General features: G+C 38.7%; 1 protein-coding gene across 1 annotated transcript; it reads right to left on the reverse strand.

Annotated features, from left to right (window-relative positions):
* Positions 1–8,655: 8,655 nt before the first annotated feature.
* FGF10 (fibroblast growth factor 10) lies at positions 8,656–69,699 on the reverse strand. The gene is given in 4 exon segments (XM_005151966.3): positions 8,656–8,939; positions 8,942–9,008; positions 15,559–15,662; positions 69,363–69,699. Coding segments are annotated over 4 exon segments (636 nt in total). The 3' UTR covers positions 8,656–8,811.
* Positions 69,700–144,179: the final 74,480 nt, after the last annotated feature.

Here is a 144,179-nt window from a genome sequence, read left to right on the forward strand (position 1 = left end):
AATGGATTGTTTCAGTGCAGTTTGGAAAGAATGCTGAATTGTATGCACAGGGTCCTGATAAGGCTGTTCCTATTCTGAGTGCTGTCTGAACTTGTTAAAAAAACAAACAAACAAAACAAAAACAATCCAAGCCTAAAGTTCTCATACTCTTTTGCTATGTACATTTTTGAAACACAGGGAAGTGAGACTTCAGGAGCATTTCTAATGTAAGAAGGTATGTAAATTAGCTGGTCATCATGAAAATAATGGATTGGAGAGATTCCTTTTTTATCCCACTCAGACATACTTCACTGAATAAGGCAAGTTCCTCCATGTACAATGTTGAATGTAATCTGGCTTTTTTCAGCTATTTATAGCTAGGAAGAAAAGTGCAGATTCAGGTGTGGACCAGCCTTTGGCCCTTTTCCATACTTCTGTGAAGATGTTAGCAAATGAAAGGTTTGAAAGTTCTTTAAGCAATTAGTAATACAGTTTCATAATCAGAAAATCAGATAACATAATTTAAACCAGCCCACAGAATAGCTTGGATGGTGAGATAGTATATCTGGAGCTGCAATGAATGGCTACACCAAAGGTATGCACACTTTACATTTCAGTAACATTAAAGACCCTGTAAAGCTTTGATTCTTCTTTCTCTACATTATTGCAAGATAAATATAGAGTCTGAGCTTTGATGTGAATATAGACACTGTATTTTTTCACTGTGGTACATTACCTATATACCATCAGTGCCCTAAATGTTTTTTTGAGAACTATACAGTGGAGTACTTTCTGCCATTGTTTTTTTTCAACATACTGTGATTCTCATAGCTTCGTATTTGGACAATGGTCTGATAGGACATGCATTTTTGATGTCACCATCAGCATATCCATTTATTCAATTTCATGAATTAGTATTTTGAAATAGTGTACAGTGACATCAATAAACTTCCTCATCAAAAAAATGGCATTAATTAATTCCTGGCTCAGTGACTGGAGTCACTTCAGGGTGGTTTTTTTTTACCATGGATCAGTCTACACAGTAGCAGGACTGCTGGTGGCAAATGGGGTACGTCTGTCCCAAAAGCGAAATGGATTCTAGCCCAGAAGCTAGCAGGACTTATGGAGGGAGCTTTAAACTACCTTCAAAGGGGGAAGTGGATAACGCCTGGCTCGATAGACATGAGCCATGGGGTAGTGTGCTGCTGCTGGAGTCCAGATCCACAGGACAACTTAAATGCATTTATATCAATACCTGCAGCATGAACAACAAACAGGAGGAGCTGGAAGTCAATTGTGCAGCAGGGAAATTGTGACATAATTGCCATCACAGAAATGGGGTGGAATGATTCACGTGATTGGAGTGTTGCAGTGGATGACTACAGCCTCTTCAGAAGGGATAGGCAAGGAAAAAATTGTGGGATTGCACTGTATGTTAGAGAGCACATCTACTGCCTTGAATTCAACGCTTTGAGTGAGAAGGCTGATCTGTGGCTGAAGATCAGTGGGAAGGCCAACCAAGCTGATATCCTGGTAGGAGTCTGTTATAGACCACCCAGGCATGATGAAGTAACAGATGATCTTCAAACAACTGGGACAAGTTGCACGATTGCTTGCCCTTGTTCTTGTGGGGGACTTACCAGATGTCTGGTAGTACAACACAGAAAAAAAGAAACAACCCAGGAGGTTCTTTGAGGGTGTGGAAGGTAACATCTTGACCCAGCTGGTGAGTGAGCCAGCTAGGAGAGATGCATGCCTTGATTTGCTGTTCCAAACAGAGAGGATTGGCGGGTGATGTGATGGTTGGAGGCCGTCTTGGGCAAAGCAATCATGAAATGATTGAATTTTCAGTCCTTGAAGAAGTCAGCAAGAAAATTGTCAAAACGTCTACCTTAGACTTCCAAAGGGCTGACTTTAGCCTGTTGAGGATGCTGGTTGGCAGAATTACTTGGGAAACATTACTGAAGGACAAAGGGGTCCAGGAAGGCAGGACACTCTTAAAGAATCAAATCGTTAAGGTACAGGAGCAGGCGGTCCCTGTGTGCTGAAAATCAAACTGACAGGTTAGAAATCAGCCTTGTTGAACAGGGAGATAGTGCTGGAACTCAGGTAAAAAAGAGAACCTATCACCTCTGGAAGAAGGGACTGTCACCCCATGAAAAGTACAGGGATGTTGTTAGGTTATATAGAGGGAAAGTCAGAAAGGAGAAGGCACAGATGGAACTAAATCTAGCCACTGCCATAGAAGATAATAGAAAGTACTTTCACAAATAAATTAGCAGTATAAGGAGGGCCAAAGAGAACCACCATCCTTTACAGAATACTGGGGAAAGCTAGGAACCACAGATGAGGAAAAGGCTGAGACACGCTTACCTTTGTCTCAGTCTTCAGCAGTCACACCATCCATCCCCAGGGTATTCAGTTCCATGAGCTGGATGGCAGAGACTGGAGCTGATTGAAGTCCCCATAATTCAGGAAGAAGGGGTTACCAACCTCCTGCTCCAGTTAGACGTACCCAAGTCTATGGGGCCAGATGGGTTAAACCCAAGAGTGCTGAAGGAGCTGGCAGAGGAGCTTGCCAAGCCATTCTCCATCATCTATCAGCAGCCCTGGTCTAATGGGCAGGTCTGGAGGATCTGCTGCTGGCCAGTGTGACACCTCTTCACAAAAAGGGCAGGAAAGAAGTCCCCAGAAACTACAGGCCTGTCAGCCTGAGCTCAGTGCTGGGGAAGGTCATGGAGCAGATGATTCTAAGTGAGATCACAAACCATGTATGGGAATCAGGCCCAGTCAGCACAGGTTCATGAAGGGCAGGTCCTGCTTGACCAACCTGATCTCCTACAATAAAGTGACCCATCTGGTTGATGAAAGAAAGGCTGTGAATATTGTGGGTTTGGATTTAAGTAAATAAAGCATTTGACACTGTCTCTCACAGAGCTCTCCTGGAGAAAATGGCTGCTCATGGCCTGGATAGGAGGATTCTTCACCAGTTGGAAACTGCTTGGATGGCTGAGTCCAAACTGTTGGTAAATGGTATCACATCTTGTTGGTGACCTGCCACTAGTGATGCCCCTCAGGGCTCAGTGTTAGGGCCAGTGCTCTTTATATCTTTATTGATGATCTGGATGAGGGGATCGAATGCACCCTCAGTAAATTTGTGGATGACACTGTCGTGGTTTAAACTAAATCTGCACAGTTCCCCCTTTGTTTCCCCTCCCCCCCCCCCCCCCCCCCCCCTCCCGCCTTCCCGCTCCCGGAGGGATAGGAAGGAGAGCCAGAGGAATACAACTCCCACTGATTGAGGTAAAATCAGTCCAGCAATCAAGGTATAACAGAAATAACTACCGGTACCAATAACAAATCAGTGTTAGAGGAGACAAACAGGGAGAGAGAATACGATACCACCCGCCGACACGAGGCCAGCCCGGAAGAGAGATCTCACCCCCCCCCCCCTCCTGGCCAGCTTCCCGTTCCCTCTCCGAGCCCAGCCCGGAGGAGCTAACCCCTCCCCTCCTGGCCAGCTTCCTGTCCCCTCCCCGAGCAGGACGTGCTGTGGTATGGAATACCTCCCCGACTAGCCCAGACCAGGCGCCCTATCTCTCCCTCCTCCCTGGCAGAGCATGAGCTACTGCTACCCATGACAGACACCAAGTTGGGTGGCAGTGTTGATCTGCTGAAGGATAGGAAGGCTCTGCAGAGGGATCTGGACAGGCTGGGTCGATGGGCTGTGGCCAATGGAATGAGGTTCAACAAGGATCAGTGCTGGGTCCTGCACTTGGGTCACAACAACCCCATGCAGTGCTGTGGACTTGGGGCAGAGTGGCTGGAAAGCTGCTCTGCACAAAAGGACATGGGGGTGCTGATTGACAGAGCTGAACATGATCCAGTTTGTGCCCAGGCAGCCAAGAAAACCAACAGCATCCTGGCCTGTATCAGCAATGGTGTGGCCAGCAGGGCCAGGGCAGTGATCATCCCCCTGCGCTGGGCACTGCTGAGGCTGCACCTCAAATCCTGTGTTCAGTTCTGAGCTCCTCACTACAAGAGAGACATTGAGGTACCGGAGTGGGTGCAGAGAAGGACAATGGAGCTGGTGAAGGGTCTGGAGCACAATTGTGATGGGGAACGGCTGAGGAACCTGGGGGCATTTAGTCTGGGGAAGAGAAGGCTCAAGGGGGACTTTATTGCTCTCTACAGCTACCTGAAAGGAGGTTGTAGTGAGGTGGGAGTCAGTCTTTTCTCCCCAGTAATAAACAATAGAACAAGAGGTAACAGCTTCAAGCTGCACCAGGGGAGTTTTATATTGGATATTAGGAAAAATTTCTTTACTGAGAAGGTGATCAGGCATTGGAACAGGCTGCCCAGGGTAGTGGTGGAATTACCATCCCTCAAAGTGTTCAAAAACCATGTGGATGAGGCCCTGAGTGACATGATTTAGTGGTGGACTTGGCAGTCCTGGGGTAATAGTTGGACCTGATGATCTTAAAGATCTTTTCCAACCTAGATATTCTATGATTCTATGATTTCTGCTGAGGAATTTCAGGAGTGCAAATTATCCTTATTTATACTGCAGTAGCTTAGAGATCAATGATCTCATATCCATTACTTGAGGCTTAGTCATGGTTCCTTTATTTTGCCTTTAGCCAGGGTGTATTTTCTTTACATTGTTGGTTTGGGCAAAGGACGTACATCTTTTTTCTGGGTCTAGTGAGTGAAAAGACATTAATCAGATATCTGAGATTCACCATGCTTTATTAGAAAATCCCCAAAGTTACTCCAAGAAAGTTTCCATATAGTTAAACATGAAATTCAAATATCTGAGGAGGTTAAGCATAACCATAAATCATAATCTGATAGGTCCAAATCTAATTAATTTTCCGTATTTGATTTCTTGCTTAAAATATGATGGGAAACAACCTTTTTTTTTTTTTTTTTTTTTTTTTGGCATGTGTTTGTTCCTTGCAGTTGCACCAGCATTGTTTCAATCAATGAGCTTTTTCTGGAAAATACCATCAGTAATCAGACATTTACTATCTGCAGCAGAATATGTGTTGTGTTACACTTCCCTTTCTCTAATTTAATTGAAAATTAGGAGGATGAATTCTGTCCCACAATCTAACTTAGTAGAGTAAATAATGATACTTGATACTACAAAAGAGGGACTGTCTTTGTGCATTGGTTACAAGATCACTCCTTGAAGCAGTTATGACTGAGTGTGAATAGAGACAGTCAGTTTCAGCAGGGACAGAAATTACAAAGTTGTGCTGATACACTGATATTCTTTTATTACTAAAACTTACTAGCCCTTAGTGAACTTTATAACATGACATGTCTTGAATAAAGTCTTATATAAAATGTAACTATTTTTCCATGTCTAAAGTTTACTTTAAAAATGTGAGTACATGTTCTTCTTCCTAAAGCCCTTCATTCTTTCATCAAATGTACTTGCTTTAAATTCATTGCTTTTTCCACTTTATAAACTAAGTGGATCTGAATACTTACAGGAAGAATCTAAAGCATTTGGTTGTTATTAGTGTGGAGATAGCTGACTCACACATGCAAAAAATTAAAGAAACTCAGAAATGTTCAAGTGATATTTGTTTTGGGGCCATACAGCACCAAACCACATCCTGTAGTACAATGGGCATTTTCCCTTTTTATTTTTATTGTGCAGTATCTTTTCAGGTTAATAAAATAAACAAGGACATTATTTTTATTCTCTATCCCCACACTGATTTTTTTTAATATAACATGCTATGCATTGTTGTTCAGTGATTTTTTTTTCTCTTTTTAAAATCTCTACCCTTGTTTTTCTTTTGCTCAGGAGTCTGTTATACTAAGGGTGACATAAAACAGAGCTTATGGTTGAGGATCTGTGATACTCTAGAGAGAGTGTCTGCAGTTTCCTCCCACTACAGTATATCAAACACACAGGAACCAATGATTCCTTCAAGGTTTTCTTATTTTGGTTAATTTTCAGAAACCACTATTCATGCCACAAATGGTTCTTGATTCACTTTGGAAAAGTGGTATTTCCTGATTTTGGCCTCTGAGCAGCATGGTGTTTCGAGTACTGTGATAATATTTATGCATAATCATTTCCCTGACCAAGTCATTTAGGTAATTCTGTCAAAAGAGAAATTCATTTGTACCCTAAATGTTCTTTAAGTGGTCATCCAATACTGCATTCATCCAAGCTCACATTGAATGTTCTCTGTGGGTGGTCCTTTAGGTCTTGTCAGTTTTAATCAATGATTACAAATTTAAACAACAGAAACTTGTCTTTATCATGTTAGTTAAGTTTTGCTATGACCTGCAATTACATTTAAGGCCTGAAATTCTTATTTCCCTTTCTACAAAAATCTCATTTGTGAAGAAGAAAGCTGGAGGTAAAGTACCATGAAATACAATGCCAGCTATCAGCTAAAATGTCTCTCAAAGAATTCTTGGTTTGAAACAGTTGACTTTATATAAGGACAGGAAATACAATCTGACTATTGTATTTGTATTTTATGGAAAAGCTGTTTTTTTTTCTTTCTGCCTTTTTTTTGAAAAAAAAAAAAAAAGAACAGCTAATATTTAAATAACAGATTAAGATTGAAGTGCTGGTTAAACATTGACTTAAATAAGTTACAGAAGATTCCAACTACACCAGCCTTTATAGAGGTTAAACATTCTCAAAAAGACACATTAAGCAAGTCTCTTCCTTGTACCAAAATACAGTTTCCAAACAATAAAAATAGAACCAACTTTTTCACAAGAAATATTGAAGATAAAACTGCAGCATCCATATAATCTCATACTTATCAGTTAAAGTATTTAGAACAAAATAATATTATACTACTTTTGTTTCTTACTAGACACTGAAAAAGGCTTATTATTTAGTGGAATACAATGTGAAGACAGTGGTAAAAATTGTTTGATGTAGTGTTTTCTGTTTACCTGCTCTAACAAAATGAATCTCAATATGGTTACATTGGTGAGCTATCCAGAGCTCTCTAAAATTACAGAGTAAAGCAAATCTTAAAACATACCTTATGTACCTTTAATTGAACAGACTTCATATTATGCTTAACTTTATTATACTGCAGTTGCTCAAGTTAAGCCATGGGACTAGTAACACTTCATAAAAATGTGCTGGATACTATGTATTTTAAGCCTTCAGTTACTATGATGGATATGAAAGGCAGGCTAAAGCTGGATAACCAGCACAGCTTTTTGGTTGTGTCTCGTATATAATATACATGTGAATAATAATCTCTGATAAATGCATGAGTATGACTTTGGATCTCCTGTCCCTCAGTCCTTACTTAGGTATCTTTCCCACTATATGCATGTGATTCTACAAGCTGGTAACAAGAACAGATGTGCTGAATGGGTGTATTAGTTGAATAAGGAGTGCAGGACTGTGTGTCCTTTCTACTTATGTTTCAGATGCCAAATTTTACACTTGGGAGTTACACATTCTTTAACATTTGTAATCTCAGTGACTTTAACACGTCTGTCAACATCTATACTCCAGCCTAATGCTTGCTGCAGAATATTTCACTGATTGCAATGCATCGGATCTTCACACTCTTTAATTGTAACATTTGTAATCTCAGTGACTTTAACATGGCTGTCAACATCTATGTTCCAGCCCAATGCTTGCTGCAGAATATTTCACTGATTGCAATGCATCGGATCTTCACACTCTTTAATTGTAACATTTGTAATCTCAGTGACTTTAACATGGCTGTCAACGTCTATGTTCCAGCCCAATGCTTGCTGCAGAATATTTCACTAATTGCAACGCGTCGGATCTTAATTTTAAATTGAAATCAGTCAGATGAATACACACACAGATGCACTGACACCCAAGTACATATGTGGCCCCTTCTCTTTTAAAATAACAGAAAGACCCTTTGAACAAAGTATTTTTGAAGTTTGCTCTTGAGTGTTGATAACTAAAAAAAGTTCTCCTCTCCAACATAAAGACACCCAATACCACAAATGCAAGCACTGCTTGTTTGGTCTTTTTGCTTAAGTGCAAGACAGTTTAGCAAAAAAAATGGATTATACATATTAAAACTCTACCTTTAAAGCCTTGACTATGACCTATTCTCAGAGTTACTTCTGAGGGTCTGACATTTTAATCTGTCAACCTCTGTGTGAAGTACTGAGAAAAAGGGAAAATAACAGAGAAGTAAATGAGGAAAATATTTCAAATCAGAAAGATATTTAACATCCTATTAAATAAATAACTTAAGAGAGAAATAAAAAGAAATGAATTTAGAACATACAAGCAAACCATACTATTCATTTTGTTAGAACAGTTTTATACTACTTTGCTTATATTCCTTAATTCTACCCATTCTTCCACAAGGCTCCTCCAGAAATGTCATAATTTGTGCATATGACCCAAGTGCTTCCAGTAAATGTTTGTGTGTCTAACTGTTCATTGGATCATTAGGCTTGAACGAGCAACTAAGGTCTTTGATATGAGTTAGTATTCCATAAATAACTTTCCCCATGAAGATCATTCAACAGATTGTCTCATGTTCATTAAGTTCTGTTGCAGAGATAAAATTAAAAAAAAAAATGTTCACACTGGCAGTAACTTACATCCCCATTGATCCAGCTTATATCTTGATTATAAGATATGACACTGAACAGATTAAAAGTATTTCATATGCCAGTAATGAGTACAAAACCTTCAAATGCTTCCCCTGCTCTTTTTTTCAAACAAGCAGATGTCTGCACTATTTCTTTGCATTTACTCTTCAATAAGATTACTGAATATTCTTGACATAAGAGCCTTTGGTTTCAACTGTATCAATAGAATAGTTCCTTCATCTATGACATCACTACCATTGGAAGAAAGTGAGCTGAAGTGTTTTTCCTTCTTGTTTTCTGTCCTCTCTTTGTGGCTCCCCTTCCATTCAGGGCCACAAACATTTGCCTTCCGTTGTGCTTCCAATTAATGACGCATATGTGTTATATCCATTTTCTTCTATTCTTTCCTTCAATTTGCAATCACTGTTAAATTCCTTCTGTTAAAACAAGAAAACAAATACACAAATTCAGAATAAACACAATCTGTCAGAGTTGCAGTATAATGAAGGTAAATAGTTTCTAAAAGCGTTTTGGAACATTTTAGGATTCTACAGCGTATTTAAAGAAAAGTTTATTTGTGTACATAGCATTTAAAGCAACATTAGTTAGACTGTAAAAGGTGAAATCAACATAAGACATCAATTTTTGGTGCATAATTACAGCAGTGAAATTATATAATTAACTCATGCTGAAATTAATATAGCAACAATATTAAATCATATTCTCAATCATAAACTCAAAGTATGAGGTAGCAATCTTGGAACCATTAATCATAACAAATACAACTCTTAAATATCTTCAATGAGATTATTGATACCATATGTTAAACAAACATTCATGGCATAGGCCTCCTTCTTTTTTAAGTAAGATCCTTTACACTACACTGGTATTTTTGAACGTGTGTAAGTAAGTCACTGTTACACTGCTGTTATGACGCATGTGAGGCTTGTTTACTTTGCAGACCTGGAAAAGGGCTTAGCCTAAAGAAGAATCATGTATAGTCCTGTATCTTATTGACTAAATAAACCTGAAAGCAAATTTTTTATACGGTGCTAGGATTAGGTTTTTTGTTTTTAAAGGAGAACCAGTTGACAGATTGCTAAAAAAAAAATAAACAAATACAAGCACGTGGAAACATGTAGGAGAAAGACCATTTTTGTCTATAATGTTAAATGCACTTTTACAAATATTGTCTGTACAATGAAGCTAAGAATGCTTTGTTTCAACAAACAAGTATTTTCTACTTGCTTGTAGGGGGTATAAAACCCCCTAGTTTTATCAAGTTACTTATATTCCACTTAGAAGGCTTTTGAAAGTGGAACAATTACAACATACTTTAATTATCACCAAAAATTAGCATTCAGAAAATAAGATGTCATTTCACAGCTCAGGCAGAAGCGTGTCACAATCTTAGAGTGTGATATATTAACTACATGCGTAATTTTTACGCTATGAATAAGACAATACATCTCAATAATAAAACAATTTTCATGATACAGATAAAACTTTTAGGGACATTTTATCTTTTATTACGATAAAAATCCTCAGATATTCAGCTAGTAATGATATAGAAAGTGTCAACATTAATAAAAAAGGATCTATTTAAAAAATATACTTTTCATTCCTATTAATTTAAATCAGAATTTTTAAACTGCCAATGATCAGTACTTTGATACAGTAAGAACTTTTGGGTCAGTGATTAATATTTCACTTATTGGCTGCTAAGGCCACAGAATGCTTATATTTTCTAGCAGAATTTTGTATATTCAGACTTAATTTGGTTCTTTGACTTTGGAATTAGGAGTTAGTTGAACAATGTCTGGCACAATCAAGAGAAGACTCTATATGACCCTTGATACTGCCTGTATTCATAAAAATACATATAGCTAATTTAATATTTATTTACAGCAACCTCTGGTGTCAAGATATTAAGGAGGCAGGTGACCAGAAATCAGTTCTAAACTGCAGTAACTTCTGTCATCTGCTTATTTTGTTAAAGAAACCAAATAGTGAGTCTCCTTTTCCTCTCCATCCTAACCAAAGTAAGTCAAATGGAAAAGTATTTGATAAACATAGAAAGTCTTACTTAACTTGTTTTCCCAGATGCAGAACTGTACTTAAATCCAAACTTTTATCTCTATTCTTAGATAATAAAGAGAGAACAGATGATGTTGTGATGTGGTTAAGAAGTCTTATTGGCAGGGGTCTGAGTGTCAGCCCAGTACTGCTTTGCTCATTTCAAACAAATTTCAGCATAACCCTACACCATTGTCTATTGTGCACATGCTCAAGAGTGTTTTTAGAATTGTTATTGGTTCTGGTTTTCATATTCATCTGAAAGCTGCCACACTGTAGTAATATGAGTCTAACTGCAAGTCTTGGGAGGATGGGAAAAATAATAACAGAAGGATTCTTGAAATCTCTGAAGTATTATGGAATAGGTTTTGATAAGCCATTATGTTGTGATTTTATGATGTGAATATTGAAAAATTATCTCAGCTGGAATTAAAAAAAAGTCTTTCCACTTTAGTATTCTCCTGTCAACACTATTTCTAATACACTATGAATTACTGAATCTTATGGCAGCAGTTTCCACCTAGGTACCTGAAAGCTGATTTGAGTTCTTTTGTGTGCATATAGGTTTGGGATGGATTCTCACCATATACCAGCTGTGGCTAAAACATGTGTAGGAAATCTTTTCTCAAACTTTGGGAAGGACAATCACAAATGACTAAATCAAACACTATAAATTGAGATGTGTCAATTGAAGATGGTGATTTATGCTATCATCTTCACATAAGTACAGATGCATATCCATGATGCCTGTAGCATGGGGAATAAACAAGAGGAATTAGAGATGTGGGCACATCTACGGGGCTATGATATAACAGGCATCACTGAAACATGGTGGGATGGCTCCTTTGACTGGAGTGTTGGAATGGAAGGTTATAGGCGTTTTAGAAAAGACAGGCCAGGTAGGAGAGGAGGGGGAGTTACCCTTTATGTTAGGGATAGGCTGGAGAGTATGGAACTCTGTCTGGGGACAGGTGATCAGTTAACAGAAAGTTTGTGGGTCAGGGTTAAGGGGAAATTGGTGATGGGACACATTACTCTGGGGATATGTTACAGACCGCCTGATCAAGAGGAACCTGTGGATGAAGAACTCTACAGACAAACAGGAAAAGCCTCACGCTCACAGGCCCTTGTTCTCATGGGGGACTTCAACAAACCTGACATCTTTTGGGGCAACGGTACGGCCCGACACAAGCAATCCAGGAGGTTTCTTGATTGTGTGGAAGACAACTTCCTTCAGCAAGCAATAAAGGAGCCGACGAGGAGAGGTGCCCTGCTTGACCTCGTGCTCACCAACAGGGAAGGGCTGGTTGGAAATGTGACTCTCCAGGGAAGTCTTGGATGCAGTGATCATGAGATGGTCGAATTTGAGGTCCTCAGGACAGTGAGAAGAATGTGCAGTAAGCTCACTGCCCTGGACTTCGAGAGAGCAGACTTTGGCCTCTTCAGGAACCTGCTTAGCAAGGTTCCATGTGATATAGCCCTAGAGGGCAAGGGGGCCTAAGACTCTTGGTTAACATTCAAGGAACACCTGCTACAAGCTCAGGAGTGTTGCATCCCGACTAGAAGGAAGTGCAGCAGGAGGGCCAGGAGACCTCCTTGGATGGATAAGGAGCAGCTGAAAAAAAATTCACAGGAAAAAAAGAGGCTTATAAAACGTGGAAGCAAGGACAGTTGGCCCTGGGATGAATACAGGGATGTTGTTCAGGAAGTTACGGACCAAGTTAGGAAAGCTAAGGCCCAATTGGAGCTAAACTTGGCAAGGGATGTTAAAGATAATAGGAAGGGATTTTATAGGTACGTAGCAGCTAAAAAACAGACTAAGGACAATGTAGGCCCCCTCTGGAAACTTTCGCGAGAACTGGCTACACAGGACTTGGAGAAGGCTGAGGTTCTGAATGGCTTCTTTGCCTCGGTCTTCACTGGCAAAGGCTCTGACAGCAGCACCCAAGTCTTGGAAGGCAGACACGGGGGCTGTGAAAACTTAGACCTTGGGCCCACTGTACATGAGGATCTGGTTCGAGACCATCTTAAGAACCTGAACGTACACAAGTCCATGGGACCTGATGAAATCCATCCGCGGGTCCTGAAGGAGCTGGCAAATGAAGTTGCAAAGCCACTGGCCATCATATTTGAAAAATCATGGCAGACAGGTGAAGTTCCTGATGACTGGAAAAAGGGAAATATAGCCCCCATTTTCAAGAAGGGGAAAATGGATGACCTGGGGAATTACAGACCAGTCAGTCTCACCTCTGTGCCTGGCAAAATCTGGGAGCAGATTCTCTTGGAAGGCATGCTAGGGCACATGAAAAAGAGAAATGTGCTTGGTGACAGCCAGCATGGCTTCACTAGGGGAAAATCCTTCCTGACCAATTTGTTGGCCTTCTATGACGGGGATACAAAAGTGATGGACAGGGGTGGAGCAGTTGACGTCATCTACCTGGACTTGTGCAAAGCGTTTGACACCGTCCCACATTACCTCCTTGTCTCTTAATTGAAGTGTCATCAATTTGATAGGTGGGCCACGTGGTGGATAAAGAACTGGCTCGATGGTCATATGCAAAGAGCTGTGGTCAACGGTTCAATGTCCAGCTGGAGACAAGTAACGAGTGGTGTCCCTCAGGGATTGGTGTTGGGACCAGTCTTGTTTAATATTTTTGTCACTGACATGGACAATGGGATTGAGTGTGCCCTCAGCAAGTTTGCTGATGACATCAAGCTGTGTGGTTCTGTTGATACACTAGAGGGAAGGACTGCCATCCAGAGGGATCTTGACACACTTGTGAGGTGGGCTGATGCCAACCTCATGAAGTGTAACCATGCCAAGTGCAAGGTCCTACACCTCGGCTGGAGCAATCCCAGGCACAGCTACAGGTTGGGCAAAAAGGAAATTCATGGTAGTCCTGCAGAGAAGGACTTGGGGTTGTTAGTCAATGAGAAAATGAACATCAGCCAGCTTCAGTGTGTGCTTGTAGACCAGAAAGCCAACCGTATCCTGGGCTGCATCAAAAGGAGTGTGACCAGCAGGTCAAAGGAGGTGATCCTGCCCCTCTACTCTGCTCTCGTGAGACCTCACTTGGAGTATTGTGTGCAGTTCTGGTGCCCTCAACATAGAAAGGACATGGAACTGTTAGAACAAGTCCAGAGGAGGGCCACGAGGATGATCAGGGGACTGGAGCACCTCCCGTATGAAGACAGGCTGAGAAAGTTGGGGCTGTTCAGCCTGGAGAAGAGAAGGCTGCGTGGAGATCTGATAGCAGCCTTCCAGTATCTGAAGGGGGCCTACAGGGATACTGTAGAGGGACTATTCATTAGGGACTGTAGTGATAGGACAAGGGGTAGCGGGTTGAAACTTAAAGAGCAGAGGTTTAGACTGCATATAAGGAATTAATTTTTTCCTGTTAGTGTTGTGAGGTACTGGAATGGGTACTTAAACAGCAGAGGTTTAGACTTGATATCAGGAAGAAATTCTTTACTGTTAGTGTGGTGAGGTACTGGAATGGGTTGCCCAGGGTGGTAGTGAATGCTCCATCCCTGGCAGTGTTCAAGACCAAGTTGGATGAAGCCTTGGGTGATACGGTTTAGTGTGAGGTGTCCCTGCCCATGGCCGGGGGGGTTGGAACTAGATGATCTTGAGGTCCTTTCCAATCCTAACTATTCTATGATTCCATGATCAATTAGTGTAACTTAAGTTACAATAGGTCACTTTGTCAGGAAATCAGTATATTTTATACCTCCCAGTGGTGCGGAACTGAGAACTTATCATCCTGTATTTCTGATTAGTGTAATACTAGAAATTAAAATACACATTTATAGGAGTTTAAGAAAAATTTTTTTGTTCTGGTCTCTCCTGAATGTGATTTTTCGACACTGTCCAGGAGTTTAGAAAGGAGTGACTAGGTACAGTGCAGATTAAGGACAGTTTACATAGTTGGTATGAATGACACCCAACCCATAGAAATGTTTCCTTAAAACAGAAGACCAAATGACTTTAAGCCCCTGGAGTCACAGTAGAGACTGTCATTACTTCATTCTTTTCAGCAGAGGTAAGAGGCTTAGGTAAACTGCCTGAGGATAAAGCCAGCTCCAGTACCTATCTGTGACCTGCTCTTTTTAAAGCATATGGGTATTTGAATAGTGAGCAATCTAAAGACTGGCTCATAACCTTTGCATATGACTTGAATAAGTTTACATTTATGTGGGCTCATACTCACTGGAACTGGCAAAACTGGCCTAAATACAGGCAAAATTACAAACCAAACCAAATGTAATACCCAAACAATCTGGTATTTGTGTAATCACATGGATGTGTGAGGGTACACTTGAGTTTAGTAGTGAGATTTATACATTATTGTATTGGAAAATTTTCAGATTATACCCAAATTCTGCTCAGTCAAACCTTATCTACTCATATATAAGTTCATGCCTGTCTGTACTGCCCATCATCCTGTGTGTTAATTAATACATTCAATTTGAAACTGACTACTCTAAAAATCTTCAAAGTTGTAATTTCATATTGGATGTGTCTGCTTCAACAGCTGAAGTTTCCAAGATTTCAGGTACACTTTATCCACACATCACAAATTACTGGTAAATGTGACTGCACTGCAGAAAACCAGAGAAAACCAGCTTTAAATATTACGTTTTGTAGGATCCTCTCCCTTGACCACTACTTAATAAGAAAACTGACTGAAGCAATAAGCACAATAATTCCCAGCTGCTGCTTTGGTGTGATACAAGCTTAGCAAACAAAAGGGAGATTGTGGAGAGTGAGGCTGCTGGTTTACCAGAGGATGAAACAGCTTATTTCAGCTCTCATTCATCATAATACACAGAGAAGTAAGGTTTTCAATAAGTAAAAAAGAGAACTATGTGGATAACTGAAGTCCATTTGGAAGGTTAAAAAATACTTACAGAGCCGTAGACTTTTCCTTTCTTGTTCATGGCTAAATAATAGTTGCTCTTAATAGACTTAACTGCCACAACTCCAATTTCTACAGATGTTATCTCCAATATGCCTAAAAGATAAAAATTGAGCTATTTAATCACTTTATTAGAGGATTTTCTTACTGTAGAAAAGTCAATAAACCTGAAGAATATTAAAATTCTAACATTCGGAACCAACTGACCAACAAACTTTTGCAGAATTCTTCTCTAAGCCATTGCAAGAATATACAGAAACATTGCTTCAATTAATGTTTCCTTTGCTAACCCTGCATTTTTAAACCCCATGAATACTGAAACAGCTTAATTCTTCTTAGCATAGATCTTAATAAAATTTATCTAAGAGACATCTGAACCACAGCATTAAATTAAATTTACAGCATATGTCAATAGAAATGTTAGATTTCCCCCAGTCTTCAAAACCAGTGGTAAACTATTTATTTCTTGTAGGACATTTAGATAAACTAAATCTTTTGGCTGAACTGAGCTGATAAATTCACTTTTGGCAAGTGTGTTGACATTCTGGGATATAGTAAGACTAACCCTAACGGCCACACTATCTTTGTCTTTCAGATATCAGAAACATTTTGCTCTGTTTGTAATAAATATGATTAATTTTTTTTTTCTTTAAAACAAACTCTTTCTGGTATACTGGATGGCTCAAGGGGCCAGTAATGGGAGACAGGACATTTTATCTCTATGCTTTTCTGCCCAAGAGCATACTGATTTGGAAGTAGTAGAAGTTACTACAACTTGCACATTGACTTTAAGAGATCTCTTTTCAAATATTGCTAGAGTAACTGGATGGCTATGCTGTTTTAGCATTGAATCTTAATACAGAATAAGTATGTCTCCAACCACATAACTTCTAAGTGGTTTATCCAGGTAGCATGCCTGGCTCCAACAATTCTCCTGATATTAAAATAGTAATAGTCAGAACAATAATCCATCTAAATCAGTAGTCACTAAGGGCCCACCAATGGGGAAATTACAGGAAGGGCAAAAGTGTTTAGAAACTGTAAAGAACATCCTAGACCAAGTAGAAGCAGCCAACAAATAATGTGACAAATAGATCAGGTGGAAAAACATTGATGAATTGCTGCCTGCTTAAAAAAAGAAAAAAAAAATCTGCAATAATTTCTTCCTCAGTATAGTCTATGGTTTTTGTCTGAGCAGGGTAGCACTGGAAAATCCGTATGTTTTTTCATTTACTTAAAAATTCCTTTTGGTAACCACAGATCCAGTGAACCCAACAGTGTAACTTGGAATTCAGGGCTTTTTCTGGAAATGCTGTTTTTTCTGTCCCTGAAAACTGAATGCAGTCTGTTCAGAACATGGAACCATGTGGGCTTAAGTGTGGAGAAGACTTGAGGAAGAAGTACTTTCAACATAATATTTTTTTAAATGGCTGCTTTATATACAATGCAAAAGCCATTCTGTATGGGCATTTAACTCAGGAGTGAGGGCTTTACTTCTCTGACTGCAAGTAGCAGCTGTCATGTTAGCTGGACAGCAGCTGTGAGTCAAGCATGAGAAGGCAATAGCTTATTTTAATTGGGAAGTAAACTGATGACACAGTTTATGTGTATGAAGAAGAGAGAGAACATCAAACTAGTGAATTTAACATGAAAGACCTCCTTTTATTGTCAAGAAGGAGTGGCGGCTTTTCCTGGATATATAAATTCTAACACAATTACCAGAAGCTTTGTTTTTACTTGAGAAACATTAGGCTGGCAACATCTACAAAGTCTCTAGTCCTTACACATAAGAAAGACTTCAGGGGGAACTGCTAGATAAACAGTAGGTCCAGGACCTATAAAAGCCCTTCAGAAAATGCAACATATTAAACAAGAAATAATGGGGAGAAAAATTATCTTGCTCAACTCTGTAATGAGATGGAAGTGGAGGATTCTTTTGTTTAAGTATTGATATAAAAATGCAAATATAAATGTTGACAGACACATCAATCATGTGCAATTAAAAAACCCCAATTGATAGTCTGCTGCTGCAAGATTTTTATGATTCTTATTTGCAGCATAAAAAAAGAAAAATCAGCATTGCTAAGGATAGAGTTGCATATATAAACTAAGAAAACTTTACCTTTACTTTGAAATATCTGAATATCCACTGAGCTTCTTACAGCTGTGTGAGAGCAATTCTGCACTAATGGCCTCTCAGTCTTGAAACTCAGATTTGAACAAGCAAAGTGAATGCACAGTTACATACAGAGTTGCAAGTCTGCTACTTATGAGGGAGTAAAAACAGTTCCCAAAATCAGCTTATTCCATCCTCAGTGGTATCCAACTCAATGGCAGCAAAGGCCTCTTTGGTAGCTTGAGGTGCTTAATTACTGCCAAGCAGAAAAGATATGGCTGGTTGTCTAAATGAAAACTCTAAGTATGACTTCCATTAGTTATATGTAATGTTAGCTTGAGAATTAGCACAAGATGCTTAGGTGGAAATAAGAGGAGCTACAATTTAGGGGAACTCCATAATATAAGAAGACTCAGAAAATGTGAAGGAAGAGTCAGTTAAGATCCATGACCTACTTTGAAGGCTAAATGGTCTACTTTTGCAAAGGAGCCATATATAATTTTCCATACAAAAGCCGAAAAGAATAATGCTCTCTCATCTCAAGAGAAGATGTGAAGGCTCCTAAAACAGGTCTTGATAGTCAGCTCATATATACCAGTGTCATGCCATTGATATAAGCAGATCAGAGAGTTCATACTAGCCATGGTCTATCATGTTCATATTAGTCTTAAATTCACATTCTCATGTTTTCTCATTTTCACAGTAAAGAAAACTCAAACTTGCTTCCTGATTTTCTGTGAGAATATTAATACAGAACAGTGAACTTTGATATTTCTCCCACGCGAGATATGACCTAAAGTATTTGTGCTCAAAATGAAAAAAAGTTAAGTGGGGTGCCTAAAGTTATGTGGATAACAAGCTATCAGATAGTAAGAATGTGGTGCAAACACTACCATGTGTTTTGCTGGGGTTGTTTTTTTTTTTTGTAATATATATTTTTTCATCCAAAAAGTGATGGGAAGAACTTAGTTAATTTATTGCTGTATCCTGAACTGTGGCACCAGTAATACTAGGCTGGGTCCATCCATTTCTAACAAGGGCAGTAACCAAAAAAACCCCTACAAAACCTAAAAGATACTGACATAAAATGGGCCATTATTAATCTTTATGTTGAAATGGATGTTATATTTCGAAATGAAGTTATATTTTGTCATATTATCCATGAAAATAACACCACATTAGACCATTTCAGTTCACTGTTACACCTGAAGCTGAAGAAGTTTTTAAATAAGAAACTTGCAGTGAATAAACCCATTTAAGTGTCTTTCACTTGAATGATGGAAACAATATGTCCTCTTCAGTACAATACCTAAGCTAACACAACAGAAGTATTCATATAATAAAATATAGTAATTTTTTTGTGGTGAAGTTTGCTTGCAATCTTACATTCTGTTATATCCTTAGTGGAGCAGCTGAAAGGAGGTAATCAGGAGTAATGTTACTACATTTACATTTTGTCTTCAGTAACTAGCTTAATTATACCTAGTTACCCTATTTAACTGGAGCCAAATGTAGCTGAATTCTTCAGAACTATTATCAGTTTGATTTCATCACCAGTGTTCCTGGATTTATTCTAAGTGTGTTTTGTGTATCTGGAAGTTGAAAAGTGTATAATTTTCAGTGACAATTTTGCATATTCTAACCTCTGCAGTATTTGGCAGGGAGAAAGGAAAATTTTATTGGGTATTTTTCTTTTAACTTAGTTTAATACTCTTGATCTATTACCCTTTAGCAACAGGGATCTGATAATGCTAAAATGGTACTTATCTACCCTGCTACTCTCTGTATGTCCCGGATACCCCACCGGAATTACGTGATTTGTTATAAGAACAAAAGTAGCTTTTGTCTAGATTGAAAATTATTCAGTATTATTTACAGATTTTCTCAGGAGACTCTCTTATGAGTTTGATACAAATCTATTGAAGACAAAAGGAATAACTTCCTAGGTGCCAGTGATGTAGACAAAAATTTCAAAGGTCAGCATGAGAACACAAACTCATCTGACACGGATCTACAAGAAGTCATAAAACTTTTCAGAACCTTGAAACAGACTGGATTGAAATCAAATGCCTTTGATGTAAGGGGTGAAAATATGTATTTGATTATTCTTAAGTCATTATTAAGTTCAGCAGGAATGTATAAAAAAAGAAATTGAGACAGCAGTATGAAGTTTAAAACTAGTGTTTTCACCATCTAATGAAACTGGCTTCTTTGAAGGCACAACAAATTTTGCATTTTGGTCAAGGTTTATGCAGTAGAGTCATTGGCTGTGATTAGACTTCTATACTACTGCAATAAAGAATATGATTTCCATGGGCTGTCAAGATTAACTCTCTTAAAATTTCATATTCTTCAAGTGCTACAGGCTTTGCGGTAAGAGCCTATGTGTTGTCATAGACGTATGTCTGAAAGGATCACAGACCACTGTGGGTACTTCCCTGGCCTTAGTTGGGAGAACAATGCTCAACAGATGATTGTTCTCAGACACCTTCAAGAAGTTCAATTCTATGACCTGCCAGGTAAGCTCTTCAATGTCTACATTAGAAAGTGTTTCAGAATCCGATCTGCAGGTCAAAGGAGGTAATCCTACTCTACCCTGTTCTTATGAGACCCCACTTGGAGTACTTTATACAGTTCTGGTGTCTTCAACGTAACAATGACATGGAGCTGTTGCAGCAAGTCCAGAGGAGGGCCACGAGGATGATCAGGGGACTGGAGCACCCCCCATATGAAGACAGGCTGAGAAAGTTAGTTCTGTTCAGCCTGGAGAACAGAAACTGTGTGGAGACCTCATAGCGGCCTTTCAGTACCTGAAGGGGGCCTAAAAGGATGCCAAAGAGGGACATTTCATCAGGGACTGTAATGACAGGACAAGGGGCAATATGTTTAGACTGAAACAGGGGAAGTTCAGGCTACATATAAGGAAGAAGTTCTTTACTGTGAGGCACTGGAATGGGCTGCCCAGAGAAGCGGTTAATGCTCCATCCCTGGCAGTGTTCAAAGCCAGGCTGGACAGAGCCTTGGGCAACATGATCTAGTGTGATGTGTCCCTGCCCATGGCAGTGGGATTGGAACTAATCATTTTAAGGTCCTTTCCAACCCTAACCATTCTATATTTCTGTGATTCAAAATAGCCTTCTTGTAATTTGAGCCTATTAATTTTTTTTTTAAACTAACTTGAAAAAGGTATTTTTTTTTTGTTTGCAGAAACCTTTTACATATCCAGCATTTATTATCACACCTATCTAACTAGCTACCAACTTCTGCTCTCTAGAAAAGCACAGTTTTTCAATGCTTTCCTTACAGCCTTCAGTTTTTCTAGACCTTTGGATACTCTTGTGCTTGTGTCCACAACATGGTCATACTCCTCTTACTGAAATCTTACCGGTGTTAATACATGAAGGAACATCTCATATTTCCTGCAAAGAATGTATGCATACTCATATGTTTATGCATGCTTACTTTTTCTTTTACATTAATATAATAATACTGATTCATGTATAATTTGTGATCCACCACCTTAGATACATGGAATAAATGTAATCAATTATTCTTCACTCTGTAGTTGTAAGTTTGATTACTTCTGATTAAATGTTTGTGCTTTGAACATGTCCCAGTTAAATGCCCATTTTTTATTTTATAGTTTGTCTGATTTGTCAAGATTGTTTTGAGTTCTTATTCAGTACACCAACATACTTGCAACTATTATAGTTTTCATATTGCCTGCAACTTCAATAACCATATATTCAAGATACTTTGAAGAGAGTCTTGGAAGCTAGTGCCTCTGTTCAGGTTTGCAGTGAAAACCTGCTAATTCCCTAGTATGGCTGTAAGATTTTGCTTGCTGATATTAGTTATGAGGATATCATTAGAGAGATTAGAGTCAAAAATCTCTCTAAAATTTATGGTGTCTACTACTTCTTTCCTATAAATGAAGATTTTTATCTAATCACAGTTGAAAATTAGGTTGCTATGGGTATTACTTCTCTTTGATTAATTCTTTTTGGTCAGTAATTTCTTTTATGTTTATAACCATGTATTTAAAAATTATTTTCCCTGTATTTTTCTCAGGATATGCTGACTCGTCTCTAGGTCTTTGTTTTTTCCCTTTTTAAAGAAAGGTATTATATTTACTGCTTCCTCAGTTATCTGAGGAGTGATTTTTTTTTTCTTAAGTTTTCATAATGAATCTCTAGACTTTTGGCCAGCCTACTCAGTAGAGTGAGTAAATTTTATCAAGTTAAAAACAGATAATTCATCTAACTAATTTTCATCTTGTTCTTTTTCTATTTTAACCAATATAAACTTTTCTTTGGAGCTCCTGTTTCTTTACTGTGAAAACTGAAACAAAAGTGACACTTCAATATACTAGTGATGTTTGTTTCTTGTATCTTCTTTTATAACATTGCTTGGACTCAGGCATTTCCATGACTTAAAACTTCTAACTCCAAGAAAAATGTGTAAAGTAAAAAATTTCCATGATATAATGTGACTTGTAATTGGATGTGAAAATAAAAGCTATCAAAAGTCAATATTCTTGGAGGGAAAGTCTTGTTATTAGTTGCTTATTTCTGGTTCCATACTTTTTAGGAACTTGGAAAGAAAATAAAACAATTAAAAAAGAAATGCTGTGGCCCCCATTATGGTTTTAAAACAGATAGCACACTATTATTCTACAGCCATAATTCTGTAAACTTCAACAATTACAACTAATCCCCTTTGACCACATCCACTCTAAAAGCATAGCTTTCAATACCCAAACCATTTCCAACTCATTATAATTAGAAACATTTCAATCACCAACTTGATATGTGCCCTGCAGCTATGCATGTGCTGTCTTTACAGGTCCCAAAGGCTAGAAACATATTCCCAATAGAAACCAAATATATTTAACTTAAATAAACTGTATTTTTATAGTTTATAAAAAAATGATCATTATATAAATAACAAGGCAACAGAAAGCTGACTGGCTGTCTTGCTCTGCACAGTGGGATTGTAAAATATACTAGTGAAAAATTGCTGTTACATAATTCTGTATTCTAATTCCAAATGCCCCGTGTTTTTATAAAAATTATGGTAATTTAAAACAAAAAAAATCCTAGAAATATGCTAGAATATGAGCAAAAAAAAAAATAAAAATCCTTGAGCTTGAGTGAAACTATTTCAAGTAATTTGACAGAAAAGACATTTGACAGAGAACCAGATACATTATGAAGGCAGTACTGCAATGGATCCAAGCATACCCTGCAATGAGAACCGCTTGATCCTGTGACCAAATACAATTCGTGTGCAATATGAGGCAGTGACCACTTCTCTGTAGCTGCATCATTTGTGTAATAAGTTCTTAAAAAAGCACTTTAAATGTCTGTAACTGTAGTTGAAGTCTTAATATAGAGAAACAGGTCCACTTTGCATCTTTCTTTCCTTTTCAGAGCTTAGCCCATATATGAGGGAATTCACAGGCAGTTCCTCCCTCCCTTGCCTGCAGAAATACCGCAAATGAAGAGTGAATTCAGCTGGATGGAATGTGATGATGACTTGAGAGCTTCCAAAACTTTCCAGTTTCCCAAATGGTGACAAGAAGCTGCTGCTCTTGGTGGGCAACTGGAGAGAATGGAACTCAGTAACATTCCTTTGAACTGATTTTTCAGAACTTTGGTTTGTGCACCTTTGAAGAGGTAGCTTTGACTGGCATTGGTTTGCATCAAACAAAGTTGCTGAAAAGAAAAAATGTTAAAGGTTTAGTATTTCAAAAAGTTCTCTTAGTAGGTAGCTTGAAAAAGAGTGGTTTGAAAACAATAAGAAAACAGGTCAGATGTGGTTCATGAAAGAGTGAAGTGCTAAGAAATGAGAGGCCACTGACACTGTTCCACTCTGTTTCATCATTTACACCTGTGCAAAGCAAGCTGAAAACATCCCCAGGTGACAAGTTATACTGTTCTTCCTTTTATTTGTTTTGTGTAAGAATTACTGAGAACAGAAAATCAAAGACGGTGGAGTAGAAGATAGGAAATGGAAGATGGGCTAAGAAAGACGTGCCTTTGGAAGTTTTTTCAGCAAGAAAAAGCAGTTCCATTAAAATGTAATCTTACAGATTTTATGGTAGTCTTTGGAAGGCAGCTTAAGATAGAAACTTATGTTGCCACGTAAATGATGCCACACTTATGGGCATAAATATCAATTAATACCTAATGTGAACCTTAACTTGATCCTTTACTTAAAGCTAAACTTCATTTGCAGATAAAATCAATTCAGTACTTTTCATTATTATTTAATATTTTCTAAGACCTCCACCCTTCCTGCTCTAAATCAGAAGTGAAAGTACTGAAAGATTTCAAAGCAAGTTGCTAATGTGTAATCTTTAGATCAACTATAGCCAAAATTCTAGTGTCCCATGAGGTTTCCAGTCCAATTCCCACATCTGATGCATTTGGATAAGACTGAGATATGCATCCAAACTTCTGGAAGGCTGTGGGAACAGGACCTCTGAGCCTTCCTGCATTAGCACAGTATCAGCGTAAGATGTGAAATCTCCATGGTGCATACATACTGTGTAAAAGACTAAGTATCAGAGCCTTTTCTCAGTCTCACAAGGGGATTATAGGAGACTAAAGTGCTTCTCATTTCCTTATCTACTGCTTTTATAGCTTTAATATCATAGCATAACAAGGACCACTTAGCAGTGTTCTGTAGACCAAGTAAATGGAAGGGTGTCAGAAGCAAGAGTACATGGGAAGAGAGAATTTCATTACCAATGCAATAGTGAGAGCTGTTGCTTAGCAAAGGATGAATTTATGTTTAGCTACAAGAATGACAGGAATCATTTTAGCTAGTATACATCCTGACATGCAACAGAAACAATCCAGGAACAGTTATCCTTCATGTTTCCCTTTTGTCAGTGAAGAGAGGCATCTCCAAACAACAGTTCTAAACACCACCAATCTTTGTAAAATATGCAAAATTACATGAGATAAACTTAAGTAAAGGAAGTTCTGGAAGTGACTCTGGGGACATATCTATGCTGTCAGTTGAGTTCAGATCTGCACTCTACAATACCTTGTCCATCACCTTCATCACTAACATGTAAGCATGTCATCAGATTTAGCCAAAGTTCTAGAACTATCTTGCAGGAGGGAAGATAAACAGTTTGCTTCCTTCACATGGATTTAATTCATGCAGTGGAGATGGGCTGGCTACAGGTAGAGCCAACTCTACTGAGCTCATTAATCAGAGCTCAGATTTCTTGAGCTCTATGCTTTGATGGAGATTAGACATAGACAGTGTCAGAATTCATTAGCTGATCTGTTTTTGGGATGGAGGTTTTATAACTTATGACTCATACTGATCGAATAATGGTAGCAGTTCATACACCAAGAGAAAAAAAAGAACACCAACCCCAGTATATATGGTTGGATGCAGGGTTGTAGTTATCTGATTTGTTAGATTTCTTGACAAAGACGGCTTAAGGAGTTCCAGCCCTCCCTTCCCCCAGATACGTTTTCCTGCCTCTGTGCTGAAGTTCACCAGCCCTTCAAATATAACTGTTTGTGGAGCAGCACTATAAACAAAATCATTGGAATGATCTGTCTTGGAAATAACTCTCAATAGAAAACAAATCAACCTAAACCCCTGATGACTAAACAATCCAAGCTTTTTGTAGTCTTTCCTAGTAGTATATGTTTTCTAGACCTCCTATTGCTCTCCTTCTGGTATCTTTCCAATTGGCCGATATTTTAGAAATGAGGTGCCCAAGACTGGCCTGATGTTCTAACTAGGGCCTGATGGGTACTGAACTGAACAGAAAGATTACTTCATGTGTTTATAAGGAAACTTGGATCCCAATCCAAATCCTAATCGAAACTTGGCAGTCCATATATGTTTCCATTTAGTAGACAGGACCAGGCACTCAGGATTTCTGCCAAATCTTAAAATTTTAGGTCTCCATAGAACTACATGGGAGAATGAAAAGCGTGTAAGAGACTAGTAAGAGACTAGAGCTCAGTAAATTTTCTCAGCTGCCTATTTCAGCCTGGGTAGAATCCTGAATTACCTTTCACATTCATGATCATTACATTTACCTCTTGCATTCTACCATTTATTTACGTTTCAATGTGAATATTTGACAACCGGAATAAACTGGATGAAGTTAAGGCTGTTCATTGCTCATCCTAACACACAAGGAAGGGATAATATATAAGTAGTGGCTCTGCAGAAGAAACAGTCAAAATGCATGGTGACTGCCAGGAGAAGTAGCTGTCCATCACCTGCAATCTCAGGGAAGGAAGGTCTTCTCTGTTCAGGCAGTCAGCTGCTGCTCAGTCAGAAGCTTCTAGCAGATACAGTAAATATATTCACAGTTGGGGTACAAATTACAATTAAATGGAGCCAGTCGCTATTTACCACTTGCAGGTATTAGCAGGCGGAAGGGAGACAGGGTGTTAAACTGGTCAGAGTATGTGTAAACATGAAAAAAGTACCCCTGTGAGACATATGGAGGTTGTGAAGCTTTAAGAAACTAAGTGTGCTGCTGATGGCCTCTGTTCCTTGTCTGTCAACAATCCTTATTCCCCTTACAGGTTTGTTGCCTCCTACTGAGACTGTCTGACACATATGGTAACTGTTGTAGCTAAGGCTGCTCAGCTGCACATCAAAATGAGACAAGTTTCTTTCAACAGTTATGTTTAATTTTTGGGCCTTATTTGTTTCTTATGATGAATCTCAAGTTGATTCTCCACTGTGCAGAAGAACAGGACTTGAAAAATATAATCTGTCATTTGCTAGTCTCAAATACTTATCTTCTTGTGAAAGGTAGGAGAGAGAAGGAAGCTCACTGCATAACTATATAACAAAGCACTGTCTGTGGTGAGTAGGATCCTATCCTAAATCTATATGGGCTTAATTACCTAATAATAGGGTAAAACAGAAAAATTGCAAAATTCAACAGGCTTCTCTTTAAGAGACTATGACTAGGTACAGTTCCTAACAGTATCCTGCTGCTGCTGTGTTTCTCTGGAGGGAGGGAAAAAAAGGATGGTTTAGTGTTTTTCCTGCAAATCAGAAAGTTTCCAAACACACTAATCCACCACATCAATTAGTTGCTGGTTCTAATGGTTTGTGTCTGTCTTTGCCTCATACACGAAAAAGGAATTCATGGTATTTTTAAATATGGGATCCACGTGTTTATAATGCAAGACTACCCCTGGACAGCTATAATGATCACTCTTTTTCACATAATTATCTTTGGTGGCAGTTACTCATCAACACTTTCAGCAGTTTTCTTCTACAATGCCACAAATATTCCTAATATTGCTTGGTCACAGTAATCACTTTTTTTAAAAAAAACTTTATAATGACTATGAGAACAGAATTAACATCTGAGAAATGTAGATTACAGTTGTTGCATGCTCTGGCAGATGAGTATTAAGAAAATGACTGCAAGCAATAGTTCAGTATATCTTAAAGTTCTTAACTGTTGCTTGTCCATTGTAACTTTTTTTTTTCTCCACAAATTCTTTTCTTAATGGACATGGAGGTGATCAAATTAAAGGCAGGTCTCTGACCCTAATACTCATATTTACATAGTTTGGGTAAATGTTCTATATGATTTTAAGATGCCCAGTCACAGACTGTAAGTATCGCATAACCTGTGGATACTTTGCAAACAAGCTACTGTCAAAACTTTTTCAGATAAAATATTTCTTGAAAGACACAATTATTATAACAATTGTTATTGGACAATCTTGGAGTAAATAAACAGAGATTAATTGCAAGTTGTTACTATATGAGAAGATGTTAAGGCCCACAGTTTAGCAGCTGAAAAGAATTCAGTGACTTCTGATTACCAGTTCATTGCTTTGTCCATTCATTTTTTTGTTTTCTCTGACACAAATATAGCACTTAATTAATCCTAAATTACAATCAGAAGACACCATTTAATAACTGCATTATTCTTGTTATAAAGCTGTGTGATCAGCTTCTCATATTTTAATGCTAGGTTTGTACTTTGTCTTACATACTTTGTACTGTTCTTTCACCATCAAAGGTATGCTGAAACACCAAAGCAAGTACCAAGGTCTGTTCTCTTGCACACAGATGTAAACTATTGCCTGCTATAGTGTGAGCACCTGATGTATGTCTTTCACAGTGTTTTCATCTTCAGTACTTGACTGTCTCCTAACCTGGCTGGACCTGGTATCTTCAGTCCTCTAGTACAAACAGTTTTTTTTAAAACTTTGATGAGCAATGATAAGTGCTGCCTTCTTAAACATTCCTTCAACACCTCATCAAAAAGCAGGACGACAAAATCGTCAATCTTGCACAGAAACTTAAAAGGCTGATTTGAAAGAGCACAATCACTTCACACCCTTCTGCTTTCATTATTGTCAAGTCTCCTTCTATATTGTTTCCTATCTTCCCTCCTGACATCCTCAGCAGCTAACAAGCATATTTTGCACACAAGATTGTATGATCTAATTGCACATGGTTGTGCCATATGTCTTGTTCTTTTACTCAAAATCTGATCCTCTAGCCTGGATTGCTGAAATCTTTTTGGTTTTCCCTTTCCTTGAACTATGAAAATCTCTTGCACAAATACAACACTATGCTTGGGACAGTTAATGGACAATACAATTCAGAAGGTTTGATACATTCTTTCCAGCGTTTTTATTCAACCTTCTCTATTTAAATTGGAGTTTCTGCTCACAGGAGTTAACAGCACAAAATACCACTCAGCCAACCAACCCCAATCAACCGTTCAATTGACAGTGAGTGCAGTTTCTGCTGTGATCCCAGTGGAGTCCTTGTCAGGGGATGTGTAGAGGGCAGGCAAAGACCCTCCTATCTTTTCCATATACTTTTATGTCAGGCTCAGAGATACTTCTGCTTACACTAGTGTCTAACATTGCAAAGAGCACCTGGTCCCTAAACCATTTGGTGAAAACTGGCTGACAATCATATTTGTACCTTCCAGGGTGGTCTGGTGCATCTCTGAGAGTGCTTGGTTAAATTTCCCTCAGACTATTACCTCTAGAGATTTACCTACAACCCTCAGACATGTCTGTGCTTTTTCCGTTCTGAGTCTCTGACATACTGTGAAGACTGTGTGGTAGCCCACCAGTTTGCTGTTTGTATAGTCTGGTGCCAAGGTCAAAGCCAAGGTCATATTGACAGCCTCTTGCAGGGCCTGGCACAAGAGTGTATAAAATGAAAGAAACCAAGCCTGGCTTGGTCTTGTTCAAATTTCTGCTTAGTTTACTTCCCTGCAGTTAACTATCCTGAGAATTCCCTGCAGAGAGCTATCCTGAAATTCTGAAGTTCATTCCAGAAGGAGATAGTTCAATGCCAAAAGAAAAGCAAAGCGTGAGCCAGCACAGACAATGTGAAAGGTCAGAAGCGCTGAATCCAAAAACCACCTGGGGAGCCAAATTTAACACTGTAGACCTAGTCTTAGACTGCTATGGAGATGAGCAGGTGAAGAACAGAGTTGCTGTGTTTCTGTCCAGGATTTTGCATGTGGTGACAGATACTTCTGGGCAATGTAAGGGCAATAGTGTGTGTGCTGCTTCTATAGCTTGGCTACAGACAATAAATATACAACTATGTACAATGTCTTATTGCTTGTGTATGAACCAGCTGCACAATTACATTCCACGAACCATCAACTTTTCCACACACTTGTTGTATAACTGATGCATATTAACAATAAATAAATAATAGGTTAAAAATAGGGAACAAAATTAATCATTTTTCTCAGGAAGGTAATCAGCGAACTACTCTGTTTTCTGTGCTCAACATATTCATTAAGGAACAACAGTACTGCCATGGCAAGCCCTGCTGATTATACTGAACTATTCAGGGTAGTAAATCTGAAGGAACTGGGTGTTAACTGCAGAAGTGTCTCAGGATCCAAGCTGACAAGGCAATAAAATACCAGATAAAATTCAGTGTAGGTGAATGCTGTAAAAAGTGTTGCACAGAGGGAAAGTAATGTTAGGTTTATAGACATGGAATGTGTTACAGAATGGCTTATGGCCCTGATATCACTTTTTGGTCTAGGTAGTAGAACAAGTATTATGAAGGTAGAGGACCGGGCTAGTGAATGCTTAGGAAATGGGAAGTATAACAACAAAGTTTAAATCCATCTGTGTTTTTATTTTGAACACTCACTCTATCCTAGTCATCTCATAAATGATGGAACAGAACTGGAAAAGCTACATGAAAGGACAAGATACATGATCAGAAATAAGGATTAACTGCTGTTTGAAGAATAACTAAAACCTAGGACACAAGGTAGAACAGAAATGGTTTGAGGAGGGGGAATCTATAAAATTGTAGACCAACCTCAAGAAAATGAAGAAGCAACTATGCACTGAATCTTAAATAAAATAATTGATCAGACATTTAAAACAACAGAAAGTATTTTTTCACACTTGTTAGATTACAGCAGTCATTGGTGTCATGTCAGTTTATACAAACTGAAAAAAATCAGAACAATTACTTCAAAAAATTTGTTCCTAGGACAAGTAAATAGATAATGTCATTAGTCTCTAAATTGCATACTGATGAACAACACCAAGAAAGTATAATAGGCAGTTAACCACTGTATGCTTGTTCTTCCTCCTCTTCAGTCTTCTACTGATACTGTCAGACTGACCTTCAGTCTGAAGCAGTAGACTTGACCTTTAATTCTCATGTATGCATTCCCTCATAAAAAGAAATGGAAGAAATTGTGAGAAAAAGCTAACAAAGGTTTGCCAAAAGCAAATTCTGTTAAAACTTATTTCATTTTATGACAATGTAATAGGTCATACAATGAAAAGAAGTATGTAGTTAGGCTTTTGACACTATCACATTACATTATCATAAATACACTTGTTTCATATAAAACTGTATCTTAAGTGGGATGAAAATCAGGCTAGAAAACATTATTTACAAAACCATTCTCAATGATTTACTGCCAAAACAGAACTAATTACTTATTAATGTAATTTGAAGATGAAGAATGAGATAATAATTTTACAGAAGAGTGTCTGGGTGGCTACTGCTCCACAATATGAGCTTGAGTGAACAACATGTGAAGCAAACATATTCCTAGCATGTCTAAATGTGAATATAAGTGCATGAAATGCAAAAGAAAATCTTTCCACATACTCCAGCATTTGGAAAGCTTCTTCTGGGCCCTGGGCTCATTTCAAGATATGTCTAAGGAGCGTAACCAGCATGGTCATAATCCTAGAAAATATTATTTACAATTGAAAATTAAATAAATTAATCCTGTTTATCTTAAGAAGATGAGAGTTGGGAAGAGAAAGCATATCAGTAACTTTCAAACACTTAAAAGAATTACTGGAAAGATGAATGGAATACTCCATGCAAGAGGCAACAGAAATAATGAGCTCAACAGCACAGAAGTATAAGAGGGGTTATTAAGAATAACAAGATTTTAATAAGGCTGATAAAAAAAACCTCTGTATTCACTAAACTCTTTTGGACTGTGCGCAGACTTTCACAGCAGGTGATAAAGGGGGTTGGAACTAGATGATCTTAAGGTCCTTTCCAACCCTAACTATTCTATGACTCTATGATTTTATGATTCTGTTATTCTATGATTTTATGATTCTATGATTCTAAAGGTGTCCAGCAGAGTTGATGATAGTTATTATCTATATGTATAATGCGAGACATACATGGATTATAAGGATGCACCAAAAAATCTTTTGAGATTTCTTCCAAACCTAGGAAGCTGTGTTTCCATACACAACAACTCAATCAAGTGTTTCTGAAAATGTTGGACTTACTACACTACAGAGCAGTAATCTGTACAGTGTTGTCATAGGAAATCAAACATTTCTGGAAATGGATGGACTTGCAGTGCACATTGTGTGCAGCAGATATCCTGAAACATTCAGGATTTCTGGTTACACAGAAACCAGTAAGAACTACTCCATGATATTTCTGATCAATGCGCTGGAATTCAAGGAGAAATGCAAAGAATCATTAAAAGACCCAGGCAGCAGCAGAGGTCAGTACAGATATGTGTTAGATCTAGGTGACAGTAGAAGTGTGATCATTTAGATTTCTCTCACAAAAAGTTCAATACATGGTCTTTATAGATTCTGTATAAACCTTGGAGATCTTGTCCCTGAACTGTGAACTTTATGGCCCTCATGTTCTTTATTTCCAGGTTTGTACTTACGGATCCTAATTGATATCTGATCAAATGCAACACTAATTGTAATTCTGTTTTGTTTTGTTAGAAATCATTCAAACACTGTAGTCAGTGGTGATTAGAAATCAGATACCTATTTATTTTTGTCATGGAAAGCATAATTATGACAACAATACTAGGCCTTTTACACTGAAATCTGAAGGGAATTCTACCTACAAAATAACGAGCTTTCATAGTGATGTGTCCTAAAGAACCTGGGATTCAGAATCTGCAAGCTGGACTCCTAACTGCAGTTCCTACAAGAATTTTGTGGGAAACTTTTCACAAATCAGGCTCACAGACAGTAAATATTCTACAAAGCAAAGCATGAAGATAACACAACCACTTCTGAAGATGTGATTTTTAATGTCTATTTTACTCTGCCCACTTCCAATTAATTATTTTTTTAATATTCCTAATTTTCCTGTTGCCTCTTTTTCCCCTCAATCCCACACTGTAATCCCTTCCTCTCACCTTGTGATAGACACTAACAAAAGAACTTGATAGAAAAAGAGTAAGCTGAAACATATAAATAAGAATCACAGTGGCTTCCTTTAAACTGTCAGTGTATTTATTTTCTTTATTTACTTTACTGGTTTGAAATCTGTGTGTGCCAAGACCACACTTTGGGAGCTCCTTGCTGTGTATAAACCAACACAATAATCAACAGTTGCAAGTCACTGCTAAATCTATTGTAATGCATCTGCACAATCATAATTCACTTCCATGCAGCTACAAAGCAATTGGACTGTCTGACCCCACTCAGTCCCACCAGCTGCATTGTCAGCTGCCTGTGAAAAAATGAAAGCAGAAGATAATAAACCAGTCTCTGGTAGGAAACATAGAAGAATTTTTTAAATCAGGATAAAATTATATTGAAAATATTTCCTTTGTTATGGCTATAGAGTAAAATCAATATATCACTGACACTATTTACAGGTGATTTTTGATTTCCATGTCTCATATATTTCATGTACATACTGAACAACAGCTAGACCTCTCTAAAATCTTTAAAAGGACAGTTGGTAAACTACCTTCTCAGCTGTCTAGTATCAAAGTGTAACAGTTCCAGTAAAGGATTTCTAGCATGCTGCCTGAAGGTACTCAAAGCTGTCAGTGCCACTGCTGCAAAAAACGGGTCTTGTCAGCTGTCAAGACCCATTGCCCACTGACCTCAGAAATCCCTTCTATTTGCTCTTCACTTTTTGAATACAATCTCCTATTTCCAATGTAACAATTCCAGTGCTGTGGGACACATAAAAAGGAGAGCTATGGCCACATTCCCAAATTGAGGCAGACTACACACAGTAAGGAAGACTGGAAGTTCCCAAAGGCTGACTTAAGTTTATGCCAGATCTACCCTTCCTCCTTAAATCCCATTTCAACAAGAGATGTCAGACAAGTCATTAAGTCACCAGTCTGGCACAGTTCTCAGGTGGTTCACCATTATTTGCTCAAAACCAAGATTTAAGTCCAGTGCTCAGAAATACATTTTAACAAGCAATATACTCCAATTTGTGAAGCCTTATGTCATTTTAGTTAATGTATAACACATAAAGTCAGTGATCAGTACTCTTAGGAAATACACTGTAATCATCTGCTAATACTTCAGCAACTCCTTATGTCTCAGCTGCTTCTGACAAATCACATATAGCTCTGAAAACTAACAAAAAATGTTCTTGCGGATCTGTGGCCTGAGGTTGAGTAAATCCATCATTTTTCTTAGAGTAAAACTAATAATTTGTCACTTCCCTGATTGCTTGCTTAGCATCTCATAACAGCTGTATCTTTGTTTACACGAAAACTCTTGAGCTATGAGCTACTCATTAATAAACCTAAATGAGAATTTCCAGCAAATGCAGAAGTTATTACAAGACAACTATCATAAGTACTTAAATATTACTTCTTCAAGAAACCTGGCTTACCTTTTAGTAACAAGTGGGCTAAAGCAAATCACTGATGGATTTGTTATAGGACCAATCTATAATGTCTTCCCACTCAGCCCTCATAAAATATTTTTTATCATGTACATTAAAACCAGGCTATTACTTGTTTACTGTTAACAGACATACTCCTGAATGCCATTTCCCCTTTATATTTGTATACATGTTGCAATACCCAGAGTGAGTATGACTCTCATTCCAGGACTGTTAGAGCCAGTAAGATCAGTTTGAGAAGTGAGTAAACACTGTTGATTCAGGAGACTGATAGCTTTGCAGTAGTGACCTAGCAGATAATAGCTAAGCCTGAATGAGGACTCAGCTATCTAAATCATATGTCAGTGTTTTACCTACTGAGGTTACAGTATTTAATGAAAGCAAGCTTTCCTAATTATCTTAAGAGATTTGAATATCAAACACTGATTTCCAGCTTAACATTTCCAGTGTTGTGGTACATAGAAAAGATTTGTAGATGCCTTTTCAATTCAGAAATAATTTATGTTGGAAAAGGCTTTTGGAGGTCATCTGGTCCAAACCTCAGGGACAAATTTGAAGTTTTGTTAAGTTGTTCTATTTCTCCTTCTTGGTATCTTTGTTAACTCTGATGTGTCTGTCCTGGTAAAGAGTTGACTGACTTCATGTTTGAGAATCATTAGAATTCACCTCCATCAACAATCTCTTCCAAAACTTAATCTTTCATGTGCAAACTGAAACCTAAGTGGAAGTCACTCTAGTGGAACTGGCATCAGGTTCAGAATCTGGTCTTGATTCCACTGTAAATGAATTAGAAGCATTAAGCTAGGAGAAGATCACTGACTTTTGACAAGAAGGTGGCTAATAAGGCACTAGGAAACATGCAAGAAGACAGTGACAGCTGATTCTGATTTCTCTTCCAACATGTGGATTATGTTACATCCACCCAAGCCCTGAGCTTTCATCTCAAGCAGTTGTGAAGGTGAAGGCTTCTGGGGTTTCATTCTCTAATTAAGCCTGACTTAGAAATCACTTAACTTAGACTAACATGGATAGGAAGTCAAGCTCTGTTAGCTGTTCCACCTTTCACCTTACCACACATCTGGGAAATATTCAGATCAAGATCATAACCTAGCATTTTGGCATTAGCTACCTAAAAAAACATTAAGATATCACCAACAATTTGCCTTTGACTGGGAAAATTAGAAGCATATTTGAGATGTAAACACTACTGTGGCACTAATTTTACTGGTAATGATTAAAAGCTGCTACTTTAACTGTAATAGAATAAAACAGAACTGACAGTTGTAGTCCATGCCCATTTTCAGTTTAAACAAGATAAGAAAATCCCAGTGGTATGTCATATTCTGAATGAAAGGGAAAGCTGGGAATATTTAGAGATGAGTATTTTTGATGAGGTCTACAAATGGAAATCAGTATGTGTAAAATACTGTAACAAATTTGTGGTTACAAAGGATAAGTGGGGATAGGACCCAGCTCTTTCTGCTCTAACAGGCCTCTCTAACACTTGATCTTAGGAGTTGTCTTTAAATGTAAACAGAGTAGATCTATGCATACCCTAGAGCTGATGCAGTAAAGGACAGCATTCATTAGACAACTTCTTTTATATTAATTAGCCAATTTATTAGACATCATTACTATCATTGTTGTTTTACTTCGAGAAAAAATACCAGAAATTAGAAGCTGGTAATACAGGAGTTCAAGGGAAAAAGCAGCTGGGGCTATCCAAATGCAGGAATTAAGAGATCCAAATTCCCCTTCCCCTACTGTTTCTAAATCAAAAGTCAGAACTGAAGTCTAAAGTTGGGCCTAGGTTATGATTTGCTTTTACTATCATATTGGTAAGCCTTGCTCACTTCTAGGATCATTTCTGTGTGGAGGTTACTGCTCACAGGTGCAGAAGAGATCAAATTGTAAAAGCTGAAGCCAGGAAAATTCAGTAAGGATGAAAGCACCTTAATGAAAAAATTTGATCAGGCTAAAGTACCAGCTATCAAAGAAAAAATGAAGATTGTCTACACCAAGACTAATGCCTGTCTGGGATATAGGATTAACCAAATATTAGTTATGCTCAAATTGGGAGTTACTGTTCTCTCTGCAGCATTCATTGTGGGAAATGAGTAGGCTGCAGTATATAAGAGATGCTAGTGGTCTTTCCATACAGTTAAAATTTCTAAGATTTGCTGTATATTAGCAATTTACTACCTATTTAGTTTTCTTTTTTTTCTATTTATTTTTATTTTCTTTCTTGGTTTTAGGTTAGAATTGTTGTAAAAAAAAGATTTCCCCTCAGAAACAAGTGTTTCCTACTGTATCATATTTTCACATCAATAAGCAGCAAAATAATTCTGTCGAATCATGAAGCTGTATATGCTGCTAAAGATGGTGAAATGAGATACAGCTCAGGTTAAGAAAAGCATCTGTCTCACATGTTTGGTTTCTTAAGCCTTTGATGTTTTTCAAATATCAGTAGAACCCTTTCCTCATCTTCCCCACTGCAGTCTAAGTTCAAAGAAAATACATCATAAAAAACCTGAACTGTAACAAAAGTTTCCTAGGAGCTTTGAATTGCCACATCCAGTTGTAGCATTTACAAGAAATGCTGTAATATCTCACCTGAGATCACTGAACTTTTTTTGTTAGTTTTTGACCACTTATCTACCACAAGAAAAATACATGAGGGTGGTGAAATAAACTATATGTGCTTGGGGACATTAGAAGTGCACATACAGGCCATTTACTGGCTATAGGACTTGCTGTGAAAAATTCAGTTCCATATGCTTTAATATCAAAATTTAGTGTTTGCTCCTTTGAGATATGCCTGATTCTGCCATCTTAACACTTTCAGATTTTCCTCCATTCTCCTTCTGTTGCTTTGCCTGAAACCACAGGATGAATCAGCATTGTAAACAAAGCAGCACATCTACAATTACTTCTCTGTACACAAGGCTAAAACAGTGAATACTGACTTACACATAAATTAAACTAACTTTGGTATTTATTTCCTTCAAACAAGCATTGGTTTCAAATACAGTTTTTTGATCATCTGTGACAATAAAATTCTGACATACATACGTATGATGTGCGGAAACAACATGTATAATCACATGTGTAGGTGCTGAAGGTAGTTTTCCTGCTAGAGAGAAATGAAAATACCACAGTATAAACTAAAAACAGCTCTCCTGAAATCCTTGGAATTCATTAGAGTTTGTGACTAGAGAAACTTGTATAACATCACTTACCAGAACAATTAAAACAAAACTACAGAGTGTTTTGCAACTGTTGAGGCAGTACAGATTTTTTTTTCAAAAAAGAAACATGATTTGTCTGTTTGTTAAGACAAGTCAGCATCTGAAAGAGCGGCCCTGCCTCTGTCACAGGCTCCCTCAGAGGCTAGGAGCCTGCGTTGATTTGTTTTAATCACTTGATTTGAGTAGAATGCCTTTACAGGCATTACACTGTGTGTGATAAAAAATAAAACACAAGCAAATAATACGTTTAATGACATCACTTTTTTCAGAGGAACTGTCACTTATTTTATACTTGCACTGTGTTCAGCATGACGGTATTGCCACCATTGGAGTTTAGGTGCTCTGCAAGCAATGTGTTGGCTCCACGGTGATTCAGATTAGTAGCTTGATTGCTGCTAGCTAGTTTAAAGCTAGCTTTAACAGCTCTGCAATACCATAGTGAAGAAATAATGTGTCTCTTCTCCAGGATAAACCTTACCCTTTGTATTTGACTCATTCTGTTTCTTGGTGCTTAGCTACTGTCTGACATTTGATTTTATCTTTTTATGGACCATTTGTCCAGTTGACCAGTATTGTTTCCACTTCTTTTTCAGTCTTCTTCTGTCTTCAGATAGTACTTATAAACTGGCATCTGGTTGTAAAGACTGAGTTGCTGTGAACAATTTAACATGCTCCTTTACTTAAAAGACATCAGAAAAAACAAATTACCTTTAAGTTCAGCTACAAAACTGAATTGATAGAGGTCACATCTTTATCTACACACCTGCCAGTATCCACATTCATCTTGTTCCTACTGCATGCAGGAAAAGGTTTACTTCACACGTATTTTTTTGCACAAGTACTAAACATATGTATCACTGTATACACATATCACTGTATACACATGTATACCTCACTCTGTCTCTGATGCAAAAATACAGATCCGACCGCATAAATGTTAGTTACTGAAATACTATTTATGAAGACTTCTTATATACAGAGAATATTTCATATATAATTTAGAAATGTACTTCCAAACTCGGAACTACCTGTAACTGGATGTGAAATCCCTGGTATATTTCCTATTCAGAAGCCAAACTGCTTCACAGATATCAAATTGTTCATACTCTCAAATTATACTGAACATGTATAAAGCACACTAGTTATTCCGATGCAGAAAATGCTGTAGGAAAAGAGAAGTTACAGGATTCTACTTGTAGGCAAAATTATGGTGATCTCTTGTAAATGCTTCATGTAATCCAAGGGCACAGGGTGAATTTGCTTCTCTTAAAATCTGATGTATTTCAGCACAGGTATGAGACACCATTCTTCTTCCCTTCTCATATTTCTACCCACAAGACAGATGTCAATGTTGTCTAATGGATAGATCTTGTCTAAGCTATTTCCCATCTGGAGGCAGGCCAAACAAAAGAAATAACAGCTAAAACCAGAGAAGGATTCTTTCAGAAAGTATTTCGAGCTTTTCACTAATTATGGGTATCTTTTCAGCTCAGCTGTGTTTAGCCAACTTTTAGCAAACATCTGTCAAAAATATGATTTGGTTTTGGTGACACCAGATGATACATATATTTACATTGATATATTCCTAAAGATAACAAAAATACATACTAGTAATAATCTAGTTGATTAACATTAAGCTCATCAATGCAGGTGTTTGCAACTCACTCCACACCACAGAAATTTCTGCCAGTTGTCAAAATGAATGATTTTTTTAGTATATTTAAGTAAACAGAAACATCATCAAGTTCTTGTAAAAGAAAATAAAAAGTGAAAACTGAAATTGATGGACTATATTGCAATGTGCAGTTCTGCACAAGGCTGAAGTGTATTCACACAGTATGCTCACAGACTAACTACAAATACATCACAAGTGCATCATCAAAAAATTTGTCTGTACAGGGACACTTCATTAATAAAGAAGAGATCGCAATGAAACATTTGGCTGGCTTTGCTGAATTGTGAAATGCAACTATGAAATGCAGTGTCTGAAAATAGGTACACAAAATGGCTGAAGTTTATAGTTTTTCTCCTTGTGAGCCATGACCAGAGCTGGCAAATGCAGTGGTGACAGCAGTTTTAGTAGAGATGTGTCAGCTATAGCTAAATCTCAAGTTTGCTCTTCTGACTTCTCCACATGAAATACTTTCACTTTACATCCTGGAAGTCTTGCCAACACTGGGAACAACCTACTGCTTGAAAAAAAGCTCAGGTCCCTGAAAACATCATGAATAATAAAAATCAGAACTTAGTGAATACTGCAGAATCAGTAGATATTGTAGTACACAAGAACATTTACAGTTCATCATACAACAAGCAAGGCAACATTATTTTCCTTGTTTATTGCAGTAATATTTTATTTATGCCAGTAGAGTAGGAAATAAGATAAATGCACAGTGACATTTAAGATTGGCCTAAATCTAAACAGTTCATTCCTGTGCTAAATCTGCTTCCACTAAAATCAATGTTGAATTTCTTTCAACCCTACACGCCACTATCCCTTTATAATGTTATGCCTCCTCAGTATCTACTGATGGAGCTTTTGGCTCTTAGATATATAAACAGATATTACTTTGATTGTAGTAGGATGTAGAAAAGTCTAAATAAAACACAGAGTTTTAAACTGGTTTTGACTGGAATAGAGTTAAATTTCTTCATAGTAGCTAGTGTGGAGCTATGCTTTGGATTTGTGCTGGAAACAGTGTTGATAATACAGGGATATTTTAACTATTGCTGAGCACTGCTTTCATAAAGCCAAGGCCTTTTCTGCTCCTCATACCACACGATCAGTGAGCAGGCTAGGTGTGCACAAGTAGCTGGGAGGGGACAGCTGACCCCAGATGACCCAAGAGTTATCCCACACCATGGAGTGTCATGCCCAACAACAAAACTGGGCTGGAGAGTGTGTTTGGCTAGGTCTACCGTTGCCTGATGACCAGCTGGGCACTGGTTGATTGGTTAGTGGTGAGCAATTGGGTTTTTTTTGGTTTGTGGTGTTTTGTTTTTTTTTTGTGGTTCGTGTTTTTTGGTTTTTTTTTTTTTCCCCCTTGGGCAATTTTTTTGTTTTGTTTTGTTTATTTTTAATCTAGCACTTGTTTTTCTTGGGTTTATTTCTTTTCCTCTTTATTGTTTTCTTTCTTTCTTCCTTTTTATTAACTTTTTAAAATTTTAAATTATTAAACTCTTTTTCTCTCAACTGACGGGTTTTGTCACTTTTACCCTTCCAGTTCTCTCCCTGTCCTATTGGGTGAGGGAGTGAGCACTGTAGGAGCTTAGCTGCCTAATGTTAAGCCATGACAGTTTTGAATCATGGAAGTTGATTGAGTAATTATTCCAGGCAGTACTACAGCACTCCCCATTATTAAACTGTCCATCCTGTCTCTCTTTAGTATATAAATGGCAAAAATAATACAAATCTGTAACATTAGATATGTTTTAATTAAAAACTAATCAATTATCAAGACTGACACTATAATCATGATGTTAAATCATGGACTCATATAAAGGTTATGGTTGGAAAGTACCTTAAGATCATCAGGTTCCAATCCCCCTGCCATGAGTAGGGACACCTCACACTAGACCATGTTGTCCAAGGCTCTGTCCAACCTGGCCTTGAACATTGTCAGGGATGGAGCATTCACAACTTCCTTGGGCAACCCATTCCAGTGCATCATCACCCTCACAGGAAAGAATTTTTCCCTTATGTCAAATCTAAATCTCTCCTGTTTATGTTTTAACCCATTACCCCTTGTCCTGTCACTACAGTTACTGACAAAATGTCCTTCTCTGGCATCTTTGTAGTACCTCTTCTGATATTGGAAGGCTGCTATGAGGTCTCCACGCAGCCTTCTCTTCTCCAGGCTGAACAGCCCCAACTTTCTCAGCCTGTCTTCCTATGGGAGGTACTCCAGTCCCCTAATCATCCTCGTGGCCTCCTCTGGACTTGCTGCAACAGCTCCATGCTCTTCTTACGTTGAGGACAACAGAACTGTACACAGTACTCCGAGAAGAATCTCATAAGATTCTCGTAAGTGTAGAGAGGCAGGAAACACCTCTTTTGACCTGATAGACACACTTCTTTTGATGAAGTAGTACACTTGCTGCAGTTAGGTACCAAACACTTGAATTATAAAGCACATGGATGAAACATTCTGCACCAGAGGTTTAGCAGACAAAATTATGATATTTATGATTATTATTTTTTATTACAATTTATTCAACTTATGTCAATAAGTCGTCCATTCAAAGTTAAGAAATTTGAAAGATAACGAAATTTGTAACATGAAAGAAATCAATGATTACAAGTAAGATGTCTCAAAATGAGTTCTACTACTTTTATAAAGCTGTATAGCAACCAGAAACAATCTGTTTAGTACACTAACTGCATAAAGTTCTTTTACTTAACAATATAGTTCATACTAAATGCAAAGCATGTTTTGACAAATTGCTCTATGTTTCCAACATAATGTCACTTAATGTAATTTAACTAACAAAACAATGTTAAACAGTTGGGATTGAATTTTTTAGGTCATGCTAATGTATTCCAAAATGTGACTTGTAAATGCCATATGTAAATTATTATCTTGTAAATAACTAACTTATCATCCACCATTTTCTAGCAATATCAAAAAGGAAAAATTACAAATCTGAATAACTCTTCATTAAGCCACATAACACATATACAAATCTGCAGATACTTTGTGGTTAGCAAAGAGGGGTGTTAAATGGTACTGAGCAGTGAGAAACAACAGAATTACTAAAACCAACAAATGCAAAATGATTGGTTTTAAATTAAATATTCCTGTTGGATGCTTTAAATCGTGGAAGTATGCAGTGGGTTAGCAAAGCTGAGTTACTTGTCATGTGAAGCAACTGCATCACATACCCATTTCATAAACTTATAAACCTTACTGCCTGCTTATTTAGTGTGAGGTGTCCCTGCCCATGGCAGGGGGGTTGGAACTAGATGATCTTAAGGTCCTTTCCAACCCTAACTATTCTGATTCTATGATTTTTTTTGTTCAAAGTGCAAGTCAAAAAATCATGTATGGTAGTGTTAAAAAACACAAATTACAGCAACATTTTATAAGGGTCAGTTTTTACCTTTTTCTTCTGTATGAGTATTTTCCTCTAGTTTAAACAGTCAACTTGTCTCTTTTCTGTCAGCCTTTTTTTGTTTGCTTGGTTAAGCATTTTTTTTTATTTTTTTTTTCCCTAGACTCACTAGTAAAGCTGTTTCTCTCCATTGCAGAGCTCTCCACAGGTTCATATTTACCTCAGCTACATTTCCCATTTTTTCTTGACTAGAATAATGCATTTTATTTCAAATGAGCTCTTAACAGTGCCAGAATGGAACTACAATTGCTCCACCTTTGTCTCTAATTGTCTCTAATACAGAACACTAGAGACGTCTGTTGGTATTTTTCATGGCTGCATCACATTAGAAGTTCTTATTCATTCTGTGAAGAAGCTATATGCCAAAAATCCCGCTTTCAGATTAACTGATAGTTGCCTGTAATATATATTCTTGTCACTAACCTGAAATGATATGTCTTGCTTTCAAAACTATCAAATTACCTCCCCAATCTTATCAAATACTTTCTATATACTGCTACTGCTATATATTGTTGAGATTTCTCAATGTCACACCACCAAATTTAATTTAGTTGTTGTCCAGCTTACTATTGAAAACACTGAAAATGTATCAGTTCTCTTGAGGCTTAGCCGGATAGATATCATTTATTTTCCTTGTCGAGAAAAAACACTCATCAAAGAAAGATATCAGATTACTCTGACATTATCACCTTTAGGAAAATCGATGCTAAAATTCATCCCATTTATTTCCCTGGATTTAAAATTAATATTAAAGAATAATTATATCCTATGTTTTTAAAATTATATGGTTTTTAGTTGTGTGGATGAGTCAAAAAAGAAAAAAAAAATGGAATGAGCAGAAGGCTCTCGAAGCAGTCAGAATCACAAAGAGCAGTCTTCCTTCTTCCAAATCAGCAGTAGATCCCTACACTGCTGATTTTTTTTTGCCTGATAACAGCCAGTGGCAAAGCATTCAATTTCTTCAATTAATGCCTCACAGTAAAGAATATGTAATGGCCAGATATGGCCAACTACGTGGGACATAAATCTCAGGGTACCATTTTTTTTTGCTAAAACCTGCTTTTAAGACCTTATGTCCCTTGAAAAACAACTCAGAGTGGTGTTTTTTCTGGTAAAAAAAAAAAAGGTATCTTAAAGATCATTGAGTTTAAAGCTCTCTGGCATAAGTAGAGGCACATTCCACTACATCAGGTTGCTCAAAGCTCTGTCCAGCCTGGTCTTGAGCATTTTGAGGGATAGGCATCCACTACTTCTCTGGTCAACATGTTCTAGTGCTTCACTGTTGTCCCACAGTAAAGAATTTCTTATATCTAGTCTAAATGTACCTTCTTTCAATTTAAAGTTATTCCTCTTGTCCTATCCCTACATGCCCTTGTAAAAGTCCCTCTCCAGATTTCTTGTAGGCCCCTTTAGGGTACTGGAAGGCTTCTATAAGTTCTCCCTGAAGCCTTCTTTCTGCAGGCTGAACAACCACAACTCTCTCAGCCTATCTTCGCAGGAGAGGTGCTTCAGCCCTATGACAGTCTTTGTAGTCTCATCTGGGCTTGCTCCAACAGCTCCAACATCCTTCTTATGTTGGGAACCCACAGCTGGATGAAGAACTGCAAGTGGGATCTCACAAAAGCAGAGGAGAGGGGGAGAATCACCTCCCTCCACCTGATGTTCACACTTCTTTTGGTGTAGCCCAGCATATGGTTGGTTTTCTGGGTTGCAAGCATACATCGTCATGTCATACTGAGTTTCTCATCAATCAATACCCCCAAGTCCTTTTCCTCAGAGCTGCTTATAATCCATTCTCTGCCACCCCATACATCATCCTATAATATTTTTAAGAACTACTTTTTAAAAGTAGACTTGTCCTGTGGGTAGGAGATCTCCAATGAGCTCCATGAAATGAAGGAAAGCTGTTAACACACTGATGCCTACAGTCTTCTTAAGCCCCATGAGTTTGATGAGAGTGGAATAGTGGTACTCCACGAACCTTATAAAAGAAGGAGAGGTAGCTGCCTGTTGTCTTCAGCCACAAGGTCTGCCTTTGGACAAGGCTGCAATGGAAGCCCACAGTGTGCATTAAATGCCTCTTGCACCCTTGGTCTCAAGTGAGGGCAGGATATATGAACCATGCCTTACTATTTCCTTTTCCCCCAAGAATATAATAATATTTCCCCAAAGGAAGAGAATAAGCTACATTTGCCAAAAAGGCATCTTCTAATTGAGCTCAAATCTTTTTCTACTGGACTGGAACCAATAGCCTTCTCAGCCCCTTGGAACATAATAATAACAAAAGACAAGTACACGTGAAATTCCTGGATTCAGCTCACAAGCTAACAGAGCAAGATATGTGATGCTCAGTTTGGTTCTGGACAATCTTTATACAATGGAAGACACTTTCAAACTGGTATTTATCAATTTCAGGATGACCCTGTGCCCTCATACTTTTGTGCCATGAATTTCAAAGGAGTGCTGACCTCAGAGCACACAAAGATGCCAAAAGTTGACTGCTGTCTGCCCCCTGCTATGTACACAGAGCACTGCAGTGCTCTCATCTACAGAAGTCAGCCAGAGGACTCCGCTTTTGTTGGTTCTTTGCTTTCTGCATGGCTGAGGTTTTCAACCCTTGGAGAGTCACTGATTTGCCTTCAGGACAGAGTTTGTAATGAAAGTCTGGGTGCCAGGATTTTGTACTTCTATTCTGCCTCTAGTCAGGATGAGGGAAACTTTCAAAATAATTATCCAATTTTAAAGACAAAAGTAACAAATGTGTATCCAAGGAGCTGTAAGGTTCAATATAGGCTATTTCCTCATACAGTTAATATCGGCATACAAACACCAGGCCTAAGTTTAACAGTGATTAAGATTGTAACGGCAGAGAAAAAGAGAAATAAATCTCTATTGAGGAAATCTTGCTGTGGTGGGAAAGCTGCCCTCTACACATTACCACCCACAAAGTCATATGGGGATTCCATGGATAAATATGTGACTGCTACCGAGAGCTGGGTGGGAAACCATCTCTCTAGCCCAGGAAACATTTTAAGATTTCAAAAGTGTTCCCATTCTGCACCAGGGAGGCTGACCAGGCCACTGCTACCAGAGAAGTGGGTATTTGAGTCCAAAATAAAATTTGCTACAGAGCAAAAAAGATAGTGGCAAGATGGTTTTCAAAATCTACAGAATTGGGGGAAAAAAAAATCAGACTTTCTCAGCAGTGGAATTTGAGACTGAAACTAGAATAGGAAAAAACCAATCAAGTTCCTGATTTGTCAGATTCCTGACAAAAATTAATGTGCAGGAGAATGGACAAAGTCTACAAGACATACAGCACACTTCCCTTTTCCCTTTTCAAATATAAATTCTTTAGTGTGAAGCATCTGGTCATTGGATGGTTTAAGACTGGGGTGAGAAAAAACCTGAATATCACAGGGCAAATCCAGAGCACCATAATCTACATGGTGGCTGGTACTCTGCTGCCTTCTTTCTTGATGGCACTGTGACAGCAGTCAAAATGTGACTGTTCCTGATGACTACTATTGATCAAATCATAAACACAATTCATTCTCAGGTCAAAGAGAAGGTGATGTGAGGTTCTTCAATGCTTCTCTACTTTCCACTAACTACTTTTCACTAACTCTAACCGGGTGTTTTCATTACTGATTGACATCTGCATTAGCAGACTATTCATGAAGTATTTGACACCACATCCTACAATTGCTCTCAGTAAACAAATTCCATTTAATATTACTTACAAACAATTAGAATGTTTCCCTAACATGAAGACAACCTTTAGAATGACGTGAGAAACAAAAACTTTCCATGAGAGCTTCACAGGGATACTAGGCGTGAAAGGCAAATTCCCTTTACATCTGTTGTATTTCTATGATTTTTCATTGATATCAGATTGCTCAAGGAAGTCTGGAAGCAGAATAGGCCATAAACTGGGAATAGTGCAAACACCAGTGATGCTACCAAGTGAGTTTTCTACATTTTAAACAGATATTGATGGCAAAAGCCTGAAATATGGAACACTTAATAGGGAAAAATTATGGCTTCAGTTACCACACTATTACTCCAGCTAATATTCAAGACTATTTCTCATGCAGACATGTAAGCTGATATTATTATACATCAGATTCAAAGCACTACAGGACTTTTATTGCTTCCTGTGCTTCCAGAACATTAGTTTATGTTGCTATAGCTTTGAAAATCTGAAGTACAAATTACAAATATTATTCTGTTCAACAGGTTGATTAGTATTACATTTAATTTCACAGCTTTAATATTTCAAATAAAAACCATGTAAAATTCAGGATGAAGAGGTTATTTGGCTGGCAAATTGTGCTTGCTCTGTATTTCTTTGGCACACCTTGTACAGAAAAGAAAATAATATTTTCTTCAAAGTATCCTGATCTATAAAAATGAAGAACAGACTGAAGAACAGCCTCCTCTAAGGATAAATGACACCTTGGAATGCTGTGTTTGAAGGCAGTGCTGCAGTATCATCTCAGCTAAATGTTCCTCCTGTATATATAGGAAAGAAACCATCAAAGCACATGGATGAACTTGAGTGTCTGATGTATACAATGCAAATATTTTAGTAGCAGTGAAACATTGTCCAGCTGTCTCTTCTAAGCTTTCAATCCAGTTTAGCAGGAAGCCAAATGGTCCTAGGCTGTTACATAAATTTGGTGACATCTGAAAGAAGTGGTGTGCTCAGCTGGACAGACAGGTTTTGCATGGGAATATGTCGTATTAGGAAAGTTATAAAGCAGCTGGAGATTTAATACAGAATCTGTGATGGATAAAATCCAGGGCTACTGGCTGTGCTACTGCCTGCCCTTAGTCACACCATCTCTACTCAACCAACACATGCGACATATTAACAGTGCAATAATTAGTACACATTCCCGTCTGCTACTTAAAACTTCACTCCCAGATGCTGCTTTGGTCTGATCTCAATTTTATACCTTTGATGATTTTGTGCACTTTGTAATGCCAGGCTCCATTGCTATTCATTAATCTCAACAGTGGTTAGGCAGACACTAGCTGAAACCAGGTTTCTAACAAGAATACTCTTGCTTTTATTTCATGTGGCCAACTTTTGTAAATTACTGTAAATACTTCCTCCAAATCCCCTGCAATATATGTACATGTATGTTTGTGCCTAGCCAAAACAACTGCAGCCAAGAGAACAAAACCAGGCAGCTAGATAACAAGCCACCTGATTAATAAAAAAACCTAAACCAAGAAGAAAACCAACAAAAAGGCTATTCTACAGTAAACTACCTTGAGTATGATAACATCTGTTATTTAACCTCTTCTTTTTACATACATACACACACCTACTCTTTCCAATTCTTATGGTTTCTCTACACACATGACACTATGAAACGTGTAATACTCTACTACTGCTGGGCAGGCAGACTTAGTCATCTTATATAATATTTCTGCTATGAAAATGCTCACAATATGTGTTAATGATGGCATTTTTTGTTTATAATTTTTAATACCCAGATCTCTCATTTTCTTATCTCATTGTCCTGGGCCTTGTGTCACCTTTTTTATCTACTGACTTATCTTTCTGGACAGCAGTATAAATGCTTGAATGTGCAAGAAATGTGAACATTTGGACACTATCAGTGGATATCCAGAGGCTTAGCTTCCAGCATCAAATATTTTAAAGTTTTTTAATTTAAAATAGATATGGAGGGAAAGATTCCATACAAATACAAGCTATCAAGGTTTAGCTTGACTTGAACCACAGAAAATAATACTTTAAATTACCTTTATCTGCCTCCTTGCTTATTGCTACAGCAAAATATGTTGAGTAAAAGGGAACAAAAGCCCCAACTGCCTAGTTTGCAACAACTGGAAATATTCATTGGAAAGACAGAAATTGTGAAGCTTAGCAGACAGACTTTAATGAACATTTTGGGATTGAGTTGTTGCAAGTGTTTACACAAATCATTCAAAAAGGAACAAGGCCAGTATTTTTGTCTTGAAAACTTTCTAGAACTTGAAGTTTCTTTCAACATTTTTATTCAGTCAAGCCCAAACTACAAAGCTAATGCTTGGAAGACAGAGCAGTATACATCTAGACTGACAGCACAGGCTCTTTGCCGCTGCAGTTGTTAATTTTCAGACAGTTTTATTTCAAACTGGCTTAAATATGTTCTATTCTCTATTTTCAACTTACTTTATTTTTTCCTAGAATAGCATTTAATTTCATCTTCAAAGTTCAGAGATATCCCTAGCTAAAATTTCAGTCCTCCCTCTCTGTTGCTGAATTTAATTTAGAACAGTGTCATCTCTCATTGCACAATCAACATGAATTTAAGCATGGTGCAATGGTTTAACTTCTGTTACCCCTAATAAGGAATTTTTTCAGCATGGCTATTTCACATCGTGTTCTATTTCAGGATGCATCTTACACTGCTCTACTTACTGATGGGAGAGAATAAACAAACAAAATCAACAAGCTGCTCAAATTCCTCTGATTGGACAATGACAAATTAAGTGTTTGCATCCAGGAAGGGTGTCAAACCAAAAAAGGGACGAATGGAGCTTGTTTGCCACACTCTTGATCAAAAAACTACTTATGAAACATGTAACTGGTCATCTTGATAATGGAAAAATAAACAAGAAACATAACTCATTATAGCTGGGGTGTACAGAATTTGTCCAACTGAAAGTGCCTGGGCAACTTGCACGGAAACCAAAGCTGATCTTGCAGACTCCTCCATCTAAGTAAGATTTAGCCTCAAGAAAATCACCCAAGTAGCTACAATAGCTTTTTGAGATCCTTTAAATGGTGCGTGCACTCTAATTTACAAAAGAAAGGAAAAGGCTGCACTCATTCTGAGAACCAAGGTCTTATTTAAGAGAAGACAGTAAGGTATGCTAATTCTCATGGGCCTCTTCCTACCACTAATTATTTAACTCCATTTTTTTTTTTTGCTTTTGCTGTGAGTTAAAAGAGCTTTTTCCCAGTGCGTTGTTCTCCTAGGATCAGCATCATCTCACCTGTCCAGAAGGGAAGTTAGCTACACGGACTCTCATTTACATGGAATAAAAGTTCCACTTTAGACTACTCTGTTTTAAAGCAAGCTCTTTCCAAGTTGTCTTTTTAGAAAAACTGCTATTACATAGCAGTTGTTTCCTATTTACAGGCATTATATTATCAACATCTTAGTCTGTTTCAATTAATATGAAGTAGAATTCAACTCTCCTTCCACCCACTCTCCCAAATCTGATATTAAATATAAAACTCAATTTAACACCACTCCAAAAAAAATTAATAACTTAATTAACTGGACTACCTAACACTTTTATACACAATATACTAAATTATATAAACATAATTTTTGGCACATGTGTATTTAATTCAAATCCGAGTTGGACAACACACCGCAACAATTGGCAAATCACAGTCTTATCTTGGCTTTTGTAGTAATAATGTCTAAACAAAAGTAGACATTTACTGCAACAGCAAACAGCCGAACTTGTGTCTTTTCCTCTTCACAATTCACAGTATCATGTTGGCAGTTGTTATACATTTCTAAGCACATTTTGACAGCTAAAAAGATGTCCCACATCATATCTCAATGTAATGGCTGTTTTACATTATATTTTTGCATCTAATCCACTTAAAAAATGATGATCCAATTATTTTTGGTACAAAAGAATTCCTTAGAAATTCTGGTAATTAAATCTAGCAACCTGGAAAATTCCTTGAGTGTCCTATGATTTTTCTTTTCTCTGTGATCTCATATGGGCAAATTTAAGACAGCTCCTATGCAAGCAGTGTCCATGTTGCTTAAAGCACACGAGCCTTATCAAACAGATTTAAAAGATTATTGTGCTGCTGCTCTGAAGAAGCAGGAATGAGGTGAGACAGAAGTGAATTGCCACACTTCGAGCTCACTGGCTGACCTTCCAACCCTTCCTCAACTTGTTTCTGCACACTTCCAAAGCATAAAGCTGCTTTTCTCTTTAAAAAGAGTAAAGAAAATGGTGTTGAAATGTAAGAAAACATCGTAACGAGAGAGAGGGAAAGCAGGTACTTGCACTTCAATCTTTGTTTTGCATAGGAGTTTACCGATTTCACTAGTTTGGTTTGAAAAAAAAAGTAATCTTACTCTTTGTTTTGCATAGGAGATAACCCATTTCACTGGAGTATGATTTGAAACAATATAATCTCAAGCAAGATATGATTGCCCTGAGACTGCTTTTGTTTGAAAACCTTACGCTTCTGTTTTTAGTGTAACACATACAAGGATTCTATTAAAGAGAGAGCAATGATTTTTCAGTATTTTTTTTAGTACACTGCAATCTTGACAACATTTCTGTTTTATCAGGTTTATGATTTTCTTAATGAAAGCTTCTGACTTAATATGGAATTTTCATGGGAAAGCACAGAGAAAAGTATTTCTTATACTAGTCTCATACTAGCAAAACATGATCACAGAACTTTGGAAGCTCTTGACAAGTACAATATATGCTGGGTGTTCTACGAAGAATACTTAAAGCTTTTTATTAAAAAAGAAAGATTGGGTTACTCTAAATAAAAAGAAAGCTTTTAGAAAGGTCTATTCAGGTGTTAAGTTTTTGTAGGATATGTAAGAATCTCTTTCCTTGTATATATGAAAGAAATACCACACAGCATATGCAGCTGACCAACAAACATATCTGAATGCATAAACGACTCATTGCAAAATGTACAACCACCTGTGAAGATTTTGACACGTGAGAAGATAGTGCAATGACTGGACAAGTGTGGCACTCAAGCTTTGCTAATGATATCTTCTCCCAGACTGCTTATGAAATGTGCTGAGAGTGTCAACCGATGTGGGTAGTATTGGAAACTTTCAGGTGGAATTAACCTCTGTAGCCTCTTAAATGCATTTTTCACCTATAATCCTCAGGTCCGTATCAGAGAAGAGCAAAGAGTTTTTTCAATGCAACATTTCAGAGAGAAGTCACTGATTAGAGCCAGACATACAAATGGTAAAAGGAAAATATGAATTAAAAAAATGCCATGTGTTGCCCATTATCTCCATGTCCATGTATCAGCTGCAACAGTCCACACTTCTTCGACATCTTGATGCATCAGGGGATCACTAAAAATAGCTTTGGTTGATATATATTTCTTAGAATGGCAGGAACAAGTGAAATTATAGCTAAAAGCCTCAGGAAATATGACATTGAAAAGATCTGGCACAATATGAAAAAAAACAAAAAACAATTGTCAACACATTCTTTTCACTCCTCAACACAGAAACAAGAGACCTGTATGGATAATATCAAATGCAATTACACAGCCTCATAAAACAGTTTTCTAAAGTCCTTTTAGATACAAATGTGTGTTTAGCACACAGAAGAATCAGCTTCATGAAAAAAATTGTGGTTGCTCAGCCTTGCATTGTATTCAGAGCAAATGGCAGTTGTAACACTGCTCTAAAAAAAGTCAGGAGAACCAATGCTTTGCTTGAGGAGCACGTTTCCTAAACCCATTGACAACACTGGGGAACGAATCAAGGAAGAAAAGGTGGAGCTCTTTTCCTTGTATATGTGGGACAAAGACATAATGACCCATGGGTATGTTTCTGTATAAAGAGAGTCCTCTGCACAATGTTAAGCCATTATGGGTATATGCCTTAATTCTCAAGTATTTCTAATTCAATAATTCAATAACTCCTAGGGACTGAAGCTACTAAGGACTAGCTGGAACTGTTTATTCTTTCAGTCATACAGACATCAGTGCCTTGAGCCTCAAGTATTAACTTAGACATTTTACAGATGGTCAAACTGCTTGTCTGGACCAAGGACTTGGACACAAGCCTGTGTGAAACACAACACAGTTATTCTCTGTGTTTAGCATCATGTCAGTGAAGGCCTAATTATTTTGGAAAAGAATACTACAACTCTTCTGAGCATTTATTTGCTTGCTCTCCAATTCTTTTCCTATTTTGAATTTAATAAGCTATAGACAGAATTTTTATGACCAAGTAAAATTTCATTTGAAAATATCACAAATTTTATTTTCCTACAGAAATAAACAGGCTTCAATTAAATTTTAAGTTCAACTTTCTAAAAATCATAAGAAAAATATTTTTATTTTTTTAAAGAAAAAAAATCTTGAACTTGCTATAGTAAAAAAGAAAAATAGACAATTTTCATTATATATTTCTAACTAATTCACACAAAATGTCATACTTCATCTAAACTGACATTATTTTGGCCTTTGATTTTGTAGGAATGTTAGAAAGATGCAATATTCACTCTAATTGGAAAGTGCATTGGCATTTCAACATCTTTAAGAAAGCAGGGAAAATAAGCTAATTCCCACAAAGCTTTCATAAACCAATATTCTTCTTTCAAATTTCAAGAAAAGTCTTGAATTAATGAAAATTAATGGGAGTAAAATGCCACAAGATAAATTGTTTCAATTCACTTTTTCTACATCCACTGTATTCGGACCATTGCTTTTAGCAGAGTACTTCAACCTTTCTACACTCTGTCCAAGTAACAAGCACATTGTAAACCAGGCCCACTTCTACAGTTCACATTTCTTTTGATATTTGGGCAAAGGCATCCTTTGCTAAGTGGCATAGGGGAGGTCTTTTTGCGTGTTTGCTAGTTTCATCAATCTTGGAATTCTTTTAGGTCTGGGATATGTTGTACAGTTCTGGTTTAAGACCGGGCATCTACAAGCTGCTCTGAAAAGGCAAGATAATGAAAGTATCTTATGAAAAAAGAGCATGTCCACATAGAGCCAAACAGAAGACACACAGGAACTACTTCAAATTAAAATAGTCACAGTAAAGCTATTAATCTTGGGTATGGAAAGCAAGACAGCTACGTTTCAGGGTGCCACACAGTACTTGATATTCTCCATCAAGGCACATAGCTTATTAGCCTGTGAGGATGTAGCTAGTTGCTTCACATCCAAAACCAACAGGAAGATGGTGGGCTATGTCTCAGCTCACTGTTCTCAGTTTAGCAATGAACTTGGCAATCCAAGTTTAGCAGAGGGGGAAAAAAAAGCTTATTAGCTTTTTTATAGTTAACTGCTTCCTACATGTACTTGTGGCAGTAGATTCTAAAGAAGAAAAGCTGTGGAACAGCACAGGATACTACTGGGCCAAAAGAGCAGGAAGAGTAGTGCTGATGATGAATATATTTTAACTGAAAATAAGAATTGTCTGTAACTCTTGCAGGCATGACATTGTGGAACAGACTTCAGATAAACAGTATGGTAAGCAAACCTATGTGGTACTAACTGCAATTGATAAACTTCTGGACAAATTTATATGACCAGTGCTGGTGATAACAGGGGCTATATTATGGTTTCCAGGATGCTTCCTTGGCCCTGCTTTTCAGTGACTTGACACATTTTTAATTAACAGACACACACTGGCCATGTATAACATATGTCCATGGTGAGGCTGTGCATACAGCAGAGCTCCCCTGCAGTGCTGGCTGCTTTCTGGTCCTGGAACACAAGGCCTGCTAACCGCTTTGAAGTGGTCCACCAAAATATGGTGTTAAAAGAAGCCAGTGAAGAATGAATAGAGAGGGTTTTGGTACTATAAGTTCACTGATTACATGGCTTTGCAAAGCTTCCCTGTTCTAGGGCAAAAGACACAAACCACTCCCCAACTACCTACAGATATCGTTGTCATACACTGAATGTTAGTAGGTGGGAGAAGCCATCTGGAAGTGCCTACCTTGTGGATGAGAATGTTCTGGAAGTGTAGTGAAGATGTGCTTGACACTGTGGACAGAATCTAGTTCCACAGAAACTGTCTGCTAAAGTCATCTAGTGCAAATGGTTGCAATATTAATGTTTTACTTTCGAAATTTATGCAGATAAGGAGAAGACAAGATTTCTAAGGTAGTTGCAAAGCACAAAACATGAGGAGCTTGTAGTAAAAATTCAGAGTGCTCCTGCCTCCTCACTGCAGCTTGTGGATTTGTGATGATGATTTCCTTTTCCTCTTTATCCTATAACTGAACTTTTCCTTTGGCTAGTCCAGCCTCCTGTAAAGCTGACATCTGCAATTTTTCCGGAATTGGCACAACTCATAAAATCAACTGGTATTTTCTCCTCAACTAGGTTCTAAAGTGGTATTATTACTTTTGTAAGGTGCTGAAATGATACTCTTGATAGCAATTGAAATCACAGTGTGAATAAATTATTTACTTTACATTGACAGTTTCAGAGAAATACGAGGAACGCATTAACTGAGATCCTGGACTGCTGCACTTAGGTACATGGTGAAAATTTCATCCTTTCTGCTCAAAGTCTAAATGATTTTGGTGATTTTATCTCAAATGTCACTTCTTCTAATACTCCCTTTATTTCTTTTTATTTTTTTTTTATTTCTTCTATACCATCCCTGTTACTAAGGAGAAAAAAAAATAAAAAATTTATACCAGCCAGTTTTTGTGTGATTTCCTCAAATAGAGCTTAGCTGCTCTCCAAACTCTTCAGTGTACACTTGCTTTAGATAATATCAACCAGGATAGCTGAAATCTTGTACTTAAGGCAGTAGAGCAAAGGTGTGTGATTTGTGATGGAGCAAGTTATGGGATGCTAACATGAGCTCATGAAATTTAGCAGCCTTCAGCAGAAGAGTTAGAACAAGTTGCTGGAGGGTTTCTACTTATTTCTGGTAGTGATTACCTGCTTGCAATAGTCTTTTCATTTTTTTCAATGTCAAACATGTTTCTCCTGCCTTTCTGTAGGCAACTTTCTTCTGTTCCTGAATGAATAACTTTTCTTCAGTTAAAACTCTCCTAAACCCTTACTCATACATAAAAGCTTAACAACATGAGAAGGAAGCAACTAAAATTAGGAATTTAGAATCCATACGCAAAATTGTCTGTTTTTCAGACTGTGTACTTCCAAAAGGATACACTCTCTCCAGCTGTTATCTATAGTTAATACATTAACAGCACTTAAAACATTTATCTTTCATGATAAAACAAACTCAGTTCTCAAACTCTTCCAGAAGATAGCTTATAGGTTCCCACCAGCTCTTAGCTTTGCTCATAAAGAACGACTCGTTTTCAAACATTGACAATTTTCTTGACTCCACTGGCTGACATTTTTACCAAGATAAGACATTTACCAATACATTTGTCTTCAGACAGAATTGTCTGCTGTTTCTTTTCAATCACTTCTGTAGACTTCTTTTATATTTTCTGTATCTTCATCTAGTCTTAAAGTTGTCAATCTGTCATACATCTACATCTATGTTGAAGACATATGCTGCTATACAAATTAAATAGCATTACATTTTACCCTGCAATTTCCATTTCTATAAAAACATGAATATCATCCTTTGTATTGTGGATATAAAATAAGGAACAGAGTAGAATAATCTGTTCAGGGATTTATGGTGGAATAAGCACGAATCAAGATAAAAGAGAGAAAATTCTGGTCTTTAAATTTTCTGCTAAAACTCTCTCTCTTGAGGAAGGGGAAAATAACACAGCCATATTTCAAGATTTGGTTGGCTAGTTTCTGGGGAGAAGAAAAAGTCTAATACTGAAAAGCAAACCTCAGATCTGTAGCATGACATTTCTAGATTTTCTTTAGCACTTGAGAATTTTAACTACTCCTTGCTTTCATTTTTGCTGCAACTCAACAAACTTACTGCCACTGCTTATCAAAAGCATACATGGAGTTACTGTTCCAAGTATCAATGTACCACTGCATTAAAAGAGTCTGTTGGCCTAAACACAGGACTCTAATACTGTCTTTTTCTAGAGTCCTTATCCAGTTGAAAAGTTCACCTTACCATATCAGTTATTTTTGTTTGGAGATATTGTAACTTTTTGTTCCTAATGGAAGCCAGTTAGAAAAATGAGGGCGAGGGGTTAAACATACATCTGGTCTCCCTATTTAACATAGAGGTTTATCTTTTGCATGTTGCTGAAGATAATTTAGAAGGGGGGAGAGAGACAAAAGGAAAAGAAAAACTTCCCTGCCATAGCACTTGTATATTTTGTTATGAAAACGGCAGCCTCCATTTCTCATTTGACATATGAAATAGCTCTGCCATAAACCCCTGTATTTTTTAGCTTTCTGTTTAATTGTTGGAGCCAAGAAAAGGAGGTGAAGAAATAAGACAGATCTTTCTTTGGCTGATACTGTTTAAAAAGTAGGCAAGCATGGCTCTCATTATATTTAAGTGAATTAGTCTGTTTCCTTTAAAAAAGAAGGGAGGGGGAGGGTGGGAGTAGGAAAGATTAACAAGCCACCAAGGGCCTGCTGTAAGATTTTGACACTTTTAGTGGCTTGTGACATATGACTTGTGAGCATCAGCTCTCCTTCAAAATCAGAAAACAAATCTACAATTTGGATAAGGAATGAAAAAAAGAAACAGCAAAAAACTCTGCTACAAGGTCATGTTAACCAGGATTCATTAGCAAGGTATTTATTGAAACAAGGGAATGAGATAAGTTCTTTGACTAAACTCTGAAATTATTATTAAATATCTGGAAGTCTCTAACATTTATCATCCTTTGCTAGGTAAAGCACATGTGACAGACCTTCTGAAGACATTAATCTAATGTGTCCAAATACTGCAATAATGACACAAATTTCTACCTGTTCTCAAGATGTTTCACATCATGAGCTTTTACAACATAAACTCGATAGAAAAAGGTCTCAGAGGTGCTTACAGCAATAGCTGCACATGGATTACACCTGAAAATGTAAGTGTACTTTCCAATTAGGGCCCTTTCAGGTTCTTTGGAAACTTTATCTTAAGCAGTACATTACTTGCAGCATCATACAATCTACTCATATTATGTCTGTGAGTTTGTAACAGGAGTTTTGCATGTAGAACTTCTACAGCTTGGCACACAAAACATGTATAAATGAAGAGCTTACATAGATATTTATGACTGGTTACTGTGAAAAGCGTAAAGATTCTGAAACTATCATGAAAAAATATTTAGTTGAAAAAACAATAATATGAATATAGAAAATGCCAGACTGAAGTTTACTCAAACACCAAACTTATGTTCCCATCACCATTAAGGTCTTAATGAGAAGCACCTGGTAACCTCAGCTTTAACTGAGGTGACAGGAAGTAGTTAGATGTTTTACGTACTGGTTTTCCTGCTCATCATCACAGATACAATCTAAGTCTGCACTGGTGTGTGAGCAGAGGTATCCTGACATCTGTGGTTCCTTTTCTATGGGGTTTAAACTGATTATGGTTTGGAGGTCTCTAGACAAGAGTGCTGACTAATACTTTATCCACACAGTGGCTTGTTGGGCTTTTTTAGCATTATTGAATTTGATACTTCAGACAGCACTAAAGATATTCCTAAATATAAGCACTGTGGTTTGCCTTTTTTTTTTTTTTAATTTCATTTTTGACACAGGAGTTACTACAATTCAGTCTGTACTAAAGGCTACATCAATCTTGTTATGTCCTGAGTACAGCTGGAAACAGAAGGTTACATCTTCTTGACCTTTATGGTCTACTGTTTACATTTATAAAATCAGCAAAAAAAGGGAACAGTGCCACAGAGAAATTATTACAGATATTTTACAATAGTATTTGTCTCCAAATCCTCATCTTTACAAAATGTTTCCTGTTTCATAAGCAGAATCATCTGCAAGCAGAGTCCACAAATGCATGTGTGGTAGAACTGAAGGAATAAAGCAAGCATGGTGAATTTTGAGCAAATCCGGATAATGCTTTGAGGAATTATTTGGTGTGTGGTCTGAAGCAAGAAGCCACAGAGAGGCGGAAGTTAATCTTATGTTTCCCCAGCTGCAGATATGTTCTTTTCAAGCAGGCTGCAGCAGGAGACACAGAAGAAATGACCAAGAGACCAGATTAATTCCACATGAGCCAAGTGTCAGCCTCATTATATGTGTTTTCACTAAAGTTGAAAAGACTTTAACTTGGATGGCTGTCATTTCAAAGAGGAGTTGTGACATGTAAAAGTAACTGTAATAAACTAAGCTGAAAGAATAATGACTGTGACACTACAGGGCAAGTATCAATAATAATAATAATAATTAATTATAATAATAGTAATAACATGGTAGTAAAAGAAATTAAAAAAATATTCCAGTAGTTCAACAGCAACACATAGGCTGTTTCAAGGAAATTAAGGCAGTCTTAAAAATATATAATAGGGCCAAGTACAATAAATATGAGGGAGTTCATATGCTCAAATTTCTTTGACTGATAGGCCTACAGTAAAGAGAGTGAAATAAGAATTATATTTTAAGTGTTTAATTATGAAGATAATATAGGTCCTTGAGATGAAACCTCTTAATATTCATACCCTTAAAGCAAAACAAATTTTGACATTGCTCATGACTATAATGTTCATACAGCACAATCAGTTCTAGAACTCAGCTTGACAGGACAGATCCAATTTGTGCCTAGACCCATGCTGTTTGGTTAGAAGCTATTTTGTCATTAACTTCTGTATTATGCTATGTAACAAATTTGTTGAGTAATCTTGACAGAGTGCTTGCAAGAGAGGCTATAGAATACTATTTTTCCCCCCTTGGGAATATTAAGTTTTTTTCTGGTCAAAGGACAAACATCTAAGTCTGATAGAGTTAAGAATTAAGCCTGCACTTTCCTGTTCTACAGGATGACAAAACTACCCTTGCTATTCCTTATATCCAAACCTTTCTGCAAAAAGAGAACGCTTACCCTCTGGACAGGCTTTTTTTTTTTTCCTGGCACTCATCACAGTGTTACTGGTGTGTTTCACAAATAATTTGCTTTCATAACACCCTTGCTCTTGTAGGAAGCGTTACTATCCTCATTTTGTAAGCAGCAAAAAGCCAGAGAGATTAGAGTCAAATACATCGAAAGATTTTGAGGTACAATGGATAACATATACAGGACCTGATATTTCATAATATTAGTACTTTATGGCACTCCCTATGCTCAAAGTTTAGTTCCTTCCAACTATCCTTGTGTCAAATTTTCAGTCTTCTTCCATCTCTCCTAAAGAAGATTCCTCCTCTGTGTTGCTTTATCACCGTGAGGAGCACAAGGAACTCAGAAGAAACCCCCAGCTGCCTTTTTATGCCAAGAGTATCTACACAGCACATGGTGGAGGACATGAGCCTTTAGTTTCCCACATCCTACATCATTATTCCATCCCTTAAGCATTTGTCTTGTTTTGATAGAAAAAAAAAAGATAAAAAAAATCACTGTAGTCATCTTTCTATATCTTTCGGAATTTTCTGAAAATTCAAAATTCCACAAACTCTTCTACAAACTTGTGTTGGACTTTTTCTTTTCCAACCAATTCCGTTACAACCTTAATACAGTAGCTGTTCTATGAGGTATGTGCAGCTGAAATGCATTTCCTCATTCAAGGTAATGTATTTTATACACTGTATTTACTAATAGTAATCTTTCTGTCTTCCATACAGTGACCTAAAAAATGTTTTAGCAATGTCAGTAAGTTCAATCTTATAGCTCTTAATACACAGTTATCACCAGCTTTGAAGCAGTTAGCAGTCACTGTTCTTGACTGGTTTATGCCATATAAGAAAAGGAAGTACCAAGGAATAACTAATTATAATATACCTGTTACATAATTCAAATACCACAGGATGTACAGACTGGGTTCCAATTACTACTTCTCAGCTTATTCAGGTATGTGAAGCTGTGAAGAAATGTCCATTATCTTTACATAGTACTTTGAAAAGAGGTTTTTGTTAGTATTGCACCCCTCCCCTTGTCCTGCAGTATCTCCCACTGTATATTGTCAGTATGAAACATCATCACTGCCAGGATAAATAGAATTGGCAGTCTGGATAGAACTGCCAGTCTGCGTGATCTCAGTATTTCCCTCTATGCTCCTTAGCCTAGGACTACCCACAAATCAAAGCCTAAGGGAAAGAGCAAAACTGCTTGAATCATATCTACTTGGGACTTCAGAAAGGGCATAGTTTGCACCTTCCAGTGCTAACCTTAGTAAATTTTGGTTTATCTGTTTAAGCTGTGTAAACTATGTATTGCCCTAAAAAGTGAGTCATTGCTTGTGTGCACTCAAGGGTGCTTGGAAGCAGAGGTGATGCTGGTTTGTGAATAAAAGCAAACAGGCATGACAGTAAATTTTACTGTTGGTAATAATCAACATACTTACAAATGTGCCTTCACCCAGCATCTTCACCTGTAAGAAGCTGAAACAGTTATAACTTCCTCCCATTTCTTACATGCTAGTCACTTTCTAAACTATTTTTGTCAGAACCACATGAAGTGATAATTTGAAGAGTTTGGATATCTGGTCAGAACACCCAGTGAAATTCAGCTCTTAATAATGTCCCTCTTCAGTTTACACATAATGGAGCCTTAGCCTAGCCCTCTGGCCAAATTGCCTGCTGCTGACCAGCCACCTGGTAAGGGTACTGCCAAAACCACATATGTGCCTTCTACAGGAGGGGGCTATCATTTCAGCGTCTAACAAGCAGACTAACAAAAATTTCCCACAGCTTGGCTTATGTGATTAGCTCTAGACTCCTTCTGCTGCATCTTTTCATGCTATCATTAGTTTTGCAGCTACAGATACTCAGTGAGCACACTGTTTCTGTATTGCAGTTATTAGCACTAGTGTTTTGAAAGGAAAAGTGCCCTGTCATCAGCATGTGGGCCACATGCACCACTCTGCTTCCCCCAAGACAGAGAAGGGCAACAGTGAAGTCAGCCAAGGTTATAGTTCAGGAGGAGGTTTTCATTAGCCTCCCTGCCTCCACAAGTCCTAAGCAGAGACTAAGCAGGTACTTAATTTGGCTGAGAGAGGTACTTCCAGATGAATATTGTTTACATTTCTAATGTTTACGTCCAAGAAAACCACAGAGGCAAAATGTGTAACTGGGAAATCAACAGAACAAAGTTTGTTCTCAGTGTAAGTCAAAAGACTATTTCATTGATCATCAGGCATTTTAGCATCTCCTGAAATATCATAAAAATGTATGAAAAAAAGGCATCAAAACTGCAGTCTTATAAAATACACTTCATATTACAGTCATCCCACATTCTATTCCGTATATTCGCTTTCTCATTGTAGTAAAAACTTGTAACTATGTAACTACTTTAAATCTTAAAGATAAGCTTACAAAATTTGACTCAATTGATAACATATCAGTCACAGAAATACCATAGTCCACTTGTAACTCTATTCCATCCTCAGAAGATTAAAACACCTAGAAGTTTAGAATATCTTCCTGTCCTTCATATATGTTTCTCATAACAAATATTGTTGATAGTACTGGCATAGTAAAATTTGAAAAAAAATCTGAAGAAAATTTGAAGACAACCCAAACAAAATACCAACTTTTTCTTCAGTGACAATGGTTTGCTTGTGGCTCTTTCAAATAACTTATTATAGCGAGGGCAAATTTGCCCATCTTTCTGCTTGCAAGTAGTCTGTACTGACTTTGACATTAAGAATGAAGTAGATTATTAAACCTCTTGAAGAGGACAGTGTGAAGAAGAGAATCCCAGAGTGTGTACCTCATAGTATCTAGTATCTATGGTAGTACTATAGATATCTATAGTGTCTATCAGAGAAGACAATGAAATTGGGAGTGGGAAGAGTTTATATTCCAGTTCCAAGTACACACTTTTGGACAAATTCAACAGGCACCTTAACGGCTTCCTAGGTCCAGTCTGTGAGCAAACTAATGATGCAGTGAGACGACATAGGACGATTCCACATCACCAATAGTTCACTGCTGCCAAAATGAGTAAGTCTCACTCCCCCTCTCCTCACTTCTCTCCCACTCATGACACATGCTACCCTTATTTCTTTCTTGTCATTCTTTCTAGTGTTGCTCTGGGACTTGTCACACTTCCCATCCCCTTCCTCTAATGCGGACACACATAATTTATTTATACCCAGCCTCCACTTAGCACCGTAACTTAAATCCTAACTAAACAACATCCTGAATGCTTCGTCATTCCCTTCCCAACTCCCACACAGACTGCCTACAGCTGCACAGATGTGCATCAGGAGCCAGAAAGAAACTTGTATTTTCTTTATTTCTATGCAATATTTGAACCTCTAATATCAGTGGCAGAGGAAGGAAGAGCAGCTGGACTCCTCATATCCCCCATTTTCACTTCTGCTCCCCATGTAGGAAGAGGAGTCAGGAACTGCAAAAACCAACTAAGTTTATTGTCCTATGCATATGTTTTCCACCATGAAAGGAGCAGGCATCATATTGCTTTCCTAATTCAAGGTTTATGAAAGAGCTGATCACTTTATATAAAATTTATGAACATTAATGTTTCTAGTGTCTGTAGACTTTTCCTCTTTTGCACTACACCAAAATTATGGAAGAGGGAATGGAGAAAATGAGTGATTTTTTTTTTTTTTGTGAAGTTTCAATGATTCCTTTTTCTTGAAAGTCAGCTTTGGTGCATGTGAAAATTCCTCTTTAACTGACGAAGATATACACTACTGAAAGATAATTTAGAGGTAAATGTGAAAGGGGACAGGCTAATAATTCTTTAGGCTAACTATAAAATATATAGAATGCTTTACTGCTGACATTGTGAGTGTATCAATCCAGTAATTGGATACACGTGTTACGAGCAGTAAAAAGGCACTGTCCAGTTGTCCACCTTACATGGGAATCTACTTTGAGTGTATTCTTTGATTTACTGTTGCAATTAGAATGGAATGTTCAAAGTAAGAGCACAAGTGACCTAATTTAAAAACAGTGTGCCTTTAAAGCCATTATTTAAAGTGTGACCTGGCTCACTTGTAACCATTTCTTTCCCCTCCAACTTCCATTTGTTGCACTGTACTCATGAAGTAGCATAATCAGTTTTAATAATCCACTCATCAAACGAATTCAGTTTTAATATCCATTCAGTGATTAAAGGTTAAGCCACTTCCTCCTCACGCCTGCCCTTGAAGATTTTAATTTTCTTCATGAACAGAGCTCTCCCACACTGACTTTTCAAAACTCCATGTAACAAACACTGTTTCCTATCTCCTTTTTACTGTGTTGTAACTAATAGAGCTGTTTTACAACAAACTGGCACTACAAACAAAAACAATACAGCTAGGGAAGGATATTTCTAGTTAACAGAACTAGCATTTATAAGTCTCATTGACTACCTTGCTCGAAGCATCTGAGCAATGAAAGGCTGAAATATATCAAAATATTGCATCAAAATAAGTTGTTGAAACACAAGAAGGAGTTGTGTGGTAGGTACACACAGACTAGCAATACCAACATACTTATCAACCAAAAAAAATATATATGTGCTGACATTAACTAAGTGAATTCTTTATTTCTGAACTAGTAATTTCATTTTTATAGGCCAAAGCAAGCAAAGGTTACTTTTCCATGCAATCTTATATAGCTGATGGTGGTTGTTAATGCTGATAAACATTCAAACTATCTGCACTATTCAAAATGGCAAAGAAGTCATTAGATGATAAACCCAGAATAATAGGCTAAGGTAGCTCAGTATCTTATGGCAACTGCAAGCAATGGCAGCAAGTGTTCAAATTTTACAAATTGAAATTTCAGCTTGGCAATATTTTACAGAAGGTGGCACTGGTTTAGAAAGCTCTTCAGGAAACTGGGAAAACAAATAAAATGGGACATGAAGGGAGCATTATAATAAATCCCAAGTCAACCAAATAATTGCTTTGCTGACACTATTTCTATAGGCCAAAATATTAAGCTTAAGAAGTACAATATTGTTTACAAAGGGTTTTTTCTTTTCCCCCAATTTGGAACCTTCACTGTACAACTGTATTACTTGCTCAGACTAAAAGTCAAGAATCCACCATGACAGGAGATGTTGCTCTATGTTCATACAGGTACCTGCTGTTTTTAACTTAAGACATACAGGTTAACAAGATTTGCTCACAGAATGGTTTTTCTTCTTCCAAAATGAAAGACTCTGCAGAATAAATGAAACCTCCCCTATTGCAGGATCTGATCTGACTCCCATTTGAAGTGAAAAGGCCCCTATTCACACACACAGCTCAAAGACATCTGAAGTCATCTTAGAATACCTTATTTCAAAATAGAGGATCTTATCCTATGAGTAAATGCATCCAAGACATTTCAGAAATGTAAGCACATTTTACAGTGCTCAATCAGCTAATGCCATCTTCAAGGGAAGTTTCACAGAGCCACCGGAAAACTGTCCCATTAAAATAGCAACATGGCATCTATAAGCCTGCATGCCCCTTGATTTCTTTCTTCTGAGGTTTTAAGATCAAACTTCCAATTACCCCCATTTTTTTTTCTAAAAGTGGCTATAAGTTAGATTTATGAAGACAAAAAGACCTCTTACAACTGTGTATTTTGAACAGATTTATGACAGGACTACAGTATCAGCATGGAGGGTCCAAAGCAGGAATGCAGTAAGGGTAACATGAAAGTGTCATGTAGATGTTAAATAGCACAATTCTTTCCACATTCATAAATCCTAGGTGTCTAAGGTTGTATATTGCTGGTTATAAATTATGTAACTGGGTTCTGCAGAAGAAAAAAAGGCCTTAAAGTGAGAAATCATCTCCCTGAGAACTTACACACTTTGTATTAAAGAATTTCCAATTACTTCACTAAAATGGTATTATTTCCTATTTAAAATCTTTTGATTGGTTAAACAGTAAACCAGATATCTATGGAGAATAATACAACAAAACACATACGTCTACTAATCAGTCTTCAAAAACACAGGGAAAAGTTCTTACATTAATTTATAAACATGAATTCATAAGGAGTTGATAAGCCCAAGAAGGTAGTTTAAAAAATGTTTAGCAGGAAACAGCACATTTTACTAAGTATTCCAGTCTGGTTTGAGCTTTACAGCTGAGGTTAAGGTACCTAATATGCTTTATGATTTCATTACACCTGAGGTATAGTAAAAAAAATTAGTATCAAACTGAGTATACTTAATCAAAACACATTTAATGCATATAACCACAAATACAACACAAACATGTATTTATATGTCATGCATATAAACACACACTTAAACTCTTGACGATAATGTTCAGCATTTCTAGAAGACTGGTCGTTTATAATCTTTCAGGCTACACAATGGGGCTTAAAATTTTCTTGCTATTAAGTCACTGAGTTGCTAACCTGATCCCACACTAACTAAAGTAAAACCAAAGACTATTAGGGACTTCAGCAGATCCTAAAGCTATATATAAAAGATAATTGCATACTCGGGGAAAACCTGGAATAGGTTAGCTGGTGAGAAGTAGCTAATTATTTCATGCTAGCTCCCCCAGTAAACACTCTTAATCTGCAACTGCAGTGCCTTTGCACTGTTTGGATTAATCCACTTTGGATGCTTAGAAGGCCGATTAACAGAATCGTGGTTGGTGTAAGGTCTTTTAGCTTTCCTTGGTGTAAATTAGCTCACACAGCTGAGGCTCCAGGCCCTTCTTGTCCACCTTCCTTGAGCGAGCAGAGGTGACACTAGTCAGTGGCTGTACCGCCATCTACTGTAGGCTTTTAATAGCACTACTTGGTCTATGCTCGCAGGAATAGCTGCACCAATGCTTCCCACTAATATCCAAGCTCAGTGACAGACTCCATTCCCTAAAACACGTACTTAAATAATGGCCTGATTCTGCAATCCTTGCTCAGGCAGGACTCCCTCCTACAAACTTCTGGTTGGCTGCTACTAATCAAGCATTGCATATTGTGTTACTGTTCTTCAGCTACTAAGATCTGTTCTATAAATTAGAAATCTGTGCTTCATAACACTATAAACAGTTGTCTTAAAAGCCAACTGAAAATAGTATAATGCTCGAAAATACATTCAGATTTTCCTGAACCAGCTTATCATGTGTTCTGTAGCCTGATGAATGCTATTCATTAAACCCAAATTTTCACTATCTTCAAGAAAGCTTTCTGCGAAAGTTTCATATATGGCGTAAGCTTCTCTTGGTCATCCCAGGCCTCAAGTTATACTGAAAACTTTTGTAATTGGTCTTTGGAGGTTTTTTTGGTTTTGTCCCCCTCCCACAACTACTTAAGTCAGAAGAAAGCAGTACAGCTCTTCTTATACATGCATACACACGACTGTCAAGAAGAGGGGCAAGAAACTTCACAGCTGCGGTGTTGAGGGATGAGGTAGTCCTAAACTGCATTTTGAAGACACAATATGATATGTAAGGAACTATAAACCAAAATCTAAAAAGTGTCCTGCTTCTATCTAGTGACAGACACCCTCTAGCTATGCTAAATGCTGTAAGTTTCCCCAGCCTCCTGACAAAGTACTCAGAAGCCACCTTTGTTCCCATTACCCGATAGGTAGAGAAAAGCTGATGGAATAGTTCCAAGAAATCAAGTTGGAAAACATCTGCCAGAGTAAACTTTAATTTAGCACATTCTGCACAATATTTATAAAGAAAATCTATGAATGCTGCTTGAGCCATTTAAAAGCTAGAGACTAAATTCTGCTTTCTGAATGTTTATTCTGACTCTCCAACTGTTCTTCTTACTTCACAGTGCTTAATTGGCAGACAGCCATGAAAGCTGTTGTCCAGTTACACAACATATAGTGATCTTACATCCCTACAGATAAGGTTTTACTGCAGCATAAGTGGATTTTAAACACTAGCATATGAGAAAATTAGCTTCCAAATGAGGATATTTCAAAGTCTTGTGTGTCAATAGCCACTATGACTTGTTTAAGAAAGCATAATTTTGAAAGAGGAACTTAGAGATTAATAATTTTTAGTGTTAAATGGGCTACAATTTAGTTGGCTGGGTGGCTAACTTTATGCATAGTGGAGTTCTAGTCATATCTAATTATATATTTTAGACTATCTTAAAGATATATTTGCATGGATTCAATCCAGCTGGGGGTTTTGGCAGTGTTATGATGGCACAGCTGCACATGAGGTTACGAAAAGCATAGCTTTTGTGAATCACCCACAACATTTTGCTATAGAGACATCCTTGAAATAGAGGCACATTAAACATATTCTCAAATTGTCTCAGACTAGGTACTTTTGCAAATACACAATTTCACGTTTCAGATTATAATGACTACTAAGGAACATAAGTCAAGTTTATCTTCTGCTAACAAGATCCTAATTGTTTTGTATTAAAAGATGTTGTACTCTACATCTGACTCTGTGATTTAAGTGTGGTTAGCCAGTTACAACTTTTAAGATGATGGAAGCTCTTTCTTCACTGCACATAAACTTGAGGGACAGGACACAACTATGCATAATAAAGGCATTGTTTTGCTTTTATATGAAACAAATTACATTCTCTTTCAGCAGATACTCTGCAGATGTGACAACAATGATGATATCATTAAGAATGATGGTTCTCTTTCTGATGTGTTGACTGGAGAACTAGGAAAAGAGAAACACACCACACAGTTGCAGGGGGTTGTTCTTGCATGCAGACTTAACAAATAGAAGTATATGTGAATTTCAGTGTAGTCTACCTTTTCTTGGTAAGATCTTGCAGAAGCTCTTGAATGTGTGTAACTGAACAGCTCTGCTGGTTAAATGGGACTGCTCAGAGCATTAGCAGCTTCTCTGAGTACACTGTTGTCAGATTGGGCTCCTTACACAGAATGGCTTGATGCTCTCTGAGAAGTCTTCAGAATCCCACTCTAGGGGAATTATGACATCCTTCTCCACAAACAAAAGTAATCTAAGAAATATGGTGCTAGGACCACATTCCAAACAAAGGGAAGCCTTTGTCAAACCTCTGTTTTTCAAGAACTTGGCTTCCTATGAAATACAGACAGGGAGGTGGTAAGATTCAGCTGTTTTGGCACCTAAAGCTTGTACAAACATTAAGCGCGTGATAAAGTATGAAGCTGCAAGGTGGAGCAAGTGAAGTAGTGACATATGATACTGCAGCCTTCTCCTCCCTGTTTCTAAGCCTGTACTATGTGTATTTAATAGAAATACAACTGAATTAACAGAAATGTCTATCGCGTGGCATAGCAACCTGCTGAAGAGCTTTACACATTAGCTAACAAGGGATCTACTTAAATTCCCAGTTTATCTGGATTTATATAAACCAACCCAAGAACCAAAACGTGGTTCTCCACCAGTGAAGGGAGTCAAGAGAGTTTCCTACAACAGTGGCATAATACCATGTTCCTATAGTGGGATGCACTCACATGAGAGTTACAATACAATATATTTTGGTTTACTACAGTTACTTCAGTTTGAGATTACACAGAAAGGAAAACTGAATAAAGGTTACATTTCTAGCACTGACAGTGAATAATACATTACCAGAAGCCAGATAGTACTAAAAGCCTAGTTAGTGCTACAGAAAACTTCAGCCATAGAAACAGCCTTATGACTTGTTTTGAGATTTCTAAAAAAAAAAAAAAAACAAACAACAAAAAAAAAAAAAACCAAAAACCCCCAAAAAACCCAAAACACCCAAAACAACAGCAACAACAACAAAAAAACCCAAACAAAAAATTCCCAACCAGAAACCCATCCGACAATGAAACGCGTGTGAGGTCTATGGGAACGCTGCCTCACATGTTTACAATGGGGCAGCAGCGGTACGGCGGCGCTGCCGCCCGGGAGCTGCGGGGCGCACGCCAGGGATGCGGCAGGCACCGGCATCGTCGCACCGCGGGCGGCTGCGCGGCAGAGCACCGGCTGCCGAGACCGCCTGACACCCCACATTGGACAGCACACTAGGGGCAAAGACCCAGCCCTCGGAGCAGCCCCTGCTCCTGGCTGGAGAGGGGGCAGCGGGGGCGACAGATCTTGTGCTGCTCGGGGAGAAGAGCGTGTGTGTGTGCGTGGGGGAAACCGATGCATTGTTTCAATACAGCGTTCTCGTTAAGACACTCGAATGACAGGGGATAATGATTTTCAGATTCGGGAGACAATGCCCCCACACACACACGCTCCGCGCCACATCCTTACAAATCTTTCTAATTTACATTTCTGCCAGGCAAAGAAACAAACCGTGCTCGGTGAAACCATTTGCAGAACAAATGTAACCGGAGAGATCTGCAGATACTGCCTGGCGAGGAACGTTGTCCCTGAGGAGCCCACCCTCCGTTCCCCCGCCGTGCCGTCACCTTCCCCTTCCCTTCCCTCACCGGCTCGGGAGTGCGGGGCCGGGGCTGCCTCCGCCGACGCTCGGCTCGGAGGGCAGCGCACCGGCAGAGTCGTACTTACTGAAGGGGCAGTTCTCCTTCTTGGTGCCGCTGACCTTGCCGTTCTTCTCGATCTTGAGAAAGTACTTGTTGTAAGAGTAGAGCTTCCTCTTGCGCACGTCTCCTTGGAGGTGATTGTAGCTCCGCACGTGTCTCCCCGCACTGGAAGGAGAGGAGAAGGACGAGGGGAAGGAAGAGGATGATGAAGAAGAAGAGTTGGTGGCCTCCGGGGACAGCATGTCCTGGCTAAGGTCATGGCAGGTGACAGGCACAGAAGACACCAAGAAGAGTAGCAGCAAGCAGCAACAAGGCAGGTGGGAAGAGGCTGAGGCACCATTTATCAGTATCCATTTGCACATTGTACTGAAACTCTGGGCGCTGGAAAATGTCTTATCAAATGAAACATACTGGAAGGGTAAAACCTGGTAAAAAGCAAGTGGCGAGCCGGTGGTTGCTGCTTCTGGTTAGATTCCTCTGAGCTCTGATCTGGCCTGAAGTAAGTGCACCAACATCCATAACTCAGGGGACAAATCGCCTCAGAAGTTGCTGCCTTTTAATCCTTCGAGTCCTCCCTCAGAAAAAAGAGCTGTTGGATTTTTTTTTTTTTGGGGGGGGGGTGCTGTGGTTAATCCTCTTTCCTTTTTCTCTTCCCTCTCCACCCCCCCAAAGCACACACACTCCCCAACCTGGTTGGAGACTTCCCAGTAGTTACTTTGTTCTCTTCCTCACTCCTTTCTTCACCATCTTAGATGCAGAAAGGTCTGAAAAATAGATGACACCAAAGTGAACAACAATAACAACAACAACAAAAATAATGAGAGGAAAGGGGTGCCGGGAGGGATTTTTCACACATACCCCCTTATAAACGCACTCACACTTTGTGGCTTTGCACCTTCTTCTGATCCCCACCCTCTCGCCTTTTGCAAATCCCAAACCAGTTGCACGACACGTCCTTTCCCACTGACAACCCCAGAGGAGGGAGTTTCTTTGTTTTGAATTCTCCAGAACAGTATTAAAAAAAAAAAATAAATCTAGAGAGAGAGAGGGAGAGAGAGGGAAAAAATCCCAACTTGTTCCCCCCTCTTCCCGTTCTTTCTCTCCCCCGCCCCCTTGGGTTGTAAACAGGTTGGAAGCTGTAGCCTAAATGTCAGCGATTACAAGTCAGAGGTGGGATGTGCCTCTGGTGGTCAACCCTTATTTGCAGGGGGTCAAGCAGCAGTGGGACATCTGAAACCCGTTTGCAGCTGGAGCGAGCGGTGCCTGCTGCGGAGGCAGCCCCGGGAGCTGCCCTCGTTTCCTCTCGCGCTACAGCGGCAGCCGCCGCTGCTGCCTTCGGCTCGCTGCTAATTGCTCCTAAAGCGTCCTTCTCCTCGGAGCGCCGGCCACCAGCATGGTTTTAGAGACTCATGCTTTACTAATTTCCCTGTCCTCCAGGCTGAACCAATCCCCTCAAGAGAGACTTCCCTCCCCTCCACCCCTTCTCTCCCCCCTCGCAACCACCCCCACCCCCCACCCCCCCGAAAATAGAAACTTGTTTCCTAGCGGAGGATTTTATTTATATTTTTTTGGCAGTGAAGTGATTGAGAAAGCCACCTGGAGCTTATTGCCTGCTAGATCTCCCCCTCCCCCCGCTGGAGGAGGGGTTGGGTGGAGAGGTTGGAAAGAAGTGTATACTACAGGCAGACCCTGGAAAAGCAAATTATATGCTGGTCAGAGAGAGTAAAAAGGGAATAGGCATAATTAGCTCCTTTTCCCTCTTTGCCAGCTTCCATGGAGGTCTTTCTCCCTCCTATAATGAATCACTGATTTCTCGCTTCCGTTGCTGAAATAAAAAGTTCACACTTTAGCCTGCTCTTCCTTTTAAGCCTCTCAAGATTTATTGTGTCTCTTTCCCCACCCTCACCCTCCTTGTCTCAAAAGAAATCAAGGCCCTAAGTGACCATTTTCTAATTGCTAACATGAGTCATTTACTGAATCATGCATCTGACTTCAAAGCAAAAGGGGCTTTATTGGGATTGCAAAGGTTTCCCCATAAAATCTGTCTGAATATTTTGCTGTCTTTTTATTTTTTTTAAACTAATGCAGTTTCCTTTGCCAGAAAGAAACATTTTTTCCATTTTCAAGGCTATTTTAAAGTGATTTTTCAAGCTATTATTTTGCTGGAGGGGTATATGTTGTTGTTTTTCCCTTTGATTCCATCTTTCCTAATGGATTTGTCATTTCACATACTGAATGTTATGACAGATTTGTATTTATAGCCTGTCACTGACCTGTCAATTTTTCCAGTAAGTAACAGGCATCTTCTATATGATCTTTTCACACCAGAATAAGGGATCAGGGACTGGCAGGGTATGGGCAGCATGCAAAACAGTAGATTTTAGTTCAGTATTTAGTGTTGTAAAATAACTGTTTTGAAATGCAAGTAGGTGGAACTTTCACTAACAGAATGGAGTAGCAAAGGAATGAAGTAGTACAGAAACGCAGTGAGTAGCTCAATACATAAAACCAGATTTTTTTAGAAATAGAGGCATTTTAATAATGCTGCTCAGTGGAATGCAATGGAAAATGGCCTATGCAGTTACGTTTGGCATTTGGAATAGATTTTAATTGAAACAACAGAAAATGCAGAAAAGAACAAATAGTTCTAAAATTAGATTGATTCATTAGATTAGGATGTTAAATATATTGATAACTTCACAGCAGAAATTAGAAATTATCTTCTCCAATTGCGGTGTTTTATTCTGGAGAGAGTCAGTTCCGAAATTTATGTGTTTGGTTTCTGGAGGTGACATTTAAACAGCCTTAAAAATGGAACAATTTAATGCTAGAATCAATATGTTTTATGGTGTTGTTTATAGTACTTCAGAGTATTCTGCATGTATGTGCACTGAGAATCATTTCAGATTTATTTTTTTTTTTTTGTGAATCTGATTATTTAGGCTTTCCTTTTTTTTTTTTTTTTTTTTGGCAATTAATAATAAATAAATAAATAAAATAAATGAAACCAAAAGTCTACTTTTTGGTGAATACCAGGCAGCTAACACATGAATACAAAGCCAATGTCAATGTTTGCTTGCTGCCTAGGTCATGAAGGGTACAATACATTGTTTCTAAAACTGAAGTTCCTTTGATTCCAACCGCTTACATCATAAATAATCAGTATAATGTCTTAAAAGTATACATCTGAGGAAACCTTTCATATTTCTTTTCCTGTCAAATGCTGGAAAATACAATGAATTGGTATTTTAGGATCTCTGGTGGTAGGAAAAAATTGTAATTTGGGGGTCAAACAGATATATTTAACACCTACTCATTTAAAAAATAGGTACTGTCATGAATTTACTCAAGAAGAGTTCTGCTTAGACCTATTTCTTGTACAGCTCGTGATTGGTTGTATGTTGATCTTGTGGTCAAGAACAAAACCCACATATCTGGAGTTTCATATTAAATCTGCTTCTGGCAGGTGCAGTATTCAGTGCAGTTCTTAAAACAACTACAACTCATAGAGTCCTTTTTTTGCCCTGTGTGATGACAGTGAGGGCATTTACAAAACAGAGTCCAAATGAAAAGCTGACATAGCTTTTTAGATTGTATCTCATTCTTTTTTCTACTTTCTGTATAGCCTTTCTTTTATAGCACAGTTGAATCCCTAAATACCCCACTACTTTGTATTGTCAGGTCACCTTTTAGGTTAGCCTGAGAAAGCCTGAGAAAAGTTCCACAGGAAAGATGCACTATTTAACGGAATTCAATCTGTCCCAATAGATTTGAATCACTAACATAAATGTATGAATGTAGATTATATCTCTGTAATGAGGCCTGAATCATTCTCAGTCACTTCAAAGGACTGAAATTCAACCTTCCTTTTTAGCAGCAACAATCAGACCTTAATGGGTTCCTTTATTAATTGTTCCATTGCTAAGCTTGAAAAGCAACTACCTTCAGTACAGGTCCTAGACGAAGAATGGTACCTGCTGCTTTTAAAACAACATTTCTGCTTTGCTTTTTACCACCCTAAGATTATGTGAAAAGCTTCTAGCACTGCAGTTTTATAAATGCTGAATTATATTGACCAATGCAGAATGAAATAATAAAACCCCTTTTCTAAAAAACTGTGCAAAACCTAGAAAATATATTTTAAGAATTTTCTTTTGAGGCTGTTTTCTTTCCAAAGAATATTGAGGGAAATTACTCGCACAGATGAATTTTAACAAAAAGTGCTCTAAACAAAATTATTTATTTTTTTATACTTGTAGTAAACGTTTTTGTTTTCTTGATAGGCAAAGAGGAATTAATTTTTTTTCTTTTGTGTCAAGTAGGTAACTTGAATCAGAGAAGCAATACTTTAAGGCAGTTGGAACAGATTTTGCCCATTGGAATAGATTTTGCCTTGTATGATTTCTCTTAGGCAATGTGCTATCATTTCTGGTGTTGGAAATAAGTTCTGTCTATGCCTTTGAGTGTTAATATGATCAGCTCACTCTCAGATGTTACCACCCCTTAGCTTGAATTCCTAGATAGCAATCATGACCATTTGCTCCTTACAGTATGGTCAGAGATGCACATGCATCTTGTGGTCATGGAACCCAATTCTGTTCTTATTCAAAGTGTTGGGAAATTTGCCAGTGATTTCATTGAAAGAGAAGAGAGATTTGGGCCAGAAATGTCACTGCAAGAGAGGCAATCCTGCCAAGAATGAGGCAAGGAATGCCAAGTAGGAGTGATGGCCTGTATTCCTCCATTTGTATGTCAGTTCTGAACTGCAGAACATGGTAGTGTTATAAAACACTAAACTTGATTATAAGAAAAGGCAGTATCACATAGTACACACAATCATCAGCCAGCAATGAGACAAGCTCTTTGATTTGAGATGCGTCACTCTTTACTGAAATCTTTACAGTGTGGAGTTAATGCCCACCAGTAGGAAGGACTGAAGGCCACTGTATTTTATCAGAGCAAAGTATGCCTTGAAGCTTGAGGCAAAAAAACATTATAATTGTTTTCTTCTGAGAAATCTGAAAAATTGCTATGATTTTATTTATCCCTATTATTTGCTATATCATGTACCTCCATGTCATTTAGAAAGTGTAAAAATACTAATATTATTCTCATTTTATGTAGAGAATTAGGTATAAAATAAGCCTTTAAGTGGTCAAAGATCAAGACTGAAGGCATTGTAACTCATTTGTGAGTTGAAGCTGGAATAAAGCTTACAAAATCAGAATACTATTTCAGTTGCCTGTAGAGGAATTTGGTGGTGCCACAGTGCTTGGCTCCTCTGTGCGCAGTCCTTTTCCAGCTCAGTATCTGCAACTGGAAAAGAACTCTAGCAGAGTTTAGCAGAGCATTTCTAGGTCAGATGTAACAACAGACATGTGCAAAATGAGTCTGAGATGATCAAAACGTAGATCAACCAGAGCTGCTTCCACACAGTTTACACAGTTACTAGTGAGAATGTCCAAAAGCCCTGCCCAGGATGAGGCTAGTCCTCAGAAGGAGTAAGATGATACCCACTCTGTGAGATCTGATGGAAAAATGACGAGTTGGCTGGGCTAGCACTGCCACTGGTGGTAAGTAGTGATTAACTGGAATATGCCCTATTTTGTGTTTTAAGAAACAGAATCAAAATATGGCAGCTCTTAGGACTGCGCAGGTCATCTTGTGAACACACATTTGAGTTGTGGGACCAGGCAGGATTTGCCCCATTACTTAGTAGTATGTGTTTCTCTCTCATGGATATATTGGCAAAATTGTCTGAATGCTGTGCTTGAAGTAGACAATTAAAGGAATTGTTTATTCTTCTTAAAATGCTAATTATGGCTATTCTCTTAGAATATATTTATAGTTATGCTATGTCTGAAAATAAATTAGAGAAAGATGTATGACATTTGAAATATCTGTATGATTCTTGTATGATAAATAGAGCTATTGAAAAAAAGAAGAAATAAGTAAAAGAATGCATTCTACGGAGGTCAGCTAGAGGAGACTACAGACCCCCAGACATGGAGCTGCAGTGCCATAAATAGCTATGTGCACAGTTTGGACACTGACTGTGTTTAGTAATGGTCTGCTGGCAGCCAGTTTTGCATACTCTGAGGCACAAACATAATTTAAAAGGCAATATTTTCAAGGAGTTACTTTAATCTTGGAGCATTTGTTTTTCTTTCTCATTTCATACAGGACTGCCATGAATGCAGGCCACTTAAATACTCCTATTAATATAAGTGATTGAGAATAAAACTGGCTGAAACTGCCAGGAAGAGGCAAATGTTAGTTCAGCCTTTGTAGACTGTTTATTTCCCCCCCCCCCCCCCCCCCCAATCTCATCTAAGATCACATTTTCCATGGGGATAGTAACCTGGACGTCAAAGAACTACTTTGTGCATTCTGATATACAGCCCCCCTCCACATAAAACTACGCACCTGTGAGTTTTACGTGTAATTAAAAATGCTGATAGTAATATTTGTTGTTTTGTTTTGTTGTTTGTTTGCTCCTGTACTTTTTTTTTCTGTATATACAGCTTCTTCTGAAGATACACTATAAACATTTTCACTAACCATTCCCAGGTTTCAAACCTTCAGCTGGAACAAAGTGTTGGCTCATTTGTGACATTAAAGCTCCCATTCACTGGAGAAAACTTTCCACAAATATTGATAATTTGGTTCTTAAATATAATAATTGTATCTATTAATTTTCTGGAAAAGGTCTTTGTGTGGGATGTAGCAGACAAAATCCCCCAAAAAGTTATACAAGCTTTTTTTTATGAGCAGGAGCGTGCACCATGAAAGATACTTTCTGGTACTATTCCTGCATCCAACCCAAATACCTTTTAGAAAGGCAAGAAAGCCAAACCAAAACTCTATGTGCTGCTAGTCCTTCTTGAGTGCTTCTGAAAGGGGGGTGAAGGAGTCACTTGTAGGCATTGCTTGTGGAGCTATTTGAAGCTATTTGAAACAGAGCTGACAGCTAGGCACATCAGCCCAGCAGCTGAACATGCTTGCCTCACCACAGGCAACCAGGGTAGCCAGCTGGGCTCCCTCTGAGCTAGTTAATAGCTCACACATTGCAGGGGGAGCTCACACATTGCCTCTTCTTTGTCAGTTAATTTGTAGCAGTAACTGGAATTACTTCTGTGAGTAAGCACCTCTCAGCGTGAGGAAGGGTGATGGAAGTGAGTGTTTCACAAGTAGAAAGGCATGGGGTAGGGCTGGGAAGCAAGGGACATCTCACCATGGCTTCCGCTGAGCCGGCAGTGTCAGCTACTGCAAGCTTGGCTGGGCATCCATCAGCCTTCCTAAGTGTGACGTCATCCGGGAGATGTGTAACACAGCATCTCTTATCAGGTACCTTCTACAGAATTGCTGTGCAGAGTTGGACAGTACCTTTCCTAGAAGACCACGTCTTTCCACATATAGGTGACAAACATGTCTCATTGAAGATACTGAGCAGACAAATGCAAATGATGAGTTAGTTCATATATTGGACTTTTTCCAAGGACTTTCATAGCTTAGGGTACACTAATACCCCTAAAGTTATTAGAAGGAACACCATGACTCAGATATAATTGCCTAGCTAGATACACCCTTCTTATTATTTAGTTCCAGATTTCAGAAAGAAAAGCCAGGCTCTGCTGCTGTTGTAGGCTCTCTTTCAAAGAATGAGTCCCTCAAAGTCAGCTTATTGCTGAGTTGTGATCTTTTAAAAGATGATTTTCTTCTGTTATAGGGTATTCTCCAGCTGCTGATTATGGTTTTGGAAATGCAACTTAATTTGTTCTATATTTATTAGAAGATTGTTTAGCTTTTTATTAAGATCAGAACACAGAGACAAAGGATAACAATATGGTATCTTTCTAGCATTATTTAAAATGTTTACAGCATGTTAAAGATTTAAGCAACTCTCTGAAGAGCAGTCATCTATTCTGTGAGGCTTAAAGAGATTATTTTTCTTTACAGCATATGGGTAACAACTGGCCACACAGATACAAATTACTGCAGATTTTAACCATGTTTCCAGTTACGGATTATAATGGTTAGCTCCTAAATGCCAGAATCAGTAAACTTGACATCATATTTCATGTATCCTACATGTAGTCAAAAGCAAGAAACTTTGAAAATTACATACATGTCTTTTTCATGCCAGTAATTGGTAAAATACCTTCCTTTGTATTTCTAAATGCTAAAAAAGCATGATGAAATTTTTTTCAGTTCAGCTCAGGAATATGTACTCCCTAAACCAGGCTGGAGTTTGCTAGACCAAGAGACATTACAGACAATAACAAACAGTAAAAGCTAATATGTATCTGGTATAAGTTCACCCTGAGCAGTTTTCTAAACCATACAAAAGCTTCTTGCACCCAAGGAATGGAGGGAGGAAGCCAAAGAAAGCGGGACACCTCCACTTCTTTCTCTTCTATTCTGCTTGTGATGCTACCTTGCCTCTGGTACTCCTTCCAGCCCTGAATCACCAAGTTACCATGCTCATGTAATTACTGGGAAAAAGATATCTGAATTATAGAAATACAAACAACAAAGAGCAAGTTACTTAGTTGCGTATTGACTGTTGCCTGTGGAAAGCACTACTTAATGAAAAAGAGCATATGAAAGGGCTGACTAGATAGGCAAACCTACAGTATCCACAAATGATACAGGGATAAAAATATTTGGTTAATTTCTGAAACATTCAATATTAGCGCTTCCATGTCTTGTTGGATTTCTGTTAGGCTGTTGTACAAGCAATTTAAACAAACAATGGTAACCCTTGCTTCAGTCTGCCCCCGGGGCAGCTTTGCTTGCTGGTGCTTGTGTCAAGCATGCACCAAAAAGCAGAAAACTTTTCAACTAATTAACAATTTAATTATTTATTTATTTAGCCAGTTACCTAGTTAGTTAGTTACTAAAGTGGTAGGTGAGTGCTCCCTGCAAAAGATTTCTCTAGGCCTGAGAGACAGCTAGTTAGATTCATGGTTACTGAATGGCACTTAGTCAGAAAAAAAAATTAAAAAGCATTTACAAATAATGCATAACCCAGACCGTTCAATTTGATCACCAAGCAGTCTTCCTGGTCTTGGTTCCTTGCGAATATGCATTCAAATGTGTCAAGACATCACATAATCAAATAAGCCACCACAAGTCTGCTCTCTGGGGAGATGGGGGTGAGGGAAATAAAGCTCTTTTTCCCTCTCTGCTTTGCAGTAAAAGTTTCTTTTCCAGAAGACTAAGACTGGGAGCTTATGCACAGCTCCATTGGACAAGTTCCTCCCTGATGACCTTCAGAAGAAATGTCCTTTCATTCTCTTGCAATTGGTTATTATCTTCAAATGGGAGATAGGGAGAAGCCATGTATTTTTCAAAATGGAAACTTAGCATTGAAGATCTGTTCAGAAATGCACAGTACTGTGGACCCTGAAAACAGCCTATCCTCTTCCCAACAAGGAACATGTGCAGAGAAGTGAAGGCTGGGATGTTGTCTACCAACATTTTGATTGATGGCTGACATGTTTAGGTCTTGTTTCTGAATATGGTGTAGAACTGGGAGTAGACAGCAGCCTGGCACTAAGAATGACTATGTCCATCCTGAGTTTCTGACAAAAGCAATTTAATCAGCATCAGCTAATGTGTAGAAAGTATTGTCCTCTACAACAGGAGATGTACAAATCTTTGAAGAGATACTGAGGGAAATAAACATAAGTCAGCTCACCAAATCATGACACAGAAATCACTATCCATAAATAAGACTCTCTAATTATTCTATTAGCAATCTTCAAGCAAAACTGGGCTTGGCCCTAGAAAACTTCCAGCCTTTACCCAGGTATTGAGACAATTTCTTACACCTTTGATTAAGCACCCAGATCTGCCAATAAATTTCAGTATGACAGTGCATATGTTCAAGCCTGCATGTGTGTTTAAGTACTGTTAGGGCAGATTTATTCAATTTTCCTACACAGACTTCCAGCTGGCCTATAAAAAGTTCCTCAGGTGTGGAATTCTTATAGAAATCTGGGTGTCAGGAATGAGATTAACAAGATTTTTAAGGGATTTAAAACTACCCAAAATATGAGAATAAAATAGTATTTTTGCATGGCACTTTTGCAAGTCTGAAAGATACTAACATTTTCATGACTCGAAAGAATCGTACCAAAGCAGCTGTTATGTATCCTCTTAAGAGAAGGCCACTATTATGAACAGAAAGTTCAGTGCTTTTGATGAGCATTACAAGCAACCAGTAGGTGTATGAACTCTTTCATGAAAATTTTCAAAAGTAAGTTAGAAAAAAATCTGTTGACTTGTTGTAGCTGGGCATGATCTGATGCAGGGATCAGTGCATTCTTTTCCTATAGCTTTTGTGATTTTGAAAGAAACAAATAAAACTTGATTGAAACCTCAACAAAATGTTTGTATTTCTACGTGACATCTCCTGTGAAAATACAGCATAAGCAAGAACTGAGCAAGCTCTCTCATCCTTTCACAATAATTTTTTTCCATTTCTTTTTAAGAGGATCCTCTCTAAAACTCTGTTTCTGCAAAACTCAGAGAATAAACAGGACTCAAATTTCAGTTGATTCTGGGCAGCTGACTTCAACAGATTCTATGTGGTTTTCCTGTGCTGACCAAACTGCAGAAAATACATCAGGGTGTGGCAAATCTAGAAATTCCCTGGAAATTCCCAGTGTAGCCCAAGAAAGTAATTGTTCTTCCTATATTTTTTTCCAGTGTAGTATATCTGTGTTATGTGCGCACATCTACTAGAGTTTCATTTAGCAGTTTGTTTTACATGATTCACTTAATGCCTGTCATAAAGTGTGATTATCTGATCTCATCTGAGTGCAAGAAATCAAAAGCATAGCATCGAAAGGTTTTTACTTTTATTTCTAATCCTTGGGGGTTTTTAGCTGTGCTATGCACTAATATAGAGGGTTTGCTGTCTGGTAAGAGAAAAAAAAAAGAAAGAATGCTAACAATCCATTAAAAATTCTAAGATATAAATTTTCCCCAGATTGAAAATGACTTTTGCTTTACATACTGTTGGGGTTTTTTTTTAAATAATTGCTGGGTGATTTTAATTTAGAAAGACAAGTGAACAACATTTAAAGTCTTCAAGACTTACTAGTGCATTACTGTAACATATGAATAACTTTGTTAAGTGAACATTTGTAACCAATTATTCTGAAGAATGCATCCTTACAGCTGAGAAAAAAAGACCTCTTCAGATATCCTGGTTCCACTATCTTGAATATTGGTCTGCTATGGTAGTGGTAAGTAGGGGCTATGTGTGTATGGCTTGGAGCACCAAGGTATTTACCTGGGAATGGTGGTAGCAGAGAATAGGCAGAGTTCATTTTACTTCTCTGGTGCTGAGTTAGAGGATGGAATCTTAACAGCCTGCACAGAAAGGAGGAGGAAAAGTCAGGAGAAGCTGTCTGACTCAGAAGGGTTTCTTCTGCCATGACACTGGTTTTTCATCACTCTTACTCAAGGCTGTGTTAACAACCCAGACTCTGTAAATGGTCCTGGACCAATTCTGCATTCTGCAGCTCATACAGCTCCTGCTGGTTTTAAATTATCTCAAAAATTTATCTGTATGAATACTCCATCAGTTTGAAGTAGTCTTGCCTTTGTGTTTTATGGAGTCAGATTTTGTGGTATTTTCTGTATAGATAAAAGATAAAAGAAACAGGGGATCACACCAGAATAGTATGCCTAGATAGTCAACATTCAATCAAATAATTCAATAACAAAATTCAGGAAGTTGTAATTTATACAGCCAAAAATCCTGACTGAACCAGCCTTTCTGGAGATGTGTGCATACACACACCTTCACTTTTTCCAACATTCTTGAAATTAGCTGTAATAAATATGGCAGTGGGTTAAAATACTGAGGACCTGAACAAGACATAGGCGCTGTTTGACTCATGTCAGATTAGTTGCTGAATACTCCTGATGACTGTCAGAATGTAATTTCTTACTGATAACTGTAAGGTACCTAAACCATTCTTTGTATGCATTTTAATGAAGAAATGTGAGTTAAAAAGCTAAAATCTGAACTGAAAGACTGTAAGAACTGCCAAAAAATTGCTGTGTGTCTGGAGACACCATGATGCCTACAAATGAGCTTTTGTTTCTGTGCAATATAACTGCCATGAGAATCTGCTAATAATAAAGCGTTTCAGTACTATGGTTTTCATAATCACAATCCCCAAATATGCTTGGCTTCTCTAGAGGAAGCTACAGCCTGATGCACCTAGACTGTTGTCTGTGTACCTAAGAGAAAACATTCTGACCTGGTTACTACACTGTGGACCTGTTTCTGTGCTAGAGGAAGATGCCTTCTTCTTTGAATTTATAGGCACTTCTCAAATGAAGCAGTAATTCAACAGAGGTGAAAGCACAAATAGTGTTTGCTTTTCAACCACAGACTACTAATGTGATGGGACTTTTTGTTTCAAATCTTTCTGCCTGAAGAGGATTTAGGTCCACATCTCCAGCCCAAGGAAGTGCTTGAGGCATGTTTGGTGAAATAATCTCTCTTCTTCCTACCCAATTCTAATGTTGTTTTTTCACTTTGCATGCACTTGTGTCCAGAAAAACACCAAGTGCAGCCTAGGGTTAAAGCTTTCCTCTTGAAAATATATATGGTCTAGTCATTGCTCCATGTTTATTCATTTTATGACTGCCTAATGCAAACTAAATGAACAGAAGTGCAACCAGGCACTGAGATAAAATTCTCTTTTCACACAGTCATGATTCTTAACACCCACTGGATTGAATCCCTCATGGAAATAAGGAGATTTATTTTCAGGATTCCAGCTGGACATGTGCTTATACCATGATATAAAGTATGCACTAGTGTGCAGATTTGCCTAATCCTGTCTAGTTTTAGTTGCTAAGGTGCTTTTTTACACACTAGATCTTTAAGTGCCAGTATACCTTTGTTGAAACCTGAGGACCCTGTGAACTTTAAACAATCTCCAAGAAAAGGTTTTTAAAAGTTCAGTTGATTAGATTCATAAGTCTGCACTAAATCCCAGTTTGAATATTGCAGATAGCCCTGGGTTAACATTATTTGTCCAAGGATAGTGCTGTGGGATAAATGATATCCCACATGGCCAAACTGTATTTTGCCTTCAAAAAGTATAAAATCACAGTCAAGTATGAAAACAATACAACTTAACAAAGAGATCTCAAAATGCTTTTCAGAGGAAATCCACATTACATACCGTGAAACTGAGGTACAACCTGTGGAAATGGCTTGCTGAAAACAATCCAGAAGGGTCAGTAGCAGACATGAGAGCCATATCTCCAGAACACTCAATCTATGCAGAAAATTCTTTCTACCCATGTCATGTCCACTTACTTTGGATTGTAAAATAGCTGACAAAATAAGATTTTATTCTTATTCGTTCATTTGCTAGTTTGCTCATCTGATGTAGTTTAAAATTTTAAGAAATAAACAAATGTGTTTTTCTATTTCTCAATTGCATCTTGCCTTTCTTTTTTAAATTACTACCAGCTTTGTAGCTCTGTAGCTTTGTACGTGGTAGGCTTTCCCTAAAATAAGGAATAAAATTTACATCCATTACTGATAAAGATTCTAAGTTTTTTCATTAACACTAGAACCAGGAATAACTATTATGAGTACCAGATCCATCTTGCATTCTAACTTGTGCTACTGAAAGTTCCTGTTTCCTGTATTTATCTTCCATGTAATTCGTGTGGCTAGTACAATAACTTGTGATTGAAAGTAACTTTCCAGAAGCCTCCAACAATCGAGTCAACACTGTGAGGAGGAGCAAGGTCTGAGAATGACAACCACTGGCTTATGGACTAGAAGTTCATGAATCTGTACAATAGTCTTACTCCCAAAAAATCAAAATTGAGACAAAGAAAACATGTTCCAGTTATATAAAAGTGAAGTAATTGGTGCCTAAGTTCAGGACATTTATTTTTGGATGAAATGTTGAAACCTCCATATTTTATTTTCTGCTTTTACTGTATTTTTGAGATTTTAAACTTTTCTGTCAGTTAAAAAGAATAAAAAACTCAGCTTAATTTGTTTTCATAACCAGCAGATACATTCAGAAACAGATTTTTCTCTCTCTACAGTTTGTGCCACAACAATTAGCTTTTAGCTTTCACTAAAGAAAAATGAGTTTTGTGAACCTTATAGAATGCTGTTGTTTTTTTTTATTGAAGATAAAGATAGAAGAACTGATTCTGTTGTAACTTTTGTCTCAGAGTGTCAAAGCTGTGGCAAAATATGCCATATAAAATGAAGGCTGACATTCCTACATAACTGGTCTTTGTGTTACAATGGAATTGAAGAAGATGATGTTGCAGTGAATCAGAACTTACAGTGCCAAATTTTTCATATGCCATTTCCTTTACAGAAACATACTTGCTTCATTTTTGTGAAGAAAGAAAAAAAATACATGGACATGTGTGGGTTTATGGGTTGTTCTGGAAGGCTGAGCTATTAGGATTGGTTTTTATTTTCTTGCCATTGAAACCGTAGGGACAAAATTTCTAAATACTGAAAACAAAGCTGAACAGCCAGTTTTGTATTTAAAGTTTCTTGTTGATGTAAGATTAAATGTCAGCAAACATTAGGAAAAAACTTAAGAAAAATAGTACTCCGTATTAATTACTTTCTAATGTTTCTGGCTGCCATATCCCAATGTGTCCCAGGTAGGTGCTGCTGTTATAACCTTTATGATATAAGTTTTCACATTGAAAGAAAACCTACTCACATGTATAAGGCTGTTTACAAATCCTGAGCCAAAGGTTTGTCACATCAACAGGGAGAAAGCCTCCATTAATATCAGTGTTTTCTGTCTCAAGCTGACAGAATGTTAATCTGAGGTTGAGTACAAGCCTTTGCAAGTGTAGTGACCCGATTGCATTATCCCAGCCTGTTGTTAGTCGTTGCAGCAGTGTAACTCTGTTGGCGAGTTTTGACATCTTACTGTGCCAACTCAAGATTTCAGTTTCCACTGTATGGGCTGGCCTGCCATGCTGTTGGCCAAGGTCCCCTGGAGTTGCAAGAACAGTAGCCACAGAAAAGGCATTGACAGAGAATCTGAAAGATTTAGAAGGGAATTTGTTGTGAAGAATGGCTATTTTTACCCTCCTTCTCTCTTGTGGGTACTTGATGACAGATCAACTACCAAGCACTTTACTAAAGTGCAAGAATCTCTTTCTTACTTGACAATTATCCAAGACATTATAATATGTTAAATGTTGCATATCCATATAATAAACAATAGGTCTTGTCCCACAGAGGAACCTACATTTCCTCGGTGGATGACACAAGCAATCATCTTTTATGTACTATATTGCACTACCATTAAAAACAAACAAGCAAACAAACAAACAAAAAACTTAAGCTGTTACAGTCCGATTTATCCTTGAATCAGTATCATGGCCAAAGAGTCTACTGTGCACATCTTCAGTGCAGGTCTGTTTTAAAGAAACCTGAGACCACACTAATAGGCAGCACTTTTAGGACAGCACCTATAAATCTTCGGAGAGATTCAAGATACCAATGGTTGGGAACACCACAGCATATTCTGGGATTCTCACTATTCGTTCTGTGCTGACAGCCTGAGAAAATTTTTTTTACTGCTTGTTTGAATTAGTGCCCAACTTTCCTTGCCATGCTGGCACACTTTGGGTCAGAAGAGCCATGACAGCTTGATTATTTCATCTGGGGAAAATTGCAGAGGTAATTGTGTAACATTGGCTGTAACACTGGTGTCACTGTTGCTCCGAAGAGTAGCCTAAAGAACCTGTTGTAATTGATAACCAAATGTTTTCTTCTATAAGCATTTATAGATGACAATGAGAATTGTTCAAGCCTCTGAAGCCTGGTACTGGTTTAAAATATACTAGATCATTCTCTTTAATTAAAGTTTGCTTATAACAATATCTTAAATCACAAAGTATTAATAAAAATGGATTTGTCTAGAAATGATTGGCTGTATCAGTTTTATGAATACACCTTTACCTGAATGGTTGCTGTTCATTGTATAGGCACAGGATTCCTTTCAAGTTTCTTTTCCTTTAAAATCCAACTTTAACATAAAGGGGCAATTTGCCTTGTTGTAGCCCAAGTGGGATTTCCTACTTAAAGTGACTATTTTTTCTTTCCAAGCAAACAAATAACTAGACAGTACCAACACAAAAGCCAGTTGAAAAACATCATGTGCATGGAGCTTACTGAGTGACTATAAGTCTTTTTTGATCTTTCAGCATAGACCTCTGAACCCAACAAAATAAACATCCCAGATTATGTCCTAATTGCTCCTAGTGAGCAGAGCTGCAACACCTGGGTGTGTGGTTTCTCTTTATAAATTAAAAGGTCAAGCTAGCCCCTCCTCTCTTTAGGAAAACATCCTGTGCCTATGCTCTCAGTGGCCTTAAGCAGCTAATCAGTTTTGAGCTGGTGGGTTAACTGTGTGTGTGGGGTGTATTTCTACTCTCTGGTGCTAGTTTCCTTTGGAAACATTCTTACTATTTAAGCATTAAAGGTATGAGCTTAACAAATGGGAATACTCTTTCATCAAACCCTGAGCTCTGCAGGGATGAGTCTTCTGAATTAACTGATGTGATCTGCATAAACAGCTATATTAGTGTATTCAAGATATCTTGCCTCTCCTAGGTCTGTAAGCAAAGACTCACCCATTGGGGATTAATTCCCAGTCACAGCAGCCTGCCATAACAGAAATAAAACAGGAAGGAAAAATAAAATATTCTAAATTACAATACAGCAACACAGTAAGATACTAATATGCATTTAAACAGAAAGTTGAAAAAAGTGTGAGAAGAAAACATTCTCTGGGTTGCTACCTCATAGTATTTCCATTCTAGAAAGCTTGAAATAAGAAACTAGGGGCAGAAGGGGAGCTCTGCAAAGCATCTGCCATGTCTCCATTACCACATTTCCTATCAACTGTCTTTCAAACTGCATTTTTCTTTCTGTTGGTAGGTCTAAAATTAGGATGATTGCACTGGAAAGGGCACAGCATGCTGCCACCATTTGTATATTTTTGTACAAAGGTAAAAACATTTTATCAGACTATAGTGTTGACAGTTTGCCTTTGCACTTTTCAATGTAAAACCTGCTGTTTTTTTTTAAAGTACTACAGATATGTTTAAAAAATAGCTATTCTTACAGAATTCCTTTTCTCTCTGGAAAAAAGTGTTTTGGAAAAATAAATAATCAAACAGTCCAAGTCCTGACATGAAAAAAGAGAGTATCATGGATATGTGTTTAATGTTTGTGTCTAACTCGGCTGAACAGTGTACCATAGTTGAAACTCAAAAATCTTGCGTAATACCACTTGTAATAAAGAGATAACAAAGTGTGTCTTTTTACAGATGGAATGCACTTGTTCACTGAAAGAAAGTCACCTAACTATACAGCACCTTTATATTAGGGCTTCTTAACAGAGCAGTGATTTTGAGATACATACAGGTAACTTTACAGTGGCTGCCAAACAGTTATATTGGCATAACTTTGTTTATTCTTAACATTTTAGCTAGATGTAGAATATTCTTGATTGGTTTGTTTTGCACATGTTTCTGTGGAAACAAAGTTTGCCGGTGGTGTGTCAATATCTGTGTCTCGGACATAAGCTTTCTGAGCTGGGTGACTAGGCATCTAGACTTGATGGGGTTGGTTTTGCTTCAGAGGTATTTGTTTGCCTCTTTGCACTCTATTATTTTTAATCCCAAGAAAATTTAGCTGGGGTGGGGGAAGAATTTTGATTCATGAACATCATAATATAGGGTCTTGCAAGCTGTATCTTAAACTTACAGTTCTAGATCAATGAAAATTTTCTCAGGGAACATCCACACAAAGCACACAGAAACAGGGGAAAACTGTGGCAGACGAAATCTATTTCAAAGTCACCAAGGCAGTGATTTTTCAAAATGTTTTTCAAATAATTTTTCACAATAGATTAGGTCTTCACGGGCTTTCAACTGAAAGATTAATAATCTAATTATAATGCCTGTGATATAGCTAATTCCTCTGTTTTATGCAATATAGAAATTATTTTTAGCTATGGGGCAAAGTTGTGTTGCCCATATCTGTATCTATAGACTCTTGTGCCAAAAGGCTGCTGTGGCTGAGCTTCTAATGATAATTCATCTCACTTCTCTTTCTCTGAGCTCCTTATGCTACAGTATCTTCCTATCCTTGTTTGGACTCAAGTTCTTTCTAAAGGCTTGCTTCTAACAACAATGATAATTAATGACTGCGTTTCAAGGCTTCCCAGTACATCCTGTCATCTCAGAGCCTGTCTTCTATACTGTAGGCTTTGAGAGGCAGTATTTGTTTTCATGTTTAGTCTTATGCAATACCAAACAATTCATTCTGTTCAACAAACAATAAAAGTGGGTGAAATTTCACTCATTGTTATATTTTTGCAAAACTTAATCCTTTTTAACTCCATATTCAGAGGAGCAAATGAATGTATTTCATATGCATTGTTACATATCAATATATACCTGTGCAAAGCAGAACCCTAATATATTTCAGTGGGGGGAATTTACTTATTAAGCCATGCAAAGCATATATTTCTCCTTACTGGCATAAGCAAACATTTTATTTGATAATCTAAAGCATTCTAGTATTTTATATTGCTTTAGCAATTGTAGAACCATAGAATTGTTCAGGTTGGAAAACCCAAGGATGACCTTTAAGATCATCAAGTCTAAATGTTAACATAACTCTTCCAAGTCCACCACTAAACCGTGTTGCTACATGCCCCACATCTACAGGTCTTTTAAATATCTCCAGGGATGGTGACCCAATTGCTTCCCTGGGCAGCCTGTTCCAATGTTTTGACAATCTTCTTTATGAAGAACTATTTCCTAATATCCAATCTGAACTTCCTCTGGTACAACCTTAGGCTGTTTCCTTTTCTCTCATATCTTGTTACTTTGGAGAAGAGACTCATCCCCCATCTACCTACAGCCTCCTTCAGGCAGTTGCGGAGAGTGATAGGGCCCCCTCTGAGCCTTTTCTTCTCCAGACTAAACCCCTTCAGGTCCCTCAGCTCTTCCCTATCACACTTGTGCTCCAGACCCTTCACCAGCTCTGTTGCCCTTCTCTGGACCCACTCCAGCACCTCAATGTCTCTCTTGTAGTGAGGAGCCCAGAACTGAACACAGGATTTGAGGTGCAGCCTCACAAGTGCCCAGTGCAGGGGGATGATCAGTGCACTGGCTCTGCTGGCCACACCATTGCTGTTACAGGCCAGGATGCTGTTGACCTTCTTGTCTGCCTGGGCATAAACTGCTCATGTTCAGCTCTGTCAATCAGCACCCCCAGGTCTTTTTCCGTGAGCAGCTTTCCAGCCACTCTGCCCCAAGCCTGGAATGTTGCATGGGGTTGTTGTGGCCCAAGTGCAGGGCCTGGCAATTTGCCTTGGTGAACCTCATATCATTGGTCACAGCCCATTGATCAAGCCTGACCAAATCCCTCTGCAGAGCCTTCCCCACAAACACTCAAGCAGATCAACACTTCTGCCCTACTTGGTGTTGCCTGCAGACTTACGGAGGGTGCACTTGATCCCCTAGTCCAGATCACTGATATAGGTATTAAACAGAACTGGCCCCAGTGTGAACCCTGGCAAACACCACTTGTGACTGGACATCAGCTGGATTTAACTGCATTCACCAGAACTCTTTGGGCCCGGCCATCCAGCCAGGTTCTATGAAATGAAGCGTACACCTTCCCAAGCTATGAGCAGGACAATTCTCCAGGAAAATGCTGTGGGAAATCATGTCAAAGGCTTTACTAAAGTCTAGGCAGACAATATCCACAACCTTTCCCTCACCCCCTGAGCAAGTCATCTTCTCATAGAAGGAGATCAGGCTAGTCAAACAGGACCTGACTTTCATAAACCCAGGTTGACTGATCATGTGGTTGTCCTGTATGTGCCATGTGGTTGCACTCAAAATGATCTGCTCCATAAGCTTCCTGGCAACAAGGTCAGACAGCGAAGCCTAAAGTTGCTCAGATCCTCTTTCCAGCCAATCTTGTAGATCAGTGCCACGTTTGCTAATCTTCAGTCCACCGGCACTTTCTCGTTTAACCAGGACTGCTGATACACAATTGAAAGTGACTTGGTGAACATTTCTGCCAGCTCCCTTGGTATCCTTGAGTAGATCCCATCAGGCCCCATAGGACTGTATGTGCCTATGTGATGTAGCAGATTGTTGACAATCTCCCCTTGAATTACACTGATGTCATCCCGTTCCCATCCCTGTCTTCCAGGTCAGGGGCCTGGGTACAAGTGGTCTTACTATCAAAGCCTGAGGCAAAGAAGGTATTAAGTACCTCAATATTTTCCTCATCCTTTGTCACTACATTTCCCTCTGTATCCAATAAATCATAGTCTCCTTAGCCATCCGTTTGTTGTTAATGTATTTATAGAAACATTTTTGTCTTCCTCTACAGTAGTGAAATTTAAGTTTTACTTTCTCCCTGAAAAACCCCACATCCTTGTAGTTCTCCTGAGTTTACTGCCCCTTCTTCTGAAGATCATAAACTCTCTTTTTTCCCTTTGAATTCTAGCCAAAGCCTTCTGTTCAACCATCACAGTCTTCTTTCTTGCCGACTCATCTTTTGGCACATCAAGATGGCCTGCTCCCATGTCTTTATAATTTCCTTCTTGAAGAATGTCCAGCCTTCCTGGACTCCTTTGCCCTTCAGCACTGCCTCCCAAGGGACTATGTCAATTAGTCTGCTACATAGGCCGAAGTATGGCCTCCAGAAGACCAAGGCAGCAGTTATGTTGACCTCCTTCTTTGTTTCTCTGAGAGTTGAAAACTTCTTCCATCTTCTTATAGACTATTTCCTCCTCATCCTGGTTGGGAGGACTATAGCAGACTGCCACCATGATAGCTGCCTTGTTGGCCTTTCCCCTAATTCTTCCCCACAAACACTCAACCCTTTCACCATCATTGTCAAGCTCTAGACAGTCAAAACACACCCTAACATACAGGGCTCTCCCACAACCTCTCCTTCCTTGCCTGTTCCTTCTGAGGAATTTATAGCCATCCATTGCAGTACTCCAGTTGTGTGAGTCATCCCACCACAGTTCTCTGATTGCCTCTAAATCATGGTTTTCCTGCTGTACAATGACTTCCATCTCCTTTTTGTTGCCCATGCTTCATGCATTAGTGTAGATATATTTCATTTGGGCTATTGACCCTGCCACCTTTTTGTGGGGACAAGCCCTAGCTCCTACATGACTATTTTTGGGTGCTTCTGTGGTTTCTAGCACATCAATATTCCACATGTGTGTCATGTGGATCTCTGCTTTGCCTCCACTGAGATGGCAGACAGAAGAATCTTTCTAGCACACTGTCCCTCAAACACTGGCGTGGCTCCCCTAAGCTTATCTCTGGTGAGCTTGGTTTCATCCTTTTCCCCCTTCAAATCTGGTTTAAAGCTCTTGCAATGAGCCCTGATAACTCCTGTACAAAGATTCTTTTCCCTGCTGAGATAGATGTACCCATCTGTCACCAGCAGGCCTGGTGTCATGTAGACAGACCCATGATCAAAACCCCCAAAGTTCTGCAGGTGACACCAGTCTTGGAGCCAGCTATTGATCTGCTGATCTCTGTGTTTCTTCCCTCATCATACCCTGAAACTATAAGGATGAGAAATACCATCCTGTTGTCCCAGGGCTCTGAAGTCTCTCTTGAGTGCCCTGGAACTTCTTGTTGCAAATTCATTGCTGTCTACCTGAAAAATCAATAATGGGTAATAACCTGAAAGCTTACAGGGTAGGAAGCTTTCTCTTCTCATCTTCAACTCAGGCCCCAGGGAGGCAGCAGGCTTTCCTAAGAAGTGGGTCTGGTCTGCATATTGGCCCATCTGCTCCCAAAAGACAGCCTCTTGCTGTTCCTTCTTCCCATCCTTATCAAAGCTTCACACTACCCATGTATTACAACTCAACACTGCATGAGTAAATGCAGCCCTATTCTTCCCAGTCTTGGTTCAGCCCTTTCAAAAGAGAGTATTATCTGACACTTTTATTGTCCAGATGGCTTGTGATGTGTACAGATGTTCTATTTGGTAATACACTGATTATCAAAACACTGATTATCACAACATGTCCTGTTGCTCTCTTGAGGGTTACAGCTTGATGCATGGATTTGTTAACAAAGATTGGTAAGTTTTAATAAACGATAACCTACTAATTCTGTAAGTGCACAGAGACTTTGTTGTTCTTTTTTTTTTTTTTTTTTTTTTTAAGATGCTAGATGGCAGTGCTAGCCCAGGCTTTATTTTGAACAGCTGGGTTTCATAAAGCTAATTCTGCAAGTTACTAAAAGGGCATGTAAGGTATTACTTTAACTTGACAGTTAATGCATTCTGAGAAATATACACCATGATGCATACAATAATGTTTCCACTATAAGAGTAGTCAGGTTTAGGACTATAAACCAGTCAATTGCACTCACAACTGTAAAAGTGTCATTTTGTTGCATTTTGTCCTCTGTTTCTTCTTCACATGACACCTCATTTCATAGTTGTTGAGTTGTGATAAGATGGAACTTGTTATGTATTTTATTTTTCTATTCAAATGTTGATTATGGTACTTTAAATACTTTATTAAAATTTAAGAATTGGAGATCAAACAATGGGAAAAATATACTTTTAAAAAGACTGGAATAATTTATTTCATAAACATTATGCCACCCATGTTGAAAGTCACAAAATAATTATTTTGCAGTTCTGCAGAATATTTAGATATCCCTGTAGTGATAGTGCTTTCAATTTTTGTTCACATTAACTTCTATTTAGTCTATAGTTTACCTTTCTTTTATATGTCAGGGATTTGATGCTGTTATCTGTCAACAAGAGAGGGTTCCTTTTAGAAAAATACATTTTACACCTAAAAATGGGGGGAGGCAACAAAAAAGCAGTCTTTGCAGTAAAAGACTCCAGTAACATGCAAAGTCACTCCTGCTGCATAAAGATTTGTGACTTGAAAAAGTTTATACAATGTTATTGACTATTCATTCTCTGTTTAGTTAGTATCAAATTCCCTTCTTTTGTTTATTGTGCAGTAAGCTTACAAAGAAACTGCAAATTCTCAGCCTTTTGGGCAGACAGTTGGATATCATGTCTAAGCGTTCAGAGCAACCAAACGGAACTTGCACCGTTCTGACCACTGGCTGGGTCACCGGCTGGGGTTTAAAGACTCACCTGAGTAACTCGAGAAATCCCTTCAATCTCCCCTTTTGATTTGCCTTTCACAGGCCAGTACTTTTTATTTCTTCTCATCTGTCTGCTATCATGTTAACAAGCAAAGGAGAATCTCAGCAGTTCATTAACAGTATAATAAAATGGGATTTAGATTTCAGTATTTGAAGAATGGCTTGCTCTTAGGGTTTTAAGCTTTCGTCTCATACTCGCATTGCCCCAGTGATCAAAAAAGCCCCAAATCTCACAATGTACGTCATTGGCCCGTAGGTGAATGAATTGTTCATCTAATCTGTCCAGTTATAACTGGCAGAACATGCAGTGTATAATGAATGTAATGCAGAATTTTGCCTATTTCTCTGTAATATTATAATATTAAACAATGAATATTCTGTGGGGTTTTTCTCAGGTAATTATTCCCATCTAAATAAAGCTGAAGATGTAAAATCTAATTCAACACAGTTGAATAGAGAATAGCCCAAATTCATTCCAGCCGTGAATTAAGTGAACTGATGAGGTGAATTTGGCCTTGTGTGTCTGCATAGGAAAACTCATACTTCCTCTTGGAAACCCAATGCAAGTGTAACCTAAGATTATTGCTTTGAAAATCTGTACTGGGTGATGCTCTCAGGTGAATATTGTAGTAAATACTTCATGACTGTTGAGAGATGTTGCTTGACAATGTTGTGTTTAGTTCCTAGGTGAAAATAAACACTGCTTTGTAAAAATGAGACAGGAGCAAACACTGGTAGAAGGTTATTTATTGTTGATGGAACAACTATCATGTAATGCAGTACTGAAACATTTGCAAGTTAATATACTCTGAAATACTGCAAAGCTTTCTATTTTTATAAGGCTGCATTACTGCCTTCAAATGATGCTTCTGTATATATTTAATTAATTTTAATATATTTTATCTGAGCAAGAGTAATGAGAGTGCCAAATGTGGCAAATGGAAAAACTCCATCTCTGGAAAAACTCCATCTGTATATAAAACTGTAGATTCTACTCAAAAGTTCACCAAGTATTCTGGCAACATATACAATGATATCTAGAAGGCCAAACAGTTATGTGTATTAGTTTGTCAGCAGTTCCTAATTCTGCATAATTTAGATGCTGTGAACTGGAGAGGTGTGCATTATTTATCAATAATGTATGTGTGGATTAGTTTCATGTGAGAGAAAGCTGAGTAAATAAAACCATTATAATGTGTGCTATCTATTATTAATCACTGCAACAGAATAACCCTTAAAATATCACAGTACACAATAGGCATCAGCAATAATTTTGAAGACTTGTGACATATTCTATACTAAGTTTTTGAGAACCTTGCTTAAATTGTTGTGTTGTTATGTCTAAAAATACTGTAATGTAGGATTTGATGGGAATTTTATCTTTTTTTTTAAGAAAAAAATTATTCTAATTTTAACCCATGTCAGCAAGGGAGAATTTCAAATTAAAGCCTCCATGCTTCAGAAACTCCCATAACATATCAAGGCACTTGCTGAGAATTTCATTGGTTTTCCCATATAGATATACAGTCTATCCAGGCAGCTTTCAGTGCAAAGTCAGGACTGAAACTGGCAGAGGCTGAGCACGTCTTAAAGAAGTTGCATTCTTCTTACCAAACTGCTGCCTAGAAAATAACCCAGGATTAATATCTGTTTCATACAGAGGAAAACCTCAAGATGGAATCCAAACCAGCTGGTTAGAATCACCCAAGCCAGTCTGGGTGAAATGTTGTAAACAAAAGGTGGGTTTTGTTCTGGTCTTGCATGTTTTATGTATTTTATTCAGGAGTTCAGTGAGGGATCTCAATTCGGAAGCTTCATGAAGTGCCAAGTGGGTGGGACATTCAATCATGGTCATCTTATGAGCGGTGAGAATGTGGGTTTGTGCTGAGAGGCATGTTGCCTGCAGAAAGAAAGGACAAGGCTTGTTTCTGAAGTCTACTCAGGAAACTGCAGATTTTCATGCCATGATGCAAAAAGTCTTGCTCCTTCTTGCTGTCTTTTTCACCTTGATGAATTTAAATTTTTTTATTTGTTTAGGGAAATGATTTCATCGAGAGGGTCTGAAAGCACCAATTTCTTATCTGACATAGTTAGCAGACCAGCCAACACCTGGAGGGCTTTGGCACACATGGGGGCATGAATTCAAATTTCCTCAGAATGTTATTTAATAATCTACATGTTTGTTCTGATTTCTTGGTGTAAAGGTAAGGTAGTTCTTCCATACATCTAAATGAAAGGAACTGGTACTGCATTTTATGGAAATATCTCTTCATCTTGTGTTCAGAAGATGTACTCAGAGCATGAGCACTTGGTAAGAGAAACAGGGTGACCCCAGTTACAGAGCTCTTCTTATTTGCCTCCAGGTATCAATGTCTGAGGTTGACGATAGAATGAGGGGAATCTATACCATAATTCTTCTGAGTAAATCTTGGGAGCAGGTGGGTTGTGCCCCAAACTCCATTAAGTAAAGAGACTTGATCTCCCTTGTCCACAGCAAGATACTTGCTAGCAATGTCTGGATAAGACATCTACACTGTAGACTGTCATTGCTCATTGGAAGAGTTTTGGCCCCAAGAGCGCTAAGTCTATATCTGGTCTTGGGTAAATGTAAGTAAAGTAGGGAGAAATGTAACACTTCAGAAAAAAGCTGTTTAGTCTGTGCCAAAACTAGAAATAGATATTCACAATAATAGGGGCACTGCAAGTTTTAGGAAGTCGAAGAAGGATTTTCAGGGTTATTATTTTGGAATTAAATACGTAAATTGCTCTTAAAATAGTATCAAGCACCTAAGCACTATTTTTTTTCTTTTTTTTTCTTTTTTTTTTTTTATTTAAACCTGAGCCACTATAAGGCTATCCTATTTATTTCCAGATTTAAGCCCAATGCTAAAGGCCTGATCTGCCTGCACTTGGGACGACTTTTGCCATTACCTTCAACAGAAGCAAAATTGGTTTTCATTTGTGTGCACACATAGTAAATCTGAGGTATCAACAAGGCCTTCCTGACACTACAGTACTTTCTAAAAAACTGTTTCATTTTTAACCAAGTTAATTAGTTTCCAAGTGAGTAGGATGCTTTTATACCCTTTTAATATTCTCTTTGCAGTGTGTTGGTTGCCTGGGGTTGAAGTGTTTTTGATTAACTATATGCGATAATGAAAACCATGAGAATGACCTTATGCAGAAGTTCTCTCTTTCTGATGTTACATATAAAACAGCGGAAGCCTTACAATATTTAACACATAGCTTTTTCTCTCCTCCTGCTCATTCCCCAACACCCTCCAAGCCAGAGCTCAAGCTAATTATGGAAGTGTTAGAAATGGTGGTATACCAAGACTTCAGCCTTCTGTAAGGTATGTCCAAGTGGAGAATTTGACTATTTTTACTGGGAAGAAGGGACAGCACTGACTGATAAAAGACACAAAGCAACTTCAGTGAGAGCTGCTTTGGCTACTATCATGTCCTTCAGTCTGATCACGTATAACATTCTGCTAAGCACATGTATGCTTTGTGCTTGTTAATGAAACAAGCAGGACACCCTGTTCCACTTGCACATTTGTTATTTCTTCAGCTAAATGTTGGGTGTTGGATCTTTCCTGAAGCCTATGAAATGGACTGTAACTAGTCTGATGGGATTAAACAAGATGTCTAAATGCTAGGGTCTGAGAAAACAGTACTGACTGACTGTTCTGGATTCTGTGTTATGGGCCTCATTTTTCATGGTAATTTACAGTGCAAAAATACTTTTGAGTACAGATGATTCTCATGTAAAAACATGCATGGGAGGTTACAGTCCATGATAAAGATCTGACGTGATCTGATTCTTCTCCCAGTGAAATGAGCAGGAGTTTTGCAATTTCCTTTAATCAAGAAAGGACTGAATTCCTTAAAATAAGGAAACAACCTTGATAGACAGGCATATTTTGCTGTTTTAAACATATTTAAATTTGTATAAGATAGGTGAGTTACAATGGTATTTAAATTCACCTTTACAAATATTTTAAGGCTATGAAGTTTATATCAGACTGAAAATCTCTACCTCTTTCTGTGGGTCACTAGTGGGAGGAACTCTGTAGACTGCTGATATTGATGGCAATATGCCAGTTTGCTCTGTATGAAGCTCTGAGCTCTTAGCAGATATTATTCCAGCTGAATCTGGGGGGCAGGGGGCAAATCTGATGGCCAGAGCTCCTTACAACACAGAAAGGCTTAGAGAATTAGATGTCTAAAAATAGCTGTTGCTGTGATGTTGAATTATATTATGTAGTGTATTAAGCTTGCTGGATATTGTTATATGTTGTGTCAAGAGGCTACGTTGCAATGTGGTTTTGTACCCATAGGAATTTTGCTGCAGACTGTCACTTTAAGCAGGAACTGAAACCCATATATTACTATTTGGCATAAGCTCAGAGAAAGATTTGGGCATATGTTTTATTTCTTTGTAATTAATTTTTTTTTCTTTTTAGGAGCAAAGCTATGCCCAGAATGGAAAAGAAGAACCAAGTACAACTGAAAATTCATAGATTCTGTTTTATGCTAACAAAATGACCTCCAGACTGAAGCCAATTTAGATCAAAACAAACCCTGTTGGAGATTGTAGATTGTAGATTTGAGAATTGCAAACTAAAACTGCATGTACTCTGGGCATAAACTGTTTTGAAGCAAAAAATAATTCTACAGCAATTGAAACTGCTGTGTATACTCCTGCCAAGGCCATGTTGTTAGGGCTTTGTAAAATGTTGCATTGGGCTAAGAAATTCTTATAGCTTGTTGGCTAGTTACAGTTAGGGGAATAAACTTTTGTTGGTGTGTATTTGTTAATTAATTTCATATCATTTGGCAAATGGGCAAACATTTCAGTATAGGACTGTATTTAATCACACTCCCTGTAGAAAAAATCAAGAAGGTATTAAATAAAGCTGAAACAGCCTTTGCCAGCTCCAGCAGAATAGTGGGTACTACAGTGATTAGTAAGAACTGATTCCATCTTTTTTATTTTTATTTTCTTTAAAAAGGCATCTCCCTGTCTCATTAAAATCCTTCCTCTGAAACCACAGTTATCTGCTCCTTTACGAATGCTGTATTACAAAGGTGCTAAATTGCAGGAATCAAATTAACTCTCCATACATTCAGATTAGTGTTTCTCTGAAGTAAACACTGCATAAATGTTCAAAGTAAGCGCAGTGGCTTTGAAAAGGTGTTTGGGATAACTGTAATATTAGTTTTTACTACAGCAGTATCCTGATGGCAAACAGACACATCACAGCATGTCACCTTTTGGCAGATAACTGCTGGGCTGTTTGCATCCCTACTGGCTCTGCTTAGGATTCCAGATTACAAATCTGGGTAGAATTTGTCCAGTTGTGTAGAAAGAACACTTCTGTGAAAGTTAATGGGAAATTTACCGTTGGGAGAAAAGGTAGACTGTGCCAAAAATTACTCAAAGCCGATTCTCAATTCCCATTTAAATATCAGTAGCCTGATACAGCTTCAAACCTTATATTGCTTTAAAAATCAGACGTAACACTTTGTCAAATGTGAGAAGTATGAGTCAGCTTTCTACTGGCTAATTGTAAATGGTACAAAACAATATTTTAAGAACATTTGTGACTAATTTAATGTTACATACGTGTTTAATTAGAGGACCTTTAAATACAAGCCCAAATTATTTTATAAATATTTAGTTTTCCAATAAAGCTATATTCACATATCAGTCTTTTGATAGGTACCATCTGCAACATTTGAATTTTCTGCATGTTCGAATTCTTATTTATACTTTTGCTTTAATACTGAAAGCAATGCTTTTTTTTTTTGTTTAACCAAAGAAAACAATGTGGCACCTAGATGAAATCCCAGCTCTATGGCATAACACAAGGCGCAAAACTTAGATTATTAAAGGCAAGGCAAACAAGGATAGCAACTTGGAATTAGACAACTGCTAAATTTCCCTGTTGGTCATGCACATTTTGGAAATGCAAGTGCTGCAGGAGTAAGACAAAAATCACAGAGACAATATACTGATTTAGACATGATGGTTCCTTCGTATTCCATGAAAATTATTTTGAAACTAAATAATTAATAATTTTTTGTAAGAACAGTAAACACATGACTAGAAAGGTTCTAGTGGTAATAGTTTTTTCATTTGTCAATAAGCAAAGAAAAATTTTGCAGGAAGCTACTGGTCTAAAGCAGTAAACAAATATATCTTTCAGTCTCTTATAACTTTCTTCATTGAATCTTTTATGCCCTCTGTTGATTTACCCTTAAACTATAGCAATGCCATCTGAATTTTAAAGTTAAGCTATTTATTGCTTACCATTTCACCTGTTCAAGTTAGATTTAATAAACCAAAACATTCCATTACAGGAGATGAAAGGTATATATTTCCTGACAATAATAAATACAGTTCAAAGGGGCTCTTGTGTTTTCTCTGATGTGGTTTGTGTGCTTTGCTGTTAAACTTTAGGATAAACATCTGTTGTCTGTGTGGATTTTCCTTGATGGTTTGATGTCAGGTGCACAGATTAGGACTTAATCCTGCTAACTTCTGCTCAAAAAAAATAACCACCAGTAATCAGTGGTTACCCACAAGCCACAATTTTCAGAATAGGTCCTTCTCTGTTTTTTGAGTAGAGAATATAAATTGTTTAGTCTGAATAGCTTTTGGCATGCGGTTGCTTCATATATAACTCATATGTAAATGATATTTGACACTAAGCAAACTGTTGCGTTAAATGTAATTGCTCACATTAGAAATGGAAGATTTTTTTTTGAAAAGACAAAGCTAAAAATATAGCTAGGCACTTTGTTTTTTCTCCCCCAGACACTTTTGTTATATTTTTCAGCTCTGATGCTGAGATGTACAAATACAAAGGCATTTCATTAAGCATTTCATGAAAAACACATTTTTAATGTAATACACAGTACACACATAGAAAACACTTTCATGAAGTATGTTCAGAGCTTAATGCATCCTTAGCTTTTTTGCTGTTGTTTGTATTTCCAGAATGTTGACTTTATCAAAGAAACTCCTGTGTCAGCCCCTTATGTGTATGTTTATTTTCTTCTGGTTTTGGTATTTGTAAAAAGCTTCTGTTTCTCTCATCTTAATGAGTCTGTCTGTTGAAAAAGTTGGTGAAGCTAGTGTACCTTTACAGCAGTCTCTCTAAGCTTGATCTGCACAGAGGAGTTTTGCAGATTCTTGTTATTGCAATATTAGGGGACTAATTTCTTCTGTTTTCCTCTCACCCTGAGCAATTGCGTGGGGAGCAGGAGCATTATAAAGGGGATGAAAAGCTTCAGCATACTCACCCTGCAGGTCAGAGGATATGGAAGATCACAGCTGTGTCTACCTCTTGAATCTGGATCTTATTAATGTCGTCAAGCAGTGAATCCTCTGTAGCTGTAGGCTGGACTTTTCCTGCTGTTAACAGGCCTCAGAATGAACTGAAGTTCAACAAACTTTCTGCAGCTAAGTAAACTCAGCATTACTCAAAAGTTTTCTCCAGAGCCTAAGACGACAACAAATGGGATAGTGTTAGTACAACAACCCCATGGAGCTGTTTGGTGTCTGCAAATTGACTGGAGTGCGAAAGTGTATCTCTTGGGGGCTGCCCCTCCTCCTGGCCATAACCTGCCCCTCTGTAAAGGAGGCGAAGTTGTAGAGGCTGCAGCGCTATGGAGGGAGGGCAGGCATGGCTCTGCTCTCACGTTGCCCACTAACTCTTCGGCTGTTTTAACCGTACCAAGCTCTACCTTTGCTACCTGGCACATTCTGGTTATCTTTCATGTGAGATGGACAAATTGGAGACCAGGGAAGAGGAGCGCAAAATGCCCTTCTGCAGAACAGAATATATAACAAAAGAGCCAAGCTAGAGAGGGAGGGGAGTGTGTGGGAAAAGAACAAAACCAAAGTCAAGTCATTCTGTCTCCCCATTTTGATCTGTTTCTTTGTTTGTTTTGGTAGTTAATAAAGAGTGAGATCCTTTCCATGAAAAGTGTTCATGATAAATCTGATACCTTTCTATTGTACTGTATTTTGCTATCTATAAAGACAGTCTAAACCTGGGAATGCAGCTTCAACAGATATCCTGTTATAACAAGCTGAACTTAAAATGCTTGGGAAAATATTACTTTAATGTCTACAGAATTCTATAGCTTTCCTGTCATCAAAATTCTGTCTGTTATTAGATGATTTTTTCTAATAATGTGCAGCATTTAAGAACATCATTGTTCATTAGCCCAATCACATTGCTTGCCTAATGCCAAATGTTTTCAGAATGTCATCAAATTGCCAGTAAGAATGGATGGCAAGAAATAAATGTAAAATAGCTTTCTTTTTCATTAGAGGTCTCCAGTGCTGCTATTTTTAAAAAATCTTGGCCTATAGTAAGAAGTTGAGCTAAATACAAGAGACTGGTAACCTCAAGGGTATTCTGGGAGACACAGGAATTCCAAGTGACTACAGATGGAAGTATCATCTGAAAGTGATACTGCATTAAGTGACTGCAATGCCAAGACAAAAAGAAATTTTGGAAGATCATATGATAAGGAGGTGGGATTCTTTTCCCCTCACTGCTGCTTTACTTTTTTTTTTTTTTTGAAAGCAAATCTGCTTGCCTGTGTATCTTATCTCTTTATCTGTGAAATATGGAAGCGATAATAAATGACACTTGGATGCCACACTTTGGTAATGTCAAAAACAGGTCGTAAGCATGGAAAAATATTGATATATATTTTCTTCTAGGTGAAACTGAGGCACACAGATTAAAATTGTCAGAGGATGTTACGATACATTTGGAACTGCAGTCCAAGTTTCTGGCTTTCAGTTGCCTAAGAGAAGTATGTGTCCTGCCTCAGTGGATTCTTGTTCATAGATCCTTATACAACAGTGATGCCTACAAAGAAAGAGGAAAAACGAATGTATGAAAAGTACACTGCAAAGAAAGAATATCTGCATATTCTTACAGCAATCAGCAGATTAGGGAGTCTAAACTAATGGCAGCACAGGGCAAAGATTTTAAATTTTGTGTCATTAAATAATTCTTTCTAAAGATCTGGAGCCCTTATTCTAAAGAACCTCACAGAAATTTGACAAATAAATACTCCATTGATTTTTCAAAGGTTTCCTTAACTTTAGTGGGACCCTACTTAGAAAGTGAGAGTATCTTTAAAATATACATGAAGACCTATATCCCCTGTAACAGCAGCAGAACACAAAGTTTGATATATGAACCAAGCCAGGCTTGTTGAAATTGCTCTGGGACTAAGGTAGTTCATGCCCTGGATTTGCCAAAGAGTAGATTAAGGCCACACTCCCAAATATTACAGTGGTATTGAGTGAAACTTTACAGGGGTATTCAGTGAAAAAAAGTTACATTTTATTTGAAAAAGAGTCTGCTCACAGAATAGTGCCACCTACCACCATATTAGGACATCAGTCTGTGTGGCTGGAGGAAAGAATGTGACCCATCCACCAGCCCTACACACCGCAGAATCCTAAATTGGAAGTCTTCCACCCATGAGTTGGCTAGACATAGCTCTAACATCCTTATGAAATGCCAAAGTCAATCTAAAATGAGGGTAGTTTGTGTCTTTTAATTCCTCCCAGAAGAGCTCTCTATTTGAAGTCTGATTTAGTAAAAAAGGTAGACAAGGAGGGTGAAAGGTCTGGCCTTTGTAATACAAAAGCCTGTTCAAGGTTTCAGTGGTGGGTTTTATGGCATGTAGTATTTTGGTACAGACTGTTTTTTGATACTGAATTTCTATAAGCAAATTAAAAAGGGTTTGGAAGTTTGAGTTAATTTCTGAATTGATATTCCCAAATCAACCTCAGATACTTCAGTACTTTAGTTTTACTTAGCTAATTTATGAAGTTGTTGACTTTTAAGTGCTCTTGGCCTGTTCTGGATCATGAACTTGGAAGTCTCTTAGCCACTAAGTAAGAATTTTCTGCTGGAACTGAAAGCTGCTTTCTTAGGGGGGCTTACTGGAACTGGAAACCAGTTTACTACAGTTTTCCAGACATCCCATCTGTAAGAAAAAATGAGTTACAGAAAAAAAAAAGACAGTTATAAAGTACATTTTTAAAAGAACTATGTTGCACATCTTTTTATTTTTAAAATCTACTAGTGAGTTCATAGAAAAATGCATTATTGGTCATCCATGTTTTTTTTTTGTATGTTTCCTGATACCTGTTGGAGTGATAAAAGCAAGAAAAAATATGTCTGCCACCTATTAGAACATAAATCTAAAATGTCTATTCAGCATCAATTTAAAAGTTCTTGTAAAGAATCTAATTCTGACATCATTGCAACCAGATGAAGTTTATGTAGAGGCAACATTATGTGCTGTTGAGTATGTTCTTTGAAGGATGTGCAAATGAATTGTGAAATCTGAACCTATATCTTCTAGAAATCTTGGAAAACACTGAATGGCATGTACTTCTGATAAAACTAAAAGTCCCAAATCAGAAGCCTGAAGAGGAGTAAGTTAAGATGGTCAAAACTGGTTTAAGGAATTTAGACCTGCAATTTCACTTGCTTTTGTGAAAGTCACATATAAATCCTCAGCTTACATATGTGTTTTTTCATAATCCTCAACAGTCTCACTAAGTGACCAAAGAGTTTACTTCTGCTCATTTCACACTGTCATCACCTGCTTTGGGTTTACTTCAGTTTTTAGCTTTCTTTGTAGATTTGGACTGCAGATTAGGGTAGTTCAACACAGCTGCAAAATGAACACTGCTATAGTATCTCATTTGGACAGATCAGATAATGCTGGAAGGAAGAATTAAACTGGTGATAAAAACTGCTAAGATTGTGAGGAAGGTTGTGAGGAACAAATTATCTTTCACATTTTTCTACGTGAGAAGAGAAAAAAGTAGTACTGCAAATTATTTCTTCAGCTATTCTGTGGCTCTAGGGTGTTATCCTTGCGATTTCTTTCAGGGAAGTTTCTTTGGTGGCAGAGCAGTTTGGAAGAGTACAAATAAGATGAACAAAGAGCAGAACAAAAGTTGTTCTTATGAAATACCAGCAGAACCAGAAGGCTTGCATCTTCTTCCTCTATTGAATATTCAACTTGTTAGACACCAGCCTCATCCCAGATACAAAATGAGGAAATTTTTGTGCCTTTTTAAAATTATTATTTTACTATAGAAAGCTTTCTGCTTTTTTGTTATTAATCTTAAGAAAGACAAGGTAAATAAGAAAAGCAGCAGTCAGGGGATGCTAGTGCTAAATGTACTTAACACCCTCACAAAGCAGTGAGAAGGAACAGGATTAAGTCAGGATTTTTATTACATTCCTATCAGATAGTTGCTTAATCTGATAACCCAGGCATTTTTTTTTCAGGCCACCTAGATTATTTATTTATTTTTTTTTTTTAATTTTCCCTGTCTTGTGCTTATTTGTGTCCATTAAAGATGTTACCACTGACTTGAAGGAGAACATAAAGGCTTGGATTTATATCCTGAATGAGGTCCCTGAAAGCATAGGGTCGAGTCCTCAAGGAAGCTAATATTTCATTATGCTTACCAATTATGGAAGCCAAAGTCTAAATATAAAATATGCATTATAAATGATCATCCCATTTATCACTGCCTTCTATAAATTTGCCTTCAGAAAGACCCTTGACATCTTTGAAGGTAAAACATTGCACAGGCCAAGTGTTAATAACCACACTAAGACAAATTCAGCTTGTAGTTCTATCAGCATAAATACAAAGTTATAGTGTTGCCTTTCAGGTAGGCCCTGGGGAGGAACAATGCACATCCACTGAGACTTCACAATAATTCAGATTGCTGTTGTTGTTCTTGAAACATTAAGTGAATGATGAAAACGAGGAAACGAGTGCTGGCAAGAGATTAGCAAGAGGCAAACTGCATACAGCCATGTCCATGCAGCTACCCTGCTTTGCCTCCTTGCTCATGACCTGCAACGCCCTGAACACTCTAGTCCCGAATCTTTGCGGAAAAGCAGTTACTAGCTGTGCCAAACTGTGTGATGCTTTTGTGCTCTGAATACATGTCCTCCAGGGGCTAGGATGAAACCACCGCATTCATTTGCACTTGAGTAAAAACTACATTGTTTTTGCAGTCATTTGGCATCATGTTCAAAAAATATAAGGTCAAATTCAGCTCTAGTGTTGCAACTCAAATGATTTCAATGGCATTTTGCCCACCTACATCAGAGCTGAATTTGGCCCATCATCTGGATCTACTTAGTGAATACTGTGCTAAATGTTCAATGCCTTGCACAGGGTTTTAGTTATGTGCTTACCATTGAACTAAATGGGAATTGTATTCTTAGGATCTTATCCAGATTATGAGACCGTAGGACTGTGAAGGGAACTGTATTTTTGTTAGTACAGCACCAAGCACACTAGAACTTAAATCTTTTTTAAAGGGATCTTATTTTAAAATTTTTCACTAGATTCATTACTTAACAGTTATCTACAAAGTTCTGATGATCAAGGGAGCAACACAGTCAGAAGCCTTCAGGAATCAGTTCATTACATATCATAGAATCATAGAATAGAATCATAGAATAGTTAGGGTTGGAAAGGACCTTAAGATCATCTAGTTCCACCCCCCCTGCCATGGGCAGGGACACCTCACACTAAACCATATCACCCAAGGCTCTGTCCAACCTTGCCTTGAACACTGCCAGGGATGGAGCATTCACAAACTCTCTGGGCAACCCATTCCAGTACCTCACCACTGTCATGGGCTGAGCAGTAGCAGTCATTTTTTCCTCCTTCTTGTAGTTCGTGCGGTGCTGTGTTTTGACTTCTGGGCTGGGGCGGTTACTTGGTGGCGGACATGTTTTGAGGGTGTTTTTGTTCAGGGCCTTTTCTGAGCACGTGCTCCAGGCAGGTGGAGGAGGGGAGTCCGGGAGGAAGGAGAGACAGGACACCTGACCCAGGCTAGCCAATGAGGTGTTCCATACCATAGCACGTGATGCCCAGGATGCAACTGGGAGAGAGAGAGCTGGAGGGGTGGAGCTCTGGAGGAAAATGGAGGAGGGAGCACATGGTGCTCGGCCGAGCAGGGTGGAGTGAGTTATGGGTCGGTGGCTGGTGGGGTGGTTGTATTCTTTTCGCTTGTTATTGGCTGTATCATTATTATTGTGTTATGCCTTAGCTATTAAACCATTCTTATCTCAATCTGTGGGGGCTACATTCCTTGGATTGTCCTTCCTAACTCTCCGGGATTTGGGGGACTTGGTTTAAACCATGACAACCACCCAACAGTAAAGAATTTCTTATATCCAATCTAAACCTCTGCTGTTGAAGTTTCAACCCATTAACCCCTTGTCGTATCACTACAGTCCCTAATGAATAGTCCCTCACCAGCATCCCTGTAGGCCCCCTTCAGATACTGGAAGGCTGCTATGAGGTCTCCATGCAGCCTTCTCTTCTACAGCCTGAAAAGACCCAACTTTCTCAGCCTGTCTTCACATGGGAGGTGCTCCAGTCTCCTGATCATCCTCACGGCCCTCCTCTGAACTTGTTCCAACAGTTCCATGTTTTTTCTATGTTGAGGACACCAGAAACTGCACACAATACTCCAAGTGAGGTCTCACAAGAGCAGAGTAGAGGGGCAGGATCACCTCCTTTGACCTGCTGGTCACACTTCTTTTGATGCAGCCCAGGATACAGTTGGCTTTCTAGGCTGTGAGTGCACACTGAAGCCGGCTCATGTTCATTTTCTCATTGACTAACACCCCCAAGTCCTTCTCCGCAGGGCTGCTCTGAATCTCTTCTCTGCAATACCTGTAGCTATGCGTGGGATTGCTCTGACTCAAGTGTAAGACCTTGCACTTGTAATGGTTAAACTTCATAAGGTTGGCATCAGCCCACCTCACAAGCATGCCAAGGTCCCTCTGGATGGCATTCCTTCCCTCCAGCATATCAACAGAACCACACAGCTTGGTGTCATTGGCAAACTTGCTGAGGGCACACTCAGTCCCACAGTCCATGTCAGTGACAAAGATTTTGAACAAGACCGATCTCAACACCGATCCCTGAGGGACACCACTCATTACTAATCTCCAGACAGTCATAGAGCCATTGACCACAACTCTTTGAGTGCAACCATCCAGCCAGTTCTTTATCCACCGAGTGGTCCACCTATCAAATTGATGTCTCTCCAATTCAGAGACAAGAATGTCATGTGGGTAAGTTCGAACACTTTGCACAAGTCCAGGTAGATTATATCAGCTGCTCTAACCCTGTCCATCAGTTCCATAGCCCCATCACAGAAGGCCACCAAATTGGTCAGGCAGGATTTTCCACTAGTAAAGCCATGCTGGCTGTCATCTGCCACCTGGTTGTTTTTCATGTGCCTTAGCATGCCTTTCAGGAGATTCTGCTCCAAGATTTTGGCAGGCACAGAGGTGAGACTGACTGGTCTGTAGTTCCCTGGGTCATCCATTTTCCCCTTCTTGAAAATGGGGGTTACATTTCCCTTTTTCCAGTTGTCAGGAACTTCACCTGACTCCCTTGATCTTTCAAATATGGTGGCCAGTGGCTCAGCAACTTCATTTGCCAGCTCCTTCAGGACCTGTGGACGTATTTTATCAGGGCCCATGGACTTGTGTACGTTCAGGTTCTTAGATGATCTCAAAGCAGAAACCCCTCCTACAGTGGACCTAGGGTCTTCATTCTCACAGTCCCTGTGTCTGCCTTCCAAGACTTGGATGGTGTGGTCAGAGCATTTGCCAGTGAAGACCAAGGCAAAGAAGTCATTCAGAACCTCAGCCCTCTCCAAATCCAGGTTAGCCAGTTCTTCCAATAGCTTACGGAGTGTAAGTATGTTGTCCCTAGTCTTTCTTTTATTCTCTATTTACCTGTATCACCATTTGTCCAGCCAAAAGTGATCAAGTGGTTTTGGTCATATTTTTATTTCATAGAAAATTAAGTTTCCAAACACACAATATTTTTCAAAAGCATTTCATTTTCTAGGAACATCCTCCTTGATTTCCTACAAATCATTTAGGACTTTGGAAATGCTTGAATTTCTGGTGGTCAGAATGTCTCCTCTGACAGAGAACTCTCTCACTGTCTCTAGCCTACCTAAACCAAGTGCTTGACATGCCGCCCTCAAGATCTTTTCAAGACCAGTATGCCAATGGAGTCTTGGAACAAGATTTTTCTTTGCATTTCTAAGGATCTGATTTCTCCAGGCATGAAAGCTTTCTAGAAGATAAATTAGTGAATATTTTAGTTGAAGAGAGGAATCTAATTTTCTTTCTGTCCTCCCACTCTTGGCTGATATTATTTCAGATTTCATTAAACCACATAAAAACAGTGATGTGAAATTACCTATGTAAGGTGCATAGCTATAGATTTATTTATCAGTTGTCTTCATGTAGTTGTGATTTCTCTGTCCTGTTTATTTTTAAATTAAGTGATGGAGTCCATAAATCTTATCACCTTGGATGGTTTCATGATTCTGTAGCCTTTTTTAAGCTCTAAGTACATGTGAAATGCTTGTGCTGACTCTCTTTTCTCCCCTGGCTGGCAGCTCACTAGTTACAGGTTGTGTGAGAAATAAAAGAAAACACGGGGTGGGGAGGAAGGATGTGGTGAACACGTCAGGGGCGAATTCTGCAAGAATTTCACATACAGAATACTTCTTAATCATGGCAAAATGATCCCTTAAGGTCAGTGGGACAACACATGGAAAAAGCCAACTCTACATGAGAAGGTTTTTCAAACCAAAATAAATGAAGTAGAAATGCAACTGCATAAAGCTAGCATTGGGTTGCAGCAATGAATGTGCTGGGATTTTAAATTAAAATCTTTGCAGAGAGGAGCTGTACTCCTGGGGGACGTATGGTTGAGAATACTGTGGGTGACCAAGAATTAGTTATTCAGAAACCAACACAAGGATACTGGGTTAATTGCCATTTATGCTGAAAAATGTTAATTCCAGGAGAGCAAGAACTGTGAAGCTGCCATGAGTCAGAGATACAGACGATGCCTTAGAAGAGAGAACAAAAAAGCAGGAAACGGCAGTTGTAACTGCAGTTCTCAACATTTGCTGTTATATTTTCCAAACTAACAGAAAACCAGATTTGATCTGATGGATTACTAGAACAAGCTCACAACAGAGCATATTATTGACAGAATGTCAGTCAGGGAAGATTTTATCGTGTATCACCTATAGAAGATGATGTAAACTTTGGGAACAAAATATGTGATACATTTTGTTTTCTGGCTATAAGTAAAGTGAGGAAAAACTGACTGTGGAATTCTCTTTGGATATGCCAGTGAGAAGTAAGTGATCTAACCCATGTTTTTGGGAATGAAGATTTTCTAAAGTACTTAAGATTATTTCAAATGTTTATATGGAATAGATATTAGAAATGGAACTGGAAGAATCCTGAAGTCATCCAAATGTATATTCCCAATTTAGAATTCACATGTTAACGCACAGGAAGAGAAAGCAGGTTTAAAGGAACTTTATCTATGATCCTGCACCTCCAGTTACAGAACTGGAAGTAGCTGGAAAATTTCTTCAAGCCTTGTATACAGTTTGGATGAGTGCCATTGTTGTAGTACCAACAAAATGAATGACTATTGACAGAATACCAGCAAAAAAATTTGAATCAGTGAAGAAAGGATTTTTTATGAACTAGATTGTATTTGGATTTCCAGATTGATCCTAGTCACTTGCAGCTTCTGTATGGGAAATTACTTTTATGCAATGCTGGAAGTTGCTGTGGGATTTTCACTTGAATAAATTGAGCTTGATTGGTGCAGAGTTTGGAGGATGCAAATTAAACACTTAAAGTCTTGGTGAAGACTTTAAGCGCTAGAACATAAAAATAACTTTTGTTGTCTTTGTTAGTATTCTATTATCCGCTATTTTAACAGAGCTTAATTTTGCACTTCTGCTTTCCTGTGGTTTAACAAAAAGGCACTGATAATTATCAGGGTCCACTCTAGTAGCTATTGATGCAGAGCTGTTACATCTCTCCCTTCAGCACAGTATTCCTGAATATAAGGCAGTTCTGAGCTGCAATAAAAGACAGCAGAAGCCCAAAAGAAATTAAAAGAATTATGTGCCCATCCAGGAAGCAGAAAATGCTTGGCTCTTGATTAGAACAAGTAGGAAAAGAATTCTAAACTTAATACCTTTTGGAGAAAGCCTAGCCTGGCAATTAAGAAACTAAACAGTTTTATTCTCGTTGATTCCAAAACTAAGAGCTCATTCCTTTGTTGAGGACCTGATGCAGAGATTTCAGAAATGTCCCAGAGGGATGAAGAGGGAATTTGGAACTAATCCAGCAAGTTTAATGCCTAATAGGAGATGGCTTGTGGAGGAGAAATTGCCCAGGACTTGAGAGATCGCCTTGGAGCTAATAGATTTGGCTAGAAGATGCGGATAATCTCAATCAAAGAACAAACAATGCTTTCTGGCAGAAATTTAGCAAAGAGCTAACAAAACCTACTCAGGAGACATGCTATTTGTATTTCAGGAGCTTGGACAAAAATAAAAGTTTTGTAGATTTTCTTTAAATGAAAGGGAAAGGTGGTAAACGGGCTGCAATCAGAAGCCTGGGTATCAAAATCCACAGTTTTTTTAAGATCATCTTTCACATTATATCTTTTTTTCTGCTCAGATTGAGTAGAAAGCAGGTAAAATCTTCTTGTGCTACTGTGAGGTTTACTTGTTATGTTTTTAATGAATAATTTCATTTCAATAAACAAGAACTAGTATGGGTCTGCAATAGCAGAGCAATTAGAGGTTTTCTAATTATTATGGTATTATGGTTTGATGTATTGGTCATCAGGACTCATGAACATACTAAGAGATAACTTCTGAGGTTATACACATATACTGCTAGAGCAGCATAATGTGCTAGCTCTATCATCACTTATTTGCACTCAATAACCATACAATGTTTATATTGACCACCAATACTGTTTTTAGCACTTCATTAATGAAGACTTATGTTCCCATTTTTCAGTTATGTTATTAATATACAAGGCATGACTAGCTATTTTGTATTGCCCCAAAAATGCATTTAAGAAGTATAGAAAGCACAGTGAACAATACTAGTGATAACTGGAAGGGAGTATAAACCCACATTAAATTTTATACTAAGCAGAAGGTAAAATTATATACACTAGGGCCCATAGAGTTGCATTTTCAGAAATCACTTTCAACCTCTGGGGAAAATTTCTTACTGAATTTTTTAGGTACTTGGTAATACTTACATTTACATAGCCTATAACTACAAATTTAAAGAAAAAATCTTTTGTCGGAATAAGATTACACGTTTTCTAGGGCTCTTTCTTTTCAGTAGTTTACCCACTTGACCAGCATGCTATAGGACTGATTTACTACTTGTTTTGAACAAATAACCTTTTAAATATATTCCTAATTGGCCTTCTTTTTTTTCTTTTCCCAGATGGCTTTTCTGAAATCTGGTTGTTTTGTGTTTAATGCAGGTTCTGTGTGTGAAATGGAAGTCTATCATCTCTCTCCCTTTCTTGCAATTTTTCTCCTATAAACCTCTACAGCCAGGACCTGAGGTCCTGCCTTCTCTCTGTGCTTTCTCATTCAGGCTCAGCTTGCCTTGCCAAGATTATTGTGCCTCTAAGTTATATATATATATACAGCATTTCAACTTCCTCCTCCAAGCAAGCATTCTGCCCTGCCTTGGCCCTACTTCTGTGTGCTGACAAGCAAGTTTCAGTGCTGGCTGTATTCTTGCAGCAAAAGCTGCAAATCATACAGGCTGCTAAGAGGTGATCTTTGAAGCACAGAACAGTGACATAGTAATGATCAGCTGGAATTGCTTGTGTAGAAGTGCTTCAATTAAGCTAAGCCATCATCACTGTTCAGGGAATTCTTCAAGCTCTGCTCAGTATACCAATTTGGAAACCTTTGCTCCAAAATCTTTGTGTGTGGAAAGGTTTTAATAGTTACCAGCCCATTCAAAAAAATACCTTTTAGGTCTCTCTGGAGTTAAATGGTTGGATAGCCCAGCATCTGAAAGGTCTATTAAAAGCAAGAATAGCTCTTATGACTAACAATATCACTGTGGTATGTAACTAACAGTACAAGCTTTTAAATGATTATTTTAGGTAAAGGAATAGTTAAAATGCATATTCTAATAAGTACCGCAATAATTGATTCATAACTTTTAAAATATGGAGTATACTGCTAATACTTACACTAACACCTAAGTTTTGTGATCATAAGCCCAATTTTTATTTCCCTACATATCTTTCCTATCTACTGGCATGTGTTATAGTGTAAGCACAGTTATTTCTTTTTTTCTGGCCTGACATTGAATTAGCCTTTTTGCTTCTTATTGTGGCAGGAACATAGAGAAAGTCCTGTGCCTTCCCAAGGAGAGTGATTTCTGAGCTAGATATATCACTTGACATTTCTTAAAATTGCTCTCTCTCTTCCAAAGCAACTTAATTTACAGCTTTCTATATTTACAGTATTTCATAAAAAGAAATTGTGTTTGGCTTTGTTGAATAAAAGCTGAACAGCTTGAAGTGAGGTATCTTCAAAGTAACAAGAATATTGTGCAAATACTTAAAAAAAAATCAAACAAAATAATCATAATCAAATGTTGCTCAACTGTGTTTGGATCCTACAAGCTAAACTCTGATCAGATAGTACAAGCAAAATGCTGCAAAACTAGCATTGTTTTACTGGTGTTTTGTCTCCTGGGCCAAAAACTTAGAGATTCTTATTCCAGCTAGAATCATTCCAAGAGGTTTGTGAACATATTTAATCAAGTCTGGTTTTGATGCTACTTTTTTTTTTTTTTTTTTTTTAAATAAGACTTTAATGTCTTAGCCTTGGAAAGGTTGAAATGCCTTTGAGCATTCATGCCTATGATTGCTCAGTTTTTTGTTGCTACTCTATATCAGGCAGACCTCTTCAGTTTTATTTTCATAATGCACTGCTTCTTAAGAAGAATGTCTGTCTCTTGAGAGAAACACAGAGGAAAGAGAGGACCACTATGCCTACTGAAAACTTACAGATATCAGATTATATTGATATTCGAATTTCTGCTGTAAATTCTGTATTGTTAGAAAGAGACTCACTTTTGGAGAGCTATGCGTTTGCTACTTCTGTATTCCATTTCTGACATGGGTGTGTTACCTTAAAGATTATGTTTTTTCATCTTTGCTTTGCCATTGGACTATGATGGGCTTGTGTATGGAGGACACATTATATGGGGAGAGACATTTTGTCACATCAGTGTTCTTTTCCTTCTATTATTTTTTTTCGACTTAGGCCATCATGGAGGTTTCTCTGTGGACCTGAAGCTACACGCTAGGAGAACAGGGTATGCCATTTTCATCAGTATCTTGGATTAGACTAAGGGATAATACAGTCCCATATGTCCTCTGCCTTCCAACAGGTGTTCTTCTTAAAGAGGGGCTTTCAAGTATGAATGTGCTATGGAGGGTGGTCAGAGATGTGCAGCCAAGGACCAATTACTGTAAGTGTGGCCTTGGCACTTCGACTGACACTTCAAAATCTGTAGGACTGAGAGATGGCCTCTGATGTCTGTTCATGAGGATAATTACTTGTACCCTGATTCCTCCTCCCTGAATGCCCCACTACTTCCTTCTCTCTGAAGAGCAGGTCAGCTTGTATCAGTGAATAAAACAGCAAGAGAGGACATGGCTTATTTTGATAGGTCTTCTAGTCTTTATTGTTTTGTAAAGAAGATTCAGCATGAAGAGTGTTATTTTGCTTTGAGGTATTCTATCTTTTGTTTGTGCGTGTTTATTGGCACTTGTGTTTTTTAATATAATAAATTTTAATAAGGATTAAGTCTCAATAATTACTTTGACCATTTGATAAAGGATAAGGTAAAGAGGATAATTTCTTTTAAATGATCTTGCTACATTCAGAAATTATACTAAATTTTAATCTTACAAATGGTTCTTTGTGATACTAGCTGGAAAAGCCATAGATTTCTAGTATGTGTTTAAAATGGAATGTTTTTTTCTTGTGTTATAGAGGAAGAGAAAACTCACAAAATGATACAGTTTGAAAAAAATGTACAAAAGCTGCTGCCACTTACAATTCTGTGTAATATGAAACCCCCTTAAAGTTATGGAATTGGAATGTAGAGTACTCTCAGTTAATAAATTTGATGGTATTTTTTTTCAAATTTCATATTTTAAGATTGAAGTTGGGTTCACATCTGAACCTTACAAAGGCTTCCTCTCCAGTGGGCCACACTAGCCATGGGTGCAGACTTCACATTAGTTTAGACACAGTTTAGGGTACCAGAGTCATGAAACCTCTCCTAGGTGCAACTTGTAAGACAGCAGCACATTATATCTTTTTCAGTCTTAACTTTTCAGGGAGTAGAGTGCGGACTAACAGAAAACCAGAAGGATTTTATGGCAATGTGGTGACATTGCCTTTGGGACTGGTCCTTGCACAAACTTTTCTGCTTTGGAGGCACTGTATGTCCTAGGATTGAAGCTTCCTCAGTTCCTAACCTTACACTTATGCTTGGAATGACTGATGGTCCTTTCCATTTAATTTTCACCATTCTTGGCTCTGCTAGTGCAAATTGGTCAGCTCAAGAAGGAGGCAGGTTAAGATGGAATTTTAAATAATTGCTCTTGGAAGGATAGCTTTCACGTCTGTCCTAAGAAGAAATAACATGGAATATGCAGATAGGACATGTTTTTGTTCTCTGTAAGCCCTGTGTAAACAAAATTACTCCTTTCTTGGTTCACTGACTCCCAAGGGGCTACTCATCTGAGTTAGAAAAGTAGAGTTTTGCCCATATGAAATTTGAGTCTTAGTGATCTCCTTCTGATTCAAAATTGCTACAGTCCATCTGAGTGTATTTACAGTTCCAACTAATTCTTTGCAGGTTCTTTAAACTACATTATGTAATGTGTATTTTTACTTTTATTGCTCTTCCTGAAACTCTAATGTTCCTGTTAATGCTGTTCTGAAATAAAACATCTATGTAACAAAACTATCATATTTTACATTTTTGGGGATGGTTTCAAATGTAAAAAGCATGTCAAGGTAAACTGTATAATGGAATGAGGAATGTAGACCTTCCTCATTGTCCTCATGGGAAAATAATAATCATGGTGCCTAATCTGAAGCCAACTCAAGTGACCTTGGAAAGGGAAAAGTAAACCTTTCCACTGGCTATGGATCCATTGCGTTCCAGTTTGAAAGCTGATTGTTTTCATCAGCGTCACTTTGCATTGCTTATTGAAATCTTGGGGTCATCTACATTATAAATTCACATGTGGGGATGTAAAGTTTCTTTTGGTATGCCCGTACAGTAATTTCTGAGAAAACAAATACTGCTTTTGGAACAGTATGCCCTGAAGAAAAGATCTGGAATCCTTGAAGTAGCTTCAGGGGATGATTGAGTGAATTTGAGCAAGGACCCTGGGAAATGCATCAATAATGACATATGGTCAAACTCCAGGAACCAATTGGATTTTACATAAGCTTATTGTGAGCTGCCAAAATGAATCAGGACAATAGCCATACAGTCTTCTACATTTATCTTTGATTTTGGACATTTCTTCACAGAAAATAAAAATAAATTGGGGTTTTGTGCCTGCTTTTCAGGGGTCATTGCTGAGGGTACCACAGAAAAATAAATGCAAAGAACAGAATAAACCAACAACAGCTTGCAGGCATACACACAAGCTTTCTCCATGGTCAGAAACTGATTTCCTAGTTAATTTTTTGGCCACTGCAGGAATATAGAACATGTTTTGATATTTGAAGAAATACACAACTTCAATTAAAACCATTGCTGTAATCAGAAAACAAGAAAGTGTTTAAGACTATCTTTTTATGTTGGTAAAATCATCTTACAGATTTTTTTTATGCTCTTGATGTTAATGATGAATCTATCCATGTATAACTAAGATAGAGCTATTCCAACACAGATTTTATGTAAAGCCTTTTGGTGAGTATTGTGTGTAGGTTTGTCCCTTTACTTATCCACAGAGGATAATGTGTTGCAGACCTTGACCACAAAATTTTAGCTCTCTGCACCCAGCTGAGGTAATCTTTTTTCCTTTTTTTTTCAGAATCATAGATTAGAACCTCCCACTAAACCATGTCACCCAAGGCTCAGTCCAGCCTGGCCCTGAACACTGCCAGGGATGTTGCATTCAAATTCCCTGGGCAACCCATTCCAGCACCTCACCACCCTTACACTAAAGAACTTCTTCCTTATTTCCAATCAAAACTTCCCCCATTTAAATTTTAACTTGTCCTATCACTACAGTCCCTAGTGAAGAGTCCCTCCCCAGCATCCCTATAGCCCCCCTTCAGATACTGGAAGGCTGCTAGGAGGTCTACACTCTCCTGAGGGACACCACTCCTTACTGGACTCCAGACAGACATTGAGCCATTGACCACAAATCTTTGTATGCAGCCATCCAGCCAGTTCTTTATCTACCAAGAGGTCCACCTGCCAAATTGATTGTCTCTCCAATTTAGAGAAAAGAATGTCATGTGGGACAGTGTCGAACACTTTGCACAAGTCCAGGTAGATGACATCAACTGCTCCACCCCTGTCCATCTATTCCGTAGCCCCATCACAGAAGGTCACCAAATTGGTCAGGCAGGATTTCCCCTTAGTGAAGCCATGCTGGCTGTCATCTGCCACCTGGTTGTTTTTCATGTGCCTTAGCATGCCTTGCAAAGGCATAATAGGATGTGAGACATGTAAGAGTGACAGAACACTGGAACAGGTTGCCCAGGGGGGTTGTGGAGTCTCCTACGTTGGAGATATTCAAGGCCCACCTGGACAAGTTCCTGTGTGATGTACTCTAGGTTACCCTGCTCTTGCAGGGGCGTTGGACTAGATGATCTTTCGAGGTCCCTTCCAACCCTTGGGATTCTGTGATTCCAGGAGAATCTGCTCCAAGATTTTGGCAGGCGCAGAGGTGAGACTGATTGGTCTGTAGTTCCCTGGGTCATCCATTTTCCCCTTCTTGAAAATGGGGGTTACATTTCCCTTTTTCCAGTTGTCAGGAACTTCACCTGACTCCCTTGATCTTTCAAATATGGTGGACAGTGGCTCAACAACTTCATTTGCCAGCTCCTTCAGGACCTGTGGACGTATTTTATCAGGGCCCATGGACTTGTGTACGTTCAGGTTCTTAAGATGATCTCAAAGCAGAACCCCTCCTACAGTGGACCTAGGGTCTTCATTCTCACAGTCCCTGTGTCTGCCTTCCAAGACTTGGATGGTGTGGTCAGAGCATTTGCCAGTGAAGACCAAGGCAAAGAAGTCATTAGGAACCTCAGCCTTCTCCAAATCCAGGTTAGCCAGTTCTCCCAATATCTTCCAGAGGGGGCCCACGTTGCCCCTAGTCTGTCTTTTATTTGCAATGTACCTATGGAACCCCTTCCTGTTATCTTTCACATCCCTAGCTAAGTTTTATTCTAACTGGGCCTTAGCTTTCCTAACCTGGTCCCTAGCTTCCTGACAACATCCCTGTATTCTTCCCAAGCTGTCTGTCCTTGCTTCCACCATTTATAAGCCTCTTTTTTCCTTTGAATTTTCCTCAGCAGTTCCTTATCCATCCAAGGAGGTCTCCTGGCCCTCCTGCTGCACTTCCTTCTGACTGGGATGCAACACTCCTGAGCTTGTAGCAGGTGATCCTTGAATATCAACCAAGAGTCTTGGGCACCCCTTGCCCTCTAGGGCTATATCCCATGGAACCTTACTAAGCAGGTTCCTGAAGAGGCCAAAGTCTGCTCTCTTGAAGTCCAGGGCAGTGAGCTTCCTGCACACTCTTCTCACTGTCCTGAGGATCTCAAACTCAACCGTCTCATGATTGCAGCATCCAAGACTTCCCTGGAGCGTCACATTTCCAACCAGCCCTTCGCTGTTGGTGAGCATGAGGTCAAGCACGGCACCTCTCCTCGTCAGCTCCTCTATTATTTGCAGAAGGAAGTTGTCTTCCACACAATTGAGGAACCTCCTGGCTTGCTTGTGCTGGGCTGTACTGTCCCTCCAACAGATATCAAGGTGGTTGAAGTCCCCCATGAGGACAAGGGCCTGCAAGGATGAGGCTGTTCCTATCTGTCTATAGAGCACTTCATCCACAGAGTCCTCTTGATCAGGCGGGTGTAACAGATCCCCACAACAATGTCTCCCATCACTGTTATCCCCTTAACCCTGACCCACAAACTATCTATTGATTGATCACCTATCCCCAGGCAGAGTTTCATACTGTCCAGCCTATCCCTAACATAAACAGCAACTCCCCCTCTCCACCTGCAGGGCCTGTCTTTTCTAAAGAGCCTGTAACCTTCCGTTCCAATGCTCCAGTCATGGGAGCCATCTCACCATGTGTCTGTGATGCCTATTGTTCCATCCTCATAGATGTGCACACATCTCTAACTCCTCTTGGTTTTTCCCCATGCTACGGGGTTTGTAGAGAGGCATCTGAGCCGAGCTCCAAATTAAGCCGGCTCATTGGCTGAAGTGGCTGGAATATCTCTGCATTGTTCTGAGTATCAATTACAGGTGCTGGCAGCTGACTGGGAGTGTTGGGATGGAATGATGTCCCCCTCCCCCAACGCATCTAGTTTAAAGCATCCTCGATTAGTCTGGCAAGCCTCCTACCAAGACCATGCTTCCCCTTTGTTGTCAGACCAGCTTCACCAGCCTGCAGTAGGTTCTGGCCTACAAACTTGGGTCCCATGTTCAAGACATCCAAACCCCTGACTGTGGCACCACCATTCTAACCATTTATTAATCTGGCCAATCTTCCTAGTGTTTTTAAGGTCCTCCCCTTTATCCTGGAGAATTGATGAAAAGACAGTCTGAGCTCCAGAGCCCTCAGCCACCTCTCCCAGGGCTCTGTAGTCCTTTATGTTCTCCAGGGTACTGCTATCTACATCAGTAGCACCAACATGGGTCACTAGAAGTGGGTAATAGTCAGTGGGACTCACTAGACCAGGCAGCCTCTGTGCAACATCCCTAATCCAAACCCCTTGTAGGCTATGCACCTCCCTTGAGACTGGGTCACGCCAACGATGGGTGCCTCTGCTTTTTCCAAAGTAGAGTTCCCTACTACTACGACCTGCTGCTTTTTCCTGTCAGCACCAGTAGAGATCTGCTTTAGCAGTGCACCAGGAAGTTCATGGTGTGAGAGTGTTTCCTCATCAGCCCCTGCAGAACAGAAAAGTGGTTCTGGGTGCGGACAACAAATATAGGAGGAAGACCCTTGCTTTTAATTGTCCTCTTCCTCCTTTTTTGTTGGCTTTTCTTGTTACTGTTTCCCAGCTTCTTGGATTAATGGTCTCCTTCTTTCCTCCATGAGCTACAGTGGGCGCTTCAGCCTCCTGCACAGTTTGGGCCTGGAGCAAGCAATCCTGCTTCTTCAGCTTCCCTGACATCTTTTATCCTATTGACATCATTCCGCAGCTCAGCCCCTGCTGCAGGAGGACCTCCACCAGGGAGCACGAGTGCAGCCCTGCCCATTGTGCACCCTCCCCTCACCAGACCAGGGCAGTCACTCTCTACACTCCGAGCTCTGCACTGCAGCCTCCCCTCTCATCGGCTCTGTCTGGGTGCCTACGCTGGCCACTGCTGGGGCAGTCAAAGACTTGAGGCTCCTTTTGGTGTCTCTTGCTGCTCTGAGTACCTTTTTCTTTTTCTACTTTTCTTCCTTTTTTTTTTTTTTAAGAATTATTTAGAGACTATAACTGATCATAATACAAAATTCTTAAATGCTTTACCTTAATTATGTGTAGAATTTAAAGTATTATGTGACAGAGTCTTTACAAGTGCAAAGAACATGTTTGTTGCCACAATGTGACTTCTCAGGCATCACTGTGTTGTTTCTCACAGTGCCAGTCAAATTGAGAGTCCCTGTAATCATCACACAGTGCCTCAGAACTCAGCATACTTCATTGGTTCTACTGATTCTTGAAGCCCTGGGAAGAATATTCTCCAACCAAAGTAGAAGAACATGCATTTTTCTCTCAAAAATCATCTGTCTCTGCTAGGACTTTTAGACTTCTTCTTCCACCCTCTTTCCTGCCACCTACTAGTCTGGAGTGACAGGCCCAAAAGAATATCCATAGGAATCTAGAAACTAGGAATTAAATTCAAAGTCCCTTTGAATTTTCTCTTATTTTCAGGCACAGCAGAAAAATTGTTCTTTCTGTTTTTCAGAAAATTATGTTCCTGCTTATAGGTTTCTTTACAGGTCTTTAGGCTTTTTCTTCAAGGATATATTGCATTCTTGTTGTGTATATGGTGGCAAAGTGAAGGTAAATCAATAGCATACACTTAACTCTCTGGTTTTAATTTTCATAATTTTAATTTTAATAGTCCTAGCTGAACTGAGCGATAATAATGCCACAGGCATCAGAAACAGTTGAAATATAGACTATTGTAGGAATCTGAGTGCATGCTTTGGTTAGCATATGGTGAAGTTTACACCGCTGTTTCTGCTGTCTGAATATACATAAAAGCCACATCCAAAAGACTATTAATTTTTTTTAATCTATTTCACTTTATTAGTGTGAACATGTGGATAGCTGTTTTTATTGCTTACAGCAAAAATACTGATTGGACTTGAAGCCAATTAAAATGTATAGCAGATATTTTTTTTTATGATTAAATACATACAGTAACAACACAGTGGCCAGCTCTCCTGCCTTTCTGCTCCAAGTAAAAGACTTATCAACTTTAGCAGTGCTTTGTCTAAATAAAGGTTAAGCAAGGTTTGATGGAAGCACTGCCAAGCAGATTATGAGCAATTCTTCTTTTCTCCTACATAGCAGGCTTTGAGTACAGCTTTCTCCTCCATCCCTTAAAACCGCGAAATTGTTCTAAGAAGGAAAACATAGATCTGAATCTCTAGTAGAAATAAAGGACTATGATCAAATAATTTCTCAGAAACATCCTGGACTGAAAATTTTCAAATTAAATAAAAAATTCAAATATAAGTCAGTCTTTATATGGCAAAGAAGTCACTATTATGCAACTACAGCAGGGAGTTTATATTTATCTTCTGAATTGCAGAGATATGTGTCTGGATACACCTGCCTGACAAACCCTCATAAGAGGACTGCAAACAAGTGAGTAAATTTGGGATGCCTCATGTGATGCATGCTAGCGCTTTTTTGTTGTAAAACTAAAGGAAATCTGAGTCACTGCAGTCTTAGAATGTAATGCCAGACAAATGAGAACCAGACCACAAACAATGAAGCCAAGTACATCATTGTAAGTTGAGTAATGTGAACAACTTACATAAACTATGGCTGAAACTCAGGATTTAGCAAAAGACATCACCCCTAATTGCATCAAGGACAATTAAAAGCCCGTTAGTCTGCAAATTGTCTATCAGGAGTAAGAGTCTCATCAGTCTAAGTCATAAATATTTAAAGAGAGCATTTTTTCATTTTGATTTAAACATTTACCTTACCTTTCTTCCTATGTTATGAATTGTCTTTCATTTATATACTCTCTTCCCCAAAATGGGGAAATAATTGCACGTTTCTTCACCTAGTCTCCATTTCTATCACGGATTTTCAGCCCAGATCTTTAATGAAATCCGCTGCTCTCTGAAGACCTTTCTTGTTTTACTAATGCTTGTTCATGAACTCAGTGTTAGATTTCTCATTTTCTGGTCCATTGGTTCCATATAACAGTAATCCAGGTGATCCTAGTACTCTGTTGAAAAAAAGTGTGTTATTGGTAGCTGTAAGGTCCACAGGCCTTTTGATAACTTTGTTTCTAGTCTTCAGTTAATGATAAAAATAATTTATCAACCAGCTCCTCTTAATGAGGGTTAACATCACCATTAAGTGATTGTTGTTTGCCCTGGATGAAGTCATTCACTAAGAAGCACCATTTATAAGATGCACACTCACATGATGAAAAAAACAGATTACCAAAGGCTGTAAGGGTTTTATAAGGCTCTGGATGAGATTGTGAAGAGAGAAGGCATCAAACTGAGAATAACACTTAAGACCTGAAAGACAATTCTGTAACATCTCCAGTGTGTTGTCACACAGGCACATTAAGAAATTCTCACTTCTCCTTAAGTTGCCTCAAAGAACATGGAAATCCTCTGGTGGCAGGAGGTAACAGACACTGAAGTCCTACTAAGAGCAGATACATCATAGATTTCTCTAATGTACATTTGAAGTGGTTGGCCATGTCATCCAAATGTGTCATCCATTAGACATTTAAGTGTGGTAAAACACTTGTGGGAGTCAGCTTAAGAGTTATAAAGATCTTCTAGAGATTATCATAAAAATGTGAAATGTCCACTGATTTATGAGCTCATGATGCTCCCAACAACAACACAAAATGGCAGATGATGATTTACAGGGGTTTAAGTGTATTTGAAAAAACTGTCCAGCTAGCTGAAGAGGAGAGCATTTTTTTTCTTCTTTTCTTCTTTTTTTTTTTTTTCAGAGTAAGAGCTACACTAAATTAAGTCTGACAATTGTGTGGTGAAAACAGTCCTTGGATTTCATAATCATAAGAGAACTCATCGTCAGAGTTAGTGTAGAGAGGAATTTGTCTGCTGCCATTACGAATAATAAGCAGAACAGAGCAGTCTCTAAGCAGTAGCTAGTTCTTTTTACAGCTCAGATTTTCCAGTTCCCATTTTAAATACCTTTAGAAGCAGCAAGAAATCCAATCTCTCTTCTGAATTGTCTTCCTATCAGATTTTCTCAGGCACTGCAGCATTCAAGTGGGAGACAAGAGATAGGGATTTGTCAGCATCTGCTGAAGAGATATTTGGTGGAAGCAATATGTTTTTTTTACAGATTCATTGCAGCAGATTTTTTTTTTCTACTCTCCTTGACACCTGCTTTATCATAGTCTAAATACTGGATTTCACATATGAGAAGAGAGTTTAGAACTTGACTTATTCTTTAATACAAAGCAGAAACTCTTAGGACAGGAGACCATAGTCCAACTGGAAAAAAAAAATAAAAATAGAGGATTAAAACCATTTTGCTCTGATTGACAAGCAGGCTGACAATAAGTTTAGAAGCTAAGAGTGTATATATGTGTATGATAGCCACTGACGTATTTGTGAAGCCATCTTACCTGGCAGTAGCAGTGTTTCTTCACATTAAATCATCAGATGTATTTAATATGAACTTGGATGAAGAGTACTAGAATGAACAACTTGTGCTACTCACAAGTAGCTCTTGTGGAAGGAAGCATGTCTTGATAAGTCTTGCTAGATTGAATAAGCTGCTGAAAGCTTCTGCTTCAGTGAATTTTGACAAACCAGGCATTTGCTCTGCTTCTGCAGCTGGTTCATAATAACATCTGGTACAGTATGTTCTCTCTAGGTTCCAACAGAGCAAAGATCTGATACTATTGATTCATCTTGCTAGGTTCCAGACATAACACAAACTGAAATATTAGAAAGTAGAAAACTAAACAAATTGATTTGTTTTAACTTGAGGTAGCAAAGCATTTTATTTTATACAAAGAGTGTTCCTTGAACTACTGGAGGAGCCAGATGTTCTTTTAAATCTGGCAAGAATAAACTTTGCATTTAAATTAAAATTCCAACAAGGATTTCATTATGTCAGTTCTGATTTCACTCATTTTGCAAAAATTACAGACCTATAAAATTTTCTGGTTTAATTGCCAGTCAGTGTTCCAGAGATGGATAGCAATGAACAGCTTTTCCAATTAAATTACAAATACAATACTGGAAAACTAATAACTATGGCAACTTCATTTCCAGTGTCATGAATTTGCCTGGATATTCAATAATTCAAGACCTTACAGAGGCCCTCCAGTACCTAAAGGGGCCTACAAGAAAGTTGTTGTTGTCCCATCACAAGGACAAGGTGTAATGTCTTTAAGATGAAAGAGGGTAGATTCAGATTAGATATTAAGAAGTTCTTCACTCTGAGGGTGGTGAGACACTGGAACAGGTTGCTCAAGAAGCTCTGGCTGCCCCATCCCTGGAAGTGTTCAATGCCAGGTTGGACTGGACTTTGAGCAACCCAGTCTAGTGGGGGGTGTCCCTGCTTGTGGCAGGTGAGTTGGAACCAGATGATCTCTAAGGTCCCTTCCAACTCAAACGTTCTACGATTCTATGACTCAATAACCTGCACATCTGATCCCTTAAAGTGTTCCTTGGCAGTGGAGAATCAAAACACCTACCAGGATACCTCTGTATCCTTAAGAGACACCAAAGGTTTCTGAATTAGATACAATGAAAAAGTGAGATTTGTCTGTACTATCTTAGAGTTGACAATCACATATATTAAGATTTTTTCCTACAGTTTGGTGTTGGTTTATATATGTACATTTATATACATATTTTATACTGGTTTATATTATACCTTGTTCTGATCACAGTGTATGTGTCTTTTTGGCATACTATATGTCTTTAAAGTACAATTCCTATAAATATAGATAGGTTCTAGATCAGGCATGGGCACAGAACATTGCTATCAATTCAGCTAAATCGTAGAGCCAGAATGTATTCTGGTTGTGGAAAGACAGAGCATTTGGCATAAAACCTATAGATAAAAAGTTAATTAAGCAATATATTTGGAACGCACCTGAAAGTGTTGGGTGATTTTATAATGCAACCACACTTCCTGACTCATGGCTGCAGGAAACCTTTCATATAGAACTAAGGGTCTTCAAATTGAATTTCGTTGTCTCATACAACAGCAATCAAAATTATATCTTCAAATACCCATTGCCATGTAAAGAATATATATTTGTAGATTTACAACTGAATTTTGTAAGTACATCTCATCTGATCTAAAGGACTCATAGATTTTCAATATTAAAACCAACTTTATAAATACAACATAAAAGTGAAAATATGGTCACAACTATATAGACATTGTCAAGTAAGAGTGGAAAGCATTCAGAATTATGTTTTTTAACACTTGCCACCACCTATTCTTCAAAATATTTGTTATTAAACAAATTCCACTAAGTGTCCCAAAACTAAATTAATTCCAAAGCCACTTACTGATGCTGGAGGATGAAATCTGGGGCTGACATTATCTTTTATCACAAACCAAAATACCTCATAATTTAGTAAGCAGGGAATCCCTTCTAATCAACTCACATAATTACTTCAGATTTGCTCACACAAAGCAGGGAGATAAGTCAAAGTATTGTGTATTTTGGAAAAAGCTTTAATGTCTGGAGAACTGGGTGTACATGATACCTCATCAAATTTTTTAATCAAAATGTTTGTTTTGTCTCAGTCTTAGAATTCTGCAAGGTGGATTACTCTGTTCCCATTAAGAGAGATATGAAACACAATGAATTTTTAAGTCTACCTGGGTTGTGATCCTTTTCATTCTCATCCCCCCCACATTGTGACTGTGCACTTTTCCTAGTATGCAGCATCAAAACTTTTTCTTGAACCTGAGTGAAAATACCTGTTTAGTTTGGGAGCTGTTATGTAGATTTGTCTTTTGTCATAGCACATCTTTCCCTCTGTTTTTATTTCCTTTTCAGTTATGTGGCTAGTGAACTTCTTATGATTTATATTTGTCTTCTGTTAAGAAGCTTATAGACTTTTGATATTTCTTGTCTTATCCCTATAATTTTTTAATTTTGAGCATATTTTAGTCAATCCTTTTCCCCATAAAGGAAATATCCTTTTTCGTGTCTTTGTTCAGGGGATTACATAGGAACACCTCTTCCTTTAAATTTATTGCTCCAACTATTTGCAATGCAAACCATGATTAATATTTGCATTTTTATTCTAAAAACATTTCAGGTCTCCTATATAGTGCTTAACCTTGTTAGTATATTTGACATGAACTGGAGCACCTCTCCTATGGAAACATGGGCTTGTTCAGGCTGGAGAAGAGAGGGCTCCAGGGAGACGTCAGAGGAGCTTCCAACACCTAAAAGGGCTGAAAAGAAACTTGGAGAGGGACTTTTTACAAGGGCCTATAGTGGTAGGATATGGGGGAAAGGCTTTAACTTGAAAGAGCGTAGATCTTGATTAGGTATTAGGAGAAAATTCTTCCCTGTGAGGGTGGTGATGTGCTGGCAGAGGTTGCCAGAGAAGTTGTGGCTGCCCCGTACTACCTGGCAGTACTCAAGTCCAGGCTGGTTGAGGCTTTGAAAAACCTGGTATAGCAGGTGTCCCTGCCCATAGCAAGGAGAGTTAAAACTGGATGATCTTTAAGGTCTCTTCCAACCCAAACCATTCTGTGTTTAACTAGGTCCCAGAGTTTCTTAGTTCACCTGTCTGAAATTGAGTGTCTGCACTGCACTTCTTTTTCATGCCAACTCTTTTATGATAGCTTTTAGCTATTTACCCAATCAAAATCTAGAAGATCCTCATCTCTTATGGGTTCAGTTGTCAGGTGAGAGCTACTCTATCTGGGGCTAACTAGCCCTGTTATTCATAGATTGTTTATCCAGTGTTATAATTTACCACAATGACAAATTTGCGGTAGTATTTGTCTTAACCAAAATTACCAAGATCTTTGTTTATATCCAAATTAAATCTAATCTATTCGTAGAGATTTGCAACATTAATCTCAAAAAAATTGCACCATCGTTCTTCATCACAGACTGACTTTTTTTACTCAATTAGATTTTCTTTTATTTATATTTTCACAGTGTCTGTCATCACTAGGGCTCAGTTTGGCACCTTCATTCTTACGTCTGTCTGTTCCTCTAAATCCTACACCTATGTTTTAGTTACAGTAGCTGTTTGTTTACTTCTGCCATCTCTGGTTTCATATCCTGGATTAGCAGCTCTTCATCCATTTTACTCCCAGGTTCCTTGTGTTCATACAATGAAGATTTCAGTTGTGTTTTATGAATCATGCCTAAAATGTCCTGAGAGCAAGTTTCCCACACACATTTGTAGTACACAGACTTGGCTTTTAGTTTCATTTTAACAAAAATAGGTTTTCTCCCTTTCTCTAACTGCCAGAAGAGCATCACCTTATATTTTTTTTTCCCAGCAAGCATAGCTCGAAATAAATTCTATGACTATAGTCAGGCCTGTGACAATGATTGCAGTAGGAATGAAATGTTACTCAACATTTTTATTGAAATAAGACAGGATTATTCCTTTTAGTGCTAATAAAAAGTAAAGCTGGATTGAGAAAAACTAAAGTTTTTGTCCCAAGCCATAAAAAAGCTTTTGAATTTTTCTTATCTCTGAAACAACTTTTTTTTTTTTTTTTTTGTTACAAAATTGAATATAAGTACTAGTCTGTATTTGCTGTGTTACTGCCCTACAGCAGAATCAGGAAACCTGAAAATGTCAGCTTAGAGGCAGTAGGCAAGGTCAGGAAGATCTGCTTTGAAAGTGCAGAATGAGGAATCCTGAGCGCCTTGCCTTGCTCTAACACATTCATGGTGCTGGAAGTCTTGGTCTCCTTGCAGTTTCCCAATTCTCTACAAAACAATGTGAGAAGTCAGAATTGACTGTTTTCATCTTCATCAGTGATTTTTTAATATGAAAATATAAATTTCTGTTTAGGGGAAAAAAAATCTGAAAGAAAATTCAAAAACAGCCTTAATAAACAGAAACATCCTTCTTCAATTAGAAATTTTAAACCTAAGTTACGTTTGGAAGCAGCTCAAACCCATCAGTTTGGGCCACAGCTTGGGAAACAAGGACTATTTTACTTGCGTCAGTTGAAGGTTTTAATTCTGATACAGGCTGGAAGTGTTTTCCTTTCCTGGAACATTTCTTTCTTTGCCACTAAATTCCAGAGGCAACTGCCTGCAGCTGATGAAGATTTGGGTTGTTGAGCTCATAAACCCTAAGTATCATAATACAAATAGTCTTAATTTATTCCAACGATTTCCAAGGAGCAAATATCTGCACTAGAGGTCTAGATCCACTGCCCTAGAATGTTCTGCTCTGAATATTCACCCTGGGTCTCTGTACAGGAAGGAGTTATTTATAATTTTGCAGCTACCATGGTACAGTGCTCAAAAGCAATAGTGCTATGACCTATATTAGCATTGTCTAGTTGTGCAAGAAATTATTAGAGAGTTAACAAAGTTATTGTGAAATCCCGACTGCTGGAACTATGTCTCTGAAAGATTTAAAGGCCACATAAATGGTTTAATAGCTTCATTTTCATAATCAAAATCATATCAATAATTAAAATATGTATTGTAATAAATACAATTACAATTGTTTAAAATGTTACCATGATATTTACCTAGGTACTGAGTTACCATTCACTCTTTAGTTGCAAAACAATAGTCTGATGAAAAACAATTCACAGAATATTTTCAATATTTTCATAAACATTAGACAGATTTTTTAATTAGAAAATGTGAAAAACCACTTTACTTTTAATTACAATGACTATAATTATCTCTTATTTCAATACACGTGTTATTTTTAACAGATATTATTTTAACATATTAAATAAACACATTTTAACATATTTTTTTAGAGACATTGAATAAATATAGCGAAGGATAAAACACAAGCTTCTACCTAGAACCAAATTTTCCAAGAGCGATCATATTATAAGCAGGAATTCCTAGTGGTGTTGGAAGGACATCCTGTAAATACCCACCTGTGAAATAACACACATATGTTCACCTTCTAAATAAATAATTTCCAAATGAACAATTTTATATTGCTTATAATTTTCATACTTACAATTTTTGAATTTACAATATGCTTCTGTAAAATTAATAGAACATTATATAACATAAATCAGTAAGAGACTTATAAACATGACTGTATTTTTCAAAAAACTAGATTTTTAAAGACAATGTTATGGAACCGTGATATTAAAATACATTCTTTTCCCATAATTCTGTTAATATACAGCTCTTGTAGACACATACAGAAAAGGCAGAAAATTAGACAAGAGACCAGATGCTTAAGATTTTCCTACGTCTTTATATATTAATTTTCAATTCCTCAAAACCTCATATGGATAACCCAATATTGGTAGAGCTTGCCACTCCTAGCAGTTAGGAAATAAAAGCATCCTTCTAATGAAAAAAAAAATCCCATACTGAAATTGTCTTTGGGACTGGGTGAATATCCTCAGCAACCACATTGACCACAATAATCATATGGAATGCAGATTTGGCAAAGCAGATTAGAAAATAAGGTCTTCAATTGCTCACCTTTTGGTTGCTCATAGAAAAAGTAGCTAGAGTGATTTCTGTCCAGCTGGATGATCACTGGAGCAGATGACTGAGAATGATCTGTAGTTCAGAAAGAAAGCTGAGGAGATGGCAATGATGTCCTTCTCCCCACTTCCTGAGGGGAACAAGATGTGTGGAAGTCCAAGTTGTTGGTCTTCCTTCTGCTCTCCAGAGACTCCTGATCTGGCTTTGCACTGCTCATCTACTAAGGCCAGTCAACACAACAATATGCATCATTGTAATTTAAACGTTACATAATGTGAGAATATGAAATGAAAACTCCAACTTTATTAACTGTGGACAAATGAGTGATTATTTTGCTGACAGACAATCTCAGTCACCAGCCAGGACTGATGAACCTTGTGGTGAATCTGATATTGGTTTGGGCAGTTTTATTTACCTTCACAGTCTTAACAGGTTAGGACAATGTCTTAAGCAGGAGTTTAAAAGGATTAATCTGTTCCTTGACAGGCATTCCTGCATGCTTAGTTAGATTCAGATTCAGGGCTTTGGCATAAACAAATGAAAAAGCAAGCACATTAAAAATCAGGTTAATGACAGATTTCTCTGGGGTAATCATCCAGCAGTTACAAGATATGCCAGGTTTAGCAATAGGACATAACTCTGCAAACAAGATACTTTAATATAAGCTTTGTTATATCAGTTTTTCCTGTTTACTAAGGTTCTGGTGTTCAGATAACTCAAATAATTGTACTTGAAACAATTGTTTATGATGAGCCAACTCTGTTGAAATAAAGAGCTTTTGAAATTTCCTTTTGCTTTCTCTAGGGATTGCTGTTGTAAAAATGGGCTATGATATGACTCTAAGGGAACATGGTACAGGAGGAGCTTTAAAAGCAAAACTCTGTTGCCTTTTTCTTTTTTTTTGTTGTCACAGTAACAATTTGAGAAAGAATTTTGGCAGAGACAGTCATATTATGGATATTCACTGTACGTCCAGGATAACTAATTGCATTATCTCACTTTATATGTTTTGCTCAGGGATTAAAACTATATTTTTTGGGATTCAAACTTGGAACTGCGTTAACTGTTTTTTGGGTTTTTTTACATGTTCATTACTTAAAATATGATTAAATGTTGCATGTCAGCATTTCAGCCAAGGGAAACCTAAAGGAGATTCATCACTTTTCCGCTGAGATATAAAAGGGAGGGGACAAATCCTCCCATTAAAAAATTGTACCAACCCTTTGCTAGATAAACTAAACTGCTAAACGCCTAAAGACTATAAACCTTTAACACTTCATCTCACCCTGCCTGACACTGCTCAGTGTCTCTAAATTTTCTGGGCTGCTGTAAAAAAGTAATTGAAAAAACATCCTGAATGCCATGATACCCAAGACAGGTAAAAGGTGATAATGAAAACCACTACCCCCACATAGGCATGGTAAGGGGCTCCTTCTAAAATGTCTTTTTCTAACCAGGAAGTGTATCTGTGAAGGAGGGTGCCAGTGGGCTAAGCCTAGAGAAAGGACTTTGTGATATTCTAGACCCTGCCCTGACTAGCTCATGGCATGTTCTGACATGTTCTAGACCATGCCCTGATTCATGAAATCCAGAGCACTCTAATGCTGTGGCTGAAATTATCACTTTCCTCTTCATCCTTCTGTCCCCAGCTGCATGCTCCTTCCATTCTTTGTGTGAGACTTTACATATATAGACCAACTCCAAAAACATCACCAAGTCTCTTATCTGCAGCACAAATTAATTTATAGCAGGAAGCATAATTTTAATTTCCTGATTTAACATTGTCCTGTATTTCATGTTTGATATTCTAGTTACACTGTATATCATAGAATCATAGAATAGTTAGGATTGGAAAGGACCTTAAGATCATCTAGTTCCAACCCCCCTGCCATGGGCAGGGACAACTCACACTATACCATATCACCCAAGGCTTCATCCAACATGGTCTTGAACACTGCCAGGGATGGAGCATTCACAACCTCTCTGGGCAACCCATTCCAGTACCTCACCACCCTAACAGTAAAGAATTTTTTCCTTATATCAAGTCTAAACCTCTGCTGTTTAAGTTTCAACCCATTACCCCTTGTCCTATCACTACAGTCCCTAATGAATAGTCCCTCTCCAGCATCCCTGTAGGCCCCCCTTCAGATACTGGAAGGCTGCTATGAGGTCTCCATGCAGCCTTCTCTTCTCCAGGCTGAACAGCCCCAACTTTCTCAGCCTGTCTTCATACGGGAGGTGCTCCAGTCCCCTGATCATCCTCATGGCCCTCCTCTGGACTTGTTCTAACAGTTCCATGTCCTTTTCATGTTGAAGACGCCAGAACTGAACACAATACTCCAAGTGAGGTCTCATGAGAGCAGAGTAGAGGGGCAGGATCACCTCCTTTGACCTGCTGGTCATGCTCCTTTTGATGCAGCCCAGGATATGGTTGGCTTTCTGGTCTACAAGCGCACACTGAAGCTGGCTCATGTTCATTTGCTCATTGACTAACACCCCCAAGTCCTTCTCCGCAGGACTACAAGGAATTTCCTTTTTGCCCAACCTGTAGCTGTGCCTGGGATTGCTCTGACCCAGGTGTAGGACCTTGCACTTGGCATGGTTAAACTTCATGAGGTTGGCATCAGCCCACCTCACAAGTGTGTCAAGGTCCCTCTAAATGGCATTTCCTCCCTCCAGCGTATCAACTGAACCACACAGCTTGGTGTCACTGGCAAACTTGCTGAGGGCACACTCAATTCCATTGTCCATGTCAGTGACAAAAATATTAAACAAGACTGGTCCCAACACCGATCCCTGAGGGACACCACTCGTTACTTGTCTCCAGCTGGACATTGAACCGTTGACCACAACTCTTTGAGTGCAACCATCCAGCCAGTTCTTTATCCACCGAGTGGTCCACCTATCAAATTGATGACACTCCAATTTAGAGACAAGGATGTCATGTGGGACAGTGTCGAATGCTTTGCACAAGTCCAGGTAGATGACGTCAACTGCTCCACCCCTGTCCATCACTTTTGTAGCCCCATCATAGAAGGCCACCAAATTGGTCAGGCAGGATTTTCCCCTAGTAAAGCCATGCTGGCTGTCACCAAGCACATTTCTCTTTTTCATGTGCCCTAGCATGCCTTTCTGAAGAATCTGCTCCAAGATTTTGCCAGGCACAGAGGTGAGACTGATTGGTCTGTAATTCCCCTGGTCATCCATTTTCCCCTTCTTGAAAATGGGGGTTATATGTCCCTTTTTCCAGTCATCAGGAACTTCACCTGACTGCCATGATTTTTCAAATATGATTGCCAGTGGCTTTGCAACTTCATTCGCCAGCTCCTTCAGGACCCGCAGATGGATTTCATCAGGTCCCATGGACTTGTGTACATTCAGGTTCTTAAGATGATCTCGAACCATATCCTCTCCTACAGTGGGCCCAAGGTCTAAGTTTTCACAGTCGCTGCGTCCGCCTTCCAAGACTCAGGTGGTGTGGTCAGAGCCTTTGCCAGTGAAGACCGAGGCAAAGAAGTCATTAAGAACCTCAGCCTTCTCCAAGTCCTGTGTAGCCAGTTCTCGCGAAAGTTTCCGGAGGGGGCCTACATTGTCCTTAGTCTGTTTTTTAGCCGCTACATACCTATAAAATCCCTTCCTATTATATTTAACATCCTTGCCAAGTTTAGCTCCAATTGGGCCTTAGCTTTCCTAACTTGGTCCCTGACTACCCTGACAACATCTCTGTATTCATCCCAGGCCACCTGTCCTTGCTTCCACCTTTTATAAGGCTCTTTTTTCTTGTGAATTTTCCTCAGCAGTTCCTTATCCATCCAAGGAGGTCTCCTGGCCCTCCTGCTGCACTTCCTTCTAGTTGGGATGCAACACTCCTGAGCTTGTAGCAGATGATCCTTGAATATTAACCAAGAGTCTTGGGCCCCCTTGCCCTCTAGGGCTATATCCCATGGAACCTTGCTAAGCAGGTTCCTGAAGAGGCCAAAGTCTGCTCTCTTGAAGTCCAGGGCAGTGAGCTTACTGCACGCTCTTCTCACTGTCCTGAGGACCTCAAATTCGACCATCTCATGATCACTGCATCCAAGACTTCCCTGGAGAGTCACATTTCCAACCAGCCCTTCCCTGTTGGTGAGCACGAGGTCAAGCAGGGCACCTCTCCTCATCAGCTCCTTTATTGCTTGCAGAAGGAAGTTGTCTTCCACACAATCGAGAAACCTCCTGGATTTCTTGTGTCGGGCCGTACCGTTGCCCCAACAGATGTCAGGGTGGTTGAAGTCCCCCATGAGAAACAAGGGCCTGTGAACGTGAGGCTTTTCCTATTTGTCTGTAGAGTTCTTCATCCACAGGTTCCTCTTGATCAGGTGGTCTGTAACATATCCTCACAGTAATGTGTCCCGTCACTGATTTCCCCTTAACCCTGACCCACGCACTTTCTGTTAACTTATTTGTGTGCTATCTGGAGCCCATCACTAATTGCTCATTAGAATTGATAGTTTCTCTGCAAGACCCCATTCCTGTAAATTTTTCTGTTTCTATTCATTACTTTTATTCCTCGGGTAGATGCAAAAAAACACTGATGGGAAACTGAGTGCGAAATCAGGGCCTTAAGATCCCATATGTCTGGGAAAAGAAAAACAAAACAAAAAACTTTTTATTAGCTAAAATTGTTTAACAAGGTTATACTTTTAAAAAACAAAAAACTGGAGTTTTGGGCTCTCACCAATTTTTATTGGAAAGAGAGACTGTTGCAGAATATGCTTCCAGAACACTGGCACTAGGGAGCCCTGAAGAAATTACATAATTAAAAAACTCCCCATTTTTATGCCTTCTACTTGCTGTTTTACTGAACAAGCCAGTTCCAACTCTTCAAGACTTTTCAGAAAACATGTCAAAGAAGCCAGCCTCAGTAGCATTACATGAAAAGCCATGGTAAATGGTTGCTGATGGTTCCCAGTCAGTTTTCAAGGGGGAATAAATACAGATTCTTCCTATATATATGTTCTGAACCAACTTAACCCACCAGAGTAGCAAGAAAATCAGAGCATGTTGAGAAGGTAGACAAGGATTCATACCACAGCAAACTAGTTGAAAGAATACAGTTGGGCATGTCTATTTTATTGTGTGCAGTTCTGGTGCCCTCAACATAAAAAGGATACGGAACTGTTTGAACAAGTCCAGAGGAGGGCCACGAGGATGATCAGGGGACTGGAGCACCTCCCATATGAAGACAGTCTGAGAAAGATGGGGCTGTTCAGCCTGGAGAAGAGAAGGCTGCGTGGAGACCTCATAGCAGCCTTCCAGTATCTGAAGGGAGCCTAAATGGATGCTGGAGGGAGACTCTTCATTAGGGACTGTAGTGACAGGACAAAGGGTAACGGGTTAAAACTTCAACAGGGGAAGTTTAGCTTGGATATAAAGAAGTTCTTTGATGTAGGGGTGGTGAGGCACTGGAATGGGTTGCCCAGGGAGGTTGTGAATGCTCCATCCCTAGCAGTGTTCAAGGCCAGGTTGGATGAAGCCTTGGGTGACATGGTTTAGTGTGAGGTGTCCCTGCCCATGGCAGGGGGTTGGAACTCGATGATCTTAAGGTCCTTTCCAACCCTAACTGTTCTATAATTCTATGATTCTAAGATTTTACAGATTACTTCATTTGTTGTGAAAACAGCCTAGATAAGTTTAACTATGTATTAAAAAATAAAAGGAGAAGACCTGATAAGAATAGAATTCCAAATGTAGTGGTTAACCTGGGAAACAAGATTGGGTAGCAATAGGCCTGCTGGGCAGTCTTTGTAGATATCCTCTCCTGTCAGAGAAAGCAGTGCTGGCAGAAGAGGAGAGACCTTGGCTTACCACCCCAGCCAGGATACATGTCCTTCCTAGAGGTGGTTTTCCCATCTGCTCTTGCAACCTGGTTCTGGTGATTCCAGAAAACACGTTCTGTTCATGTTCATATTCTGAGAATGCACTTACTAACATATATTTTTGAAATTCCTTGATGTAGTTTTCCTCTGTTCTTTGTTTTTGGCTACCAGAAACTGCTTTCCTTCTCTGTAACATTTTATATACATATTATGTTACTCTACACTAGCATACTCATTGCTTTTAATTGCAGCTAGAACTATTATTTACTGACAGCAAGTAAAACCTCTAATACAACTCAGAGGTTACTTGGATATTGCCCAGCTAGCTAAATGATTGATTTGGAATGGATCATAGTGAAGTTGTTACTTAATATTTTTTACGGAGTAAGGAAGCTGCAGTGAACTCTAGGGACTTTAGGCAACTGCCTTGAGAAATATTTGCACATATAGTAGTATTTTAATTTTTCTTTTGAGTTTATTTAATATTTTGGGAACCTTGCCAGAATATATGGAATAATATGAAATAAAACGATACAGGCTCTTCAGGAAAGGACAGGGATGGGAGATGAGAGTGGGTGTGACCCTTTCTTGTCAATGACCAGCTGGAGTGTGTGGAGCTCCTACTGGGGGTGGATGAGGAGCTGACAAAGAGCTTATGGCTCAGATTAATGGGAGGTTCAGGGACAGCTGACACTATAATCAGGGTCTGCTACAAACAGCCCAACGAGAAAGACAAAATCGATAAGGCCCCTTATAGACAGATAGGAGCAGCCTCATGTTCAGCAGTCCCTGGTCCTCATGGAGGACTTCCTCCAACAGATTTTGGAGTGTTGGACAACACAGCAGAGCATAAGGATCCAGGATGTTCCTGGGATGCGTTAATGCTAACTTCCTTCTCCAATTGTAACTTACTTCTCCCAGGAATACAGGAGCTGATGAGGAGGGGTGCTATACTGGGCCTTGTTCTCACCAACAAGGAGGGAAAGTGAAGCTCAAGGGCAGCCTTGGCTGCAGTGACCGTGAAATGGTGGAGTTCAAGATCTTTAGGTGTCGTGGTTTAAAGTGAGGAAGGCACACAACAAGCTCACTGCCCTGAATTCAGGAGAGCTGACTTCAGCCTCTTCAGGAATCTGCTTGGTAGGGCACCATGAGTGTCATGGGTTGAGCAGTAGCAGTCATTTTTTCTCCTTCTTGTAGCTGGTGCAGTGCTGTGTTTTGACTTTCGGGCTGAGAACGGTTTGGCTTGATAGCGAGCATGTTTCGAGGGTGTTTTTGTTCAAGGCCTTTTCTGAGCACATGCTCTGCCGGGGAGAAGGGGAGGCCGGGAGGAAGGAGAGACAGGACACCTGACCCAGGCTAGCCAATGAGGTATCCATTACCATAGCACGTGATGCCCAGGATGCAACTGGGGGAGAGGGCTGGAAGAGTGGAGCTCTGGAGGGAAATGGAGAAGGGACCATGCGGTGTTCGGTCGGGCAGGGTGGGGTGAGTTATGGGTCGGTGGCTGGTGAGGTGTTGTATTCTCTTCACTTGTTGTTTGCTGTACCATTATCGTTTGTAGTAGTAGTGGCAGTAGTGATATATGTTATACCTAGCTATTAACACCATTCTTATCTCAATCCATGGGGGCTACATTCTTTGTATTCTCCTTCCTAACTCTCCGGGACTTGGGGGAGCAAGGGGGGAGTGAGTGAGTGAACTGTGTGGATTTTTGGTTTAAACCACGACAATGAGATAAAGCCCTGGAGGGAGAAAGGATACAAGAAGTCTCATTAGAATTAAAGAATCACTTCCTCCAAACCCAGGAGCGTGCATCCTAACAAAGAGGAATTGAGGCAGAAATTCCAGGAGTCCTGCATGGATGAGTAAGGAGCTCATGGACAAACTCAACATGAAAAGGAAGCCTACAGAGGGTGAAAGCAGTAGCAGGTAGTACTGTGAAAACAGGGAAATTGTCTGAGCCACCAGGGATCAGATTAGGAAAGCTAAAGCCATGACAGAACTAAATCTGGCCAGAGAGGGTAAGCATAACAAGAAAAGCTTCTAACATGTAAGGTGATAAAAGGAAAATGAGGACACCGACCCATACAACATCCTTGTCTCTAAACTAGAGAGACATGCATTTGATGGGTGGACCACTAGGTGGATAAGGAATTAGCTAGATGCTTGCACTCAAAGAGTTGCAGTCCAATGGTTCCATGTCCAAGTGGAGACCAGTGATAACTGGTGTCCCTCATGGGGTTGTTTTGGGACCTGCACTGTTCAGCGTCTTTGTTGGTGGCATGGACAATGGGATTGAGGCATCCTCTGCAAGTCTGCTGATGATACCAAGCTGTGTGGTTTGGGTTGATACGCTGAGAGGAAGAGAAGGGATACAGAGGGACCTTGACATGCTTGAGAGGTGAAACCAATGTGAAGCTCATCAAGAACATTGCCAAGTGCAAGGTCCTGCAACTGGGTTGGGGCAATCCCAAACACAAATACAGGCTGGGCAGAAAAGCGACTCAAGAGCATCTCTGTGGAAAGGACTTGGAGGTGTTGGTTGATGATGTCCACAGAGACATGGTGGGACAGCCCACATGACTGGAATGTGGTCATGGATGGCTATGTCCTTTTAGGAAAGATAGGTCAGCAAAGCAAGGTGGTGGAGTCGCTCTTTATGTGAGAGAGCGACTAGAATGTATTGAGTTCTGTTAGGGGGCAGATGAGGAGCAAGTGGAATGTCTGTGGGTACGAATTAAGGGACAGACTGGTAACAGGTGATACAGTTGTGGGGGTCTATTATAGACCTCCTAATCAGGATGAAGGAGTTGATGAGGTTTTCTAAGGCAACTGAAAGCAGACTCATGACTACATGCCTTGGTTCTCATGGAGGGTTTTTAAGTACCCCGATATTTGCTGAAAGACTCACACAGCCAATCATGCACAGTCTAGGAGGATCCTCCAGTGCATTGATGATAACTTCTTAATACAAATGGTGGACAATCCAATTAGGAGAGGAGCGCTGCTAGATTTAGTACTCACCAACAAGGAGGGTCTGGTTGAAGTGGTGATGGTCAATGGCAGCCTTGGCTGCAGTGACCATGAGATGGTGAAGTTTAGGATCCTGTGTGGAAGGAATAGAATACCTAGCAAGGCCACAGTTCTGGATTTCTGAGGGCCAACTTTGGCCTCTTCAATCAACTGCTAAGGAAAATCTCATGGGAAAGGGTATTAGGTGGGTAATGGGCTCAAGATAGTTGGTCAGCACTCAAGGACCACTTCTTCCAAGCTCAGGATCAGAGTGTCCCAATGGGTTAGGAAATCAAGTAAGGGAGCTAGGAGACCAGTGTGGTTAAACAAGGAACTGCTGAGCAAGCTCATGTGGAAAAAGAGAATCTATGGATTATGAAAGGAGGGGCTGGCCACCTGGGAGGAATATAGGACAGTTGTTAGAGGATGTAGGGAGGCAGTTAGGACAGCTAAGGCCTCCTTGGAACTTGCTAGTTGGGTTAAGGACAATAGAAAGGGCTTCTTCAAATACATAACGAATAAAACTAACACAAGAGGCAATATAGGCCCACTGCTGAGCGAGGTGGTGCCCTGGAGACAGAGGATATAAGGAAGGCAGAGGTGCTGAATGCCTTTTTGCTTCTGTCTTTACTCCTGCAGACTCTTCACGGTGGTCCCAAATTCCTATATCCCCAGAAGGAGTCAGGACAAAGGAGGAGTTTGCTTTGGTAGATGAGGATTGGGTTAGGTATCAGCTATGCAATCTGGACATCTATAAATCGATGGGTCCGGATGGAATACACCCATGGGTGCTGAGGGAGCTGGCGGAGGTCATTGCTAGGGCCACTCTTCATCATCTTTGGTAAGTCGTGGGAAATGGGAGAGGTGCCTGAGGATTGGAGGATGGCAAATGTCACGCCAGTCCTATAAGAAGGGCAAGAAGGAGGACATGGGTAATTATAGACTGGTCAGCCTTACCTCCGTCCCTGGAAAGGTGATGGAACTACTTATTCTTGACACCATCTCTAGGCATATCAAGGATGAGGGGGTTATTAAGAACAGCCAACATAGTTTTTGCCAGGGGGAAGTAATGTTTGACCAACCTTACAGCCTTCTATGAGGAAGTAGCCAGGTGGAGGGATGATGGTAGAGCGGTAGATGTGGTTTTTCTTGATTTCAGTAAGGCATCTGATACTGTCTCCCACAGCATCCTCATAGATAAGTTAAGGAAGTGTGGGCTTGATGATCAGGTAGTGAGGTGGATCAAGAACTGGTTGAAAGGAAGAAGGCCAAGAGTTGTGGTCAATGGGGCAGAATCTAGCTGGATGTCTGTGACTAGTGGAGTCCCTCAGTGGTCGGTGCTGGACCAGTGCTGTTTAATATTTTCATCAATGACCTGGATGAGGGAACTGAGTGTACCCTCAGCAAGTTCGCTGATGACACTAAACTGGGAGGAGTGGCTGACACCCCAGAAGGCTGTGTTGCCATTCAGTGAGACCTGGACAGGCTGGAGAGTTGGGCAGGGAGAAACTTGATGAAATTCAACAAGGGCAAGTGTAGAGTCTTGCATTTGGGGAAGGACAACCCCATGTACCAGTACAGGTTGGGGGTTGACCTGCTGGAAAGTAGTGAAGGGGAAAGGGACCTGGGGGTCCTGGTGGATAGGAGGATGACCATGAGCCAGCAATGTGTCCTTGTGGCCAAGAAGGCAAATGGCATCCTAGGGTGCATTAGAAAGGGTGTGGTTAGTAGGGCAAGAGAGGTTCTCCTCCCTCTCTACTCTGCCTTGGGGAGGCCGCATCTGGAATATTGCATCCAGTTCTGGGCCCCTCAGTTCAAGAAGGACAGGGAATTGCTTGAAAGAGTCCAGCACAGAGCCACAAAGGTGATGAAGGGAGTGGAACACCTCCCTTATGAGGAGAGGCTGAGGGAGCTGGGTCTCTTGAGCTTGGAGAAGAGGAGACTGAGGGGTGACCTCATCAGTGTTTACAAATATGTAAAGGGTGGGTGTCAGGATGATGGAGCTAGGCTTTTTTCAGTGATATCCAGTGATAGGACAAGGGGCAATGGGTGTAAACTGGAGCATAGGAGGTTCCACGTTAACATCAGGAAGAACTTTACTTTGAGAGTGACAGAGCACTTGAACAGGTTGCCCAGGGAGGTTGTGGAGTCTCCTACGTTGGAGATGTTGAAGGCCTGCCTGGACAAGTTCCTGTGTGATGTACTCTAGGTTACCCTGCTCTTGCAGGGGGGTTGGACTAGATGATCTTTCGAGGTCCCTTCCAACCCTTGGGATTCTGTGATTCTATGATTCTGTGATGAGAAAACTGAACATAAGCTGGCTTCAGTGTGTGCTTGCAGCCTGGAAACCAACTGTACCCTTAGCTGCATCAAAAGGAGCGTGACCAGCAGGTCAAAGCAGATGATTCTGCCCCTTTACTCTGCTCTGATGAGACCCCACCTGCAGCACTTCATTAAGCTCTGGGGCCCTCAACATAAGAAGGACATGGCTGTGTTGGAGCAAGTCCATATGAGGGCCATAAAGGCGATCATAGGGCTGGAGTTCGACTTGTTCAGAGTAGGCTACAGGGAGACCTTAGACAGCCTTCTAGTTCCTAAAGGGGCCTAGAGGAAATTTGGAGAGGGACTTTTTACAAGGCTATGTAGTGATGGGAAAAGGAGTAACAACTTCTTTACTGTGAGGTGATGATACATTAAAACAGGTTGGCCAGGAAAGTTGTGCATGTCCCATCCCTGGAAGTGTCCAAGATCAGGCTGGACAGTTGTCTTCCAAGACAGAGGAAGAAGGGGAGAAAAAGAAAAAGAAGGAAAAAAGAGAGAGAAAGAGGATGCAGAAGAAAGGGGAAGAGAAATTAAAAAAAGGAAGAAACAGAAATGAAAAGAAGGACTGTGAGAGAAAGGAAAAGCGAAACAGAAATAAGGTGGTAATAAAATATAAGCAACCTGGTCTAGTGGAAGATGACCCTGCCCATGGCAGGAGATTGGAACTAGATTTTTAATGTCCCTTCTAACCCAAACTGTTTCTAACCATTCTATGATTCTGTGATATGTGAAAATAAAATGATATGAAAGAAACATACAGTGTAGTAAACCTACTAGACAAGTATTTTCTTCATCAAAACACTGTGAAATCATGTTTAAACATCTCAGCACTTCTGATCTGCCAAAGCCACACTTAGGAAAGTTTAGTATATGCAACTAGCACTTAGCAACTGACTTGCAAGGACTCTGGTGGCATTTTCATTTGTATCAAAATGATGTGTTGGTCTGAAAAATGCAAAAGGATAAGCTGCTTAGATTGTCCATGGGCCTTTTGATTTTTTTTGCGGTGATCAGTGAAGGAAAGTAATTAGTGAGAATATCTGGTGATAACAAAAATTACTAAGAAAAGAAAAAGAATACAAAATGTTCCTGATTTTTACATGAAAGATAGTAGTTGCCCAGAAGTCTTTGGGGCCCTTTTTCTGCACTGGGGCCTCTGATGAAAGTATGATGTGCCATGGTGAGTGTGATAACACGTTTGAGGCCATTACCATAACCATGCTTATTCTGAGTGTCTCAGAATTCCAAATTGAGTCAATCTCTTTCTCCAGGGATTCTTCAGCTGTTGGAGACTGTCACCTGCATAGGAGGCTTCACAGTTTACTTTCGGTACACCACATACATCTGGAGTTTTCCTATCATGGGTCTTATATTACCATGGGTTCTCAAAAATACATTCCAATTACTCATCTGTACATGAGTTTATATGCTCCTGTATTGCACTTTCATGAAATTTTACTGTAGACACTCCAGGCAAGAGGTGCACATTCCAGAGACTCCAGCTGAGCCCTAAAATTGATAATATGTTATTTTATACAAATAGAGAATTGGAGTTCACTGTGGGAGTATTCTGCTATGAGTACCACAAAGACAGAACAGATATTTTTTTGTCAAAAAAAAGTAGGCTCATGAAGTTATGATCTCATTTTTTAAATGTAACCAAGGTCTTGTTTAATCACACTCGTGCCTGTGCAAATCTGGAACAATTCACTTGCAACTGATGTAGTGGTTCTGGTTTAATTTCATTCAAGACAGATCATTATCAGCTGCAATTAACTGCACACTCTCTTGTTTAAATATGGGTAGCTCAAGAAACACAATTTCTCTCAGTAGAGGATGTGTTTTTTTTTTTTTTCTTAACCTTCTCATTCCTTTTCCAGTGCACTGTATCTTTTAAATTAATTACTTTGGTAGTAAAATTTGTAATTGTTGCTTGTCAATCTAAATACACTAGATTTCCCCAAATTTTAAAAATAATAAAAAGATCGAAACAAAAACTACCCCAAACAATTGCAGCTGAGTTATACTAGTGTAAGAATATATCTTATGCCATAGTTTCATATCTGAGAAGGACTCAAGTCACATCATTTGATCCAGATGTGAGTCTAAAAACATCCTCAATCCAGACTCAGGAAACACTAAAATTTAAGCCTGTTTCCACAGTGTTTATTTGGCCAAGTTGTACACATGTGTTATTTTCTATTCCTGGTTTCCTTATTAAAAGGAAACCTTAATGTATCATTTTGTTATTTATGGTCTACCATAAAAACTACAGGATATACAATGTGAAGAGTTAAAGTGAGGAAGTTAAAGGCTTAGCATTGGCTTTCCTGACTTTGAGCTCATGTAGCATTATTCATGTTAGCTCACATGTATTTTCTTACCTAAATTTACTTCCTTTATGGAAATTGAAAGAGCTGCAAGGCCACTTTTAGCTTCCTCAGAGCTGTTACTCTGTTATCTCCTTGTTCTTTGGAAGTGATTTCATGTGTGTTTACGGCCGCATCCCAGATTTGAATTTTGATCAAAATGGTTAAATAAGCAGTGGGTAATCTTACTGACTAGTATAAAACCTGCTATAAGGACAAGGGGAAAGCTGTTGCTCAGTTTAAGCCATTGTTTTTAAATCTCAGTTTTGATGTAACAGATGGGAAGGGACTTCTACAGGCAAGCATGTTGCTGGTACATGTAGTACTCCACCCACTGAAAGCAGGCCAGAAGGAAGGTGTCAGGGCATGACCCGGACAGCTGTGCTGTGTGCTCCCTCTGGTGGCAACCTTCAGAGTGGGCTCCTAGCCTTTCTCCCGAAGCCCGCCACTTCTGGAACCAAACCTGGCTCTCGTTCCACCCCTGCTTAGGTCCTGCGGCAGGAGACAGAAGAGGAGCTAAAGAAGGAGAGGGAAGGAAGGAAGGAAAGAAGGAGCAAAGGAAGGAAATAAGACAAAGGAAGGAGAAGGGAGAGGAGAGGGAGGGAGATAGACAGAGGAAGAAAGAAGGAAAAAGAAGGAGAAAGAAAGAGAAAAGAAGAGAAAGAAAAAGAGGGAAGAAGGAAGAAAGAAATAAAGGAAGAAAGGGAAAGTAAAAAGAGAAATATAAATAAAAAAAAGAAAAAAGGTAATAAAAGATAAGCTGGAAGGAGAAACTGGAAGAGAAAGAGAAAAGGAAAGGAAATGAAAAGGAGAAGGCAAAGAAAAACTGAGAAATAGAGGAAAGAAAAGACAAAGACAAAATTGGAAATTGTTAAAAAAGAAAGAGGAATGGAAACAGGAACAGAGAGAAGAAGAAGAAGAAAAAGAGAAAGAGAAATGAAAAGAAAGTGAAAAAAAGGAAAGATAAAATTAAAATTAAAAAAGAAAAAAATAAAAAATTAGAAGAAAAAGAAGGAAAATCTTCCTTATATTGCAGAGAAATGGGGATAAATAGATGGTGGGACAAAAGAGGGAGCAAGATTGCTTCTTCTGACAGCAGTTTAGGGTTAGATCCATTTAGTTGTAATGTCAAGCTGCATCCTTAGATAAAAGCAGGACATTTTAAGTTTAGCTGCATGTTCAACTTCTTACAAGGGTGAAAAGTTACCTGTCATAAAGAAACTAACAATGTGTAGGGAAATGCTAATTTCCAGTTACTAGAAGTATCACTAGCAGTAATTCATATAGAGATATGAGGTATATCTTGGAGAGTGTTAGAAAAGAACCATATCTTTAGTGTCCATGGACTGGAAGTGACTTTTGTGGGACCAAACTGCTAATGAAATGTCTGCTTTACATAGTTAGTAATTTAATTCACTCATTCCTGTTTTTTTTTCCCTGCTAAATTATAACTCCAAAACAAAATAAAATATTATTTATTAGAGAACAGCTCCTATTTTGTGATTCTTTTGCGTTGCTCTCTGAGAACTAATACAAGCTGCATGGAAACAGAAAACCCAAAGGGAAGGGGGATAGAAACTGCAAGAAAAAATTGTTCCTGAAAAAAAAATCCTGCTTTTAAACTAGATTGGTTTTCTTTGTAGGATTGATGATTATGCTTATGTATTGATTGACCCAGTTTAACATTCTTGAACTATGGGTGCAATTCTAATGTGCAGACTTAACAAAAATAGTGCGTTCTGCCTTGTCCATGGACAATTCCTAATTCTTTCCTCATCACTCTCCTTGTTTTCTCTCCTTCACTTGGGGAGAAACAAAAGAGATTGACCTTTCCTCTCTGTACCCATCAGCATTAAGTCTTTCCTCCTCTGGCTCACCTTGTTGCCATCCCTTAGCTCCTCTCTTACGCATC

This window comes from Melopsittacus undulatus, chromosome Z (genome assembly GCF_012275295.1).
Source record: "Melopsittacus undulatus isolate bMelUnd1 chromosome Z, bMelUnd1.mat.Z, whole genome shotgun sequence".
Classification (NCBI taxonomy): domain Eukaryota; kingdom Metazoa; phylum Chordata; class Aves; order Psittaciformes; family Psittaculidae; genus Melopsittacus; species Melopsittacus undulatus.